The sequence below is a fragment of the Maylandia zebra genome, linkage group LG7, assembly GCF_041146795.1.
Source record: "Maylandia zebra isolate NMK-2024a linkage group LG7, Mzebra_GT3a, whole genome shotgun sequence".
NCBI lineage: Eukaryota > Metazoa > Chordata > Actinopteri > Cichliformes > Cichlidae > Maylandia > Maylandia zebra.
This window is the reverse complement of record NC_135173.1, coordinates 65,106,143-65,229,522: the sequence shown is the minus strand read 5'-3', so window position 1 is coordinate 65,229,522 and position 123,380 is coordinate 65,106,143. Positions and strand designations below refer to the sequence as shown.

The following is a 123,380-nucleotide window of genomic DNA, read 5'->3' as shown; positions in this document are numbered from 1 at the left end:
GATCTTGTCGCAATTACTTATTGTCAGCAAATTAGCCATACAACCGTCCTGTAAGAAAACAGGATTCCCTTGACTGAAATCTGTAATGCGCTGACATCTAGTGGTGAGATTTTATGCACTGTAACTTTAACAGATTAATCCTAATAAAGTATGAGAAGAGTAACTTACTCTACCTTTAAGTGTAACGATTTAGTGCATATCAAGTTGATATTTGCAGCGTTTCCTTTATCATGTAACCAGCAGCAGGCATGTTAATTCTCCCACAGAGGGACAGCTTCTGCCAAGCTAAAAGTTTAGCCATTGCTGGAACGCTGGCATCATTCTCCTCCTCAGTTTTCTTCAAGTGTTGTGGATCCTCGTGCAGGTGCTTCTTCGTAATCTCATTAGGGCTCTTAATGCACACGACAGACGTACGAGCACTGTGCCTTAAATCTACTTTCTTGCTAATGGCCAACAGATGGTGTTTGGGTGTAAAAGAAAATTACTCGTTGGCTCTAACTTGCTCCGTGACCCGGCGTTTGTCATCTCATTGAATGAAACGTGCTTTTCATTTAGCCTATTACGGTCGAGTACCTCAGGCCACGCTTGGATTCCAAAACACCAAGATGACAATGCCAAAAACATGGAACCAAAAGGAACAGCGAATGGTATCTAAAAGTAAAGAAACAGTAAAAATGAAGGGGGAAACGAATGCTTAATGTCACTAGTTTTAACAAAAAGTAATTGGAGAGCTATGATGAGTTTCTTTTCATTGCCCCATCACTCACACTGGTGCTTGCTTCATCTGTGATTGTCTCTAATGTTTAGGCACATCAATATCTGGTAACATCACAAATGTGAGTCGTGATTCAGATGTCAGGAAACAGGTCGGAGCTACCCAAATCTTTAAATGTTTAAACAATATCAGGCTCTGTTTATTCTCGGGCCGGCAGCGATGTAAGGTGCCCAAAAAAGGGGATTATGTGACCGTCCCATATGCTCTCCAATCCTGTAAACAACACACTCCCATCTCTGGAACACGGGGTTACAGATGGAAGGTGGACAAGTTTAAATTGCAGGCCTAAACTTAATCTTTTCCTATAAACAAGTCTTACTGTATTCAAAGCAGAGCTGAAGTCAGTGCTCTGCCAGAGACACATGGATGATGCCGCTATCAGTGCCCCTATCACTTCATGCCCCAGTTGCCCAAACATGGTAAGCTCCTCTGACGCTTGCTTTACCCAGACAAAATAGCTCTTCTGTTTGCCTGTGGGCTGTTGGGTTGAGTGTGTGTGCGTTTGTGTGTGTCTGTGGGCGTGAAGACGTCTGAGAGCCGTGTCAGAATTGGGCGTTCAGAAAAGGATACGTTCTTCCAGATTTGGATGGATGTATTTTCATTGCTTGGTTTCAAAATCACGAGTAAATTCAAAGCTTGCCAGCTCAGGGCTGCAGAACGGCACCGGTGCAGAGCCTGGCTGGTTCTATAGGTACAACTTACACGTGTGTCACGTGTAGGCAAACAAAAACGAAACAATTACACATTTACAGACTCTTAGTAGTTCTCTCGAGAACCACTAATTGAAACAACATGAGTGAATTAAATCATTAATCACAGAACATTAAAGCCAGGAAACAGATCGTGCTGAGTAAAGACTTTACAGCTTTATCTTCACGAGGCTGAGATTTACAGTTAGAATAATGTTTGGCACTTATTTAAACTTAATGTCAATGAATGTCATTCAAACACGCTTGTGTTTATATATGCCCCTCCCCCTGCACACAGACACAGTAGAGCAGGCACTATAGTCATCCTTATGACCTCCGACTCTGCAGTGCACCTACTCGTGTGTCCTGCACACCTGGTGAGTTTGAAGCAGATCAGATGACTAGTTGTTGAAACTGGCGAGGAAAAAAAAAGACTTCTGGATTTTTGGTATGATGAACAAGATCGTTCCCACGCTTTCCTTCTAAACAGACTCACTTTGTTATACTTTTACCAGCGTCTTTCTCCTTCATCCTTCACTTCTCTCCTCGCTTCTCGGTGCTGTGATTGTCAGCGTGCTGCATCATTGGTGAAGCCACGTGCTCTGTGTTTATCATCAGGAAGGGGAGGGAGATAGAGGGAGGGAGAGAGAGAGAGCTCTTTCTCTCTCATTTCTACTGCGACCACAGGAAGACACACACATTCACGCACAAACACTCTGAGACGTACACTCAGCCAGTCTGTAGCAGCCTGAGGGACGGACACAGAAAACACAGCTACACCAGACTTTGCGGCCACAGAAGCTCTGAACAACACCACAGGTACCGTAAAGCTTTGTCTGCCTGGATTGTGATATTGATTCAACAGTTTCTACCTAAGTGGCAAACAGTCATTTGCAGGTGAACTCTTTGAGAAGCTTCGTGTTTTGACTCTACCCTCAGCTTTGAGCTCGGATGCAGTGAGCCTGCTTTGTGTTTGAGGACTAGAGGAGGAGGATGTTAAAATGAGGACAGGAATTTTGGCACGGTGTATGTGAATGCTGCTGCTGGAGCTTTGTGCTTTTTACTTTTCCTCTCTCTCTCTCTCACAGACACACACACACACACACACACACACACACATATACACACCCCTGTTTCCAGCCTCTGCATTGGTGAGAACAGGATGTCAAGAGGTTGAATTTATTGACCCCACAGGAACAAAAGTGCGACATTTAGAAAACCAGACGGGATTATTATTATGTATTAAACCCAAAGCCTTTGCATTTATATTGTATTTCCCTGGTTTACAGTTGGATTATAAAGTTGTAGTTTAAAAAAGTCTTGATGCTTTTAATAATCGTCTCATTCTGATGTGTCTGACTTTGGCAATGGCAGGGGAGGGAGCGATGCGTGCTAAAGAAAACAATGCTGGATTTGAAGGAGATTGAGTCAGCTGGATGATGAATCGACAGTAGGTGGAAGTCATAAAAGTTGATTGAATCTGGTGCAGGCTTGTGATCGCATTTAAAAACTAAGAACCATATAAGACAACATTAATGTATATGCAGATTTTATCAGAACTCGGTGAGGTTTGCAGCGTCACACCAGCAGCAGAATGAACAGATGAACAGATTAAAGAGCATTTTTCATATCCTTGAAAAAGCAACAGTGTTGATGTCTCATTTTTATTTGCACCTCTTACATAATTTCTCTATCAGATCAGCAAATGCACTTCCCTTATCATTTTCTTGCAGTGCATCTTTTGCTATGTTCAGATTTCAAGCTACTACAAAACTTATTGACTCGTATTCTTCCTGCTGCTTCTTGAGAACATGAAACAGCCGCTGAATCCGAGCTGGCCTCCCCTTCGGGAGCGGGTCTGTTTCTCAGCTCGCAGTTTATAAATAGATTTACAAAGAGCAATACGCTCCTGCTCTTGTTCATCACGAGCCACACAGCAATGCTAGCTCACACCTTATCGCCAATCCAGTTAGTCCATATTTGGCCAGAGGGGATTTTTGGGGATATAGATTTATCACATTATTCCAGAATTTTCTACAAGTATGAACAACATGAGTTAAAATCTTGCTTAATTTCCAGTGGAAGAGATGCAGTTTTGGGTTTTTCTTATAAATCATGTCACCTCCTGCTACTATGCGCCGATTAACAGCTCATAATTATCCGCAATTTTACTGCTCCCTACATCCAACTCACTATGTATTGCACTACAACTCAAAGTAAAAAGGTCACTATCCCCTATAAAAAGCACAATAAGGGTTACTACGTGTCCAAAATGGCAATAAGATACGAGCGATCCTGCTTCCATGTTTCACCTGCTGGTTCTAACCACAAGTTCAAGCTCTGACTTTACATCTTGTGGACTTCATGAAAATCAAAGGTATTGGGAAATTTCACAGCCACGCATCTGTGCAGATGAAAAATTTAAGACAACCTGTCAGATCAACAAAGCATATGAAGTAGTAGGAAAGTCCCAATACCAAGCCCCAAGTCAGAGGAGCTTTAAAAGCTAGCAAGCAGCCACTGCTTAGGAAGCTAAATGTAATTAGCACAGTTCTGACAGTTCACGACATCTGCATAGCAAACATACAATTGCACATGCATAAAGCACAGATATGAATCATTAAGGACTTAACACTGACCAGCCCATCCAGGGTTAGACTTAGTGTTGTTGATGTTATTGTTTAATTACATGCTAAATGGGGAAAATCCTTTATAAACTACAAGATGATAAATAGATAGAAGTCAGATAAAAAATGGACATTGCAGTCACATGACTCTTTTAATCTTTTCAATTTGTTCACCTTGAATTCACGATCAAGGTAGGAGGTGAAGTTTTCTAACAATCTTATGAAAACCCTAAATAGGAAAAGATCTCACGTAGAATTTTCCAATTGATTTGAAACGTGCATCTACTGGGAGGCTGCTGGATAGCACTGGTGATATTTTTGCTATTGTCAGCATAAACTTCAAGAGTTTTCACACCTTAAAAACCTTTTAGCCACAATTTGATCTTCATAAAGCTCTGACTAGTTCAAATCACTTTACTTTGGTCACAAGTAAATTGCTTGAAACAAAGCAAAGAGAAAAGTTTGACTTTTGGATGGGGATTACTTTATTACTTTGAATTAACAGATAAGAAATAAGATAAGATAAGATAAGATAAAACTTTAATAATCCCTCGGGTGGGTTCCTCTGGGAAATTCGGTTTCCAAAAGCACAGCACTGACAGAAGTTACAGTTACAGAATATTATATATATATATATATATATATATATATATATATATATATATATATATATATATATATATACACACACACACACACATATATAAATACAGAGACATATATAAATAAAATATACGAAGGGGATAAATAGAATAAATAGGAATAAAAATAAAAATACAAGTGAATTGCACATTTCAAGTATGGAGTCTATTGCACCGTTGACTATTAACAAAAGTATTGCACAAAAGGTATTGCACAGTGAGGTGAAGAGGCACTACAGCTTAGAAATAGAGTGCTGAAGTCAGAGGCTACATGTTGTGAGATTTGACAGTGTGGTTACGTGGTGATCTCCTCTCTAAAATACAAGACAAACACATGAAATCACATACTGTACTGTTGAAATTATGCTTCTAGAACATTTAACTATTTAGTAAGGAATGCTAAATGGCTAATTCCCCAACTTTAACCTCTGAGCAGAACTTAAGCTGACTGTGAGGTGCTTAGCAGTCACATCAGCTCTCAAGTTGGCTAAACACTTTTATTCTGTTAAGACATTTCCTTGTACAAAACAGCAAGATTAACCTACATTTCAGATGGGGGTAACAAAACTATGCCTTAGAAGAGATGTCGGGTATGTGAAGCTTTCATTGCTCGCTTTCTTGTTCCTTCTGTTTGGAAACAACTCTTCTTGCTCTTTGGGTTCTTTGCACCACTCCATAGCCCCCATCTCCCTCCCCCCAGTGGCATTTTCAATAGCTAGACAATGAGGCTGGCACTGAGAGCGAGCCACTGCAAAAGCAAAACTGTTATTACCGTGTTTTGCATGCTGATACATTTCCCCTTTGCGTCCCCATTTGTGTTGGATATTTGCTCTAACCCAGTAGCATCCTTGTGTCTCCTGGAAACTATATCTATATAAATTATAAAAGGTTGTTGCATGTCTTTCTGGCCACTATTAGAGGCCAGTAAAAGTCAGTTGATGTATTATTAGAAACCCCATGGCTTTTTTATTGATTTGAAAATCTGACTAATTAAATATCACTCACCTAATAACAGAAAAGTCCTTTTCTATCATTTAACCTTTACATTTTTCTCCCTAATTTTTTATGACCATTTTCTTACTGACCTCTGTCGCCTGTTTTATTATTCCTTCTGTCTGTTCTCTGTAGCTTTGCTGCATGACCTTTCCTCTTATAACCTGTGAATTTTATTATTGCCTTTGCACCTGCAATGCACCAACGCTAGTACAGTAGTTCTTGTCTCTTGTATTTTTATACCTGCTGCTAGATGGGGCCTGGATTGTTTTGGAACTTCCCTCCCAAGGCTGGCTGCACGGTTCCACAAAGCCTCCTGCAGACCATGTACGTAGGATCGTAAAGCCACTGTACCTACCTACCTACATAACCTACCATACTGTACCACATAGGTCTCTCCTTTATCCAACCCGAGTGGATATACATCTATGGCATTCTCTGTCCATTCGCCCCATTCTGTCAATCAGTCAGACCAGTGTTTCAAGCATTCATTCTGCAGCAGCCAGCAAATGCCCATAAATCCAATCAAAAATCATAATTCTGTTGTTAAACAAACATGCATTTGACAGGAGCAGTCCATCTGCCATATATATATATATATATATATATATATATATATTTTTTTTTTAAATTTTATTTTATTTTTTTAAACTTTTTTTTTTAAAGAAGAAAAAAAACACACAACAGATACTGGAACAGATACTAGGAATTAGGCCGGGAATAACGCCAGACTCTTGAATTGAAAATTCTCTCTACAACCGTTGGCAAAAACCTCATCCAGGTGACACACCGCGTGGTATGAGCCTCTTCCAGCGTGTGCAGTTTGCTCATCCTTCAGACTCTTCATCGCTTTAATATGCATATTTTTAAATGCATCACTCTATTTAATTCTGACTGTATAGAAAACACCTGAACAGTTTAAATTCAACCTGTAGCTGGGCTTTTGCTAAGCTTGTGCTTACAGGATGCTAATACTACTGTTTTAAATGACAGTGAATGATTTCCTATATACCATTATTTGTTATCTTACCACTGAATTCCCATACTGTTTTACATCCCATATTATTGTATCCTAGTTCTTATATGTAGGCTTGATATTTGGATTATATCATAAATTCTAAATAAAGAATCATAAATCAGTACAGAGATGTACGCAGGAATGCACTAATAGCTATGAACTTCTTCTTAAAGGCTGCTGTTGTTTAAGGATTGTAGTTTAACAGATTAGCAGCTTTTAGAAAACTTGGGTTGTACGTATTAACAGTTATTTATTTTGATGCTTGATAAGGAATCTTGGCTCTAAATAAATACACAATCCCAAAAATGTGGTGAAAAAACAAAAAACAAACACACAAGATGCTGGATTTCACCTTTCATAACATCAGCTGAAATTTGCTTGTAAAGCTGATCCTAGCCTGGTCACTTTTGTCTTGTGTTTGGGCCTAACTGATTCAGTTTAATGTGTTTAAATACTCCCGTCAGTTTTGTTGGTTCACACAACAATCCTTTGCACATTCATATTTCTGTAAAGTTTCAGTTCCATGTTGGAGTCTATGAGGCCTGACTGGAGATGAATCTTTCTCCAAACTGCTAATGTTACTAAAGCATATCAGCATGCCCCGTCATCGCACACATTGTTTTGTTTTTTCCCCTCGGTGTGTGTGTTATGTTTTGCTGTCACCCATTAATTTTGAAATGCCAGCCCTGGTGCTGACTATCCTGTGTGACTGACTCATTGTTGATGGAACTCCATGTTCCACACATCTCTGCATGCATATTAATGCCTCTTTGTTGCAGAGCTTCACCGTGTGCTCAAAATATAGTTTGCAAACAAAACCGAGTATGCTTCTAAGGAATATCCCTTTAATGTCAAATGATTCAAAGCTGTATCACCTCACGGTAACTGCAGGATTAGTTGAGTATTCTGTCTTGTGAACAACTGAAAAACCTTTTATTGTGAATATAGTACAAGGAGAAGCTTCATACAGTGAAAGTAAGTACATCTACATACAGCTAGAAACCTGTGGACTTGAATGAAGTACACTTGTAGGAACAATAATAGCACTTTTTCAACATAACAATCAGAATAAAATGAGTAAATGTTGCGATTTATCTTTTTTTTAATCTATTTTGCTGATATTTTTTATTCAAGAGCTACAATCATTAAATTAGCTAATGTATCTCATCAAACTATACTTCCCATTAATAGATTTTATTAGCTCAAAAATACATACGGATGGACACTGGTGGACTAAAAATGAATGGAAAAACAGCTGATGTATAGAATAAGTTTTCAGCAGCGACCACACCTTTTAAGCCCTGAAAATTTGATGCATGTCCTGTACTTAAGATGTTAAGAGGGCTCAAGCATGTTCGTAAAGTATCTAATTTCCCATGTATTTCTGGAAAATATTGGAAAATATTTATAGAACGGTACAATTTTCAGTTGAATTTATTAAATATACAAGAAGTATTATACAAAAAAAAAATAAAAAATCAGCTGATTCCGAGAAGTGCAGGAGGAGGCACTGACGAGTGCCTTTCATGGAGTGCCTGTGGCTATATTGAAAAACTGGCTGAGAAGATGAATCCCAGTGTCCAGAAGCTTGGCAGCAGAGGAATATTCCAGCATGAGAGCAAACCCAAGAAAAAAGAGTTTTCTAAAGAAGCAAAAGTGACGACTGTGAGCTGGCTGAGCATGTTTTACCGAAGAAAGGAAGAATTCCTACTGTGTGACCTTTAATGTCACACAAGAACAAACACCAGAGACATTAAATTAGACAGACATGCCTCTCAATGCACCATGAATTAAAATCTATGGCAGAACTCTGTAACAGCAAACATGTTGTTCCAAAGGAAAAATGAGCCTTTTTAATGCCATTTTGAGACAAAGTCAGCAAACAGATTTGTCTGGTGATTCTATGCATGTAGTCTTTATGTTCCTTTGAAATGAATTAAAATAATTGTCATTTATTTTATTTGTAATCACTGCCCAAATACTCAAAGAGATCCTTCAAAATAGAGCCTAGGAGCTGAGATTTGCTTCTAGAAGGATTTCTTCTTGGAGGCAAGCAGTTACTGTGACAAGTTTGAAACATTTGATACCAAAGCAACATCACTCTGGGGTTTACTCACTTTTCCTCCTGACTGTAAGTCATCTTTTGTAAAGAGCAAAATTTGTGGGTTTTACGCTGCAGTATAAAACACAGAATGTTCATGGTGTATTAGAGTAAAAATGATCCGATCGATAAGAGAATGCTGCTGCTTACATACTGGCTATTGAATGCCAGCTCTGTGCTACTCTGTGGTCACTAATGGAGGGCATATATTAAAAATGGAGGCTGGCACAGCACAAGCAACAGCTTCATATAATATGCAGAAACATGACTTTGCCCTCAGGTTCAGATGTAAATCAGTAGAAAACTGGACACACCTCTCATCAGAAAAGCAGCAGGAGAAGTACGGAAATAGCGATGTGATCATTTCTTGATTACTGATTAAGCGTTAAGTGTTGGGTTATTTGTCTAGAATGAAAATAGTATCCTGACATATCAGGAAAATAATCCATCAAGCTAAAAATAAAACATGTGGCGTGTTTCTCTTGCACCTCCTCATATTTCCCTCAAATGGCTGTCAAGCAGCAACAAGAGGACAATTCAGTCTTCAGTTATTAACGCTACAATGTTACAGAACGAAAATGTGAATGTAGAAATATATTATTGAATATGCAACCTTTTTGTCATTAAAAATATGAGAAATGCATTGTTTAAATATATTTCTACATTTCTGTGCATTCTTTTTTATTTGGACGGTCTCTATCTCTCTACATATCTCCATGCACACTGCTCAAAAAAGTGAATCTGGACCAGAGCATCACTGAGCTCCTGAACACCTTCAGGTGCAACCTGGAACGATTGGATCAAAAGATGGATTGAACAATAATGTCCCACTGGTGTTCGATTGGCTTTGGGTCAGGCGAGCGTGGGGGGAGGTCAGAGGTATCAATTCCTTCATCCTCCAGGAGCTGCCTCATACTCTGGCAACATGAGGCTGGGATTGTCATGCACCCAGAGTAACTCAGCACCCTCTGTGCCAGCGTAGGGTCTGACACTGGGTCCAGTGATTTCATCTTGATATCTACCTGGCCTCTAGGGGCCTGTGAGTCCCTCTGTGGACTGTCTACAGGAATCTCCTCTGTGCTCTCGAAACTCTGCTGGGTGACAGAGCAAACCTTCTGGCAGTGGAAAGTTTTGATGTGGCATCCTGGAAGAGTGGACTACCTGTTGCACAGGTAGTTTGTATACCCTAACCCAGAGGTGTCCAAGTCCAGGCCTAAAGGGCTGGTATCCTGCAGGTTTTAGATCTCACCCTGGGTCAACAGACCTGAATCAAATGATTAGTTCATTACCAGGCCTCGAGGGCCGGTGTTCTGCAAGTTTTAGATGTGTCCTTGATCCAACACAGCTGATTTAAATGGCTCAACATGTCTTGAAGTTCTCCAGAGGCCTGGTAATGAACTAATTGGACACCCCTGCCCTAACTAAATACAAGACCAGTGAAACAACAGTCAGACAAGATGAGGAGGTAAACATGTTAGTGGCCTCCACCTGTAAATTTCATGTTTTTGCTGGTTGTCTCATTGCTGCCCCTCTAGTTCACCTGTTTTTATTTAATTTAAGATCAAAACAGCTGAACATGATTAACAACCCTCTCCGTTATGTAACTGATAGGATCAATACCTCAGAGGCTTCACTGACTTGATGCTATAGCCTGACTAAAAGATATTCCTTTAATTTTTTTGAGCAGTGTATTTATTCCAGTATCAGTGGGCGTATGGTTCTACACTCAGTCTAAAGCAGGACCGGTCAGCTTAATGAGCAACAAATCGACACAACACAGACAAATGACGACACATCAGAGCACATTAAGTCCACACAACAACACGTGTATTAGGGCGATTGTGGCTTAAAGAGTTGGCAGTTTGTCTTGTAACCGGAAGGTTGTTGGTTCGAGCCCTGGCTCGGACAGTCTCGGTCATTGTGTTCTTGGGCAAGGCACTTCGCCTACTGGTGATGGCCAGAGGGGCTGATGGCGCAATATGGCACCCTGCCATGTCAGTCTGCCCCAGGGCAGCTGTAGCTCACCTCCACCAGTATGCGAGAGTGAATAGTGGAATTGTAAAGCACTTTGAGGGTCTCGAAAAGCGCTATATAAATGCAGCCCATTAAATTGTTAGTGTTACCCAAGTCTTTAAATAATAGGCATGTACAACACTTCTAAGACTTTTATGTTTATGTAACTCTAAAATGATCTAAACATCTGAACATTAAATAGATTTAAATGTGACAAATATTGACAATTTAGCTCAAAATTTCCATCTCAATGCCTGTTTGGTGTAACACCTCCAGTCTCAGTGAGGTATAAAATGCAGGGCCAATCACTGCTGTTGGGGTTGTGGGTTATGGCCTGTCTTGCAGTGGTAGTGGCATTAAACCCATGCGTCTGTGGAGGAAGTGACTGCGGCTTGCTCAGGAAACCATTCATCCCTTCACCGTGGGTCATTGGGCTTCGCTTCTTGACATCGGGTTCTCCGTTCGGTTCAGGAAAGAATCCACCGACCGCTCCCCTCCCCCATCAGTGTACTGCTGGTGACCACACGCTGTCTGCCCGTCTGTCCTGCTGGCGCTCGTCCTACAGCGCCGTGGGCGGACCATAGAAACACAATCACTAGAAGGGACATTTGGTTGCATTTTTCAGCGCCGCTGCCGGACGATCCAACTGTGCCATTCAGCATGAGCCAAATAAATTCAAGTCATGACGTGTGAATGTCGGTGACTAAAATACAGTGGATGATGATAGTGCTGGGCTGTTAGCAGGTTCTAAAAGTTCAGTTCTGCAGCATCATGACATAACTGCGAGGAGGATGAGACGCTTGCAATGTGAAGGAAATATTTTTTAGAAGAAGCCCCAGAAGAGCAAACGATGCAGAGCCACACTCAGTGAAAACCTTGAATCACGTCAGTCTCTTCATATAAGTTACACAAACAACTCTGGCAGTCCTAGAACCTTTCTGTTTGGGGGAATTGTCACGCTGGAAAAGGAGAGGATTTTTTTTATCCAACACCAAAAGAACACAATGAAAAACAGCCCGGGGCCTTTATTCCTCATTCACCGTGAACACCTGCCGCTGTGCATTCACGTAAAACTCCTGAGGCAGTGTCCCATCATCAGTGTCCATCAAAGTTTGCAGGTAAAGAAAGCAACGCATCACTGTCTGGGGAAATGTTTCCATAGCCTGCAGCGGGTCTCGCGCTGCAATGTGGCTCAGCAGTTACACAGAAAACTCTTGTCTCGATGCATGCTGAGTCATCCCGGTATGAAAATCCCAGAAAGCTTCCTTCATCACACTGTAGCATTTTTATTGGGAGAAATACAAAGTGACTTCTTCAGTCTCAGACCAAATGTTCCTCCCACTGAAAATGCCACATCCAGGTGAACAGAGAAGGAAATTATAAACCACAGGACAAATCATTAAAACTAGGAAGTTCACAGATGTTCTACTGATGTTTTATGTTTTTCCTTTTCAATTCACTTCAATTCAATTTTATTTATATAAAAAAAACAGTCCTTCATGCATGTTCTCCTCAGCCTCTGACTTTGCAAAGACATGAAAACAGCAAAATCAGCAAACACTGAGAAGCGAGCTGTAAGACTTTAGTATTCAACACCTACGAGCTTTGGTTCAGTGTGAAGAGCTGCTCGCCCTTGGGCTGTTGTCCCTTTGGGAGTCTTTGTTTAAAACTTGTAGCAGTATAATGTTATTATTTAGGTCATGATTTTACACAGTGGTGGAGAATAACAGCTACAGGCAGCCGTATGTGTTGCCTCAGCTTTTTTTTTTATTGCAGCTGTTCGACATCAGTTCAAGTTATCTTATTCAACTTTCTGCAAACTTGCTGAGTAAAGTTGCAGCTGTGAACACACCCCTGTGTGTGTGAAACAAGGTGATGATCAAAAACAAAATGTTTACTCAGCCAAAACTGCTGGAAGGAAAAGCTAAGGAGGACCCGGTACAGTGCCTCTGAACATGTCGTCGGTTCCATTACGGGGGAATTAATGAGGTGAATAACTGTATGTGCTGTGGGACTCAAGTGGGTTTCACTTTAATCACTGATCACACTTCAGGCAGTGCCAGCTCCTCATCCACCCAAGAAACTCCTTCAAAGCTGGGATCACATATCAGAATGTACATCAGTGTGGCATTTACTTAAGTTATGCGTAAAAATGATGGCATGCAGACAAAGTCAAAGTCTTGCATCCCTCAACTGATGAATAATAATGTCAGCTCTTAGATTGAGATGAATCAGAGATAAAGCTCATTCTCCTTCCCAGGCTGTGAATCTCATCACTTCCTGCAAATAGAAACTGAGAATTAATGGGTAAACATCCTGAATGGTGATTGCTGGAGGAGTTGAAACAGCAGGGCAGCAACAGTGCAGACATGTCACAGGGACGTGGTCACCAAAGTAGGAGGCTGAGTTCAGTGCATGACCTGAAAAGAGTGAAGCATGACACAGTGCAGCTCGAGTTGCCCATGCAAATGTACTGAGACATTCACCAGGGGGAAAAATACAACACAAAGTTAAATTGGTCTCGAACTGAATTCTGGTGCGAGCTGAAGATACTTTAGAGACGCTTAAATTTGTCTTCTGAAAGCTGCCAATAACCGGAGTGTTTCGTCCTCTTTGCAAATCTAAACTAATGTAAGCGTTATCATTTCACTGCTGCGGTAAGTCCAGCTCTCGGGAGCATGACCCTGTCACACCCTGACTCTGACGTTCCCGCTGAGAGATGAGGTGAAAATAGAGCTCTGAGCGAATGTGCTGTCAAACGTGTGAGCTCACCACTGTGCGGCCGGACCCTCCTTACATCCTCTATGCTGGTTTTCCATTTTAAACTCACCCTGTCTGATTCAGGTCACATTACGTTCTGAATATCCTGAGTATGAATGCACTTTACTTATTGTCTCTAAGCTGCTTTTCTGACTCCAGAGTGAAGCATTTTTTGCAGACGCAAAGCTTTCATCTGATTTCTCTGACGAGGAAACTTTTTCTGCCAGAACAGAAAGTGCCGCTGTGTGTTTGTCTGGAGCCGATAGCTGATATTTAATATTTAATCTTCCACTCCTACATTGATAGCTTGGCTCTGAGGTAGCTTCTCAGCCATCTCCAGACATTCAGCAGCTATAAATATTTAAAAGTCTCATTTCAAATAGTGGAAATAGCTCTGTTACTAATTGTGAGTTAAAAACAGTTTTAAGAAATGTTGAGATTTTTTTTCTTTGCATTAAAAAGGAAGAAGATGCATGTGAAGGTGTGTTTCTCCACCCACAAGCCAACAGCATAGGTAATGGAGATGAAAGAGATGTTGTGAGTTGTAGGAGTGAATGCTGGGTTGTGTCAGCAAGGATTAACATCTGCTGGAAGCTCCTTTAGGAATTGCATCTACTTAGCTCAATATCATAAAAAAGACAAGATCAAGTGAACAAGGGATGAAACAAGGCAGCAGATACAGGACGAGATAGATGGCTGTTCGGGGACAGGGCTGTGCTGCTGTTTAACATTTTAAGTGGCTTCATTTCAAAATCTGAGACATGTTTAAGCATTTTGATAAATGACATACCAGTTAATCTGCCCCAGAGAGGTTTTTGGAATCAGGTAGTGAAGCAGTCGACAGTGTACTAATGCTCACATTCACTGAAGAACAAGGGATGCAAGATCCGGTGGAGCAAAGCTCAGTGAAGGTGACTTAAAGCAGAACACCAGGAACGAGACTTTTATTGATTCTAAGCTTAAAACAACTTGTTTTGTATCAGGACTGAAACACAGCTATACCATCTTTTTCTTCTTAAGCAGGCTACCATTAGCAATGCTCCCACAGGCTCCTGATAGCTAGTTCTGGTACAGTGCCATGCAAAAGTGTACACAAGCCTGTTTTATATCAGGCTTTAAAAATGCTTTTTAATGTTTTAATTTTAACATTTTAACAAACTGAACTGCAAATTAATCTACTGACATATAAAAAATTATTTTCTCCTAACTTTTTTCTGCAAAAATCGACCACAAAGCCTCGTTTTTAGCACTGCTAGCAAAATCTCCTGTGCTTTTCAGTCCTCATTGCTTTTAAAATGTTCAGTATAGAATATAAAACAGATGAAAATCCAGAGAATTTCATTAAATTCAAGCATAAATGGCTAACCAGCAATGTTCAGTAACACCCTGTGACTTATATCCTCAAAAAGTCTAAATATGCCACAAAACCCTAATTTAAACCTTGGCTGACATGGTTTAAATTTAAGGCAGTCAAAGTTAAACTGAAGCTTAGTGTTTGAGAGCAAGGAAGCTTAAGTCTATTCAGTTCATCATTAATTCCAGAGATACTTGTCAAATGTAAATAAATTCATAAATATTGGACAGATTTGAAGTTTTACAGATCTAAAAGTGAATAAATTCATCCTTGAGTCTAAGTGAAACTTTGTGCCAATCGAAGTCCTTCGGAAGTCCTAGAGATATTTCTTTCGCAAGAATGGGATATTTGGCAGAGTCAAAATGCAGCAGCTAGTTATGTGAAGCTCAGTGTGCTCATATTGAGGCTAGACAGGAAGCGGAACATCAGTTCTGTGAGGATTCTTGTTGGCAGTTACAGAATCACAGCAGAGCTCCTTTTGGACATATTTCATCCCTGACTTCCACCTTTGTGACTGAGCGTCCTCATTTATTAGCAAACATTTTTTCTTCAAACTATTTACATTTTTTCCTCCTATATCTATCTGTCTATCTATAGATAGATGTGTGTGATCACAGTGAAAAAGGAGAAGAGTTAGAGACCCACATCCATATCCTTTGGTGGGCAGTGTGGCAGCCATATGTCTAATTAATACACTCGAGCAGAGTCGGTAACCTTGTATCCTCCGTGCAGGAGAGGAAGCTGAGCCTCAGCACTTTTGCTCAAAGTGTTGGAATCAGTGACCGAAAAGCCTTTAGGGCACGTTGAGCAAACTATAGCACTACAAGGCGGGGAGTACATATAATGTGACACTTGCACATCACACCAGTGTTTCTGCCTCACTGCTTTTTATTAAAGGGGCTTCTGCTGGTTTATGTTGGCCTTGTAAACATTTAAACATGGTTTTTGTGACACTATGTCGTCATATTTGTCCCTCTGCTGTCCTGTGCTGTCCCACTTTCCAAGCATCGATTGAGCGAGTGTCCGTCAGATCAGATGGTTCCCCTCCACATGGCAGTGCAATTGATTTCCTGACAGGAAGCGTCACTCTTAGCCTCTATACTGTAACTGCATCCACTTAAAGTGCTTCACTGTCACTGAATGACTAGACCTGCGACACAGTTTCCAACCTTCCCCTCAGAGTTGCATAACTAACACAGATACAGGAAATCCGTGTGTAGCTTTACTCTCATGACGGTTTGTTCCAACTGTAGCAGCAAAATGTCCAGTACCTGACAAACTTGAACTAACTGAGTTTTTAGCTGCCTCAGGCCTCATTCAGATGAGATTCACAAGGGTTTTATTGTTATGTTCTCTGATCACTTTCTATAAATATCAACAGCCAAGATTGACTCTGACTTCTGTTCATGTAGTTTTTATCGCACCTATTTTCTGTCTTTTACCTACATTATATTAGTGTATCAATGCAGACAGTTTTCTCCAAGTTGAAAAACCACTATTACCACTGACGTCTAACCCAGACTTAGGAAATGATATGACAGGCAAAAGAAATAAAAGTTATCAAGAGAGCAAAAATAATTCAGAATCTTTGAAAATTAACAAAGTTAATTCATATACAATATATCAGGGAAATGCTGTACTTTGTGTAATACAAATTTGTACCAAAAGGTGTTGCAATAAATCATTGTAGCCTGTATTTGGATTATGGATTAACAACACATTTTAATTACAACGGAGGCCTTCGCCTCGAGGAAATGGGGTAGAGGTAAAAAGAAGCAAAAAACCCCCATCAGAGCATAAAGGTTCAGCAGCACACAGCATTGCATGTGTACTGTGTGCTTACTTCTGATGTGCACCAATATTTCCTATAATTCATAGAACATCTTTTTTTTATAAAGACTTATTAAAATCCCTCCACTAGTTCTCTAACCTGCCCTGAGTTCACCTGAACAGATACACAGTAACAATCCAAAGTGATACAAATGGTTTCATAACCCTACACAAATGAGCAGGGACAAGGAAGCAGTGTGAGAAAGGGTTACCATGGTGCGACACTGAGATGTGTAATTTGGCAAGAGGTCCTCGTGAATGAAGAACAAAAGAGGGCATTATGTGTAATTTTAAAGCAGGGCTAGGAGTGAGAGTGATAATAGAGTTAATACAATAATGGAATTCGTGCCACTATGTGCCTTCCTGGGAATCGTTCTGTCAGTAATGTTTAATTCAAGTCAGTTTTATTTATATCATACCAAATCACAACAACAGTGCTTTTGATTATAAGGTGAAACCCTGAAATAATAGAGACAAATATGTGTAACTTTACTCGTGAAGTCATGTGCAGATTGCAAGGAAAGTGACAGTTTCCTGTCACACCTGTATAATGTAAAATGATACCAGTTTTTAACTGAAGTCTTCCAGCTTTTCACTCACTGTTTCGTGTTGTTTTGTGGGTCACATGTATTATCATCATGTAAAGCAGGTTTTCCCTTCCAGCACATATTTTCTATAGAAAACACCCGACCATAATCCCACCGAATATTTTTGCACAGACCAGATTTTGTACAAAAAAAGTTTCACTTTCACCTTTGAACTTTAGTATATTTTGTTCCTGTTTCCTCTTTCTAGATTGATGACTACACTACTTCAAATTCGAGTTCTAATTCAGCTCTGCGATTGATTAATAAAGCAGTGAGGTGAAGTAAACAAACAAATATAAAGAAAAAAAAAAGAGAAGTCAAAAGAACAAAGACGAAGCTTTCATCAAAGCAGTAAACATTTAAAACGTAGAAAATGTGCAAATTTGCTAGTTTAGATTCATTAAAATAAGAAAATAAATGTTTAAAAGCGAAAAAGGTGAGCCATGCCTGGTGGGACTGAGCTTGGTTGTCATGGCAACCATTCCTAGGCAGAGCTAAAGAGAGAAACAGAAGCATCAGAGGCAGAGAAAAGAAAAGAGGACAGGTCCATTTTGTTCTCAAGAAACTGCTGTAGAGACTGACTATTTCTCCCCAAACTCGAAAAGCTCACTGAAGGAAAAAAAGCTCTTTTTTTGTTGCTGTTTTCTGGGCAGCATTCCTCAGTGAAAGGGACACTGAAAACAGGTCTGTAAATAACTTCTCACCCACTGACACTTTGGCTGCCTGACCACAGTTAGTTAAGAGGATGAAGAGAGGCTTTGAAGTTAGGCCCTCCTCTGTGGCAAGTTGACTGTGATATCCACATGCCTCACTGGTCATCTCAGTAGCTTTGCCGACAGTGCTGTTTACCAGATCCTTCACACTGCTGAAGGAGAACTCAGCAGATACACGAGGGGTGGGGAAACAGGAATTTATTGCGTAGTAGAAAACCTGTACCAACTACAGTGATAATTATTAATCGGGTAGAGGTTCTCTGTGAAGACACAAAACAGCAGCAATAAGAAATAATACAAAAGACAAAAGAGGCGCAACTACAACACCAAGACACAAAAACACAAAGAGACTCGAACTTACAAGAACAGAGATTAAAACAAGAACAGACTCTGATCAACGCCAAAACAACCGCAAAGAGATGCACGACATTCACAAAGAGGGCCAAAGCAACGACACATACACAAAATATCTACGGAGACGCAAAGCAAGCAAAAAAAAAAAAGAAGAAAGATATACTAAAGTAGCACAAAGACATTCAACCACAAAATGAGCTCAAAGAATATATGATGAGAAAGATTAATAACCCTGGCTCTTTCGCATGACATTTGAGAAATTGTTGTTAATATAAGGACCTAACAGTGTTTTACAAAAGCTCAGGTACATTTTTAATAACCTAATAATTCATTCTAGAAGATCCTAAAGCTTCCACGTTGCAGAGGAAATATGCTGACCTAATAACTTGCTTATGGGTTACGTCCAACTGTGTCCTAAACTATCTTAGAAAACATTTCTTGGGGCAATGTCGACACCAAATCCTACACACATCTAATGGAAAACACCTTCTCAATAGAAATTTAAAAGTCATCTACAGATGATCCACAGTTACACACCACACAGACTTCATAGGAGACGATAATGGTATCTTTCCACTAGTAGCAATGGCGTCACAAGGACAAATATAGCCGATGTAATGCAACGGTAATTGATTTCACAACCAGCTGTCTTACATAAGCACGACAAAGTGAATAATAGAGCTGGTGAGAAAGAGCCTGGAAAAAGGCAGAGACGAGGGGATGAGACAACGGCGTGAAAGAAAGAAAAAAGGTTAAAGAGATGGGGTAGGTGTTCAACCACAGACATATGCAAGAGGGGCAAGAAGAGAACTAATGTGTCAAGTCTGTTTAGAAGAATGGACGAAAAACTAAGAGACAGAAAACTGTCAAACAGCTGTGACAAATCCTAAATTCAGAGAAACAAAAATATGCAGAGACAAAGTAAGTACCAGTAAAGAACACCACACAGACAGCTGCAGCCAGTGCTGGGAACATCACATTTATACTCAGACCCACAACAAACTGTTAACTAAAACTAAATATTCAAAGTTTAAAAGTCCACAATGTTTAACTCTTTTTAAGTTGAGCTAATACGTCTGAAAAAGGGATTCCTCTTTATGTTTTTAGTCTACTTGAATGAAAGAGATTGTTTAACAAGTTATTTCAAATACATACGTTACATTAATTTAAATGCAACTAAAATCAACAAACTCTACATTTCTGGAAACGTCTGAAAGAGCAGACGATACTCTGCTAAGAAGCTACACTATTTGTTGCAGTTATTTTCCCCCTGTAAGATTTTATTTTTCAATTATCAGTGGGCCAAAAATATAAAATTAGCTTTAACCAAAGCTAAGAACTAACCTTAATGAGCCTTATATGACTGGCTTTAGGTTTTTCTTCTTCTCTGTATTCTGGGTCCAGTCAAACTTGAATTTGAATCTCCATAATGATACATTTTTAAGCTAAGTTTTTACCATCTTGACATTTTCAAATCAATAGTAACCATATTTAGATGAAAGAGTGAAGATGGTGAGTGACACTTGCTCACACCTACTTTGAATGCCTAATATCAACTTAATGATGATATTATTTTAAAAAGGGGGCACCAGTAATCTCAAAATAAAGAGTGACTTTAGCTACTTGAGAAAATAATATAGATTTTTCAATCAGAGCCCAGCAAACAGAAATATTTTGGATAATGAACTATAAGCTATCCTTATATCTCTGATATATTATGATGACCCTGGAGGCAGGACTGCAACACCTTCTATGCAGACAAATGAGAAATTCATTCCAAGGATTTATTGAGGTGAAATCAGGATAAAGTGCTAATCCTTGAAGATTTATTTTTATCCGTTACATCTTTAAGGTTCAGAGCTCACAGATACTCTAAACATGTGCATAGTGTGGGTAAAGTTGTCATTTTCACTGGATTATTGGTCAGTGACGTTCGTGTCTCTGTACTAGGGTTTGTCTGTTCAGACATTAGACAGCTCACACATTCTGTGCGATACGAGTTGATCTCCACCAGACTGTGTTGGAGTCTGAAGACCCACAAAAGTGCATTCCCAGTTGACATAAGAATTTATAGTTTTATTCTTAGATTACGTTGAGCTGCAGTATCTGTGTCACATCCAAGCAGCTCTGCTATCTTCTGTGACTAAGTGCAATCTCTCAGCTTAACCAGTCACTTCCTTTGTTACTTTAATATGAAGGTAACATAAAGTAATCTATTACATATTACTGGTTATTTACTTAATGATACATTATTTCCATGTTACTCCATAACATGGCTAAACTGTTGCATAATTACCAATTAAAAATATAAACAAACTACAGCAGTGTTTCTCAATTATTTTCTCTTACGTCCCCATTAGGAAGAAGAAAACATTTTGAAAACACACATCCTGCTGTGTGCTGTGTGTGTGCACATGCTCGGTGCAAAAAACCCTGCCACCTACTGTAGTGGATGTGCAATTGCACTTTATTCTAGTATTTATTCTAGCACGGCGAAAAAAGCATGTTCCCTGGGGTCACATTGTTACATTAGTCCAAGACTACAGTCCATGGTGGCACAAATCCCGGTCCTATGAGGACAAACATGTGATCTTTATGTTAGTGTTTATGTTCAAATGCAAAGCCCACTACACGACAATTAATTGGGTATCATATAACTACTGAGATTACGCTTTTCAACAGGCAAACAAAAGCCTTCATATGAAACGGACAAAAAAGGCGTAAAAAATACTGGATTCCTTTGAAAAAAGAGACCCTGAAATGTAGAAACAGATGAATAGTTTTAACAGCTTTCAAAACATCCAGAATAGTTTGATGTTATTGAGTGGTCATACAGGGGTTTCCAGTGAGCAATCTAAAAAGAAAGCGTTAAAGGGGGGATTAGCTAAATTTAAACAGTTTCTGTTTCTATGGGCCTCGCTTTAATCACACCCTGTACAGCAAAACAATTTTCATGGTTTTTTAACTTCACTTCACAATTTATATAAACAAAAACACCTCGGTCATGGTCAGTGTTTGTTATACTATGAGCTCTGACATTTTATCAGCAAGACAGCTTAAGTACCTCTGAAGTGCAGCATTGATGAAAAATAACTATCGCTACGATTACAGTTTTTGTCTAATTCTGGTATTCATAGTGACAAATATGCCACCATTATTGTATTAACTGCATATAACTCAAACCCATTTTGACATATTTCTTCTCAGTTTAACAAACTGGAAAACTAAGTGTTGCTTTTCTATAAAGATGAAGGATGATGAAGATGAAATGGTGATAATGAGGCAAAGTGATTACAGAGGAAAAAGGAAGACAGGCAGCTATTCAGTGAGGAAGCAGGACGAAGGGAGGTGTTGTTGTCTGGTCTCTGTTCTCATATTAATGCCCCTCATGGCTCTGTTCCAGTGGCTCCAGAAAGGTCACATTCAGCCATTTAATAAACTAGACAGGAGGGGAAGGAAACAAGGAGGAAAGAGGTAAACAGACATGTGGTCTGGAAGAAGGCTTGACTGACGGTTGTGTGAATGTTGTTTTAAAAGAACTCAGTTTTTAATGTGAAGACAAGTAGTCAGAGATTCTTCTTCTGTTTTCTTTCCTCAGCGCTAATAACACCAAGCAACATGTAACTTTAATGAGCATAAACTCTTTGATATTGCTATTAAAGCCCAAGCTAACGAAACAAAGAAGAGTCTGGGTCTGTGTCCACTAAGGGGCGTTTTATTCTTTTGCCTTGAAGCACTAATGACCTCATTTTCAAAGTGTTCCTCTCAAGCACTTGCTAATGCTAGGTTACAAAAGACTTTCCTCCAGTACGCAACGAGTGTAGCTATGATCCAAAGGTTTAACTTCAACTGAGAGTCCTGTGGCACAGTGGAAAATAACCTCATTCTGATTTGTCCTTGTCTTCCTCTTTAACTCATATTAGTTGGACTGAGGGCAAGTGAAAAACTGTCCTGTGCCCTGACCCTTCTAAAAGCTGAAATTGGATGCCGTGTCCTACAGCCTAAAGAGACACTCTGTCACGTCTAGCTAGCTCAGAATACAGCACCTTAGCATCTTACTGGTTTTAGCAGATACAATCACTGTCTTTGTCACTCATTTCTTGAAAAAAACTATAGGCTATATGTTTTATTCTCAATATCAAACTTTATAATGAAGTGATATTTTTTTACTGCTGGTTTTGTTTTTATTGATCTAAACTAAAGAAAACATTGGGGTGAACTATGCTGCACATTTTGTAGTCTGCCTTAGTGATATTGTAGTTTCAATGCGGGACTATCACATTGTTAAGGTGTCCACTGTTAGTGCAGTCGTGGATCATGAGTTTATTATCTACACCTGCTTTCAGTTTGTTAAATCTTTTTCCATTGTGATTTTTTAAAAATTTCAGCCTTTTACTAATTAACTTATATTTGAGCTTTCTTTTTAAACCCCTTTGAATGCTGGTGGTCTGAGTACACCTACATTAGGAAAAAAGAGTCCAAAACAATAAAACTACATAGTTCAAAATTAATTAAACTATAATAAAATGCACATGGCTCGTCTCTATACAGTGATATTTGTTTCTCTATCAAGTTTTGACCTGATAGCATCTTTGCTATGGTGAGAACAAAGTGACTGAGGTGGCTAGCACATTTTTGTTTTCTAGTAATATTAGTTTTCTAGTAATATTAGATATTAGTAATATTAGATAATAATATTAGATAATAATATTAGTTTTCTAGTAATATTAGATTAGATGTTTTTGCAAAAGAATTCTTACTTTAAAAGGCTGATGTGCAGCAGCGTATTCCTCTCTCTTCAGAGCCATGGCAGGGGGGGGCACGGTATGACAGGTTTTTGATGGGGCTCCCACACAAACGCAAGGCAGGAGATGAAGCATCGCCAAATATGTTTCCAAACCAACTTCCTTCCATGCCAAAGACTAGAAAATATGGTGCAAAACCTTCCAAACATGTCTGTGTCTTGTGGCTGCACGTTACTATGCTATATCATATTTGGTGAAGACAGGACCCCAAAGAAAGACTCTTATTCAGGAAGATATCAAATGAAACAATCATTTATTGAAGGTCAAACCAAGTCCATAGAAATCGCAGTAAAATTAATCTGTAGAATGAAGGTAATTTCATCATGCCACCATATCTCCATCTAAAAATGAAAGGTTTGCTTAACGTATTTTGATTAAGTTTCATGAACAGGTCATAAATTTGTCAGTTAAATTTCATTCACTTGTGTAGTGTCAATTTATTAATAGTTCATTAAGTTCAAATATTTGAATTTGGTAAACCAAACAAAATTCATGTTAATTTTCTCAGAGTTAAAATTAAGTAACGTGAACGTTTCATAGTTTGTGAGCACACAAAAACTAGAAAACGTCACCACATGTTGGATTTCACACACTCTGTTTGGAAAGCTCTTTTGAAACAACCAGTTAAAATTAATATTTGACTCAGTGTCCCATTAAATCTGTTTAACCTGATTTAATTGTAACAGACTCTAACAGTGATGTTAGTACTGAATGTTGTAAAAATCCTAAGTGTAGCAACTTTTATACATAAGAAATTCCATACAGTACTGTAAAATTAAATACATTTGTTTTTTATAGTTAATATAAAAAGCTTACTGTTTAAAATTAACAGATATCTTAAATATATTTAAGATAAATTAAACAGTAAAAGGCAAAAATTGAGTTTAGTATTCATGGGCGTTGCTATTTTGTTGTTCTGGCTGTAAAACTGCACGCTCATTTGGTAACAACTTTAATCATTTAAGTGTTAATCACCAGTCATTAGCCAATGATCACATCACACACTCACACATATGACCAAGAGTTGTTAAATTGACTTAAACTTTTTATTCAATATGACCTGAAATGACTGAATGACACCATAAACTCGATAGCAAAGTGTTTACAGAGGTCCAGTAGACTTGTGGTGTAATCTATATTGGTGAATATCATGCGCCACTAGGGGGCAGTACTTACCCTTCTAGACAGGAAGTGATGCTATGTCATGAACATAGAGTGAGCTGGAATAAAGATGGTGGGATTCCACGTTATCGCCTAAATGAGGAGTTTTATTAAAAGAGCCCAACGCAACATGGTGTCAGAAGTGCACTCGCTCTAGGCGGCGAAGAGAGACAGTGAAAAAAAAATAACCGTCAGCTTGGCGAACGGCTAGTGACGAAAATGACGGAGCAAGCAGCAGCATTACCGGCGACTCCTGGCCCGGTTACGGCAGCTCCACCAGCGGCTACTTTCACCATCAAGCCACCGGAACCGTTCGACTTCACAAAGCCCCAAGAATGGGAGAAGTGGATCAGACGTTTCGAGCGTTTCAGAATGGCAAGTAATCTGAATGGTTCAACTGATGCTAACCAAGTGAACACATTAGTATACTGCATGGGAGACGAGGCTGACGACGTGCTAAGGGGACTAGACCTAACAGACGGGCAGCGCCAGCAGTACGATGCGGTCAGAAACGCATTTGACAGACATTTTGTCCCCAGAAAGAATGTGATTTATGAAAGAGCAAAGTTTAATAAGCGAGTACAACAGCCAGCGGAAACAGTTGACTCCTTCATAACAGCTCTATATGCTCTCGCTGAAAACTGTGAATATGGTGAACTCCACGATGAACTTTTGAGGGATAGGCTCGTTGTGGGTCTTAAAGATTCATCACTGTCGGAGAGAATGCAGCTCAACAAAGATTTGACGCTAACCAAAGCTATCACAATGGCGAGACAATCTGAGGAAATAAAAAGACAGCAAACTGACCTCAGAGGCGAAAGCAGCACAGGCAAAACAGCCATGGACGCCGTGCATGTCAGAAAGTCACAGCCCAATAAATTCAGAAGCAGAGAGCAAAAGCAGTTCAAGCCACGAAAACCACAAATAAAAAAACAAGAAAATAAAACGTGTTTTAAATGTGGAAAAACACAGATGCACCCAGCAGCACAGTGCCCAGCTAAAAATGCGGAATGCCACAACTGCGGGAAACGTGGACACTACGGGAGAGTTTGTAGGTCTACAGCTGTGCATGAGGTGGCAGACTGTGCAGATGGACTCTTCCTAGGTGAACTGGATTCAGGAGAAGACCCGTGGCTTGCTAACATCTGCGTGAGAGGCAAAAGCATGACCTTCAAATTAGACTCGGGGGCAGATGTCACAGCTATCTCAGAAGAGACATTCAAAGACATTAAGCACCCAAATGAGCATCTGCAAAAAGCTGAGAAGCCACTGTATGGACCAGGAGGTGCAGCACTGACCGTGCTTGGGTCCACAAAGGAGGACATTTCCTACAGTGACAGGAGCACTGCAGAGACAATCTTTGTAGTCAGAAATCTGCGTGTAGCTCTCTTAAGCAGGACAGCTTCTGTGAGACTGAAACTAATTGCCCGAATGGACAATGTTGACCTTGAGACAGTGAAGAAAGCGTACCCGAAGCTATGGGATGGGCTCGGGCTTGTTCAAAAACCGTACACGATTAAGCTGAAGCCCGACGCTAAACCTTATTCACTGAAAGTGCCCAGGCGTGTTCCGCTCCCACTACTGGGCAAAGTCAAAGCAGAGCTACAGAGGATGGAACAGTTGGGGGTGATCAGTCGTGTGGAGGAGCCCACAGACTGGTGTTGCGGCATGGTCGTAGCCCCTAAAAAGGACAAAGAGACAGTCCGCATCTGCGTGGACATGACACCTTTAAATGGGTCGGTGTGTCGTGAAAGATATATTCTTCCCTCTGTCGACCAAACACTAGGCATGCTCACAGGGGCACAGTATTTCTCCAAGCTTGATGCTAACATGGGCTTTTGGCAAATACCGCTGTCCAAAGAATCTGCTCTCCTCACCACATTTATTACGCCATTTGGGAGGTACCATTTCAACCGTCTGCCATTTGGTATTTCCAGTGCACCAGAGCATTTCCAAAACATGATGGTGACGGAAGTGACAGCCGGCCTCGCGGGAGTCGTATGCCACATGGACGACATCCTGGTCTGGGGATCTACGAGAGAGGAGCACGACATGAGACTCCACGCTGTCCTCAACCGTGCAGAGAAGGCAGGCGTCACCCTGAACATGTCAAAATGTGAGTTTGGCAAAAGAGCAGTGAAATTCTTAGGATTCATTGTGTCATCTGAAGGCATGAGCCCCGACCCTGACAAAACTAGTGCGGTGCAGAAGATGAAAGAACCAAGCACTGTGAGTGAGCTTAGGAGCTTCTTAGGAATGGTGAACCAGCTGGGGAAATTCATCCCAAACCTTTCTGAAAAAGACAAACCACTGAGAGACTTGCTTTCAACTAAAAACATGTGGTACTGGGGGCATGAGCAACAAAACGCCTTTAACAGTTTAAAACAAGAACTGTCATCTGCACCAGTGCTACAGCTCTACAACCCAAACAAACCCCAGAAGATCTCAGCAGATGCTTCTTCATATGGGTTGGGGGCAGTCTTACTACAGAAAGACAATGATTGACATTGACAGCCACAGAGCAGCGCTACGCTCAGCTGGAAAAAGAAGCGCTAGCGCTCACCTGGGCCTGTGAAAGATTCAGTGACTTTATTCTAGGGCTACACTTTGAGCTTGAGACCGACCATAAGCCACTAGTGAGCCTACTCGGAGGACAAGCCCTGGATTTGCTTCCACCGCGGATACAGAGATTCCGCATGCGCCTGATGAGGTATTCTTACACTATAAGGCACATTCCAGGCAAAAGCCTCACCACGGCCGACACGCTGTCACGGTTGCCGTTGGCAGGCAACGTGATTCCCAGAGACAATGACCTTATGGAGGACACTGATATCTACGTTGACACAGTGCTGGAGGGCCTTCCTACTAGCAGCAAATACCTTTCAGATCTCCGTGAGCAGCTGCAGTCTGACAGCGTCTGTTCGCAAGTCATGAAGTACTGTGCAGAGGGCTGGCCGGACAGGAACCAGCTGCAGGGAGTGGTAAAGCACTACTGGTCTGAAAGAGCAGTTTTGAGTGTACACAATGGACTACTACTGAGAGGTACAAGGTTGGTCATACCTGCAAACATGCGAAACGCAGTTCTGGACAAAATACACGAGGGACACCAAGGAGTAGTCAAGTGTAGAGAACGTGCGCGACAAGCAGTGTGGTGGCCAGGCCTGAGTAACCAGATCGGTGAACTTGTCCTTAAGTGCAGGCTGTGCATTCAGGAGAGAGTTAATGTGAGGGAACCTCTTATGCCCACACGTTTACCTGAGAGGCCATGGCAGAACTTAGGAGCTGATCTGTTCACACTAAAAGACAAAAACTATCTGTTAGTAGTGGATTACTTCTCGAGATATGTCGAGATTGCTCAACTCAGTCCAACTCGTTCAGCCAATGTGATTGTGCATTTACAGTCAATATTTGCACGCCATGGAATCCCTGAAGTATTGATCACCGATAATGGGCCACAATTTGCATGTCAAGAAATGAGAGACTTTGCAAAGGACTACTGTTTTGAGCATGTTACCAGTAGTCCCAGGTACCCGCAGAGCAACGGCAAAGCGGAGAGAGGCGTCCAGACCATCAAGAATCTCCTCAAAAAGGTTAGCGATCCATACAAGGCGTTGCTGGCATACAGAACAACAGCACTGGCAAATGGCTACAGCCCGGCTCAACTTCTCATGGGGCGCAGGCTTCGTACTACCTTGCCAATGCTTCCTGAAACCTTACAGCCCCGTCTGCCTGATTTTCAGCAGGTTAGTTGTTCGGAGAGAGAGAAACGGCTGAGACAAACCGAAAGTTTTAACAAGAGACATAGAACAAGAGAACTGGATAAATTGGTGCCAGGACAACCAGTCTGGATCACGGATGCAAGAGCACAGGGCACAGTGACAGCAGTCCACCCGACTCCACGATCGTACGTCATCAGTGGGCCCCAAGGGACAATTAGAAGGAACCGCAGTCATCTTGTGCCGATCCCGCAAACAGAGGCTCAAACCGAAGCCACACAGATCCAAGCTACTCCTACAGAGACAGTTTCTGAGCCAAGCGCACCCCATACACCAGGTGTGGTTAGAACCCGGTCTGGTAGGGAGGTGATTAAACCGAAAAGACTTGATCTGTGAAGCTGATTGTTTGAAAACGGAAAAGTGTGTTTCAAATGCTAAGTTGTGGTTTTAAGAGTAGCATGTTGAAAAGAAAAAAGTGTTTATTCTGTTACAGGTTGAAAAGAAAAGAGAAAGTGTTTATTCTGTTACAGGAGGAAAAGAAAAAGTGTTTATGACAATACTGACTTTATGTTTCCTGAAATGTTGGGGTATGCCTGTATTGAAAAAACTATATGCAGTTATGTTTTGTTTGAAGAACAAAAGAATGTACCAGTCTGACTTCAGTAAAGGGGATGTGGTGTAATCTATATTGGTGAATATCATGCGCCACTAGGGGGCAGTACTTACCCTTCTAGACAGGAAGTGATGCTATGTCATGAACATAGAGTGAGCTGGAATAAAGATGGTGGGATTCCACGTTATCGCCTAAATGAGGAGTTTTATTAAAAGAGCCCAACGCAACAGACTAGGGCTGGGTGTCCTCACTGATTTCTAGAATCAGTTCGATTACAATTCACAAGACCTCGATTCGATCGATTTGATTTGAATCGGGGAAATTTTGCCTCAGACAGTCAGAAATATTATAATTCTCATCATTTATCAGTACATATCCATATTTTTATATCTAGAAAAAGAAAGGTGACAATTGTGAGACTTTATCAAAGGCGTAAGCATCACAGTGTTAAAGTAATGGACCAAAAAACACCGAAAAACATGGAGGAGATTTTCCTGGCCTGTCTTTTTATAGCAGGCGGTACAACAAAAACAGAAGAAAACCATGAATCAACATATTGCGGCGAGCTCAGACAAGGAGGAGACAGAGGTGTCATTTGGTCTTGCTTCCCGCAAGTTAGCCAGGGAGCACAGCCGTTATTTAGCATTCAACAGAAAACACAACAACAACAAAAAGGCGCTCTCTCCACCCAGAAACACACAGTCGCAGAGAGAGAGCGTCACCTGTAATCATAGCAACATAATGCTGCCGCCTGGAACAACAGAACGTAGCTGTCAAACGCCAAACACCCCTGACCCACTACATAGCCCACACCTAAGGGGTCAGTCGTCCCCGACAACCCCATTACCCAACACAAAGGCGATCTCGAATAGCAGGGGACCCCATCAGAACATGGGGTGCCACCAACATCCCCTGCCCCGGCGGCTGCTGGAGCGGGCGGTCGGTACGGTGTCTGTCCTGGTGCAACATTACCATGTGCCCCGGGCCTGGTATGCAGATACGGTAAACCAGTTCTGTTAGCCGCTCCACGACCTCTGCCGGTCCTTGCCAGTGACTGCACAGCCTGGGGGGCACTCCTCTCTTGCGAACCGGGCAGCACACCCAAACCTTGTCGCCAGGCATGAAAGCTCCCCCTTGGCACCTGGTGTCGCAGGCTCTTTTCTAGGAGGCCGTCGTGGGTCTCCACATTGTTGTACTGGCAGTGGTAGACCTTCACTTCGAGCCCCTGTCCCGACACCCCCGTCCAACCTGGGCATTGTGCCGCCTCCAGCCAGGCCCTCACCTGAACCAACGTTGCGTCAGCCTCCTGCTCCCGCTTCAGCTGCTGCGTGGTCAACGGGAGCCATCCCCCTCGGCTGGCTGTGGCCTGAGCAGTAGCCATGCCCAGTGCCTCCTGGGCCCGGTTCTCCTGTCGTTTCGAGAGGGGCAGCTGGTGTGGGCGCAGACGGATGGGTTGAGCAGAGCCGGTGTCGATGGTGTGCTGAACCAGCCGCGTCTGCCTGCAGTCTTTGTCACTAGCGGCGATGATGTCCACATTCTCGTCCAGGAGGCACCTCAACCGCTGGCACTGGTCAACGGTGAGACCTACGCTGCTGCGCTGCCACAGGTCATCAACAGCTTGGGTTGTCTCGGTCGAGGGAGGTTTGTCTGGCCTAGAGGCTGGGGCTGAGGCGAGTAGAGATGGTCCAGAGCCACTGGCATCCGAAGTCTGTTGAGTGGCAGCTGCCTGAAGCCCGGCTTGTCTGTCTGTGGTCCCCTCCGTTCCCTGCTTTTGGCCGCACTGGAGGGCCAGAGTCTCTGTACCAAGAGTGATAGCCAGCTTTACGGTGTCAACACAGGCCCCCCAGCGGGTCAGTAGATCAAGGCTGATGATGCACTGGTCTTGGATGTCAGCAAGCCAGAAGTCATGCACCAGCTCCAGATCCTTCACTCGGATCCGCAATGGTTTCTTCCCCCGCATGTCAGTCCTATCCCCTGTCACCGTCATCAGCTGGGTGTCGGTGGGTGACCAACCCATCACAAGTGGCCCGGACATCCCAGGGAGCACCCCAGGTCGTATTAGGGAAATAGTAGACCCCGTATCCACCGGAGCCCGGCAGGGCTGGTCCTCAAAACAGCAGCTCAGGTAGAGTCCCTTGATATGCCCGACTCGGCCCACCACCGTGCATTGTTCTTGGAGGGGGGCAGGAAGCTGGAGCGGTGGTCCCCTCGCTACACCGCTCCCCCTCTTGTTTCCCTGAGGCCGCATAGTTCTGGTCTTCGGGGCGGGCGCCAGGCAGTCGCGTGCCACATGGCCAGGCTCATCACACCGGTAGCAACGGTCGGTCTGTCGATGGGACGCCCAAGTTCGAGGCATGGCCAGGCGTCCGTGTTGGCGCAGTCACTCTGGAAAGAGTCCTCGCAGAAAAGCATGCAGGCTAAGCTCCTCACGGGCTGCTGCTGGGAAATCCGGGTAGCCACGACAAGCATACAGCAAAACATCCACTGCAAAGGTGCCCAGGCTCTCCCCCGGCCGGATGGTCAGATGCTCCCTGCTCTGATCAGTGGAGTGCCGCTGCCCAAATCGCCTCTTGATGCCATGGTGAGGGCCTGGAGCTCATGCTGCTCTGCCGGGGCTAGGTCAAGGAGTACCTGCAGTGCATCTCCTTCCAATGCTAGCGCTAGGTGCGTAGCAGCGCTCTCTCCACACAGAAACACCAGGGAACACAGCTGTAACTAATCAGGAAAACTAGACAGGGAAGGTAAAACTAAATACCAAACATACAAGAAAGGGCTTACCAAAATAAAACAGGAAATAAGTAAACTGGGGAAATCACTGATTGAGACTTTTACAATGGAAGGGTGACAGAAGGGAGGAAGGGTAAACTGAAAGAAGGAATACCAAAAATATAAACCAGCAATCAGCAGGACTTAGAAGTTCAGCACACAAAATACTGTGTTAGACATCCAAAACCACAACATACATTCTTAATTCTTGTTTTTAAAACATTAAAAATAAATTAACTTGTGATTGTATACATGAAGTTTTTAGGTCCCAGTGACTTTCTATATATTCTGTGCCATGAAACACATGCCCAGCACTAAGTGACAGACTCAGTAAACTGACGTAGGCATTCAGCTCTGGAGAATTTAGTTGAGCACCAGACACAAAGGCTGCAGTCTACTCTGTGCTCAGAAAGTCACCTTCTGTCACTGCCACTAGCACAGACAGAGCAAGTCATATATTTGTTTTGACTGGTGAAGCTTTGCTTAAAAAACGCTGCTGCGATGATGTGTTTTGTTTCCTAGGGTGGAAGATTCTTTCCATGTTAAGTAGTAGTTCTGACATTGTAAGGTCACACACACCCACACAAACACACACTTCATCAGCGTCCAGGAGCAAGTGTAAGTGGCATCTGGGCTTTGTCTCTTTAAGGGTGTTGGATAAAACGCAGAGATTATGCTGCATGACTGCCAGAGAGAGGAGAGAGGCTGCAGTAGAGGACAAAAGAGGCTGGAGAGAACGAAAAATGAGACAGAAGGGATCAGACGCAGAGATGATGATGTCACGGTCAGGGTGGTGCTGAAGGGGATTTATCCAAATCTCATTAAACATTTTGGATATTTCATATAGTTTTGGTTTTATGTTATATTTTCAGTATCTATTGCTTTGATATTTAATCGATTCATGTAACTGAAATTTGAGAAAATTTGAAAAGGAAAATGTCAAATAACACCTGCTGCACATCTATTACTGAAAATATTAGGAGTTGGTTTGACAAGGCAGTTAGCTGGTGACCATACCTGCAGCTTTGTATGGTCACCTACAGAATCCATACATGCTTCACCAAAGCCTGAAAGTGGTTAGCATTTACAGACAGCAACACAGTGGCAATGTAATTACAGTGATCAAATCCTGGCTGGGGCCTTTCCTTTTTTGCTCTTTGCCTGCGTGGGCTTCCTCCGGGTGCTCTGGCTTTCTACTGCAGTCCAAAGATGTGCATGTTAGCCTAATTGGTGATGAAACTGGCCATAAATGTGAGGCAGAGAAAGTCCTTAAAGTGTATAGAGTGAAGTACTTTTTGAAATCAAACTGTAACACAATTCTGTCAGCCGTGCATGCAGCTGATTTGGGCTGATGGTTACCAGTGAAGGGCATTGCATCTCCTCAGTTTGTCTTGATAGTGCTATTTAATGTAAAATAAATGCAACAAAGCCTTCCAGTGCTGAGGCCTGCAGTATCAGCTAAATTAGCCCTGAGCCCTTTGAGCGTGGGCATGCTCCTCTGTGTTTCACTGTTGGTGGACTGATGTCAACATCTAGCACTGTTAATCTTCTGATGCTGGCTGAGCCCACTCGCAGGGTGTGTTCATGTGTCAGTGTCTGTTGGCTTCCTTGTGTGTAACTACGTGCTGTGGCCGTGTTGTAAAGCACAATAAGCCTGCTTGATCAGACCTTCACGTAGCCCTGTTTTTCTTGCAGCGTGTGTACTCCCAAGCTCCACTTTTAAAAGAGGAATCGCGGTCAGTAAGCATCTATGTCCACTCCAATTGTGAATGCGTTTTTGTTACTTTGCAAAGTATGATCATTACAGTGATGATCATACTTTTCCTCTTTATTCCTCTCCACTTTGGTTTACTCCTCGGGGACTGACATACAGAGTCTAGAATTGTGCAGAACCACACACTATGTAAAAGATGGACATAGTGTCTGTGCTTTAGCCCATATTTTATAGTGTGTGCATTTTAAGCCTCAGTGTTAGTATTTTGGCTACAGCCATGTTTTTGGAGCAAGCATTAGCCATATTTGAACAAGAGCATGGAGCGCTATCATACCTGCTAACTAACTTGTTAGAGACCAGTTGGCATGTGTTTGGCTGCTGCAACATTTTCTAGTATTTACATGTTTACAGTAGCGTTTAAATACAGCATGTTTTTTTTTATATAAAAAGTGGGCATAATCATAGCAACATCACTCACGGATTTTGAACAAGAAGCTTTAACATTAGCATTTTGGTTGCTAGTATATTGTGCTTTCGAAGCCAGAAGCTAGTCTATGAAACATGCTTCAAAAGCTACCAACAAGCATTTACAGAAGTGTACATTGATGTTTAAGAAAAAGCATCACTTTAAATTTAGGGCTCAGGTTTAACATGAAATGCATTCTTGGAGTCATTTTTTGTTTAATTGTGCTCTTGAATTATTTTTGGATAAAACTGCCATGTTTTACCCTTTTGTTACAACCAATATCACAAAAAGAGAAGGCAAAAATATGCATCTACAAATGTCATAAATGCCTCCAGTGGATCGACTGACTCACTGTGGGGGATTTGCTCTTAGACATTTCTCCCAGGCTTTTTAAAATTCTGGTCATTACTGTGCTCTAGATTCTCTCCCCCACTGTATATGTAAATTTTGTCTCTATGTTTCCAAAAAGTGATAGAAATACATTTTTCATTGCTGTAAAATTTTTCAAAGGATGGCAGCAGGTTTGTAGCAAAGCTGTTTTGCATCATGATTCCGTCTCTGTTTCCAATCAGCTCCTCATCTGTGAGCAGCTCTGTTTATTCCAGGTCAGCAGAAACATTTAATCAGCGATCCGATTCCTCCCAGATTTCTGAAATCATCCGGTGAAGGACGTCACCGCTGCCGTCTTCTCACAGAGATGCGAATGATTGTTTTATTTTAACTGTTGTTTTAAGGTCAGCTCCACAGCGTGCTCTGTGTGATGAAATGCGAGCGTAACCTTAGATGTGTCTTTTTCTGCGTGTTGCCATGGTGATTGCAGGTTGCTGTCCAGGATGGCGGGGATGAAGGAGCAGCAGTTCACGGAGGAGAAGCCCCTGCTGCCGGAGCAGAGAGGAGTGGACTCAGACATGGTTAGTCGACCTGTTTATTTACCGTGCGTTCTCTTTGTTGCCATTAACCTTCCTGTCTTGTAGCTGATTAGCGTGCGCAGGACGACGTCCTCAGAAACTCTTGGCATATTATAACGGAGATGTTTGTGCTCATTAGCTGTGATGACTTATAATTAGACAATGAGCTTGTTTACCAGTGGAGGAGGAAATTAATGAACTCCATCCAACCATGACTCTTTGATAGCAGCACTGTGAGAAGATGAAAGCTCATTTAAGAGGAGGGTAAGAGAGAGAGAGGGAGCGGTGCAGGACATAGAGTGAAAAACAGCGAATAGGCAGTAGGTGGTTAAATAAGAGCCACTTATTCCAGTCCACTTATCCATTAAATAAGCAACAGGTACAAGTTGTGGCTGAGTCAGGGGCGCTTGAATGCCTCTCATTGCAGTAATGATAAAAATGGTATAGACAATACCAAATGAAAAAGTTACTTGAAGAGGCCAGATATGAGCAATTTCCTGGTGAAGTGACTTTGTGTTAATGGAGAAGAAAGAAAAGAGATGAAGGATGCTTGAGCCAATACAGCAGGGCAAGTTCAGAGAAAGAAAATTGATTGCGCACCCTGATTGGGCAATTGTGACAAAGCTGTTGTGATCATCATAGAAACAAATTGGCAACAACATCAATCAAACCCAGAAGAACACGAAAACAAGCATAAATACATGTGGACAAGTCCTGTGCTTCAGACAGGCCTCTTATTTGTGCTGGAGGAATCAGAGAGGCGGCAAATAAAACCACATTAGGCGTGACTCACTTTACCAGTGCGTCAGAAATAAGACATCTAGTATATAGAGTAGGTCTTTTTTGTCTCAGTAGCTTATTTGAAGGAGCACAACATGCCACGCATCAATATGAACGACTAATTCTGCCATTGATCAGCTAAAGGTTGTTAGCCCTGCTCATTACGACTCTCTGCTTGTAAATAACGGAGCCATCGATCAAGCTACGTGTCTGCACGACTCAAGTTATCGTTCACACTTTTATCCCCCCCAGCTCTTTCAAAGTCTGTTGCTCCGGTGTTTGCAGTAGCATGTTAGTGACCTTTAAGAGCGGTTACTGAGTGATTACCTTCTGGAACCAAACACTGGTAAACTCGTCGTAAGGCATGTCGGACTAATGCTGCATTCAGTTCATATGGGGACAGCGGAGACGTCCTAAAATCCAGCGAAACAGAAACTGTAAGATTTTCATGTGTCTGAGCTTTTAAAACTAGAAATAAACTAACAGTGGTGCATTTAAATGGTAGAAAAAACTTAGAAGGTTCTCTAACTAATACGTCCCTATAGTGAAGCGCGGTGGTGGCAGCATTATGCTTTCTTTTTCTCAGCATAATATAATATTGCTGCGACATGAATAACCACAAGCCAAGGAAAAAACAACAACAGCTGTTGTTTCACACTAAAAGCCTCATAACAAATAAAAGATTTTTGTACACTAACTTACTAGTGCTTGAAATTTGAATTAGTTTAGATTTTAGGGGTACTAAGGCTAAAAGGACATCGCACAAAATGTTACTTATGTCTTATTATATCATATAACCTGTAATAATAATTCATTCTAACATGACATCTAGTATGTCTAAAAGCTGAGACACACTTTTCCGCTCTGAAGCTTCCCTTGTGATATGAATCCAGCATGGTCCTGGTTTTGAGTTGCATGTGGACAGTCTACTCCAGCAGGTCTCTGCCCACAACTTGTTCCTCAATAAAAGGAAGGCCACAGATCTTCAGCCTGACCTTTTGGGATGACACTGGAACAGAAACAAAGCAATTAAGTTACGCAAGAAATCTCCTTCCTTGGACATTTAAAGGCTTCGAGCAGGCGTGTCAAACTCATTATTGGACATTTAAAGGCTTCGAGCAGGCGTGTCAAACTCATTATTTTTCACTGGCCTGATTTACAGCCCAGTGGTGCTTTGTTGGTAAGTCACAATATAAATGCCGGTTCATTCTAATTTGATTTAAAGTAATTAATATTAATAAACTCGGTCTTAGTAGAGAAGTAAAAGATCCTTCTGAAAATGTCCAAAACACATAGATAGTCAGAGTTGTGGGATTTTTCCCGCACATTCACTTTAAGGTTTACAGTTTTTACCCATCGAGGGACAAAAACATGCAGCGTATATGAATTTAGATCAGGCCTGTGAACCTTATGTTTGATGTTTGACACCCCTGGAGCTCATTTCTAAGCGTATTAGAAATAAACCATGAATGATTAGCATGTTTTCATGTTGACTGTATGTTGCTGCTATGTCTTCCCCAGATGTTTCCCAGTAACCACCTTGTTATGCTTGTTTCACAACACAGCAGGATAAAGGAGAGGAGGCATCAGGGGGGCTCCAGGGCCCCACCGCCCCCGCGCCTCTTAACAACCCCCCTCCCCCCAGTCGCTCCACTCACCGCTGGCATGTCTTCGCACGGCACTGGCTCCGCCAGACCCGCCGTCGGACCAGCGGGGTCCTCCCGGTAACTACCATAACAAGTAGAAACATCTGATCACTAGTACACTGATTCAAACACACACTAGACTAGACACTAAAGTAGATGTTTAATATTCTAAGGTGGATGACAAAGTCGGGAGCAATTATGGTAAAAAACAGTTCCTGTGTAGAAAATCTCACTTAAGTAATAAGATCAGTAAATTGTTCACAATATTTAGTTTTAAATTCAAAAATCTCAACACAAGTAAAGGTTTATGTAAAGATATTTGCCATTTTTGGCACCGGTAATTATGGTTATGATATTTTTTTAAACATAAATTGTGTTAAATTATAATAATAATAATAAAAATAATAAATTTTATTTATGAGCGCCTTTCAAGTCACCCAAGGACACTTTACAATAGGATAAAACACTTAGTAAAACAATGGCAGAATAAGAACAATAAAATAAAAGCACAAGATAAAATGAACAAACAGTGGATTCACAGTGAATATGCAGATTTGAACAGATGAGTTTTGAGTTGGGATTTAAACTGGGGGAGAGAACCAATGTTTCTTATTTCTGGGGGCAGAGAGTTCCACAGCCTGGGAGCAGAGCAGCTGAAAGCTCTGCTTCCCATGGTGGTGAGGCGGAAGGAAGGTACAGCAAGCTGGATAGAAGAAGAAGAACAAAGTGAACGGGCAGAACAGGTGGTGGTTAACAGGTCAGAAAGGTAAGGAGGAGCGAGGTTATGAATGGCCTTGAAGGTGAGCAGAAGAAGTTTGAAAATTATCCGGAATTTCACAGGGAGCCAGTGAAGTTCCTGAAGAACAGGTGATGTGCTGGTAGGAGGGGTTCTGGTGATAATGCGAGCAGCAGAGTTCTGAACCAGTTGAAGCTTATGGAGGGATTTTTGGGGGAGACCATGCAAAAGAGAATTGCAGTGGTCAATACGGGAGGTAACAAGACTATGGACAAGAATGGACGTAGACTGGGTGGAAAGAGAAGGAAGCAATCTATTAATGTTACGTAGATGGAAGTAGGCAGAACGGGTGAGATTATTGATGTGAGATTTATAGGAAAGTGAACTGTCTAGGATGACACCAAGGCTCTTAACCTGAGGAGAAGGGAAAACTGTGGAGTTATCGATGGTGAGTGAGAAATGGTTTGCCTTCAAAAGGTTGGATTTGGTGCCAATAAGGAGGATCTCAGTTTTATCCTCATTGAGCTTTAGAAAATTAGAGCTAAACCAGGATTTTAACTCGGATAGACATTCTGTAAGGGAAGAAGGTGGGAGGGAGGAATCAGGTTTGCAAGAGAGATATAACTGGGTGTCATCAGCAAATTGTCATTGTCACTATAGAAGAATGTAGCATTTAGTATCAGTATTAGCATGACAGTAGCTAGCATGACAGTTGTAGTGACGCATTGTAAACTTCTTGTCAGATTCAGAGTCAAACTCTATAAACAAACAAAAACTAGGTCCAATGACCGAGCATCAGTTTTTTCTCTTTCACCAAATGAATAAACAATAAAACTGAAGCGTTGTTACCATACGTAGTTTGTTATATCACATAAAAATATTATATCATATATCAATATAATCATATTACAAGAAAAAAGTAAAAAATGTGTCAAAAAAACAACCGACCTGGAAACTACCACAGCTTTGCAAATTAGCCTTTAACTCTGATCAAATGTAATTTTTTAGACTTCCAATTTTATTTTTCAATGTTTTATTCTTAAATGTTAAATATTTTAAATGTGTTAACAGCTGCAGAAGAAACATGTTTGGTTTGCAGTGCATATTTTCCTTTATACGTCAAATACTTTCACAATAAAATCCCCATATCTTACTCTTATATATAATCTATAAAACCACTTGCAACACACAAACCTGTGACTAGGCCTACTATCTTGTAGAGTATTATTTATGCTGCTTTATACTTGTTGCCTCAATGACAACATTGTTTCCCCTCTCCGTTCTAAGATCAGACTTTATCACATCATTCCTCAGATCTTTCTCTACCTGATTAATTATACGTAGTCCTGCATTTCAACAAAAATATCTGGCGGGGAAGAAAAGAAAACCCCTAAAAATGAAGGCAAACATTCACTAAACCAGCTACTGACAGCGAGTCAGAGATGCCGGCAAAGAACCACAACATCTCCACAACAGCGTCACTATGCAGCCTTACAGAGTACACAGTCTGTGGGGATCACCTGCAGTAAAGGAAGCCTTACACCATCTCTAAGAGTTCATCCCTATTGGTTTCCATGAGCAGTGTGTTTGTGATCTTCCTTTTCCCTGAACTGAAATGCAGCACATCCCCTACTCTGCTGGGGATGGGAGTAATAAGAAAGAGAAGAGTGCCACCTGCTGGTCCGACCACCGTACTATCATCACTAACATTTTCCATCTGAGAACAATGCATGAAATCTGCGGGGACCGAAGTTGCCCTTTACGTTTCTGTGTCACCCTCACACCTTCACCTTCTCTAACAACCACACAGTTAGCTCATTCTGTTCTGCTGGGCAACTTCAGGTCCCGCTGTTTTTAGTGACATCTTTCTTTCTTTTTAGGTGTGTCCCTGATCTGACTCTGAGTGCCACTCCTTTCCTTTTTTTCAGTATTCATTGCTAATTACTTAAACTTCTATCATCCCTTATTCCAGCACTTTTTCTTTTGACTATGCATATGTGCAGATTCCATTTTTAATGTTGTCATATTTTCTTTCAGAAATGTTTCCAGAATCCCTCATATAAACTCACAACCTAAGACTCAAACTGTGCATGTTTAATAACGAAGCAGTGTGAAGACCATCTGTGTGATGTTCTGATTGGTGTCTAACCTCATGTGCATGCACTCACTTTTTTTTTTTTTACCGGATTTCCAGATGTTCCTGCTCTGCTTTAAGCTTTCCAAAAGCAGCAGAGCAAGAATAAGTGATACATTCCAAAATAACACAGGTTAGGATGGGTGAAGTCACCGTTGTCATGACAAATGGCAACAAAATCCTTTTAAATGTTACTCCTAATCATGTGTTATTTTATTACACATTAGGATGCATTTATTTATGACAGAAAAGAAAAAAGCTTTTTATAAATACATCTGCTCTCAAACGATGGGCTCACTGTGTTTATTTGTGTCTTAAAACAAACATCAGTTTAGCTGAGCACTGAAACGTGATGAACTGTGGGATACTGTGGGACATAAATCAAGTGTCTGCCTGTATTTAAAACTGTGCACGTGTGTGATACTAATGACATCATTATGAAATTTAAAAAAGTAAAAATTCCTTAATAAATGGCTAAAAATGTACATTTAAATAGCTATTCCCTTTCTGATATAGCGTGCTTTCCAGTTAATATGTATGTCTCTAGATTGGACGCTGCCAGTGGAGGTAGGTCAGACATGACTAGAACCCCACCTGGATGCTTCCTTGGTGAGGTGTTTAGGGAATGGGAGGAGATCCCGGGGCAGACCTAACACATGCTGAGGGCTGAGGGTGGCACAATCTCTGCCTAGGTCACTGCACTGTAAAAACTGTGATTGGGGTTAATTAGAATCTAATAGGAGAGTAATAGTAATTATTACTCAGTAAAAACGTGTATGAGTAGTTTTAATCAAATCTAAGCAAAATTCAACAATTTTGAGATGTTCAGTTATTTAAATTTACACAGTTTTGTTTGGGGTAAATTCAGCAATGGTTTGTTGAGTAGATTTTAAAAAAATGTTTGAGTACTAAAAAAATTTAAGAAATCTAATAGATTTAACTGATGAAAGCATTTTCATTTTAATCATTGTACACTTCCGCCCATAATCCTTTGTGCCACGTGCAGGACACACGCGCTTCATGAGTGGACGTCTCCATTTTGTCAGAGGTAAGACTTCTTAATTTGTTCAAATATAAGACACGGTTTAAACAATAACGTATATCGGTTTTGAGTAAAGGTTTTAAACAGTATGATACGTCGAAATTTTATTAATAATCATCACTGTAATGATAGTATCGTATTTTTACACAAATGGCAGTTAGTGGACTGCTAGCACAAGGTCACTTTCCAAGCCTTCACGACTGTGTTACTGAACAGCTTTAACTAACCACATGTTTTACCGTATTAAAAAATATCAACGGTATATTCCGATGAGTTTTAACGTCTTTCATCCACGTTTAAAAGTTCATGAAAAGGTTTTGCGGTCAGTCGTGAGTCATTTTGTCAGCCACAGTCAGTTTTTCGAACTCCAGTTTCCAATAATGGCGGCCGCTACTAAGTTTTAAAATTACTCTTAGTAATCTTTCTGGGTCACAAAATAAACTTTTAACATATTTTCAGGCGCGAAAGTAGCTGTGTAAACATCAAATATCTGCTCGGTTTATCAAGATATCGCATGTTTGCAAAAGTGCTTCGACGTTTTCGGAGCATCTGCTACCCACCAGCTCGATAGCAAGCCGGGAGCTCGAGTGTCACTGAAGCCGCTGAGAACGGCGCAACTCCCCGCACATCATTTTCAGATCACCGCGGGGTTTTGCTACTCAGTTTAAACGTAATGTATAAGTCACTTAGACAACCTAAAAATGTTATTGTTGGGTTTTTTTCAGTGTTTTATTTGTTCGTGAGTAAATCGGTTTGGCTGAGATTAATGATAATGTTGCTTTCCTTTCAGGTAATGGAAGATCCCTCAACTTAAATTCACCTGATCAGCATCTAGACTGTGCATTATAAAGTAAGTTGTGATAACATGTTATATTAAATTAAACTAATGGTTTTGAAATTGAAGCGGCATGAAATTACCAAGTTGACCCCACTTAATCTAACTTATTTGTTTTTGTAAAAACAATAAGTAGAAAATAATTGCTTATTATTTGTAGGATTTTTTTCTTCTTCTCTATAATCTCAACATCAAATGTGTATAGATACCCATGCTCTTACATTTGTCATGAAAAACTATTTAGATTCTTAGATATATATTTTTCCATCACTTTAGGACCTGGCAAATGGGATGGCAGTGTAAGATATGCAAATCTTTTTCTACTACAAAGGGGAATCTTCTACGTCATTACAGATTGCAACACGCAACATTTGGTCGTGGACAGCACCAGCCATGTCTGTATGGCAGTTGTCCTTGCACATTTAAAACACAAGGAGCCCTTCGCACACATTTGTCCAGATACCATACCGCTGAAGAGAGTCCAAGGCCTGGAGTGATCACTGCATTTAAGTGTTTGGCTTGCACTGCTTTTTGCTCTACTCAGAAGGACTATTTTCAGCATATAGGAAATCACTTGAAGAGACACGAAACTGTATTTTGCGTTTTTAATGGATGTGACTTTCGCACAAATATATACAATACATTTCTAAAGCACAAAGGCAGGAGACATACATGTTGTTCCTTAACTGATTTTAAGAAAGAAGTCTTGGAAAGTCATCCTAGTCAGAACACTGACCATTCTGATGTCCCTGAACTCAACAGTGATGAATGCTCTAGTGATGTTGATCCAGAAAGTGCATCTTGTACTGTTCTTCAAGGACTTGGCTTACTTCTACTCAAGTTAGAAAGCACTTACAATGTTTCAGTGAGGTGCATTAATGCTTTGGTTGAAGATCTCTTCTATATTTCTTCTTCAGCATCTGTGGAGGCGGTTAAAAATATAATTGATTCAGCACTGAAATCTAACAAATGCACAGTTGACCACACTATCATAAAGGACTTGGCTGAACAGTTGTGCAGCTCTCATCCCATTAGCAGAGCTCTTGGAGCAGGCGGGCCACTTGGTTCAGCTTTTAAGAGAAATAAGTACTTTAAGGAGCATTTCCAGTTTGTGGATCCTATTGAATATATTCTTGATGCTGAACAAAAAAAGAGCTTTCAATATGTACCAGTTCTAAAGACTTTGCAAGAAGTACTGAAGAACAAAGATATTGCAGTGGAAGCCTTTTCGAGGTGCTCAAGTAGCACTGGGCATTTTGAGTCCATTTTTGATGGTACGTGTTTTAAGGACAATGACTTTTATGCTGTAGAAGAAACAAGACTCTCTATAATAATTTATGTTGATGAATTTGAGGTGTGTAACCCATTAGGAACCTCTCGAAAAAAACATAAAATAACTGCAGTTTATTGGGTTTTGGCCAATTTGCCATTGAGATTACAGTCTGCCTTAACATCAATACAACTAGCTTTACTTTGCAAATCTGTTGATGTGAAACAGTTTGAATACAAAGTAGTATTGGATCCACTTTTGAAAGATCTTGTCACTCTTGAACAGGAGGGGGTTTTTATTTCATGTTTAGGGAGAAATATTAAAGGCGCCCTACACTGTGTTGTAGCTGATAACCTTGGTGCTCATGCAATTAGTGGACTTGTTGAAAGTTTTAACGGGCCATATGTTTGTAGATTTTGCCTTGGACATTCTTCAGAGTACCAGACATATGAAGTACGGTCTGGGGTCTTCCCACTTCGAAAAAAGGATGACTATGATTTACACGTACAAGCTGTCAAAGAAAATCCAAATTTAGTGCCTCATTTTGGCTTAAAGCGGTCATGTCCATTAACTGATCAACTTAATAATTTTCACTTTGTGTCTGGATACCCACCAGATGTCCTTCATGACCTTTTTGAGGGAATAGTGCCAAGAGAGTTAGCATTGTGTTTTCAAGTTTTTTTGAAGAAGCACTACTTCAGTTTGACTGAACTGAATAATATAATCACATGTTTTCCATATAAGGGCTCAGACAAATTGAACAGTCCACAAGCAATCCCTTCAAATTTTGCTGGTCGCAAAACTGTGGGAGGAAATGCTCATGAAAACTGGGCCCTAATACGTTTGTTGCCTCTCCTTGTTGGTTTACGTGTACCTGAAGATGATCCTGTTTGGCAACTTCTTCTGACTTTGAAGGACATTGTTGAGTTAGTGGTTGCCCCTGTTCACACAACACAAAGTATTGCCTACCTTGAATTTAAAATATCTGAACATCGTGTCAGATATTTGGAAGTTTTTCCTGATCAAAGGCTCACACCAAAACACCATTTTTTGGAGCACTACCCTGCTGTAATAGAAAAATATGGGCCATTGGTTGGAGTATGGACAATGCGCTTTGAGGCGAAACACAGATTTTTCAAGCAAGTTGTGAGACACACTAACAATTTCAAAAATGTGTTGCTGACCCTTTCTACAAGGCATCAAATGATGATGGCATACCACATGCAATCAAAAGAGGTGAAACCTGCCCTGCTTGTCACAAAAATATCCAGAATGCCTGTAGATGTGCTGCATCCAGACATACAGGCAGATTTAAGAGCAAGATCACCATCTCTGACTTGTGTGCAGCTTGCCACCACTGTCACCTACAGTGGAACAAGATACACTGCTGGGATGATCCTGTCTAATGGTTCAACATGTGGACTACCAGACTTTGCTGAGATAATACAGATAGTCGTTTTGGACAATTGTGTATATTTCATTGTGAAGTTACTTGCTGCATGGTATGTAGAGCATCTGAGATCTTTTCAACTGGAGGACACTGGCAAGATCAGTCTTTTGGAGCAGCAGAAACTTGGTGACATGTGGCCCTTGGCTTCTTACAATGTGGGAAGAAAACGCTTGGTAACCCTGAAACGTTACATCTGCTGTGAATAATAGGTAAAAAAAACAAAACGACAACAACAAAAACTTGATAACATGTACATCTCCCAAGTATTTGTTATTTGCAACATTTGGTGTGTTGAAGTGTGCTTTTTGTTTTATAGTTTTATATCTCAACTATTGTATAAATGAAAAGTAATAACTAATTTTATTTAATTGAAGGGAAATTTAACTCTGCCCATTTACATTTTATTCTAGGTTGAACAAGATGGAGGCAAAGCTTCGTGTAATTATTGATGACCAAATCGAGAAGTTGGTTCTTCCATCAGGGATCCCACCAACATTGGAGGAGCTGCAGAGTGTTGTGAAGGATACTTTTGGGATTTCAAATGACTTCAGTCTTCAGTATTTTGACCCAGAATTCCAGGACTACTTCACTCTTCACAGAGCTGACCAGATAAAAGACAAAGACACTGTGAAGGTTGTTGGCATCACCCCGGTCATGATAAGCTTGACTCCGGTTGATGACAGTTTTGGCAGCCCCTCTGGCCAACTGTCTGACTATGACTCCTCATATGCTGAGTCAGTTGTATCCAATGCAGACTCTGCTGCAACTACTTCTTCTCAGGACACCATTATTCTCAAAAGGCAGAAGACCACAGAACGTTGTGAGCCCTGGCCGAAACAGTTCCCCATTCCACAGTTTGCATATGAAACTGAGATGTACCTGGAAAGAGCCACTGAGGAGTATAAAAAGAATGGAAATCTTCTGCCCACCTCCAAAGTAAAGACTGATATTCTTGAGAAGTTGGCTGAAACTATATTTACATTTACGGCCTATCCTTCAAGTGCACAGGTTAGTTATGTTGCTGAGGCACTTGTGACAAAATACCCTTGTCTCAAGGAACCTGGCTCTTTCTCAGGTTATTATGGTTGGCAACAAAGCATCAAATACAAGATGGCCAATTATCGTACAAAACTTAGAGGGTTTGGTGTTCCTGAGTTGACATGCAATGCCATGAAACACAAGAGTCCAGGTGACCAGAAGTCTGCAAATAAAGTGAAAAAGCCTCGGAAAGCAGAGGTAAATTACCTTCCGCCATATCCAGCAGGTGAAGATGAGGACAGTCAAGAAGAAGAGAGAATTCAGTTGCTTACTGAAGTCAAGAAAAGAGACAACAACAAAGTGATAAAAGAAAAAATGGCTAAAACATTTGCACATAGACGACATGAAATTGTCAACCTGTCCCCCAGCATTGAAGACATCAAAGCCAGATGGCCAGCATTGTTTGAGGCATCTCATGTGAGTTCCAAATTCATTTTGGGTGGGCTTTTGGTTTTTTTTAATGTAATCTTTCAAACTTCAAATAATTTGAGGCTGCATCATGGTTTTTTTTTGTCGTTCAGCTGCAGGATGAGTTCTACAGGATCACCCTGGTACACCTTGAACCCAAATTCATGTCCATGCTGGATGAGTACACTCCCAAACTGTTGGCCCTTTTCCATTCCAAGGGGGGAGCCATGGGATTGAAGTTGCAGGCTATCATAGCCAAGGTATTTTCCACTGATATTTCAGCTTGGAATTTTATTTAAAGAATTTTTTTGTCAAATTTCATTTGCATGGTGCACAGCTCCACTAATTTGTTTGCATGTTTTTGTCAGTGCAAGAGGACGCCAGGACGTCACTGATATAATTAACAACACAATTATGGGTTTCATGTTTTAATTGTATTTTAAATACATGTCTATTCTTAGTAAAAAAACAAACAAAAAACAAACAAAAAAACACAAGTACAGGTATTGCTGGGTTTTTGTTTTGTCCCAAGAAGGAAAAACCCTTTCTGACGAACATAAACTAAATTAGATAAAAAACTAAATGACTAAATTAATGTAATTTACTAAAACGACACATTTAAAGATTGAAGCTTACAAGCATGTTGACAATACCTTTGTGTTGACTGTCAGCACCCAGGCATGTGCATTAACATCAGCTAATTATCGCACATAATGCTCCATGTGATGATAATTTGATATTTAACAGTTTTTTTTTATACTGCCAATTCTCACAGTTTTGTCTTAATAAATGGTCACTTATCTGATGGTAATTTTTGGAATTCTTGCTCATTTTCAGTCACCAAGCAATCCTAGCAATAACATAACCAGAAATCTGGTTATTCAGTGCTTGATGGTGTACCTTGGGGAGTCCATTGATCAACTGATCAAAGAGTACAGTGTAAGTGTTGAAGTAGAAACATTATTCTGTTTTTGTTATTCATATGTGTTTGTCAAGTTTCAAATAATTTGAGGCATTATCATGTTTTATTTGTCATTCAGCTACAGGATGTGTCCAGGAAATATTTCATGTGTGCAACTACAGTCAGAAAACCCATGTGTTTGTTGTTTCAGGATGCTGATGAGGATGGTGGGTCACAAGATCTTTCTGAACAGAGGATGAAAATCTACAAAATCAAGGCTGTTGGATCTGAGGAGGATGACATTGGCATTGTGCTGGAGGGTGTGAGAGTTATGCCTGCTCTGGGCAATTTTCCAAGAGCATGTGCAATGCTGGTTGGATTGACATATGCAGTCGATCTTGCCTATCCCAAAGAGCTAAAATACACCTTGGAAGTATTCCAGAAACTTTTCCTTGAACTGGATTGTGCTAAGCTCTCACCAAAAGTGAACAGCCTCAAGAACAAGTTATTGGCTTAAACAAGGACTCTGAAAGAATGAAAGGGAAGTAAGCTCACTGAAAACCTTTGGTTTGTCTTTTTTAGATGCAGCTATCTTTTCAGTTTTCAAGTTAAGCAGTTACGAGCAGAAAAATGTTATATTATAAATTACTGTGTGTTATTTTCCACAATAAAACAAATTACTGTTTTGATGTTTTCTTTGTGAAATTGATTCATTTTACTCAGAAAATAAGTAAAATTCATTTCATTTTCTCTTATTATTCAGTCATTATTTTTAAGGTTTATTTGGAAAATTATTGAATCCAATTTGAGTTTTACTGAAAAAACAAGATTTCATTTCTTTATAATGGATATTTTAGGAAGTTTTTACTAAACCTTTGCCAGATAGTTAGTAAATTCAAAGTAATTTTTCTCAGAGACTTATTTCATATCAATTATTTTTTTTGGTAAAGTTGGGCAATTTCAACCTTCAGTTTGAGATTTTGACCCTAAATCCAACACATATTTACAGTTTAATTCTATTAATATCTACTTTTGTTTTCTATTTGAAATTAATTAACATTTTCTCTACATTTTACATAAATCTTTTGAAATTAAAATCTACTTAATTATTTCAAGTGTCACTTTGTTGCCATAACTTTTTTAAGTAACCTCTAGTCACAGTTTTTACAGTGTGCCTCTATGGCCCAGACCCCAATAAACACCAAAAAGATTGATTTTCTTATGTTACTTTTATGGAGCCGGATCAGTAGTTGTTGGGTTGTCCATTAAAACAGTGGTTTCACTGTAATATCAAAAAATATTGTCTGTTTGGACATATTTACTTAATTTTATTAGTTCGTATACCATCATAATAGCATTTTAGTTTTCTACCATTAACATAATGTTAATTAACATACCATTAACAGTATGTTTTATGATACTCGCCGTTTTTTGAGCTTGAAATGTCATTTTAACTTGTTACCATCAGGAATATAAAAAATATCACTTTAATATCAAAAGTGTTTTTTTTTTTAAAGTAGCATCATATCCTGGGATGATTTTTTTAATGGATATTAATATTATATTCTGCTTAATATTTTGTATTGTCGACTTAAACCTGTACATGTGTTACCATAACTTCAGCAGCAAGTACTTTTTTAAATTAAATTTTACTCTGGATGAGAGTCACTTGATTGAAATCTCACGTGTGAGCGTTGTTTTAAGACTTTAGAAAAGGTGAGCCCATCCTTTCAACTGTCAGTCGAGACCAGGTTCCCTAAAAAGTGAGCCCCTCGTGCAAGATTAAAAAATATCGACTGTCTGATTAATAATTTGTCTGGCAGAGCTGGAACGCTTTGACTGTCACAGCTGTCACGTTGACTCAAACCAGCTTGTCATCAATCAGTCTCTGAATTTGATTTTTTTTATTTTTGGCAGTGAAGGTGTCAGACTGGCCCAGAGGACGTGACTCATTTCACCGCTGAGGCCAGACGACAAAAGTGTTATTTTTATGCCTCGATCATTTACCTCAGCGTTACAGCTGCACACGCTGCTGAAGTGGCTCCTGTCAAGGGGATCTGGCTGTTTACTTCTTTTTTTTTTAAAAATCACCATTCTCCATCACTTTTTCTTTTCTTACTGCGGATTTGTTCCCAGTTTCCCACATGCGCTTTAATAAATCATCTTTGTTGAATGGGAATGCACATTACAGCACTAACCGCACACGCAGACGTTTGATAGACTGCAAACTATTAACTAGATGTAAAGTAAGAACACTTTTTTATCAGTGTTTATCTAGTATTGCATTGCATCAAGTATACTGTGGCTCAGGAATCAAAATGAAAAATAGTCAGTGCTGGAAAGAAAGCCTGCATTTCAGATTCTGCTGATTTTTACTGCTCTCTGCAGCACTGTCCTGTGTGTGTGGACGCAGGCGTCTTCAGTTTATTGTTTCCCTCTTTCTTTCTCAATAAGCAACATTTACGTTGTATGTAAAATATCAAATTGGGCATCCAAAATGGTACATTCATAAAGAAGAAGCACGATAACCACGAAATCAAAGCTGTGGTTTTATCCGGTTCTGTAATTTTACACAGTTCTTGAAGATTAATTCAGTTATTTCCGCATACAGTTTTAATGATATAATAATTCTATCTATCAAGAAGTTATTAAGCAATAACCAGATGAATGCAGAAACAGGTGACTGCAGAGAGGAGTTAAACACTGTGCTGATTTGCAGCTTCAGGTTGTCTTGCCCTCTGTTGAATCCATTCGGACTGTTGTGTAAAAACACATGTATATTTAGAGTCACAGAAATTACCATAATGACTGTAAAAGTCACAGACAGTACAGTGCATTTTGTGTGCTGTACTGCTGACGCGCCTCTGGGAAACTGTGTTGTTGTGTGTCTGTGGTTTGGACCTACAGTGCACAGTCTGTGCTGCTCTTCAGTTCCAACAGTGCACGTGTGAGGAATATTTCTTTGTGTGACTTCAGACTACTTCTTCTTCCAGTTTTAATTCTTTCTCTCTCTCTCTGTCTGTTATGTCTGCTTGTCTCTCTCTGCAGGATAGCTGTGAACAGCTGATGCCACCAGGTGACTGGAAGGTATGAGTAGATGTGTGAGAGAGGAAGCTCGACTTTCTCTCTCCGTTACCTTTTTTATCATGTGTTTTGTGGCCTTTTCATCTTTCTTTGTTATTACTTTGTGTCAGCTTACTTGGGTAAACAGTGATGTCTTCCTGAATCAAATGATCCCTTCAAGAGGGAGATGACAATGAAGTATGGAAGTGCCTTCTGGACACTGGCACCAATATATTGCTAAATATTGAAAAAAATCAAATGTATATTGAGCAGTATTGGAACTACTTAGAAGCTACATCTGGCGATGTAGTGTGCTTCTTGCTTGGACTGATCTTTTTCTCCTAATCCTGCTAAGTACTGTAAATCCACACTCAAACACACTGCTGCTTGTAAAACTTTTCAAGCTAACCCTTGTTGAAATCTCCCGATTCTTTTAATCTTTGGGCTGAAGGAAGGACAATACTCGGTGTATAAATGCTCAATCAACAATCATTTATTTCCATACAATTCAACAATCAGAGCATTACAGCGTCCGGACGGGAGAGATGCTTGCAGAGGGTCAACAGCATGTCTCAAAATGGTAGCAACTTTCACAGACTTTTATAGCTAGTAACAGCCCCCCTCCTTGTCATAAAAGCTGCATCTTCACATGTTTTCTAATTCCTTGACCTTGCCTCCCTGTCTTTCCGTGTGAAGTAGGAAGGGGGTTAAGGAATGTGGTTTTATCTCTTCTGCCCAGACACCTAGTCTACTTCACATGATTCAGCAATAAAACATTTCAAGAAAACAGTGTAAGACATTCACAGCTGATCAAGGATACAGAGTAATGCACACTTTATCTAATGAACTACAAAATGATTATGTTTCTTTTATTCAAGAGTATAATAGAGACTAAACTACATACATAGCACACCATCAGAACTAAAGGATAATATATGGCCTACATCTGTTAACCTAATTTACTACATTGACTACTGGTCATAAAATGGCATATGTTTAACTACTAGTCTCAACACCCTCTCTGTCCTTATGGCCAGTGCAATAGCTCAGTAGTTAGCACTAGGTTTGAATGCAGGCCAGAGTGGGACCCTTCTGTGTGTGTTCTCTTTATACTGGCACTGATTAATTCTCCCTGGACCAAGGCTTGCAGGTTCGAGTTGGTCCCCTGACACCTTATGATAGCTGCTAATTGCTCCTAATTCAGTAAATGAGTTTCCATATGGGGATCAGCAAAGAATATCTTATCCTCCTTCAACTCAGCCTGCTTCCTTGTGCAACCTTTGCTCTTAAATATTTGTGTCATTGGTGCTGACTTGGTTTAGCTGAGTAGTTTAGCTCTTAAAATGTGGCCTTGAATATATAAGTTACATTTTGGCTACTTGGTACATAGAACACAGAGCTGACCATAAAGAGGCATCACAGTGTCACAAACATCAAGTAAACAAATGTCTTTTATTTGCAACATATAGAATAACTGCTGTTATCTAAATTTGCACATTTTATGACCTGCATCACATTTGAAGTATTATCATTCCCGGAACGTTTAATTAAACTTTTATTTATACATGTAGTCCCATTGAGACTCAGAGAATACACATTAAAACACAGGAGGGAAGCAAAAGCTAGAATTACAACAGAGCCAACAATAAATCAATAAAACAAACTCACAACGAGGGCTTTTCACAGCAAAAACGACTTTGTCATCAACTTGACTATGGGTTGCTGGGCCATGATTTTTAACTGGACCCAGCTAATTAGCTAATAACACCTGAATAAACCTTCATGAACTGTTACATAATCTGGTGAATAAGCCTTGAGTGGAGCTTCACACTTCACCTCTGCTGGTTTATTTTAATCAAACGTGTGCTGAGCGTCAGACGTTTCACAGAACACGTCTGCTTTACACTTCCACCTGATGCTTCAGATGATAACGCTGCATTTTAAAGGTTTCTGCCTCACTTATAAAAGTCATTCTTTTCCACGTGATGTGCGATTTCTGTGAAAGTCTGTGTACGATGGGTAGGGTAGGGAAAGTTTTTACTACTTCCTCCATGATCCATCGTGATTGCTCAACTGATAAAGGAGCTCTCACACAGCTTTCTAGTGGTGACACAAAGTACGTCATTATTTTTAAAACATCAGCATTGATACTGGACTGTATGAACATGTGTGTGATCTAAAGATGAAAATGATTTTTAAAGGACTTTACAGTTTGTTATAAAACAGTTTGACTTCAACAAAAATATGAGTAACAGAATTCAGCATCTAAGATCAAAAGGAAAGCCCCGAAGTAGAGCAAGCCAGGAAAGGCCTCGACCCACTACACGCAGTAGATGTGGGGCAGAAAAACTTGTTGCAGTTCTTTGGCATCTCGTTTTGTGGTTTAGTGTTTTTGTGGTCTGTTTGGATCCTTGTCGGTTCACGTTTTAACTGTTTAAAGTCATTTTATGGCTGCTTTTGTGCTGTTGTTGGGTTTCTTTTGTGTTTTTTTGTAGTAGTTTTGCATCCCTTTGCGATTTGTTTGCATAATGCAAACGATCTGCATTATATTGTTTAATTACAGCGCTCATTAATGTAATGGAGGCACATAGTGGCAGCTGATGGGCTGACTCTAATTACAAAACCCCAAGTCTTTCACATTCACAGCTCTGACTGCAGAAACACTGCTAATACACATGTTGTTTTAAATAAGCTTAGTTAATTATTCCCTGAGTAAAAGGAGCTTAAAAGCTTTATTTAAACAGGCTGTCGCAGTGAGATCTTTTTTTCTCAAGCGATAACTGTGCACGGTTTCACAAAAGACAAAATATACAGATGTTCAGAACTTCTTGCGCCTCTTCTTGTTCTTTGTGCTGCTCCCTTTAGGGGACAGGACTGTCTCACCAACCCTCTGCTTCTCACTACATTTATCAATCTTATCTGTCATCTTCCGCTTTTCCTCCTGCCTGGCAGCTCTGTATTCACTGTCCAATATATCCACTATCCCTCCACTGCAAATGCCCAAAACAGTTTAAAGCATCTAATATCCAAGTGAAATAAAATAATGTTGCTTCATTCTGTTTATACGCAGCAAACATTTGAACTCCTTTTCTCCAGTTTCAGAGTGAACATGTTAAGAGGTACAGCTAGTATTACTGAATCCTTAGAGTTAGCTGTAACTTTTGATAGAAGACTCAGAGACACATATTTGTGGTTTTGCCTTATAGAATTCAGCATCTCCGTGCTGGGGAAATAGGTTTTGCAGCTGTTTGAGCTACTGTATTTTAATATAACCAGTGATCAGCTGTAACCCAGGAATCTACAGCCATAAATAAACACCATCTCTTCATCAACAGTTCTAATTTTACGATCGTAAGGTGTTTGGAGATGGACGATGAGCTAAAAAAATCTCTGCTGAATTTGTGAAAATGTGAAGTTGGTTTGATCAGAGTATCGAACAAAGCTTTGCCGGATGAGAGATTCCTGAAATGTGCCAAAAGCAGACTTTAGAATTGTAGGGAAGAGTCACTGGGATTTAAATTACTGTCATTTATGTACAAATGCAGATTATGGTTTTAATAGTAAACAAAATATCAGCGGGCATCTACTCCTTTTTGTCCAAGAAACAATTACAGTGCGTAGGCTGCTGTGAAATCACAATGTGCCATTTTTATTTTTGCACACAAACTAACAGTGGACACTGCGTCTGTAGTCACACAGTAAAGCTGCTCGTATTAAAGGGACGGAAATTTCAAAACGTTATTTTGGTCTATCGGGCTACGGTGTGAATAAGCTGTTGTTCTCTTTACAAATAAAAGATTGCATCATAAAAATTCTTCTAGCTGTTGGTAAAAGGAACATTTTCTTCCAGAGGACTGAGGTTTAATCCCAGTTGGTAACATTTTCTTTCTGTTCCCTTTGAGGCTTTTTTCATGTTCACTCACTCTTTGGTTAGGTCGAGGTACTAAAAGTAAGTGTACAAAAACATCATGATTTATATGTTTTGTATTAAAAAAAATTTTTTTTCTTTTCCTCTAAAGCTGGCAGACTGATTGACTGTAGACCTAATATAGGCGTATAAGAACTGACTGGGTTAAAATTTACATTCATCACATGATGTGAAAACATCAGTTTATTGTGAAATTTTTGGTAGAAATGCTCATAGACATTCAGATGATTATAGATCAGCACCAAATTTAAATTATGATCTGAAAAAAGACGTGAGGAATCAGAATAGTTGTGCCTGCGTGGGCCTACGAATTGCTGCTGAGATAAAAATGTTTGACATTTAATGAGCAACATATTGTATTTCATTCCTGCGTTTGAATCCGTTTCTGCGTTGATTTTCCCATTGCTGCTCCTCGAAAGCTTGATGGCAGAGACTGTATGTTTAACGCAGACAGCATGATGCAGACTCAGCAGGGAGAGAGTTAATCTCCAGCAGGAAGGGAAAGGGGGGACACAGTAAAAGAGAAAGGATGGGAAAGCAAAGAGTGGTGTTTACAGTTACTAAGTCAGCATGTCGAGCGCTCTCTCTCAACAGGAAAGGGGGATAGAGTGGGAAAGAAAAGAAGGCAGAAAGGGAGAGGAAAGAGGGAGAACTGAGAGACAGGACTAAATGCAGGGCTGCTAAATGAGAGCGCAGAGAGAAGAGGGGGAGGGCCTGCAGCCAGCTCGATAGTCACTCAGACACCATCCCAGCCATGAGAACATGCACGTATCCCTCGCTCTCTCCACCTTAGCATGCTTCCCTCAAAATGGAGAAATACAGCAACTGTACACAGTATTATTCAGTAAAGATAAAGACTGATAACACCAACGATCCTGTTACAGAGCAATACCCTGCAGGGAAACATCAGGTACTAACATTCATGTGGATGTGACTTCGACACGTACCACACGTACTTCAGCAATGTTGCTGAGCATGCACGATTCCATCTATAACAAAAGCTACTCTGAGCTCCGGCAAGCTCTCACAGCAGGACACCACACTTCATCCACAGAGACCTAAAACTGCAGCTCGCAGGATCCAAATATTCTGCTGACAGTGTCCCAGGGCCAGACAGCACAGGACACCCTCAGAGAGTCTTTGTCCATGACCCAAATCTGCCACACCATGCTGGGCAGATGGCTGTATTATTGTAGCTGAGTTTTATGATACACAAGCACACGATTACAGTATCAATACTGTTGTGCATTGAGTTTAAACTCAGTGTACCTTAATTTATTGTGCTTAAAAACAACCCAGGCCTATGTCTCTGCCCTCAGATCATCACCCTGTCCCAGCTGTATGCCCCATCATAAAGTGAGGGAAACAATTATTTTGTTCTCTGCTGAATTTGTAAATTTGCTCACTTACAAATAATTTTTTATTGTAGTTTCAATTTAATTGACAGAGATAGAATATCAACCAAAACTCCAGAAAAGCACATCAAATAAAAGCTATAAACTGATTTGTTTACAATTAAATGAGTATTTGATCCCCAAGGAAAACATGACTTAGTACTTGGTGAAGAAACCCTTGTTGGCGAGCACAGCAGCCACCAGGTCCGCACACGTCTCGTTCCTTGGCTGCCGCTTGCTAACTTGAAGCTTCAGCTGCCTCCACAGATTTTCTATAGCAAAATGCAATGACCATGAAAATCAGAGTCTCTTTATTTCTTAGTGGTGAGCAAGCTTACAAATTCAGCAGGGCATTAAATAAATATTTCTCCTACTGTAGCTGCACGGTGTCTGATAGTGATGGCGAGTCTTGCTTGACCCCCACAGAAAAATGTTGTTGTTGACCAGAGAAATGAAGGTGGAGGGAAAACACAGGTGCTCACCTTACTTTTTGCTGACAGCTTTGAGTGAGGACGTCTTACAGTCTTTTAGATGTTAAGCAAGCTTTGTATGTGGCGCCCTCTCTTGGGATACTTTAATTTTCTTATCTATTCCCATCATGTTGCTTTTTTGTGCTATGCTACTTTATCCTGCTGATGTATATCATCTGCAACACACGCTGAGGTGTTGCCACTGATTGCTCGCTGTACTCTGTGTACATTGTCTTTACCAGTTCAATACCTGTCAGTACCTAAATGTCTGACCTCTTTGGCTTCATGTGGCTCACTCACCACTCATTCTTTGGCCCATGTGACTCCTTTGCTGTAAACCTCTGTCTAGTTAAATGCTCCTCGCTGGTACTTAACTTCCAGGAATGCAAACATACACTGAGTTTTGCTTGTTGCTTGCCCCAAAGGTTGGTGTCTGAAGCTCAGATTAAACATGAACAAAGTCTCACATACTCAGCTATACTCAGCTCAATCAGGTACAAGTAATCTCTGTGAGTCAAAAGCTCAGTTTTCTCCTTTTGGCTTTTTATGATATCCTTTAACTGCATAATAATCAATCTCATCACCACATTAAATGCCATGTCCAGTCTGGCACACAGTAAAGGCTTTTAACAAAACGTTTTCTATAATTCATGAAGAGGAAAAGGCTCAAAGGTAACTGGTTGCTGAGAAAAACAGCAAAGCAAAACAAGATCAAAAGTAGAGCAGTGGTGCTGATGCGAGAGCCACAGAAGACTCACAGGCCAGCGGACCAATCCAGGGGAGGGGAGGCAGCACGGTGAGCCAATTGTCTCCGGCCTGCCTCGGGTGCCTGCAGAATGTCAGAGAGAGAGAGTGGGAGTGGGGAGGGCGGCTCCAGCTCCTTGTTTAAGAGCGTGGCTGGGAGCGCAGCAAAGCAGACAAAGACTCTGCAGCATCCACTAGCCAACCCTTCGTCCTGCAGACCACCCTCACCAGGACCTAGTCCCGTAACACAGGAGAGGTCTGGCTGCTCGCTTGCCTGTCTGCACCCTCCTCTTCTTCTTCATCAGCTGAGCGTAGACTTGAGAGGGAGCCATGCCTGAGTGTTGGGACGGGGTGAGTGACTGATCAGGACCAATCCTGAGTGTCATCAACACCACAAACACTGCTTTTCCTGCTCTTTGCCAGTTCATTTTGTGATGCTTCTGTTTATTCTGAATCATATAGAACGCAGGTGTTGCTGCAGGAGATAAAAGCAGCGTGTTTTCTGTGTACTGCTGTGTGCTGCTGTTTTGTATTCAGCTGAAACTGCAGCGTCAGTGTCAGTTGATGGGCTGCTCTGACTCTGGCCCACTGACACACTTAAGCGCACTAACACAGATTCTGTGCAATGCTCTGATGCGCATACCTCTGCAGACGAGGGCGTGTGGGGCAAGTGTTAATCCTTCTGCAGTGTCATTTATGCAACCTTGAAGCAGACGAGTAAGGTTGGTGCATACTTGGGATGAGATGATGAGATGAGATAGCCTTTATTTGTCAGTTGCAGGTCTTTTGCCCACAACCGAGATGACAGACCTTGCCGACCGTACATACAATACACAAACATCACATTGGGGAGACAGGTCAGGCTAGGCAGCCTTCTCTTTCTGTTCACCTAGTTTTGTAATACAAACGAAATAACATAATTCGCTTTTGTCATGTTGCTGCACAGACGGTTATTGTTGGAAGCTTGGATTCTCTCTTAAAGATATCGCAATTATCTGAGGAGCTCATGTGTCTGTGTAATGTCACTACAACAGACTGCAAACAAAGCCTCTGATGCAGTAACTGCCTCAAATTAGAATGCTGATTGCAGATAACACTGATGTTAACGCTGAAATAATAGAGAGATAATCCGGCCGGATTAACTCCTAGCTGTTGGCTGCATGACTATTTGCTGCTAGAAGAGAGGATTATGTGGAATTTTGTCACTTGGCTGCATCCGTGGCACTGCTGTATTTCTGCACTGTGAGTCATTTGGGAGTTATTTAAATAACTCCACAATGATTGTGTGTTATTTTAGAAGAAGCAGGCAGGCCGTCGGAGATGCTGCAGATTGACAGCAGCAGGCTGACAGAGAATTTAAGGCAGTTGTTTCTCTGCATCTGAACAGTTTAAGGTGTGAACGGATGCTGAGGGGAGGACAGTAATGGCAGCCTGTCAGCGTGTGTTTGCTTCAGAGTGGAAAATATAGACCAGAGTGGGAGCAGCATCAATAAAGGCTTCAGTGCAGTTTACCGCCTGAACCTGGCATAATAATCCCAAAGCATCACTCTGCTGTGTGAAGAGTGTGTGTGTGTGTGTGTATTAGTTGCGCAGTTGATGGTTTCTCATTTTTCCTGCCTCCATTTTGAGTTTGGCTTTTTGTGGTCAGCAGATGCTGACAAAATGTGGGTCATAACTCGACACATTTGCACACATAAGTTATTTGATGATGTCACATCGGTAAAAAACACAGGACTCATATTCTCTGAAATATGATTTTTTTTTCCATATTTGCATATTTGGAGCTTTTAAATTGCCAAGGATTTTATACTAAGCATTCGTGCGAGTCTTTTTGCATACAAATAACGATTATTGTTTATTATTAATAACAACAATAATAAAAGAGCATCTCTAGTAGATTCTGCATTATTTCGATGTAAGTCGGGATGCGCAGATATACATCAGCATCGGCTCAAGGTGTTTATTTATATGACATATTATTTTTCCCTCGAGGTAAACATATCAACATTCCAACAAAAATATAAATGCAAACAATAAAGCTAACATAGATCAGCCCAAATCACAGATATGGATCGCTAATATTCATCTGTCATGTTTCTTATTCTGAATGTGAAACAGAGAGTTTGACAGTTTATTTTTAAACATTGTTTTCTGCCAAAATAAAATAAACATATAGAAAAAAATATCAGCATTTACTCTTTTTAAGCATCAGTTTCTGTTTCTGTAATAGCAGTGGTTTTATTTTAAAGTGTTACCAAAGGTGTACAAAGGTTATGAAGATTAGCTTAACCCTCATCAGAAGTGACAGTTTCCAGTTTAGAGACCGTTGAGCTGTTTTCAGAGTTGGAGCCTCAAACTCACAAGAACCACACATGGTGTCTCCCACTGGTGTAAGACTGGATGACAGTTTGTCAGTCAGTCCAAAGGGTGTCATGACTTTTACTGAAAGTCTCCACACAATTTGCAGCTGAATTATTTTAGTTGTTTTTGCAATTTCTAAACAGTAGTTAGCCACTGATACTGAAATTGTTTTCATATTTCATATTCCTGCTTTTTAAAATAGTCCATCAGAGTCTGGACTCTAGACCTTGAAAGCCACTGACTGTTGAATTATTTAAAACACGACCTTCTAAGTAAATTAACGTCCAATAGATCATCTGTAGGATTATCCACTAATTATCGCTGCACTTGCCTCTGTCATGGAAGATTAATGAGGAGCGTAGTGTGAACTGGCTGTTAATGAGAAAAGAGCAAGTTCAACAAAAAGCAGGTGAAATTATGAGTGTTTAATGTGTGCTGGCGCACAAAGGGAAACTCTTGCGATAACGGATTAATGAGGACATCTGCACCCTCGAAGGAGTTGTTTGGCGACTATGTGCGAACCACCAGGTAAATGTCTGCTTTTGTGTATTTCACAGGAACATGATGTTGAGACCCCTTATGGGATGCTGCATGTGGTGATCCGAGGGGCGCCCAAGGGAAACAAGCCCGCTATCCTCACCTACCACGATGTGGGACTGAACCGTGAGTATTGTGTTGGTGTCTTAACAGATGCTCCTGTTTCTGCACTTATCAAAGGTGATAATTGGCTTTCTACCTTTACTTTGCACGCTCACACACACATACACACACAAACACACACTTTTTCAGCCTGAGTCACATTTAAAAGAAGCACGTGTATTGGATTAGATTTTTATTAATTAATTTCTTTAAAAAAATTATTAAAGAAATCAGCTTGATATAAACTGAATGTGTCCCATTCAAGAAAATGTCTTTTGACCAGATTACATGAAATGAACATTTTACGTTGTAATCAATGACTTAGAGTCAGCAGTTTGGGGCATGTATACTATTTCAGTGGTGGACGGTCATCGTAACCATGGTCAAATATTTGTGAATCATGCTGACAGTTTTTTATAGTCTTGGCTCTCCATGATGTCAGCTCTCGCCATGAACACAGGAGAAGCCCACAACTAATGTTCAAACCTGCTGTTTACAAGAACCAGCCAATCAGAAGAAACTTGGCATGAACATGAAAGTGTCTCTGTGTTTCTGACAGACGATGTACTGAGTCACTGCACCAGAGTCCAGTACAACATAATTAAGGATTCATTTGAAGAGGGACTCATTCAAAGCTCCTTCAGTCATTTCCAATCATCAATATAAAGGTTTCCTCTAAAACTAGCACAGCAAAGACTTCATCATCTCACAGAAACAAATAAAAACCATTAAATTACTTAAAAAGCTGTGTGCATTTGGTGCTTGACAAGATTAATTATCTTTGACAAGAAAATATGTTGTCATCATTAGATAACATATCATCGCGACTTGATTTTCATTCCATGCACCAAGAGCTGGATGCTGTCATGACACTCCCATCATTGAGCAAAGGCACTGCTGCACTTAATTTAATTTAATGAGGCATATACATAGGTGGGGTAAAAATAAAAACAATGAAAAAAACCAAAGCATTTGTCTTAAATTGAGATGCTGAGAGGCATCGATGAAATGTAGGTCAGAAAAACATGGACATCCTGCAGAGGGAGGCGAGGCGGCGCCAGCGGCACTGCGGTGCTGCTTTGATGGGTGGAGGTGGGATAAGGAGGGTGGGGTGAATTAGGATGGTATGAGAGGAAACGGAGGTGATATATGTATGACTGCAAATATCTGACTACATTTTTCTGCATCAGTCTGTCTCAGGTGGTGAAAAAAACCCACGTAAATCCACTCACTCCAGAAAAAAGTACACACAAATATTATGCATATAGAAAATGTTCTGCTGCTGCAGCAGAACCACAGGGCTATTAGTATTCACAGCTAGTCACTAAATCAGTTGACTGCAGCACACAATCACATAGGATGGAGCAAGAGCGAGGGATGAAAGGAGTCACAGTAAAAAATAGAAAGCATAAAGAAAAATTGGTGGGGGGCTTATTGTTCCATTAAAATGACTCCCAATCAGCAGATGGCACAGCAATCTGCCAGTTCCCTCTATTAAAAACACAGATCAAGAGAGAACAAGAGAACAGGAGGGGGCTGGGAAAAAATAGAAAGTGAAATAAAGATAAAGAGATTAGGAGTGCAGCAAAAAGAGAGAGAGGCCGAGGGAGAGAAGGGCTCATTTAAGAAGTAGAAATCAGGTCACGGAGTAGAAATTGTTAGGAAAGAAAACAAAGTGTGCATCTAATTGTACAGGATGCAGGGCATGGGAAATAAAAGGAGAGGAAGAACGAGAGGCAGATAAAGAAAGTACAGAGGGAGAAAGTAGGTCACGGAGTCAGTAGGAGTATAATGTGAAAGAGCTGAGCGGTGATTCAGCGTGTTGGTGATGAGAAACTTCTCACGTCAGTGGTCACGTAGCATTCATATTATTGCCCGCAAGCCGGCACTGCGGCAAAGTCAGAGCGTCCAGCTCCCCTCCCCTGATTTTCATCTCTAGCCTAGTTGTCTTGTTAATTGGTCCGTTTAATTAGCATTGCTCAGGCAGAGCCCAAGGAGGAAACAATGTTGCTGCATGGCTTCACTGAGTCTGACACACATGAGCAGAAAATAGGCCAACTGCAGAGCCGGTGGGAGGAGGGCATAAGAGAACTGACATCTTTTATACATGAAGCTATTTCAGAATTTAATGTTCTCTGTGGTGGTTCAGGAAATAGAGCTCTACAGTGAGGGAAATCCTCCGTGACCCTGGAAATAAATCAGACATTCCGTCCAAGAAAAGAATATGGATCCTCTCTTTTTTGTGCAATGAATGTCCCACTACTGCATATGCAGCATCTCCACGCAGCCCTTGGCTATTCTCACTGTTTTCTCATCACCAAGCATCAGTGACATTTGAAGATCATTTTCAGACCATTTTGTAAAGTGTAAAAACCACATTAAAATAAAGAAATTCATCAGTTCAGTTAGAAACAAAGGTGAATAAAAGCTGTGTGTCAGATTTGCTAGAAGGAGACTTTGCCTTTCCTTGCTGGCAGAGGATGAGCTGCACAGATGGCCACCTTCAAGATCCTCTCAGAGTGTGGTGCACATTCAATGTGATCACGTTCCTCTGCTCCCAGCCCTCCGTCCTCTCACCCCGTGCTACCTCTGCTTATTTCCTCACTCTCCTACAGACAAGCTGTGCTTCAACACTTTCTTCAGTAATGAAGACATGCAGGAGATCACCAAGCATTTTGTGGTGTGCCACGTCGATGCCCCGGGACAGCAGACTGGAGCATCACAGTTCCCACAAGGGTACAAAAAACACATCTAATGAATGGAGAATTATTTATTCTTCCCTGATTAATTATCTCGTGTTTAGTGGAGTCATTTACAAACTGAGAAGTTTTATAGGTTTTTATGCCTTAAATCATTAATTGAATTAATTTCTTAAATTGTGATATTCCCTTTATTGATTATACTATAGAATAATTTTATTATCTAGTTTTATTGTATTTATTTATGGGGGTGTAATGGTTTTACATTTGAAAAGTCTTATTATGAGCTGGTCAGTCCAAAAATTATTATTATTCAAACTTGTGATTCCTATTAAGCAGTTTCCTTAATAGGAATCACAACAAACAGAAAGACAAAAAGGGTAATTTCATTCATCAATGGTCATCGATGATAGTGCATAATCTGTTTAAACATGAGTGCAGATAGTGCCATTATCTAGAACCATTAACTGAGGGGAACAGAGACGTCACTGAACCGTCCAGATCCTGCACATAGAACTCTATATAATTACTTTCACTTTAAACAGCGCCCATTTACACAGCATAACGGGTGGTTGACATTTGAAAGAAAAATGTTGGGAATAACTCATCTGAGTTCTGAATCTGATAGATTTTTAAATTGTTTCGAGTGAAATGAGTCATTACTTTCTCTCCATAGGTACCAGTACCCCACCATGGACCAGCTGGCTGGCATGCTGCCCACTGTTGTGGAGCACTTTGGGTGGGTGCTCTGTGCTTTGAATTTACAAAAATTCTGTATTTTTCTTGTATTTTCATGTTAAATTGTTCAAAATCAGAGAAAAATGTTTCTGCTCCCATTTGTGTTCTACACAAAATCACCTCACATGAAAACGAGTGTCATGCATTTTCAGTTCATTTAATGACAACTGTAGAAAATTAATTTATAGGACTAGAAAATATCAGATGTTGCCAGCTGGATATAATTTTAGTCTGAGCCTACAGTACCTTTCATGTCTGAGATATAGAACACTTGTTCTTTGCACGTATAAATTTCCCATCTGTGTGTCCTACAGTAGTTTTCTGTCATGTAGGCACTGCAGCAATACTTGTGGTATCCACACATATGAATTATTTAAACCATTGCATCCTTATTTGTCTCGTTGATCTTGTTTAGATTCAAGAGCATCGTTGGAATCGGTGTTGGAGCTGGAGCTTATATTCTGGCCAAATTTGCTGTAAGTCAAAAGTTATTCATTGTTATTTATGAAACAACAATAGCATTTCCATTTAGGTGTGCAAAAAGATTCTATTGTCTTTTCCGCTCAGCTGATCTTCCCTGAGCTGGTAGAGGGTTTGGTTCTGCTCAACATCGACCCCAATGGCAAGGGATGGATTGACTGGGCTGCTACCAAGGTACCTCTCCTATACTGTGTCCATCCATTAATCCATCCATTTTCACATTTATCAGCCTACGTATGCCTTTTATATTTCTCATTGCAATAACTCTGTTTCCCTTAGCTGTCAGGTCTGACCAGCGCTCTGCCGGATACGGTGCTGCCACATCTTTTCAGCCAGGTAAACTCACCTTTAAACATAATGTTGTTTAATTTCCAGTGTGCTTAAGTTTCTGAGGTCAAAGTCATTGCAGGTGAAAACCATAGAAACCTAACCCTAATCCAAACCCCATTAGAATATGAGATTTTTGCTCTCTTCAAAAACTGTTTGTGCCAGGGAAAAAACATTGTAATTGTCCAAAAAAATTACAGTTACAGTTATTGTTCAAGCATGACGGGAAAACAGGAAGAAAATATGTTTACTGTAACTCTTTGAAGTTTAATAACAGGTTCCTCATTCTAAGAAGCAATTATGGTTTTCTTTGTTCCTTGATTGACAAAACTTTGGGGAACAATTTCATCATAACACTGAAAACAAACATCAAGTATTCGGATTACCAAAGGTACAGGTACGGTTAGGGTTTGCATTCAGCACCAGTTCAGTGGGGGCTAAACCTCACAGAGCAGCACAAAAATCCTCACAGAGCAGCACAAAAAAACCCCAAAAAAACAATTTTAATAAAGTAATTTTGTCATCATCCAATTCGACTGATTATTTATTCTTGTATAACTGCGAGTACTACTGACCACAGCTGTATTTCTGTGCAGGAGGAGCTGGTGAGCAACACAGAGCTGGTGCAGAGCTACAGGCAGCAGATCAACAACAACATCAACCACTTCAACCTGCAGCTTTTCTGGAACATGTACAACAGGTGGAAGCTCAAACTCAGTGTATTTTTAAGTAATATAAATATATGTAATATGAATAATAAACGTAACAACAAACATAAACACGCAGCGTTTTTTTTTTTAAACTTGTCTATCTTGTCTTGCCCCTTTCAGTCGGAGGGACTTGGAGATGAACCGCAGTGGGACAGTGCTTAACGCCAAGACCCTGAAGTAAGTCTTCAGATGTGCCATCACAGCACAGTGTTATCTAAGGTTTAGTGGAGGTTAAAGCTTTTATTTTTGTTAATTTTGGACAGACTGACACACCACTGGAATCAGCTGACCAGCTGTTAGAATAATGAGTTTCTTGTGTTGAGTAAATACAGTCACATGATATTATAAACAGCTATAAAAGATTAGATAATATAATGTAAAAGATTCTCTTGTAAAAGGCATCTTCAAACATGTAGTCTGGACCCGACAGCAGAACAACAGACATATATTTAATCTGAGAGAGTTACGTGTGCTGTAAGTGATAATTAGCAAAATCATGTCAATGCTTAAAATTTTTAAGATGTTCACAAAGAATACTGATGGCCTCTAGGTGTCCTGTGATGTTGGTTGTTGGAGACAATGCGCCTGCAGAGGAAGGAGTGGTGAGTCATTGTTCTTTTTCTTTCTGTTTGTCTAAAGCCAGTTAAGACAAACAAAAAATCTTTCAGTTGGATTCATATTTTATATTCATTACTTGGATAGCTACACTGATCAAAATCTTCTCTTTCCTACTTGCAAAACATCAAAACTTTACATTTATTCCGACCAATGTTTCTGGCAATGTGACAAACATTAGTCTAGTTTACGCTCTTTTAGCTTCGCTTTTGGTCTCCACCAGCTCCTTAGAGAAAGATCTGGTTCTTTAGTTGCTAAATGCTCACGTGTTAATCACTAACTGTGTCTGTCTGATGCCACCAATAAGGCCACCATGAATGCACTAAAGCTCCATAAAAACAACTGTAATGCTTGACCAATGCATTCATCAGGGTATTTAACAAAATCTCTCTCCCTGTTTAGGTACCAAACATGATCCCGCACAGGTTTTATATTGGTCACACCCCAAATGGCCTTAAACCACTAGTACCAGAACCTCTACTCTGTTACCATTAAAGCACTTTAATAACAGCTGAATAAGTAGCTGAAACCCCTAAATGCTCATTAAAGCTGAAGATTCAGTGGATAAGTCTCTGCAGGTTTTAAACATTTCTCACTTAATGAACTTATCTTTGAGAAAATGTGCAGAGTGGGATCACTTAGGCTTGTATGACTATTTTGAGGGGACTTGGAATTAGTCTGTGACCTTTTTGTCTCATCATGTAGTAGCCGTGCTTCATCAGTTTCTTTTCGTCTTTATGTTGCTTCTATAAATTCCCCACAGAGCTGACTCAGTTTGTCAGAGTAAATAAAAATTAGCTTACCAGCAGACCCTCCCCTCCTTCTTCCTCCACCTGTTCTCACTCTGTTCAGTATTTTGTTCTCACTCTGTGCTCATTCGTGAATAAAGAAACAGGTCAGCCAGCAGAGACATCTCTACAAGCCTCCTTCTCCCCTGCCTGTCTGCATTACTATAGGTGTACTATAGGTGTGTGTGTCTATTTGTGTACGTGTTCTCCAGAGGCCAGATGGCCTCGTTCTCGCTCTGGGGCTGTCTGAAGTGGCCCAGATATGTGTGCTTCTGCACCAGTTAATCTGCCGCCTGTTCAAATTGATATCAAATCACTCCATCCTCTGTGAGATGGAGAACGAGATGCAGGGAGAGTGATGTTGTTGTTATAAAACCTCTTGAAAAGATAGAAGGATGGAGAGATGGAAGCAGGGATGGAGGGAAGGGAAGCGAGGAAGTGAGAGATGTGAACAGAGGTTAATTTATTGGATGTGACAGATGGAGGTCATATTAATATTTCATATCTGCTGATATGACCAGCTGAGGCTGCTGAGTATGCTCCACTTACTTTACGCTTTTCTTTCTTCCTTTTTTTAAGCATAAATATACGGCACATTTTGTACATATTCTTATACATATTTCCCTTTACTTACTAATTTGCATGCTCCATCTGCCTGGCAATTTTGCAATAAAGGCAATAAAGGCTATTTCTATTCCATTCTATTCTGTTAATGCAGAGTGAGTGGAATATGGAGAGATGCATATTTATAAGAGTCACATTTGCATTTCCTGCAACTAATTTGCAACTGTTTTGTTGTAGCTGTGCAAATAATTTGTAATTGATATGCAGTTTTGTATCAGCAGATGAAGCTTGTCTAAAAAAATTAAGAAAAATTCTTATTTTATTCAAAAAAGTGCAGATGTGCATTCATCTCACAGTTATACGTGTTTATTTTGTCAAGATTACCAAAAATGTATTTTTGGAATCTGTGTAAAGGATTAAAGATTAAATGCAGCAGAGAGCAAAAGCATGTTCTCGTTGGTTTCTGTGTGATGCCCTGAATGTGCTTTTGCATGTCCACATGTGAGCAGTTAGGCATCGTTTGTGTTTCTGTGCACATCTGTGTGTGCACACACTGCGGATGAATCTTATCCTGCTGGAGTGAGTCATCTCTGCAGCATACTGCAGTATCTGGGTCGTCTCCATATATGGACTATACATTCACCATCTCTGATAAAGTCCTGACACTGTTTATCTTGGAGTTGAAAGTTTTCCATCTATAGCAAGTGTTTCAGTGTGTGTTGAAAGCACACCAGCACTCTATATGGGTTAGTAGTTTAAGGTGTGTCGTGTCTTTTAATTATAGCAAGCAGTTTCATTTGGCTTTATAGCTGTTGCTTGCTCACTGCAATTTGCATTTTTAGATCTTAGACTTGATTCTTGCACTGAAGTCTAAAATCAATAGAATTAGAATATCTTCATTAAGATAGGCCAACGGTGGATGTTAGTTATGAACTCACTGTCAGCTCACATTTCCCCAATCAACCTTTGAGTGTGTTCATTTGTAAGGTTTGGCATAATATGGCCAATCACATGGACATGAACAACAGCAGAGCCCCAAAAAGAAAACCAAGCAATATAGCCAAACAGATCTGAGGAATTAAAAAATATAATCCAAGCTAAAAGTGACACAGTAAAACCCGTATGGAAGTCTCCGCAGCACATGCAGTATATTAGGCATAACTGGTTAAATGGTACATGACATGTACCCTTGTAAGAGATGAGAAGTTTAACTCTTTTCCCTTTGGATTAGGGGTAAGTTTGGTAATATCTGTGTCACGGTTCACGAGGCGAGCCGTATGGAATTATTAAAGGACCCAAGATGCAGCACAACTGAGGTGAGGAAGCTTTATTAAAGGAGCGTGCTCAAACAAAGGCGAGGGTGGCAAAAACAGAACTGAGTAAAACCTAAACTGGGAAAACTAAGCATAGAAAACAAACCTGAAACCTAGAGACACATGGAGATGCAGGAGACATGGAGAGACAACCAGCGACAACAGAGGAAGACACGCAGACAAACCAGCAACTAACAGAGGCAGACAGGTTTAAATACAGAGAAGGATAACGAGGGAATGAGACACAGAAGGCGGGCACAGCTGGGAGTAATCAGACATGACGGGACAGGGGAAACGTAAACTGAACATACTGAGATCACACACGGACCTTCAAAGTAAAACAGGAAAAATACACACACGCAAAGACACAGACTCAGAGACTTGGGCTAAACACAGAGACCTGACTACACTAGAGGTAATACACAGGCAGGGATGACACCAAACAGAGGGAGCACAAACTAAACCCTGGGAAACTAAAACACAACAGTCATAATACATAAAACTATCAAAAGTAAAAGTACAAAAAGTCACCGACCCAGGACCATGACAATCCGTCACATTTGCTCAGTCAGAAGAGGGTGAGCTCTGCCTATACAGCTTACCTGTACAGGAAAAATCCAGAATCTGTTCTAATGGTCATCAAACCATGTTTTTATTGATTTATACTGAGGTTTCAAAACTCATCATAAAGGTACAGTGGAGGTCATCCAATGTCAACTTTATGGGGGAAAGAGTTAACTCTAAGAAGCCAGTGTTATCTTGTGTTGTCTTGTGTTATCTTGTTAATCTCTTTTAAGTGTTACTGTATTTGGTATGTGTGCAGAAAATTACATAGTTTGGGAAACATACTGATCATGGTGTCACCAATCTTGCTAGTGTGACTTTTGGCCCCCGGCTCTGTATTCTGCAACAATTTTTGACGTAACCAGTGAGGCCATGCAAACCACTACTATAAAAACAGTAGCTCACTTATTTTGCCTGAGAGTAAAGGAACGCCTTTCAACAATATATTTTTGTGTGTTATTACGTTTTTAGTAAAACACTCTGAATTTCCCTGTATCTAAATAAACGTGATTGTACTTGAATGTTATCTGTAAATGTGTGGACATTTATGTTATGTTGCCTGATGAAGTCATCAGAAAGCATGCAAAAAGATGTGATTGTTCTTGTTATCTGGCTTAGTCAGCTCAACCTGCTGTTTTGTCTTTAAGGTCGAGTGTAACTCCAAACTGGACCCGACCAACACCACCTTCCTGAAGGTAAACGTTTGCTCTCGTTTCACCTACTACTGCTGTAGATTCACTGAAGCAACATTTTAAAGTCAGACACACAAAGGAAAAGTAGACGTGTGATCATCAGCAATAAAACAACTTGTTTCAGTTTTCAGTAATTTTCTAAAAAGCTATTTTGACCCTTTTTACTTTAGTGTTGTGTTGTTCAAAGAAATATGTTTAATTTTGGTAAACATCCTAAATAGCTATTTCTTAATTACTCTACATTGGAAGTAATTCAGTGTGTAGAAGTTGAATAATAAATCTGAACACATTTATGAACATATTCACAAACAAGAAATACTGAACCCAAGCTTTAGAAATACTTGGGTCGATATATTCTGACAGAATGTTTCATAAAGAAGAAAATACAAGAAAAATAATAACATAGACATTGTTTACCTTGATGATAGACCACCAAAGACACCAAACAGATAGATAGATAGATAGATAGATAGATAGATAGATAGATAGATAGATAGATAGATAGATAGATAGATAGATAGATAGATAGATAGATAGATAGATAGATAGATAGATAGATCTGTCACACAGACAGAGATGGTTGATTGATCATATGCTAGTTGGCTGATGGCTGCTGTCTCCTCCCGTGGCAGATGGCTGACTCTGGTGGACTGCCCCAGCTCACACAGGTAACACAAACAAACCACTTTGCATCATGAAGATGCTGCTACACAAACAAATAAAAACACCACAGAGCACAAACTCACCATCCACATTTAAGACACTGTTTCCTCAGAATTGAGTGGAATAAAAACTCTGATGTGTTTTTTTTCCAGCCCGGCAAACTGACAGAAGCCTTCAAGTATTTCCTGCAGGGGATGGGCTACAGTAAGTCTCCAAACCGCCATAGTTAGTGAGACAGAGTGGGATTCAGTGTTTTTTGTTTTATTTTTAAAATTTACTTTCAGGTGTATTTTTGTAGTGTCGAGTGAGTGTGCTATGATGTATTTTATGCAGAGGGTTATGACCAATATTAATCTTGCCCTCTGTCTTCCTTGCCCCGTTCTTTCAGTCGCTAATGTGAAGGATCGGAGGTTGAGTGGAGGGCCAGGTACTTCCTCCTCCCCGTTCACCTCTGACCTGTTATTGCCCTATTCAATGACCGTGGTATTTTAGAATTTCTTTTGAATTTCATTTGGTTGTGAATATAATATTTTGGGCTGCAATTATTATTATTATTATTATGGTTATTTTTTTTTTTTACTTTTGCTCTCATTTTTGGAGTTTCTTTTATCCTAAGGACATTAACCCCCCATCTTTGTTTTATCAAATATAATTTTTCCTCCAATGGAAAAATATACTGCCCTTACTTCCACTCCCCCCATTCCTTTACCATTGCATCTCCAGTCCTGCTCTTTGCATGGCGTTCAGCTAGCTTTGAGCAAAGACTTTCAGACCAAGTTAACAATAATACACCATGTCTTTAAAAAACGTAAATAAACTGTTGACAAAACCAAGTTGCTTTTAGTTACACTGGTTAAACATTTATTTTTCCCTTGTATCACAGAAAGATGGAATGAAATGAACTGAACTTTGTTTAGAAGATTTTAAAAAGCATAGCTTACCTGATAGGAGAATTTTAAGTCCAGAGCTTTGAGTGTTTTTCTGCAAATAGCCATGATTTTCTGACCTTATTTAAAACTCAGCTTTGATATTCAAATATCCCAGGGTTACCTTTGCATTCCAATTTATTACAAATTATGGATTTTTGCTCATTTTTCCTATCAGCAAATTTTAGTTTTATTTTCAGTGGGAAGCAAAACAAAATACCCAGGTAATAATGGAGGTCAAAGAAGAAATATTAAACTTTAATGTGCAAATTGGCTGAAAACAGGCTCCTGATGTTGGTCTTTGTCTACTGACTGTGTAAGTGAAAAACTGTAGGCTAACGTGTGTGGTGTTAAAACTGTCAGGGATGCTTTTCTGGGTTGTTTCACCTTCCTGAAGGAGCCATAATAAGTCAGTGAAGTGTGAATACAGGTTAACTTAATCCTGATTACTCTAAGGAAATCCAAAAATGTCTTTGCTCAACTTGTTATCTTTCTTCAGTGCAGTCATTTAATAATGACCAAACAAACCCAGTTCCACACTAATCATAGTCTGTTCCCATGAGAACAACTGAGCTTATTATATCACAGACTGAGTACATGGTGCTGTTAATGTGTCTCCAGGTAGACACATTAACAGCTTTAATTAACAAGCCTAACAATTCATGACTGTTGTATGAGCCAGTCAGCTGCCGTTTCTCACCTGCTATGAAGAAACATATTCTTCAGTTATCCACATTAGCATGTGCTCCCTACATCCCCCCAACATCTACTGATTGCACTTTTTTATTTATTTTTTCAAAAATGTAAGAAATTTGACATGTTGAAATTTCTCCCAGTGCCCTCAGCCAGTATGACCCGCCTAGCTCGCTCCAGGACGGCTTCCCTGACCAGCGGCGGCTCCGTGGAGGGATCCCGCTCACGAGCCTGCACCCACTCGGACAGCACTGAGGGAGTCGGCGCAGTCACCCATACCATGGAGGTGTCCTGCTGAGAAACCACAGGAAGAAAGAGGGAGGGAGGAAGTAGAGGGATGGAGAGAGAAACAGTGAGGCGGGCTGTGCAAACAAGAGGTGGAATTGAAGGTGTGAGAGAGGTAGTCAGGCTTGATGGACAGGGATAGTAATATTTGAAGACAGCTCTCTTTGTCTTCATCTACGTCCTCCTTATCCCTGTGTCTGCCATTTTCTTCCCTCCTCCACTGTAAAATTCCATATGTAACGCTACTTTAACACCCTAAACACATTTAAATATCCACCTCAATTTCCTTTCTCCCACCACTCAATGATTTAGCATTTACTCTTGAAGTGTCATTCTTGTGTTTGCTGAGTGTGGCCTCATTCTTTGCGTGCACCCTTTCTAACCTCCCACCCCCCAAACACACAAAACAGTAATTCTGTCAACAGTCCATACAGAAATATGCTGTAAAGAGCTAGTGATGAAATCTGATACGAGCTGGTAAAAGTGCAGGACATAGCAATGAGAGCCAGACCGTTCTCACTCCCGAGGCGTAACATCCCAACGTTTTGTCACGTCCCGCGGCGTTCCTGAGGAACGCCAAAGGTGACCTTCCGCGTTCTTATGGTACGCGGCGGGTTATGGCAGAAATCCAGTGGAATGACGGTCCCGCGGTAATAGACGTTCCAGCCCTGTATTCCAGCCCTAAACCTAACCTTCTCCCTAACCCTAACCATAACCTTGTTCCTAAGCTTAACCACCACTTTAATGACGTTAAATAGTGTTTTCCCAAGCGATTTGAAGGAGAAGAGTAAACATGTGTAGATTGAGTCCAAACGGTTGTCATAGGTCCTCAGTTTTCCGATGTCGTCATGTAGGAACGTGTTGGGTGCCCGAAAACGTAATATGTTGACGATTTGTCACCTAGCGTAAAATGTTACTGTTTGGGATGAGAACGTGTTGTGAGAGCAGTACTTTTATGGGGTGTTTTCTGTTTTTATGTGACAGATTGTGAGCATCTCTCTCTGTGAAGTTTGAGAATCATGCGGGTGGGGGGGGGGGGGGGTGTCCAGAATTAGGCAGACGGCAGAACACAGCATGTCATAGCTGAGTGCACCTGTAGCGCTAGAGAGGATTTGTAAGCATAGTTAGAGCTCACAACGTTGCTATAAAGCTGCACTTGGTAAGACCTTATTTCAAATGGGTGAACTATAACTAGATTGAAACAGTGTGATATTGTCAGTATATGCTTCAACTTATCTCCATTGATGCATTTACATTAAAATATTAATAGTCCAGGTTTATAACAGCTCAAACTTTGAAATAATAAGCTATTTTTCAGGCTGTCTGTGCTTCTGCATGTGTAGTATCTGAGACATATTCTGAGGCTCATTACCTCAAAACAGGAAATTACACGCGGGCCGCCAGTCACAAGCGCACCAAAACCAAGCCACTACACCACCAGGGAGCTTTATCAGTTTATCTGCTTTACCTTCTTCTTTTTGCCACAATAATATTTACATTAACGTCTTTGAGTCATCTTGATTTTGCGTGAGAAGACAATCTGGAGCTGTTTGGTATCAAATGAGCCAAAAATTATTTAAAAACATCAAATCCAACGTAGCCAATGTAGCAGCAAAGTTGTTATGAAGCACTTGAAAAACACCTTCTGTGAAATCAAGTGAGCCTGAAACTATTAATATCTTACACTGCAAAACATGTAAATGCTTAATAAAGACGGTGGAAAATGCACCCATACGAGCAAAATACTTATATATAGTTTGCAAAGTGAGGAATATTAATGTAGCTATATGAGCTTGAAGTGCAGATTAACCTGTTTGTGTTAACGAGGAACTTGTCAGAAAGCTAGAATTTCAATTTCAATTGCATTTAAAAAATCGTTTATTCACAGAAAGCCCCTTTACATTCCCATCATGAGCAGGGCCGGCACAGGAACATGATGTTACAATGCATCAGCTCCAAAATTTCGCTTGGAGCTAAATTAGCGTAATACACCAGAGTGCAGCTTTAAGCCGCGTGTCATCTCACATTTCTCAGACAATCCACTGCATAATACTAGAATAGAAGAAGTATTTATTAACATGTATATGCATGTCAATGTGAAAGTAATCTTAGGGCATTCTAGTATGTAATTAGTTTCTAGTATTAGGGCATTCTTCATTAGCACCTTACTTGTGGCTAGTTAAATAGAGGATGCAAACACCTTCATTAGCCTGCAGCTGTAGTGCATGGATGTGGTTCTCGCCATAGGCAGCTCTTTGTGGTCTCTTAAGATGACAATCACAGCCTGACTCAAACCAAACTTGACCAGGGAGGGGAGCTGAGGCAGGACCAGGCCAGCCCGACAACCTCTCGCTTCTGGGTCGACGTCACAGAAACTTGCCTTCCGTTACAGCATCCAGCCCCTCTTTGTGGATATACCAAAGCTACCCACCCACACAAACACACACACACACATTTTCGCACATCTACTGAAGTGAAAGCTGCGTGGGCTGGATTTTGTAATGGAAAAAAAGGAATACACAAAATTCACATGCAAGATGGAATCCATTGCTATGTGGTTAGTGGGTGTTTTGATGTGCCGTGAAGCCACGATCTCACTGGTGTAGTGCAACATAGTGAGTATATATGTGTAGTTTTAGACTAGTGCAACTGTGTGCTGCAATCTGCTGTAATCCTGGATCACCTTAATAGTGATCAGGGATGGGCTCCCTTGGATTTTAGCTCATTAATGTACAGTATTCATGTACCATAGTCACCTTCGTCTGCTTTCAGTTTTACAGGAAAACCCTTTGGTCCCCTGTCAGAAGGGGCGTAGCTACCAATTGCTGAGGTGTGCACTTCCCTGAGGCAGCCTGTAAGGGGCGGGGCTTTTTTGGCGCCATTTGGGCTCCAAGCTCGGAATGTAGGGTAACCCCCAGCCACTTAAAAAAACAAAAAACAAAACCCCTCCCTCTAAAAAAATAAAAATAAAATAAAACAAAAAAAAAATCACAAGGTGCCCCGGTTCTCACAGGCAAACCCAGCTGCACCCTAAAGGGCTATCAGCTGAAGTCACTTTTTAAGATGTCGGTAGTGTTTTAGTCATAGTTGTGAGCACCAGGGGGCCCTAAAAAGCAACAGGCTGGGAATGAAAATGAGAAAATGCTATATTTGTGTAAAGAGGAAGGGAAAAGATCATTACCAAAACACAGAGAGAGATTCTGACCTGAAACATGGCTGAATGAATGTTAAAGGAAAAGAATGTGAATTCGTTTAAGCTGGAGAGATTGTTGAATTGCTTGAAATATTCAGTAATGGTCTCAAAACGCAGAAAACAGGGATCAGATCAAAGACGTTCTTATAGAACCTCATCGGCCAACTTCACAAAAACTCAAGGTTGCATGTAGCAGATTTTGTGATCATTTTCACTGTTTCTTCTGTTCACTAAGCTATTTTCTGCCATCCTCCTACATGACTCAAACTGCCTGGGGGGGCTCCTGAATGTATCTTGTCCCTTTTTGAAGTGCTGTACAGTATTGTCAACCCACACCTCATCCTCACTATGTTTTCCATTTCTTTTATCTTTGACATTTAACCATGTACATGAAAACCCATCTCCTATCTGCTCCTTCCTCTTCGAGGTCTTTAAATAGTGAAGTTGAATTGTGAAAGTCCACAGGTCCTGTAAGCTAGCGCTGGATCAGTTTGTATAGACCTTGGTCCTCCTTGCACTTGTAGATACTTCTTATTTATAGAGCGGGTTACCCCAACCGAGCACTCTAACATTACCGTATTGTGAGAAAATGTATTTCTTTTCCTCTTCTCTTGGAGATTTTTTTTAAAGACAATAATAGGGTGTAACCTCTTCATGGTATTTTATTGGTCCATGTGCTAACACTATTTCTCTTCTTACTGCCATTATGACCAATTTGTATTAAGCAATAAGTTCTTTTTTCTCATTTGGATCGTTTCATATTGTGGGAATCTTCCCTCTGAGCTTGTTTCTATTCACAACAGTAGGACTCTTACCGACTTCGTTGTCATCCAGATGTGTACTGTAAAGTTTAAATATATTATATAAATACATATACAAAGTAAACTGTCTCTGTCAATGTACTGATCAAGTAACAAGTGAGAAATAAAGACTTTACGTCAGAATTTGACGACTCAGGTGTTTTCTGTCACGTTTTGGGTGCATGGGAAGCCTAATAGAGAGATGCCCTTAGACACCAAAAATGTGGTTAATATAGAGCAGCTCAAGGTTCAAGGTTCTCTTCATAACCAGTGCGCAATATTGCGTTTATGATGCCAGAGGCCACAGGGTAAAGTGTGGTTTGAGGCCTGTTCTTATACAAGCTTGCTCTCTGTACGCAAGCTAGCTTTGGCTAGCAGTCTATGTACTGTACACCTGAGTAATGGGAACATATACCAGATACATACAATGTAGGCAAGTAATAAAATATTCAAAGTAGATCATCTCATTAAAACGCTTGAAAATAATGTGAACATACATTTGGAAACTGTTGGCTCTGTCTAGCACAGGCCCACCGCTGGAACGAGACAATTTAACTACACAGCAAAGGCATTGAACACCAAGTAGGCAAAGTTCTTTGTGTTACTCATGCATGAGGGAGACCTGCCTGGAGCCAAGTGTCGTTCCACCCACTTGACCTCCGTCAGACTCTCAGCCAGGTTCCCCATAGCACTCCTTTTATTGAGCTCACATGAATATACATAGGTTCATTAACATATGACGTCTACAAACACACAAAGAGTACCTTGCCTGTGCGTTGTGTAAGCATGGAGTCTAGCGGTCCATCTAAACAAAAGGCACTTAGCCTAAAACTGATATAGCTACGTTTATCCTACCATAAAACAATAAGAGAAGGTACGACCTCTCCCATGCTCCCAAGATGTAGGTGTGAATGCCAGAACACTCTGGAATGTACACAAAGCCTTTGCAGACTATTAAGGATCAAACCTCTACCAACATGACATTGATTATAACACTCTAAGCATATATGAGTAGATATTTCTAAGCATAAATGACAATCAACAATACAAATCTAACAGAAACTTGTAGTTTGTAAACTTGTAAATCAAACATTTTGAAGGTGGCGAGAAGAAGGGTCAACATGTTTCAGCCAACTGATGTTGGAGATGAGGGAACTATTAGGCAAAATATCAGAAGTCATTTCTGGTACAGAAGGCAATACCCAGCACTGAGGCCTTGTCTGCTGAAGGATATTGCATCTTTTTATAATATTGTGGAAATACCATACCTTGTGGTCTTTAAATATTTCTAATTTTCAGAAGTGAGATGTGTTTGACAGTTGAACTGACTTCCTGATGGAGTCGTATAATATACCAATGATGTGGATTTGCTCAAGCTTTCCAAAGCTGTCCACATCTCTCTTTACGTCTGAGTTGCTCTTTACCCTTTTTGTAAAGCTGATGTCAGTTAAATTCTACACTTCCTATACAATTACTTGATTACTTGAGCTATCCCTGGGGGCAGGGATAGCTCAGTAGGTAGAGTGGTTGCCCCATGATCGGAAGGTCGGGGGTTCGATTCCCCCTAACAGCTACCCTGAGGTACCCCTGAGCAAGGTACCGTCCCTACACACTGCTCCCCGGGCGCCCAATGGCTGCCCACTGCTTCACTGAGTGAATGGGTTAAATGCAGAGAGCAATTTCCCCACGGGGCACAATAATGTACACACTTTCTTTCTTTCTAAATTTATACCAGTAGCTCCATGTTGACTTTTGAAACATAGCCTGAATATAACACTGAATAAAAGCACACCAGAAGTGTATGATTTTAATTGATTGAAGGAAAACAGTAAAAAGAAAGAGACAACAGTAAATTGGTTTAGTATATAAATTGATAATGCATATTGTGTATAGTATGTGTCATTTTTCAGAAATTCAATGCTTGTTTTTATTCTTTAGTAACTATTACTGGAGTCAGTATTTAGCTTCAGGACTAATTATCCAGTAACTCAAACTGCACCTTGTAAGAGACCATGTAGGATAGACGAGCTGGCCCTGATGAGAAGCATGAACAGAGACTTTGCCTCCTCCTGTGTCTTATGTTTTACGGAGTCGTGGCTCTGTGAGGACATCCCGGACTGCGCACTCAAGCTGGAGGGTTTTCATCTGCTGCGCGCGGACCGGCAGGCCTCTCTCTGTGGTAAGACCAAAGGTGGAGGTGTCTGCAGAAACAAGGCCACAAAAAACAAAGAAGCGAAAACACACAGAGCAAACACAACAAAGACACAAAAAGTCCGAGACCCGTCTTCAGGAGGGCGACCATGAACCCGGCAGAACAGGAGCGAATGGCGAAGCGGTTCAGGTGGCCGCCCCGGAGGTCGACAGCAAAACAAAAGAAAGTTCAAAAGTTCAGGAGGCCGACCAGGAGGCCAACGGTCCAGCAGTCCAAAACCCATGAGCTCAGGGGGCCGACCCGGAGGTCGAGAGCACAGCAGGTCAGAAGACAAAAGTTCAGGAGGTCGACCCGGAGGTCGAGAGCACAGCCGGTCGGAGGTCAAAGGTTCAGGGGGCCGACCCCGACGGCAATGATGTCTAGCCGACGACCCGGAAAGCGGCCGGCGATCCCGAGGGACAAAACGAGGCTTGGGCGACACCAATACAACCGCAGAACCAGGCGAGGCCGACACAGAAACAGAGGCCGAAGCCGGACCAGGCGGAGGCGAAGCAGGAACAAAAGCAGAGGCCAGAACTGACGACAGCGAAACAGGAGTCGAGGCCGAAGCCGGACCAGGCGAAGATGAAGACTCTGACGCAGCCAGACCAGGCGAAGATGAAGACTCTGACGCAGCCGGACCAGGCGAAGATGAAGACTCTGACGAAGCCGGACCAGACGAGGCTGAAGACACGGAGGCTGGACCAGACGAGGCTGAAGACACGGAGGCTGGACCAGGCGAAGATGAAGACACGGAGGCTGGACCAGACGAGGCTGAAGACACGGAGGCTGGACCAGACGAGGCTGAAGACACGGAGGCTGGACCAGACGAGGCTGAAGACACGGAGGCCGGACCAGACGAGGCTGAAGACACGGAGGCCGCAGCAGACGAAGCACAGGCCGGAGCCGCAGCAGACGAAGCACAGGCCGGAGCCGCAGCAGGCGAAGCACAGGCCGGAGCTGGACCAGGCGAAGCACAGGCTGGAGCTGGACCAGGCGAAGCACAGGCTGAAGCTGGACCAGGCGAAGCAGAAGCTGAGGCTGAAGCTGGACCAGGCGAAGCAGAAGCTGGTCCAGGCGAAGCAGAGGCAGAGGCTGGAACAGGCGTAGCAGAAGCAGAAGGTGGCTGGACGAGCTCCTCGGGCCCGCCAGCAGACGTGGCATGAGGCTGGACGGGCGGCTCGGGCCCCCCAGCAGACGTGGCATGAGGCCGGAAGGGCGGCTCGGGCCCCCCAGCAGACGTGGCATGAGGCCGGAAGGGCTCCTCGGGCCCCCCAGCAGACGTGGCATGAGGCCGGAAGGGCTCCTCGGGCCCCCCAGCAGACGTGGCATGAGGCCGGAAAGGCTCCTCGGGCCCCCCAGCAGACGTGGCATGAGGCTGGTGCGGTTCTCCTGAACCCCCAGCTGACGAGGCGTGAGGCTGGACAGGCTCCTCGGGCCCTCCAGCAGACGAAACTTGAAGCCGGCTGGGTTCACCCGAACCTCCAGCAGACGAAACTTGAAGCTGGCTGGGTTCTCCTGAACCTCCAGCAAATGAAGCATGAAGCTGGCTGGGTTCTTCTGAACCTCCAGCAGACGAAGCATGAAGCTGGCTGGATTCTCCTGAACCTCCAGCAGACGAAGCATGAAGCTGGCTGGATTCTCCTGAACCTCCAGCAGACGAAGCATGAAGCTGGCTGGATTCTTCTGAACCTCCAGCAGACGAAGCATGAGGCTGGCTGGGTTCTCCTGAACCTCCAGCAGACGAAACATGAGGCTGGCTGGGTTCTCCTGAACCTCCAGCAGACGAAACATGAGGCTGGCTGGGCTCCCCGGGCCCTCCGACTGACACTGAAATTGGCTGCACCAGCTGTACCTCCGTCCCCGGATCCAAAACGGCCTGGTTTGCAGTCCCACAACAGCTTAGCTGAGCCTGATGGCTAGCATTTCCTGTGCAAACAGTCTCTTTGCAGCCGGGCTCATGAACCGGAGAAGCAGTGTCAGTTTCAAAAACCTCCGGAGAAAAAACATGAGGAGCCAAGATATAGTCACTCACTTGTGTTTGTGATACGGAGCGTCGGTGGCGCGCACGCCGCTTTTTCTTAGGAGTGGAAGATGGCGGAGCAATGGGTGGAAGTCCCTGATAACTCCGAGGTCCCCCGAGAGCCAGTCGAGTTCCCCGGAAAGAGTGCTCGTGCTCCGGAATGAGCCACGGCTTCCACCGGAGCTCCTCCTCCAAGAGAGCGCAGAATATAGACTGGCGCTCGTCGTCGTCCAAGTCTATGGTGTGTGGCGCTTCCTCGTGCTGAACTGTGACAGGAGTATGGCGAGACTGTGATGAGGGCGTGGAAACTGGTGAGCTGAGAGGTGGTGACGCTGCGGCGAATCTCAGCGAACCGACACGAACACACTCAGGTTCCGGAGGCAGCAATGGAGATGACTGATTGTGGGGTTGTTGTGACTGGTGGGTGCTGGAAGCCATTTCCTGACTCGACAGTCCCTGGGCCTGCAGCATCTCCTTTATCCTCGTAAAGGCATCAACTATGGCAGGTGAGTCCGGGAGCTGGAGAAGGCGGGGATCCCTCTCCATAATAGCTTCAGCAACGTTAATCATTACCAGCTTGCTCTTCAAATCGGGCGCTGTAAAGATGCGGTCGAGGATCGCTTGGATCCGAGCAGTCTCCTCCAGACACTCGGTGAGAGCAGAATCCGCTGGGTCCATGACTGGTCGGTTCGTTCTGTCACGGCGGGGTGCGCCGATGTATGTGGAAACAGGACCCAAAAGCAGATGATGACGAGGAATTGTAATGATTAACAGAAAAGTGAACCTTTATTGCGATGACGGCAGGAAATGAACCAAGAGACCAAAGCAAACAGGCAAAACACTAAGAAACAAAACACTAAAGGTACTAAGACCAAAAACTATAACTATAACTGTGGTGGAAAATAACGGGCAAAGACTAAGACTATAACTGTAACTCTGGTGAGATAAACAGACGAAAACTAGAACTATGACTGCGGTGATGTAAACAGACGAACCGACAATGGCATGAAGAAAACAAAAGGCTTAAATACAGACATGAGGTGATCAGGGGAAGTGGCGACACATGGGGAAAACAGCTGACAGACATAAACCTAATGACAGGACCAGGAGAGGAAAGCTAAATATAATGAACAAAGAACACATGACATTGTCAGAATAAAACAGGAAATGACAACACAACTAAACAGACCTAATACGTGATGAAATAAATAGAAAACCCCAAAACATAGAAAACCCAGGAACAATAACTGCCTAAACTAAAGGCAAATAGGAAATAACACAAACTAATAACATATACATATACACAAAGAAAACTCAGAGTGCTGGGTCGGAGACCCAGCCTGTGACAGACTCGGCCTCTGTGTGGAAAGGTTTTAGGACCATCACCAACCATCACCAACACCAACTACAAGCCTAAAACCCCCCACTCCACTGATGACTTGCTCTTGGCCAACACCCTCAACGACTTTTACTGCCGTTTTGACGAGCCATCAAGTAGCCTTCACACCTCCAACGGCCCCAACAATAGAGGCACTTTGGACACTCATTCCCCCACCTCTCCCCCCTCCATAGAGCCATCACCACCTTCAAACACTTCACCTACAACACCCCCCTCCTCACCCCACACAAAAGAGGATTTCACACCACCTCCTCCCACCACAACTCTTCATATTCATGAAGCAGGTGTGAGGAAGCAGTTTAAGAGTCTGAATGCTCAAAAAGCTCCCGGCCCAGACGGTGTGTCTCCTGCCACCCTCAGACACTGTGCAAACGAGCTGGCCCCAGTGTTTTCTGGCATTTTCAACTCCTCACTGCAGGCATGTCATGTGCCTGCCTGCTTCAAGTCCTCTACCATAATCCCTGTCCCCAAGAAACCTAGGATCACTGGACTAAATGACTACAGACCCGTGGCTCTGACATCTGTGGTCATGAAGTCATTTGAGCGCCTGGTTCTCTCCTATCTCAAGACCCTCACGGCCCCCCTCCTGGACCCCCTGCAGTTTGCATACAGAGCCAACAGGTCTGTAGATGTCGCCATCAACATGGCCCTACACTTCATCCTGCAGCATCTGGACTCCCCAGGAACCTACGCCAGGATCCTGTTTGTGGACTTCAGCTCTGCCTTCAACACCATCCTTCCAGACCATCTCTGAGACAAGCTTTCCCAGATGAATGTGCCTGATCCCATCTGCCGGTGGATCACTGACTTCCTGACGGACAGGAAGCAGCATGTGAGGCTGGGAAAGAATGTCTCGGACTCCCGGACCATCAGCACCGGCTCCCCTCAGGGCTGTGTTCTTTCTCCCCTGCTCTTCTCCCTGTACACCAACTGCCTCACCTCCACCCACCAGTCTGTCAAGCTAATCAAGTTTGCAGATGACACCACCGTTATTGGACTCATCTCGGACGGGGATGAGTCTGCCTACAGGAGGGAGGTTGAACGTCTGGTGTCCTGGTGCAGCCACAACAACCTGGTGCTGAATGCCCAGAAGACAGTGGAGATTATTGTGGACTTCAGGAAGCACACAGCTCCACTCCCCCCCATCATCCTGTCTGACACCCCCATCACCTCTGTGGACTCATTCCGCTTCCTGGGTACCACCATCACCCAGGACCTGAAGTGGGAGCCCACCATCACCTCCGTCATTAAGAAAGCCCAGCAGAGGATGTACTTCCTGAGGCAGCTGAAGAAATTCAACCTGCCAACACGGACGATGATGCAATTCTACACTGCAATCATCGAGTCCATCCTCACCTCCTCCATCACCGTGTGGTACGCTGGAGCCACTATCAGGGACAAACAGAGACTGCAGCGTGTTGTGCGCTCTGCTGAGAAGGTGATTGGCTGCAGACTCCCATCTTTGCAGGACCTGTACACCTCCAGGACATTGCGGCGTGCAGCTCGGATCTCAGCTGACCCTTCTCACCCTGGACACAGTCTGTTTGACCTGCTCCCCTCAGGCAGGAGGCTCCGGTCCATTCGCACCAGAACCTCTCGCCATAAGAACAGTTTCTTCCCCTCTGCTGTTGAACACATGAACAATAACCGCATGACTGTTCCCACCACTAACACATGACCCTACGTTGTGTTCACTGCATCATTCCATGTTTGGCACTGATCACCACCTGCACTCATGTATATATCATGTATATATCTATCTACTTAGCACTTTTAATTCTTATTCTTATTTTTATTTATTTATTTATTTATTTATTTTTTCATGTCTATTTAAGCGTAATTTATGACAGTATGTTTGCACTGAAGCACCGCAACAATTTCCTAATGTTGTAAACCTGCTCAACATTTGGCAATAAAAACCCTGTCTGATTCTGATTCTGATTCTGTTGGAGGTGTGTGATTTGCTTTGTCTTTGTGGCGTTAACATTGAAGTCTCTGTTAAGTCACATTAATACTGCACGCAGTCGCAGTCCAGATTTCCGTGTCATTTGTGGAGTCGATGGATGCTCCGAGGATTACCGTGTTTTCAACTCTTTTTACCACCATCTCAGACGCACACATCCACAATGCTTCGCCACTGGGAACCCGCCTACAGGATGGCTGACAGCTTCATCCGATGCAAATGTATTAGGAGGCGAAGATTTTGGTACAGCCATTTTTGCCAACTATACTGTGGAACCCAGACAAACTGTTAGCAAAGGCAATGGCACTGAAGTAGAGCCACCACCACTAGACCCCCCAGTCACATCGGAGGTGTTGGAGGAGGAGCGACAGGAAAGTCAGAACGTGATGGAGCAAGACACAGCTGAGCTTCAAACACCTCGCCAGAATCATCATACCTGTTATTAACCTCTGTCTCTCTTCCACAGCATGTCTTTTATCCTGTCTTCCTTCTCTCACCCCAACCGGTCGCAGCAGATGGCCCCGCCCCTCCCTGAGCCTGGTTCTGCCGGAGGTTTCTTCCTGTTAAAAGGGAGTTTTTCCTTCCCACTGTTGCCAAAGTGCTTGCTCATAGGGGGTCATATGATTGTTGGGTTTTTTCTCTGTATGAAGCGCCTTGAGGCGACTTATGTTGTGATTTGGCGCTATATAAATAAAATTGAATTGAATTAATAGGTATGAAGGCCAGTGCTGAATTTCAAATGCATGAATCCGCTGAAATTCAGGCTTGCACAACAATGTAGGCTTAGTTACCATACTTAAACATAATAAATAAACTCATTATTTACCAGTGTTGTGTACCTGCCTTGGTTGTTGTTAGATGCTCCATGAACCAAGCAGCTTTCAAATTTTTCTTTCAGCCAACTTCAGAGTAGATTCCATAAAGATTGGTTAAGTTTCATTAAATAACTCTTAAATTGTTCATAACATTTGCAGCTTCATTAGCTATCCATTGTAGTAGGAATCTTTTAATAGCAAAATGTACAACTGAAGGAAAAAATGTCCATCCCGGTTTTCCCTCCAAGGCACGAGCACCGATAAGCAGAGTTCTGTCCTTTCCTTCTAAGATTCCTAATTATTTAAAGTAACACTCAGGTATGCCATTCAGCGTGTTAGTACGAGCTCGGGAGCAGCTTGGGAGAACAAGAAAACAGAGACTGCTTTAGGTTGCCTTCCCAATCGACTCAAAGGTTTATTTGATACACAACAGTTTATATAGAGAGAAAAAGGTTCGTGTGTCAGCAGATTCTCAGTTCAGACCGGTACAGACCAAATAAGGGAACGTCTTCCTGCCTTGTGAGCAGAGAAGTATCCTTTGTGTAGTTTATCAGTTCAGCTACAAATTATGATCATCCCAGCAAAATACACTCCTAGACATAGAATACAGAGTTCTTTCATTAGTGAATTCTGAAACAAACCACCTGGCCTTTAAGGAGCCTTTTCTAAGAGATAAAGAAAAAGGGAGGATGGGAGTAAGGAAGTGATCTCGTCTCTGTGGTGTTTTCGACCTTGGGGTACCAGCCTGTGAGTCTTACACATTAATTCTTGGGTCACAGAGAAAGAGAAAAACAACTAGTAAATGGGCCTTATTGAGTAACAGTTTCATGTATGATATCACTATAAAACAATATCCTGTAAATGCTATCATGGTATCAAAATATCACAACAGTTCCCCCCTTTTATCATGAAATGATAACATAGTATAAAGACAGAATGTAGTAACATAATATAAAGACAAATCATAAACTTAAAACAAATCATAAATGTAACTAGTCCTTCGAGTAAGCTTAATATCAAAAATTCTGAGAGCGTATACATGGTATCACACAACAGACAATAATTATCAAAAACAAATAATACATGCTACAATGGTGACAAAGGCTACGATTAGTTCCTTCCATTTTCCAAACGTGTCCTGTAGCCACTTATCTAGCCACTGACCGTGGCCTGTATTGGCAATTAGTTCTATCTTCAATGCTTCAAGTCTATTCATAGCTTGTGTGAATGAACCGTTAGGGGCGGTATTATTGGGAATGAAAGTACAGCATACATCTCTGTAAACGTTATGTGAGTAAGCGGAGCGTTTTGTACGTCTGCTGGATACAGGCAGATCAGAGGTTTGTTGTATTAGTAGTTCTTGGGCTAAAGTTACTAGACCACAGGTACCGGTCCAATTAACAGGTAGAGCTAATCTAAGAGTATTGTTGCACAAGCAATAACCGTTAGGGATTGCTCTAGTTAGGCGCGTGACCATGTGTGATTTAACTAACTCCCCCCAGTCAGTATCATTTAAGACACCCTCTGGGGGAACAATGATCGATTCTCCGCTCGAACTTGAACTGTGTGTGTGTTCCTCCAGATATGATAAAACTTCAGCCACAGAGACAGCTAGCCATGTCTCATTACAGCGTGCACCTGGGGAGTCAGAGAAGAATGTATAGTTATCCTTTCTATAATCTATGTGTGTGTCTGGGCCAGTTAACTTTAGTCTGCGCAGACATATCATACTAGTATTAAAATGGAAAGGGATCTGTCCTAAGGGCAGTGAGGGTTTTAACCTATTCTTAGGGCGTTTCATTGGGGCGCAGATCCCTGCGGTGTCATTAGATAACTTCAACAATTCGCCTAATGGAGTCTCAGGGTTAGTTGGTGTGTGTGTGTGTCTAAGTAGGCAGTCGAGAGGGCTCAGAGTCAACTGTAAAGTGTCTTTAAGGAGAGCATTATCTCCGCCGATTTTCTGGCATTTTCATACCAGGAGTTGACTCCTGCTCTAGAGGGCGCATAAGATGGTTTATTAGTTGCGTCTATGTTGCTATTTACTGATTTTAGGGAACGTAAGGAGTGCATTAAGTATGTGTCTTGCAAAATCGAGCATGAGGTATAGTCAGCAAAATATGACCTGCAGAAATGTGAACATGGTTGCAGTTTACAATACAAAATAGCAAAGAAAAATCCTAAGGTTAATGCGATAGATATGATAAATAACCTAAATATATAAGAAAAACAGTTCTTCAGTCGTCTTCTGGCCTGGTCCCAGGTTCGAGAGACACAGAATAAGCGTCGTATGATGACAATGGGCATTTCATTTTCTCCATTATCAGGATGGAATGAGTCTAGCTTTATCAGGTTAGACATCATGTGGTACTTTTGGCTTTCTGTTCCTGCTGGATGTTTGAGTACCTTGTTGTTGTTCAGGTGAAGCATCAAAGAGCTCTCTGAGTCTTGGCTCTTTCAGGCGTTGTGTGTTAATCAGTGATTGTGTGTGTATGTGGATTGAATTGGATCCTGGCGCTGGCTCGCCGGAGATGTCATCTACCCGTGTGTTTATTTGCTCTGGTTCCGGGCGTTGGCCCGCCGGAGATGTCATCTGCTTGATCGACGCCTGAGATGGTCCGATTGGGCTGGTCTTAACCCTGCTGGCATGAATCCACTGAGGTTGTCCGTCTGTGAGGATGCTGGTTCTTCGTCACTGCCAGTACAGTCTGGGGCTGGAACACGCGCGGCCTCCCAGAGTGTCCTTGGTTTTAGCGGCTTCACCAACACGCATCTCCTTGTCTCCACTGGTGGAACTGTGGAGGGGAAAGGCTGAGAGAGACAAACTTTCTGATAGTTATTATTCAGTTTTTCTACCAGATTGTGAACATCAGTGGTCAATGCAATATACATCACCTTCTACTAGCGGTGCCCCTCTGGAAGCTGACCATGGTGTTGGAAATAGTCTTATTTCAAATGGAGATAATTTGGTTACTGCAGATGGAGTCATAATGTATGAAATGGAAAATCTGGTTGTGGTAAATGCTGATGTTTCGCTTTTGGTCTCCCTACATTAGTTCGTGCACATGTTAGACAGGTTGCTAATATGCTTTTTACTGCATGTGATGTTTTCTCAATAACAAATCTTGATTTTATTGTCCCTATTACCCCTCTTTGTCCGACATGACTCACACAGTGAAAATGTCGGGCAAGGACTGGCATCAGGGAATATGGGAGGGCAATCAAACCCTTAAGATTTTTGTATAAGCCATCTCTGTCATCTAAGGTACAGTCATTATTCTCCCAATAGGTGTAATCACATGCAGAGGCCTGCTCTTGTATGAATTTTAAATCAACATTTGTTTCTAAATAGTCTGGGAGTGTAACAAGTGGCAGCTGTAGGGGCACAGATAATACTTCCTGCGGAGGTGGGAGCTGTGATGCAGCTGCAGCCTTGGCTGTCATGTCTGCTAAGGCATTACCTGTTGCTTCGTCTGTGTCAGCTGTACTGTGTCCTTTCGTTTTTTTTTTACAACTGCAACGGCCGATGGTAGCTGTATAGCCTGCAAAAGTCTTTGAACAAAATCAGAATTTAGCAATTGATTTTCCATCAGCAGATCTAAATCCTCTCTGTCTCCACAATGTGCCAAAGTCATGCACAACGCCAAATGCATAGCGGCTGTCTGTGTAAATTGTCACACGCCTATCCAAATGGAGCTCACAGGCGCGTATTAAAGCCATGAGCTCTGCTTTTTGTGCTGAGTGAAATGGTAATGAGTGAGCCTCTAGTATGATGTCAGGCACTGTTACCACTGAATAGCCACAAAGAAATGAGTTGTCATTCGGCCTTGAACAGGACCCGTCCGCATAAACCGTGGCTGAGTCTGGGATAGGTGTTTGCTCTAAATCTGGACGTGATTCCTTTGGATTCCTGTATACGTGTCATGCAGTCATGAACATCAAGCCTGTCTGAGCCATCCTGTCGGTCAGAAGAACACAGCATAGGATCAATAAATGTGCTGGCGAATTGGGTGTGCTGCTCGCTTTTATAGTGAGATTTGCATATGTTGTGTAGTTATGTTTGCTACAATGGTCGTGACCTGGTGATTGGTGTGTAGAATAGTGTCATGTGAGAGTGTAAGCTTCTCGCAGTCCCTTATCATGATAGAGCAAGCTGCTACTGCTCTCAGGCAGGCCGGCATTCCCTGAACAATCACAGGCATTGAAAGAGGCAGTCATTTCTGTGGACCACAGTATTCGAGGAGGCTTGTCTTTTTTACAACAGTCACGCAGAATGTGGTCATGAAAAGAACAGTCTGGTATCCACTGTCTGCAATAGTTCACCATGCCTAGGAAGGACAACATTTCCTTCTGTGTAGTGGGCCGAGGGACGGAGGTCACAGCTTTGACCCTGTCTGCAGTCATGGAACGTTTTCCGTGAGACAGTGTGAGTCCCAAATATTGAACAGAAGTCTGACAGTACTGCATTTTCTTTGCTGATGCTTTGTGGCCAGTCTGTTGGAGGTGCTGGAGAAGCATGTGTGTAGCAGTTTGACATAGTTTTTCACTTTCAGCACAGAGGAGGAGGTCATCCAGTACAGCCCTGGAGGAGTGAAGCTGTCCAGGGTAGCACGGACCACCATTGAGAAAGCAGCAGGGCTGTCTATCATGCCTTGGGGCAAACGAGTCCAAGTGTACTGCTTATTTCTATGTGTGAATGCAAATAACGGCTGTGTGTCTTCATGCACAGGTACTGAGAAAAAGACGGAGCATAAATCCACCACGGTAAAATGTGTAGCTGTGGATGGAATAGATGTCAATATGCTGGGAACATCAGAGGAGGCAGAGGCCTAATGACTGCATTAATTTGCCTTAAGTCTTGTATGAAACGCCATACGCCAGGTTTGTTAGGCTTTGGCACAGGATTGACAGGAGTGTGGGCTTTATTACTCCTATAGTCAATAAATCTCCTATGATGACATCTAGGGCTGAGGCTTTTTCAGCAGAAATGGGACATTGCTTGACATATACTGGCTTGTTGTGTTTTAATAGGTGTGCGTGATAAAGTGTACAGTCAATAAATCCTATATCATTCTCACTTTTTGACCATAATGTCATATTCTGGTATTCAGCTGGCAATGTAACTGCAGAAATAGTACAGTGGATAGGGTAGGTTAGATCTATGTGTCGACATGGTATAGTTATGTCATAACCTATGTCTGAGTTATGTGACAAAATCACTGTTTGACCTTCACTTGTGTGAGCACTTATCATGTTGTTGAACAGTGTGAGAGAAACAAAAGTGTGGCTCCCAGTCATGGGATTACCTGGTAGTGGTGTCTGTACACGTTTTTTGGCACAGTGTGTGACATAGAGTACCGGACAAAAAGGATGTTGAGTTCATTCTCTGCTGAGGGTCCAGCTGACACAGAGGATGTTCCTTCTCCATCATGTCGGTACATAGGGCAGAGAAAACATAAGCTGTTATCAGTGTCAGCAAACATTTCACCCTTTATGTTAAATGAAATACACAAATTCATTTTTGCTCTGGGTGTCTGCGGTTACTGGAAAACTGAGCTAAATTTGCACCTCTAGCTTGTCCACCTTGTGGATTATAAGACTGTAGCCTAGATGTGGGGCCAGTATTGCATATTTCTTGTGGTTGCCAGTTACCTTGACTGGAAGAGCTCCGCTGACGCCTAGTGGCAGGAACTTGTACTGCGTTCTGTGGTCGAGGCGCGTGTGCCCTGTTGGTGGCTGCAAAGCGACATTCTCTGGACCAGTGTCCTACCTTTCCACAGCAAAAACAAACATCTCTACTCTTATCCTTCCGTCCTCTGAAACTTCCTTGCTGTGCTGGAGCGGATGATCCTGCATACATTAGTTTCTCACTTTCCTCTGAGCCTTCAACATCAAAATTCAACATTATCTTAACACTTTTAGCTTTCGTGGTAGTATCTGCACTGGCCTTCAGTTTTACTGACCTGTTTTCTGGCGATAATCGTTCGGGATAAGGCTCCAGAAATAAATTAGAATGCATTGAACTTACAGTTCTTAAGTTGTAAACAACGTCAGTCACGTAAGTACTTCCGCATGTTTTGGTTACGTAATCATGGACGTCTTCACCGATTCGCGGACGTGGGTTACACATAACCGGAAGTGGGAGTTGTACTGAGCCGTTATTTGAGACTTTATTTTGTATTCTATTAATTTTTGGTTTTACAGGTACTTTAGATTTTTTATCGGACCTGTCTGTGGTCTTTGAATAATTCTGACCCATGTTCAGTGATTTCCAGAGGGGTTTACACGCTAGGAGGATTTAGGTTAGTATTTTCGCTGCGGCACAGCTGAGGTCACTTTAAATTTATTGCTAGCAATTTTTGTTTGGGTGAGCAACTCTCACTTAACGAGCAACTTCTCGCTTAACGAGCAACTTCTCGCAAAACAACAGGGAGCTTCCTGTGTCTTTCTGCTTTTAACCTTTACTGCTTTTAACCCTTGTATGGTAATCGGGTCTGTGAGACCCGTGTTCAGTTTTCTTTTCTTTCATTTTTTTCTTTTATTTTCTTTTATTTTATTTTTTTAAAGAAAAATTAAACAATTAATTATTCTTTCACGTGTAAATGTGTTGTGTCTTTCCACTTGATTATAACTGATTTATTTATAACATTTTATATAAAAGAAAAACGAGAAGCACATTAATTCATAGTAATTTAACATAAAATTGTTTGATAGTGTTAATTTGGAAAGCCACAACTCTAGCGGGTCCACCAACACCACACAAGGGTTAATTTACTTTATTCGGGGACTGAGGAAGTCATCAGTGTATCTCTCTGGATCACTAAGTGAAACTTCGTCAGCATATCCCGTTTTTTTATGGATCGATCACTGAGAGAGGTATAATACGGTCTTTATATAAATATGAAAGACGCATATTTACCTTCATCAGCGGATCCCACTTCTGACGCCAAATTGAAGGAAAAAATGTCCATCCCGGTTTTCCCTCCAAGGCACGAGCACCGATAAGCAGAGTTCTGTCCTTTCCTTCTAAGATTCCTAATTATTTAAAGTAACACTCAGGTATGCCATTCAACGTGTTAGTACGAGCTCGGGAGCAGCTTGGGAGAACAAGAAAACAGAGACTGCTTTAGGTTGCCTTCCCAATCGACTCAAAGGTTTATTTGATACACAACAGTTTATATAGAGAGAAAAAGGTTCGTGTGTCAGCAGATTCTCAGTTCAGACCGGTACAGACCAAATAAGGGAACGTCTTCCTGCCTTGTGAGCAGAGAAGTATCCTTTGTGTAGTTTATCAGTTCAGCTACAAATTATGATCATCCCAGCAAAATACACTCCTAGACATAGAATACAGAGTTCTTTCATTAGTGAATTCTGAAACAAACCACCTGGCCTTTAACGAGCCTTTTCTAAGAGATAAAGAAAAAGGGAGGATGGGAGTAAGGAAGTGGTCTCGTCTCTGTGGTGTTTTCGACCTTGGGATACCAGCCTGTGATTCTTACACATTAATTCTTGGGTCACAGAGAAAGAGAAAAACAACTAGTAAATGGGCCTTATTGAGTAACAGTTTCATGTATGATATCACTATAAAACAATATCCTGTAAATGCTATCATGGTATCAAAATATCACAACAACAACAGTTTGGAATATTTCTTTGTTTTGTTTTGCATCTGGTGGAATTTGAAACACATCCTGAGTGAGTCATTTTTCTTACACAATTGTTTTTCTTTTTGTCCTGTAGGGTAAAAGAGAAACTGTTGATCTTGCCAGATGTGCAGCTGCATTTGCTATTGGTGTGTGGGAGCAAAGCCACCTATCACAGGTAGTGCTTCATCTGATATTATGGGGGCGTCATTGTTAACTTGTTAATAAGTCTGGTTCAATGTAAGGCTGCAACTAATGATTTTTTTTCATAATCTGTCCACTATCTTTGCAATTAATGGATTGTTTTTTTATCACTGGTTTTATTCAGCTATTACTTTCACCTATATAAGTTATTAAGAACAAATGTACATTACGAAGACATTAAGCACAAGAGTTGTGCAGTTCACTGCAATGTATGGAACTCTGGGCACACTCAACAGTTTAAAATAGGCTTAACAGTGTAAAATATCAGAATCAGAATCAGAATCAGAAAGGGGTTTATTGCCAAATGTTGAGCAGGTTTACAACATTAGGAAATTGCTGCGGTGCTTCAGTGCAAACATAGTGTCATAAATAGCACTTAAACAGACATGAAAAAATAAAAGTAGGGATAAGAATTAAAAGTGCTACGTAGAAAGATATGTGCATGAGCTATACATGAGATATGTACATGAGAATAAGAATTAAGAGTGCTACGTTGAAAGATATATACATGAGTGCAGGTGGTGATCAGTGCCAATCATGGAATGATGCAGTGAACACAGCGTAGGGTCATGTGTTAGTAGCGGGAACAGTCATATGGTTATTGTTCATGTGTCCAACAGCAGAGGGGAAGAAACTGTTCTTATGGCGAGAGGTTCTGGTGCGAATGGACCGGAGCCTCCTGCCTGAGGGGAGCAGGTCAAACAGACTGTGTCCAGGGTGAGAAGGGTCAGCTGAGATCCGAGCTGCACGCCGCAATGTCCTGGAGGTGTACAGGTCCTGCAAAGATGGGAGTCTGCAGCCAATCACCTTCTCAGCAGAGCGCACAACACGCTGCAGTCTCTGTTTGTCCCTGATAGTGGCTCCAGCGTACCACACGGTGATGGAGGAGGTGAGGGTGGACTCGATGATTGCAGTGTAGAACTGCATCATCGTCCGTGTTGGCAGGTTGAATTTCTTCAGCTGCCTCAGGAAGTACATCCTCTGCTGGGCTTTCTTAATGACGGAGGTGATGGTGGGCTCCCACTTCAGGTCCTGGGTGATGGTGGTACCCAGGAAGCGCAATGAGTCCACAGAGGTGATGGGGGTGTCAGTCAGGATGATGGGGGGGAGTGGGGCTGTGTGCTTCCTGAAGTCCACAATAATCTCCACTGTCTTCTGGGCATTCAGCACCAGGTTGTTGTGGCTGCACCAGGACACCAGACGTTCAACCTCCCTCCTGTAGGCAGACTCATCCCCGTCCGAGATGAGTCCATATGTTCACTTTTAGGCATAAAAGACAGTAGAATTACATAAAAAAAATGAGGTAATCATTTGTTCCCTTTTTCTGTTGTAACCTTTCATGCTCCTCCATCTTGCTCGGTGCAATGTGTTTGTGCCACGTGAGTCATGCATGTGGTATGTCATGCAAAACAATGCCAATTATTGACTGATTTCTTCTTCTACTGCTCCACTGGTAAATTACAACATTCAGTGGCTTATTAATTTGAGCTAAAGAAATAGAGTTGCATTTTGCTTCTGTTATATTTTCTGTTTACGTTTTCATGTCTCTGATGTGTCGTTGTCCCCCGCCCCATCAGAGGAGTGTCAACAACATTGTCCTTGGTGTCCAACAGTATCAAACAGCTCTTCTGACGTCCTTGAGGGGGAAAATAAAGACCATCCTTAAAAGGCAACCTGACAGCAATGGACCTTTACAACAAGAAGTTCTTTCAACACTGGACAACTTTCAGGATCCCTTTCCCATATGTGCAGCTTCAAACCTACAGGACTGTGTAACACAGATGCATTTCAACCCTGTCAAACCTGAGGAGATCATCATTTCCAAGTATGCCTGTAGAGTTAAAAAGGGAGAATCGAGAGTTCTTGCAATCAAGAGTTGCCTCAACGCCAGTTTTTTGTATGACATTAATGATGGAATTATTTTCAAAACCCACCCACTGTTTTCAAAGAAGAACTCTGCTTTACAACTGATACTCTATTCTGATGAGATAGAAATGTGTAACCCCCTAGGGTCACGTGCGAGTGTAAATAAACTACTAATGTTTTATTACACCTTAGGCAACATAGACCCTAAGTTTAGATCAAAGTTGGCTTCCATCAGACTTCTCGCAATCACAAAGTCTAGGGACATAGATGAGTGTGGGGTAGATATAATACTACGGAGAATCAATGAGGACTTGAAGTTACTGTACGATGGTGTTATGATTAACACTGTCAATGGGGAATTTTATTTAAATGGAGCAGTTGTTGCTGTGTGTGGAGACACTCTTGCCCAGCATGAGCTTGCAGGATTTAAGGAAGGAGTTGGTTTTGTGTATAGCAAATGTCGTCATTGTGAGTGTACTTTTGATGAAATGCAAGAAAATTTCAATGAACATAGTTTCACCAGACGGACATTGGACGGACACATTAGGCAGTGCATTGAAATAGAAAGGGCAACTACTGAATTTTTGAAATCCTCGCTCAAAACGACTTTTGGCATAAATAGACAAAGCAAATTAGTTGATTTCCCAGGTTTTAATCTCATAGAGCAGATGCCACAGGATATTATGCATGTAATTCTTGAAGGAGTGGCACCAATGGAGATTAAGTGTGTGTTGAAATACCTTGTTTTATCTGGAAATTTGGAATTGGACTTGTTTAATTCTGCCATGCAGAATTTTCCTTTTTCATCAGTGGACATATGTGACAAGCCTTCACCAATTAGTATTGCTACTTTAGCTTCAAGTGACAACAGACTCAAACAATCCTCTGGACAAATGCTTATATTGATCAAGATTTTGCCATTCTTATTGTACAGTGTTGTAGAGAAAAATCCCTTTATCCAGTTTGTTTTGGATTTAATTGAAATTGTTAAAATACTTTTTGCCCCAGTTGTGTCTTTACAAACTGTGTCCAAAATAAAAAAAAATGATTGAAGATCATCTTAAACAATTCAGGCAACTATTCCCAGAAAAAAATGTAATCCCAAAGCAACATTACATGCTGCATCTTCCCTCTCAAATTATTGCCCTGGGACCTGTAATACGTCATATGTGCATGCGATTCGAGTCTAAACACAGTGTTTTTAAACAGTGGTCAGCCAAATTAAACTTTAAGAATGTGTGCAAGTCTCTTGTAAACCACAATCAGCTGCTGGAGTGTTGTCAAAGTGAAGCAGGAACTGAGCATCCGATATTTGTAAATGAGAAAGAACTAGGTCCTGTATCAGAGGTTGCTAATATGGAGCATTGGCAATCAAAGGTTGTAGATTTTTGGGGATTGAAGATGCTATACATCATGCCGTTAGAGTAAAGTGGCTTATTTTACATGGAAACAAATACATCTGTGACAGGTCTCTTATACTCATTTCAGCAAATGGTTTAAACCCTATCTTTGGACTTGTAAAAAACATTTTTATTGTTAATATTTATTATATTTTATAATTGTATAAATATTATATTTATTTATATTTATATTTATATTTATTGTTTTGAATACCAGGTGTATGAAACCTTGGGTTTCAACAAAGACTTTCTTGCCTATGAAATTGCAATTCCCAACCTTGCCCAAGCAACTGAACTGACTGATGTTGAAAACATATTACGTCATATTACCCAGTCAATTTCAGAAACAGTGTCTATGTTATGACAAAATATAACCTTGAAGATGTCCTTGTTTTAAAAACCTGAAATAAATACCTTCCAATGAGTGACTTTCTTATTTCAAGGGAAAAGGTGAATGTTTCTTATTTTGAGATAATTTTTTGTTTTACACTCTATCTAAAAGCTATTTTTGCTTGAAATAAATGTAAAATGGTTCATTTTTAGATATACAGACTAAATAAGAAAAACAAGTAATATATACTTGAAACAAGTCTAATCATCTAACACATGAGACTGTAAACTAGCTTGTAATGTTCAAAACAAGATGGACAAGATAATCTGGCTAAATTTAAGACAATAAATCTTGTCAAGCTACAAGAAATTTGCAGTGTTATTCTTTTGTTACCTTTGTATCGATGTTGACAGCGAGCAGTTTGTCCACATAACGCGAGTACCACAAGCAGCACACATCCCTGGATCTGGCCTTTGGTTGCCAACACTTTTAGTAAGCTAAGAAAAGAAGAAAGAAAAAAGAAGTGAAATTAAAGGACATTCAAGGAAAGTTTTTCAGATCAGATTAGCAAGTTAAACCACACTGAAAGTACACGTTGAATAAACCATGGCCCCAAACTGGTTGGTTGTCCCATGTGTTTCCCCCGTAGCTACTCCGGGCGCACACACAATCAATCAATCAATCAATCTTTATTTATAAAGCACTTTTCATACAGAAAAAATGTAGCACAAAGTGCTTTACATAGTTAAAAGCAGCCCACCCCACCCTCCAACTCACTCCCCACACTCTCAATACACATATATCCCCCCACCCCCACCCACATACACATACACACACGCGCACACTTAAAGACTAAAAATTGGGCTGGGCTCGCATGAGCCAAGTGAGGAAACATTATAACAGAGAGCCGTCTGCACCGGGAGCCGGTCACAGACCGCAGCCTCCGGGCTGGGCACACAGCCGGAGGGAAGCAAAGGAGACCCCCAACCAGGCTGAGAGGACCCCAGAGACCCAGCAGTCACGGTCAATAACAGCCCCGGTGCAGAGAGCCCCCTCCGAGGAAACACTGGAGATATGCCACAATAGGCTATATACAGGGTAAAATGATAAAATAAATAAGAACGGGTTACAATATAAATATAAATAGAGTAAGAAGATTAAAAAATGGATAAGAATAAAATCAATAAATATTAGGTAAAACCTGAATTAATAATAAAATAACAGGATAGAATAAATAAGCATAAAATAAATAAACGTTAGGTGAAAGCTAAATTAAAAAGGTGGGTCTTGAGCCTGTTCTTAAAAACATGTACGTTCTCTGCGACCCTGAGCTCCTCCGGCAGGCTGTTCCACAGACGAGGACCATACCACTGAAACGCTGCCTCTCCGTGAGTATGTGTCCTGACTTTAGGGACAATCAAAAGGCCAGTGCCAGAGGACCTCAGGGTCCGCGAGGGTTCGTATGGTAAAAGCAGATCTGAGAGATAAGAAGGCCCAAGACCATTAAGACATTTAAAAACCAATAAAAGAACTTTAAAATCGATCCTGAAACACACAGGGAGCCAATGCAGCGATTCTAAAACCGGTGTAATATGGGCCCGCCCTCTGGTCTTCGTCAGCACACGAGCTGCCGAGTTTTGCAAGAGTTGTAAAGTTGAAATATTCTTCTTAGGAAGACCAGAGAGCAGGGCATTACAGTAATCAATGCGACTGGTAATAAAAGCATGCATCAGCATCTCCGTGTTGGCCCGAGAGAGAATAGGGCGGACTCTGGCTATATTTTTTAGATGATAAAATGAGCCCTGGTTTCACGATGCAGGCGTAGCAACAACATCCTTCTCCTCCTCATTGCCTCCTGTGTGTGTGTGTGTGTGTGTAGGAGGTACTGGGGTCCTCACAGACAGTGGTGTTTGCGAAACCCGCCCTCCGCAAAGCTAAGGGCTTGCCAGCGAGGTGTGTAAGAGCAAGGAAAATGTTTTAAAAAAGAGAAAGGAGGATGAAGAGGCACGGAGAGTCCGAGGTCCAAATGGAGGGCTGTGTTCGCGTAACCCACCCTCCGCAGAGCTAAGTGTACGCTAGCGAGGCACTTGAGAATGATGTAGAGGGAGCAAGGAGTAGAGGAGCAACAGGGAGCCCGAGGTCCAACTGGGGGGCGGTGTTCGCGTAATAGGCAGGCCAAACAGCTGCTCTTTCACTAGCGAGGCGCATGAGAACGGTGGAGAAGGAGCAAGGAGGACGAGGAGCAAAGGAGAGCCCGAGGTCCAACTGGAAGGGGGTGTTTGCGAAACCCGCCCTCCGCAGACCTAAGCGCCTGCCAGCGAGGCGCTTGAGAACGAAGGAGAAGGAGCAAGGAAGACAAGGGCTCGCCGGAGAGCCCGAAGTCCAACTGGAGGGCGGTGTTCGCGTAATAGGCAGGCCAAACAGCTTCTCTTTCACTAGCGAGGCACTTGAGAATGGTGGAGAAGGAGCAAGGAGGACGAGGAGCAACGGAGAGCCCGAGGTCCTCACCGAAGGGGGTGTTCGCGAAACCCGCCCTCTGTGGACCTAAGCGTACGCTAGCGAGCAGCTTGAGAACGATGTAGAGGGAGCCACCCTCCACCCCCCTCACCGAGCCTCCGCACAAGGTCCAGCTGCGCCGCGGCCCACGAGGGCGGGGTGCAGGTCCACGTGACCCCAGTCCCTGAGCTTTTTCTTTCTTTTTTTTCGTCCAGGCCTGGGGCAGCACAAGGGTTAAATATGTCTTGTTCTATTCCAGAATAAATACAAACCCGTGATTACACAGCAGTTTCAGTGTTATTCTGATATTGTTTGAGAGCCCTGAGACCTCAGGTTATAAACCTAGACCTTGAGACGCCGCTGGTCCGTACCTTGATTCCAAAGTACGGTGGGGGAGCCAACCCCAGGACAAAGCTTTTTACGTGTCCTCACCTCCAAGTTTCCAATCCTAGTTACATCCAGGCCGCGTCCGAACTACCGGTTGGGGAACCACTCCCAGTACAAAGTCCACAAGGCCCACCAGACGTCAACCTGAGTATCTTGAAATGTGCCTTCGCTCTAGTGCCCTCTAAGTCACACATTAACCGTCACTGTCACCATATTCATATTTCACACACTGAAACACACAGAGAGCATGTCTCACATGCAGAAACACACACAGAAACCTCTGAGCTTAACTTGGAAATAATTTAAAGTGTTTCTGCACCAACAGCAGTCTCTATTTCACCTATTTCATATACTGAACTTTGGCCGTAACTTAGAAATTTTTCACAGTTTCCTGCCACAAAAGCCAGTCCTAGACAAAGTTAAATATGGAATTTAATGTGGGCTGCAACTCTAGTCTCAACGTAGAACGTTTTTAATTTAGAGAGAGAGCCAGTTCCTATGTCACACTGGAATTCAGCCTCAAATTATGATGTTAGTGTCTCGCGCCGAAAACCAGAAACCAACAAAATTAAATGTGAAAATACGTGTAACTTAGCGAACAGATTAATTTAGCATGTCCAATATACACACTTCGGTATTTATTGTCATGATCCTGGGTCCTTTTGACCCAGCGTTTTGTGTTTTCTCTTCGCGATTTTGGTTCTGTTCTCTAATTGGTGTTTACCTTGTTCCCCCCCGTGTGTTCCTGTTTTATTGTGAAGGTCTGCGTCTTATGTGAGCGTTTTCAGTTTGCCTCCCTGGTCTCGTCATGTTAATCACTCCCAGCTGTGTGTAATCTCCCTGTGTTCTGAGTGTATTTAAGTTGTATTTTCTGTCTTCGTGATCGCTGGTTCGTCTGTGTTGTTTCCCCTCGGTCTCCCTGCGTTTCTTCATGTGTATTTCCCCGGATCTCCCTGCACCATCATTCCTGGTTTGTGTTGTTAGTTTACCCAGTTTAGGTTTTCGGTTTCATGTTCACACCCCGTTGCTGTTTGTACCCACTGCTGTAAATAAACACTGACCTGCACCAGAGCTGCCGCCTTTTGGGTCCTTTCTCCACCTCCACACGGCTTGCCCCGGCAAACCGTGACATTTATACAACAGGTGGTGACGTTTTTATTATGTTTGACCGGTCCTCTGTTGGTCTTTAGGCTGAAGGAAGAACAACATTCGGTGTATAAATAAACAATCACTTTAATTCCATACAATTCTCATTATTCCATACAAACACTCTTGCGCAATACATCCAGATGGGAGATGTGCCGAAGAGGGTAACAGCAGATCTCGACGTGTCTGACCATTTCTCACATTCTTATAGCTTCAGGAGGCCCCCACCTAGTCATAAAACCTAAACATCCACATTCTTTCTCTCTCTCAGTGAGCCTAAGTTATGACCTTGGCTTTCTGTGCAGTATGTTCTGTTCTTTTCTAATCAGACAAACAAGGCCATGATTCTCTGAAAACAGTATTTCTTATAACACAGCACTATCATGCATCATAAACAATGTAAGTCATTCACAATAAATCAGCAGTCTAATGTAATACAAATCAGTCTAATAAATCTAATAGTTCAGCATCCTGTCTCAGCTGGAGGGTCTGAGGGGCCATCCAGCCAACGCCAGCAGCGTCAGCATCAGCCTCATCCACGCCTGCAGCGTCAGCATCAGCCTCATCCACGCCTGCAGCATCAGCCTCATCCACGCCTGCAGCGTCAGCATCAGCTTTATCCAAGCCTGGGCTAGCTTCGGCTTCATTGGATTCCACAGCTGCCACGCTGCCATCTGGTCCAGCCTCTGCCTCGTCTGGTCCAGCCTCTGTGTCGTCATCCTCACCTGGCCCAGCCTCCGTGTCTTCGCCCTCGCCTGCTCCAGCCTCCGTGTCTTCATTCTCGCCTGGTCCAGCCTTCGTGTCTTCACCCTCGTCTGGTCCAGCCTCCGTGTCTTCACCCTTGCCTGCAGCAGCCTCATCGCCCTCGTCATTGACTTCAGCTTCGTCTGGAGCAGCCTCGTCATCGGCTTCAGCTTCGCCTGCAGCGTCAGCATCAGCTTCGTCTGGTCCTGCTTCAGCTTCGCCTGGTCCTGCCTCACCTGGTCCTGCCTCACCTGGTCCCGCCTTGCCTGGTCCTGCGGGTGCTACACCGTCTTCAGGTCCATATCCACCACCTCAACGTCACTGGACGCTTTCCAGGCCACTGGTTGGGCGTCATTACCATCGTGGCCAGCCTCCGGATCTTCTTCGCCTGCGTCGCCACCGCTGCCTTCCGCGCGGCCGGCCTCCGGACCAGTGCTGTCGTGTCCTTCGCCTGCGTCACTACCGCCGCCTCCCACGCAGCCGGCTTCCTGAACTGACCTGTTACGAACTTTTGGGCCGGAGACCTCCGGGTCGGCCCCCTGAAATGGACTGTTTTGGACCCCTGTGTTGCTGGCCTCCCACTCGGCCACCTGAACTGAGTTGTGTTGAACTGTTGTGCTGCGGGCTCTGTGCCAGCCCCCTGAACTGTGTTTGGACTGTTTTCTTGGGCTCCAGTGTTTCCTGTGGAGCGCTTTTGTTTTCCGTTTTGAGCCCTCCGTCTTGGACCCCCACTGCCCGCCCTGGTCGGGTTGTTTTCTGTTTTAGGACGTTTTTTGGTTTTCTTGTGTTTGGCTGTCTGGGGCCAGCCTTGAGGGGTGGGTACTGTCATGATCCTGGGTCATTTTGACCCAGCGTTTTGTGTTTCCCTTGGATTTCATCTTGTGTTTTGTGTTAATTCTGATTTTGTATTAGTTTAGGGTTGAACCTGGAGTTTAGTGTTTTATCAGCCCTACCTGTTTCTGTCCTCTGTGCTCTGTTCGTGTCCCCGTGTTTGTGTTTTAAAACAGTCTGTGTGTTTCCTGTTTTACTTTGAAGGTTTGTGTCTCATCTGGTGAATTAGGTTCAGCTGTGTTCCCCTCCTGTGTGCCATTCCCTCATTACCTTCTGTGTATTTATAGTGTGTGTCTGCCTGTGTCCCTGTCCTCTGTGTTTCTCTGTGAATCCTCGGTGTTACTCCGTGTCTCTCTGCTCCTCGCCCCGTGTCCTCCTTTTGTGTTAGTTTTCCCAGTTTAGGTTTATGTTCAGTTCTGCCTTCACCTTGGTTTGTCCTGTGTAAATAAAACTCACTCGCATCTCCACCTCCGTCTGCAACTTGGATCCTCATTCCCTCCACCACACGACTGCTGCCCCAGTCGTGACAGTGTGCGTTGTGTGACCTCCTGCCCTGTGTGACCTCCTGCCCACAAAAAGGTCATAAAAGTTTACTAAACAAGAAAACAGAACCTTCACATAGGATGTGCCTAACAGGCTGGGGAGGGGGTCAGAAACAAAGGAATGTCTTTGATCATACAGTTTGAACTAAGACTTACAAATTTAAGTACAATAATGGCAACATTTAACAATTTGACTCCAACACGAGGCTTTGTCCAAAGTTATGGGCAGGCTCGGATTTGAGTGATGGTGTTCACGCTGGGAGAAGAAGCTCAGAAGTAGCTCTAGTTTATCATCAGGGGGAAATTTAATATCAGCTCACCTCCATTTAGTGGAAACTCTCACTGAGCTGTGACTGAAGGAGAAAATTTGATGAGATGTTTACAGAGGAGACGTGGCTGGAGAACACAGACAAAGCTGAGAGGGAGAAGGAGGAGTAGGAGGAGGAGACACTCAATGAAACAAAGATGACAGAAATTTGGTTTTCGGGGCAGATGGGTAGTTTCCCTCCTTTTGGTTGTGTAGCTTCAGTAACACGTGGTCATCTCAGTGGTGTCTCTAACCTGTCTCCTTCACACATCTCCAGCTTCATTTTCATTCTGTCCAAAAACACTTAACAGTAGATTTGCACGGTAGAGGAGGACATTGGAATGCGCAGTGCAGTAGCTTCACTGCGCAAGCTGGACCCATAGAGGCTGCTAAGGTTTGTAATTGCCATAGTACATATGGTATTTATATAAACCCATTTAGAGTGAGGTTCATGTAAATTTACCATTCTCTATTTATTTATTTATTTACTCCCTATCAGGGAGTGTACGGTCAATCAACCCCACAGAACAGAGCAGGAATGGAATTTGTCAATTAGTGAACTGATGGCATTCATTTAAATTCTGTTTGTAAAAGCAATCATCATGTCCCGTTGGTGCCATTGTGGATTGCTGGTCAGAAAGATTTTGGTAGCAGTATTCAAAGGGACAATGCCCCAAGATAGATACAATTCAATTATGTGATTTGATGACAAGGACACACGGGCAGAACGGGTGAAAACAGTGGCAATCTCCGACATCTGGACACGCTTCGACGAAAAATTTGCTAAGAGTTTTACTCCAGGAGAACACATGACCATAGATGAACAGCTGTTCCCTACCAAGGTTCGTTGTCCATTCACACAGTATATTGCTACCAAGCCAGACAAATTTAGGATCAAGTTCTGGATGGCCACAGATTTGGAGACTAAAATATGTCTGCAGTGCATCTCCTTACTTGGGAAAGGACCCCAGGCATCAGAAGGGGGAGAGGCTGGCAGAGAACGTGGTCTGTTTTTGGATGATGGGAGAAATGTCACAGAGGCAGGCTGCTGAAGCTGCTGTGCCTGGGACTGGAAAGACAACGCAGTGCCAGGTGCAAGAGAGCTGCAACAGAAATTGCAGCAGGTTTACCTGTGCAACATGTCATAAATTCACCTGTACCAAATGCAGGGATGATGGACACTGGGTCTGCAAACGCTGTAAGCTTTGAAACACTTTGAAATAAAACAGACGTGTGTACCAATATATATTTTGAATGTGTGTCTTTTGTATCGATACGGCAGGAATTTCTGAAGGTTGTAAGACAGAGGTTTGGCGTCTTGATGCATTCTCAATCATCCAGGAAAGTAAGGAAAGAGGTTTGGCCTTCCTTGGATCTGAGTGCAAATGTTGCACGCGCACACACACACACAAACGCAGCAAATCTGCATTTGTTAGTCCCACAACTGGAAAATCTGCATTGTCATTGCAGAAAAGTGGACAGTGCAAGACAAAAGCAGCAAAAATTAAAACTGTACCAAGAGTACAGTATAAAAAGTGGACTATACAAACAATCTGGAGACATATGGACACGTGCATATTATGTATATGTACAACACTGTGTATATATCTTTATGGACAGGCATACAATGTAGTGACAAGGATTGACAAGAACTAATATTGCATATGAGAAATATTGCACATAGAATCTACCAAGGTGTATTGTAGGCTCCAGGTACTTTGTTGTTGAGTCTGACAACGATTGAAAGGAAAGACCTTCTGGATCTCTTGCACAACAAAAGCAGGAGAACAATGGAGCTGAAGACCTGTGAAAATCTCAGCGAGGTGCTAGGAGGTGTTAGGTTCAGAGAATTTACACAAATTTGCGCAGGGTTAGTAAATCTAGTAGTAGGGACTTGCATCAGAAAAAAAGGGTCAGTAATTCTAGTGTTTAAACCTTCAGCCCCGCTGGCTCCTCATCCTTCTCCTCCTCTGCAGAAATCTAAAACTGTGCAACCTCTTTTAGGAAACTGAATAAGGCTGATGTAGAATTCCCAGACACCAGCACCTAAATTTTACATTTGATCTAAAGATACAAAAATATTTTGTCTGTGTAGGAAACTTTATCAGACAAAGCTTATCAGTCAAAATCTGATGGGTTCTTCCTCTCTACCCAGAATGCATCTCTCTGTGCATCAGCAGCCTAAACACGGGAAAAACCTTAGAAATCTGAGGCAACTGTCAATGAATACACAGAGGCCTCCACCTATCACTGCTTCACATTCCTCACAGTCCCAGCTTTCTGTGGCAGTCTAACCACCAGACAGCAGCAGAGCTCAGACAACATGACCTCCTCCTTCTTCATTATCATATACTTACTTAGAGGTGCATCAGGAGTATTTCTCCATTTTTAGTATGTTAGTAAAAATCAGGTATCATTTGATCAGCTTCAGTTTTGTTCATCTGAATATAAATCTTGTTAGGTAGACCTGTTCAGCTGCTCATTAATGCAAATATCAGCCAGATGTGGTCAACATGACCTGTTGACACAGGTAAATATGGAGCTCACTGCACACCTGTATCTAATTCCCAAAGCTGAAATCATATAAACAAGAAGAGACTGAATTATTGCTCACCTGTTTAAATTATATTAAGGGTTAAAGTTTGCATCATTAGGGACATCTCTCTGACCGACAGGTGGATAGCTGTCTGACAGGTATCAATATACCCCACACCCATACAGGGAGTGCAGAATTATTAGGCAAGTTGTATTTTTGAGGAATAATTTTATTATTGAACAACAACCATGTTCTCAATGAACCCAAAACACTCATTAATATCAAAGCTGAATGTTTTTGGAAGTAGTTTTTAGTTTTTAGTTTGAGCTATTTTAGGGGGATATCTGTGTGTGCAGGTGACTATTACTGTGCATAATTATTAGGCAACTTAACAAAAAACAAATATATACCCATTTCAATTATTTCTTTTTACCAGTGAAACCAATATAACATCTCCACATTCACAAATATACATTTCTGACATTCAAAAACAAAACAAAAACAAATCAGCGACCAATATAGCCACCTTTCTTTGCAAGGACACTCAAAAGCCTGCCATCCATGGATTCTGTCAGTGTTTTGATCTGTTCACCATCAACATTGCGTGCAGCAGCAACCACAGCCTCCCAGACACTGTTCAGAGAGGTGTACTGTTTTCCCTCCTTGTAAATCTCACATTTGATGATGGACCACAGGTTCTCAATGGGGTTCAGATCAGGTGAACAAGGAGGCCATGTCATTAGTTTGTCTTTTTTTTATACCCTTTCTTGCAGCCACGCTGTGGAGTACTTGGATGCGTGTGATGGAGCATTGTCCTGCATGAAAATCATGTTTTTCTTGAAGGATGCAGACTTCTTCCTGTACCACTGCTTGAAGAAGGTGTCTTCCAGAAACTGGCAGTAGGACTGGGAGTTGAGCTTGACTCCATCCTCAACCCGAAAAGGCCCCACAAGCTCATCTTTGATGATACCAGCCCAAACCAGTACTCCACCTCCACCTTGCTGGCGTCTGAGTGGGACTGGAGCTCTCTGCCCTTTACCAATCCAGCCACGGGCCCATCCATCTGGCCCATCAAGACTCACTCTCATTTCATCAGTCCATAAAACCTTAGAAAAACCAGTCTTGAGATATTTCTTGGCCCAGTCTTGACGTTTCAGCTTGTGTGTCTTGTTCAGTGGTGGTCGTCTTTCAGCCTTTCTTACCTTGGCCATGTCTCTGAGTATTGCACACCTTGTGCTTTTGGGCACTCCAGTGATGTTGCAGCTCTGAAATATGGCCAAACTGGTGGCAAGTGGCATCTTGGCAGCTTCACGCTTGACTTTTCTCAGTTCATGGGCAGTTATTTTGCACCTTGGTTTTTCCACACGCTTCTTGCGACCCTGTTGACTATTTTGAATGAAACGCTTGATTGTTCGATGATCACGCTTCAGAAGCTTTGCAATTTTGAGACTGCTGCATCCCTCTGCAAGATATCTCACTATTTTTGACTTTTCTGAGCCCGTCAAGTCCTTCTTTTGACCCATTTTGCCAAAGGAAAGGACGTTGCCTAATAATTATGCACACCTGATATAGGGTGTTGATGTCATTAGACCACACCCCTTCTCATTACAGAGATGCACATCACCTAATATGCTTAATTGGTAGTAGGCTTTCGAGCCTATACAGCTTGGAGTAAGACAACATGCATGAAGAGGACGATGTGGACAAAATACTCATTTGCCTAATAATTCTGCACTCCCTGTAGTGTACCCTGCAGATTATTTCTAGAGTGAGTTTTCCAGATCAGAGTTTCAGTCTGAGCAAAAATATGACCTGCATCATCAAACAGTCTGCATCATCAAACAGTGACATCCAGACAGCGGAGTCTGGATGTCACTGGCTGAGGCTCAACAAGCTTCTCTTGAAGAAAATAAACCCAGGCCCACATCTAGGTTTAAAGTGCAATAGTTTTAATTTCATGAAGCAACCTGACTAAAGTTTAAGAATGTGTCAGCATATTTTTATTAAACTTATTAGACTAGCTTCTGAAACAACCCTCTAGGATTTACAATTAATTCGACCATCACCAAAGTTTGCAGAGTGGATCCTTCATCCAAATGTTTGAATGCATCTACCAGGAATAAATCAGCTGCTGAGGTGTGAGCCCAGTGTTAGAGCACATCTGCTGGTTTAACTTCACTGTCATCATCATCATGATCATGAAACTGAAACAAAGCTGTTTAAGGGGTGTCCGAGGAGCAGTGTCAGATTTAACACTTAAATATGAGGTTACAAACTTCCATGCAGGAAGTAAACTCAGATTTATCAGAAGAAAACATGAAGAATCTGTAGAATCTGTTTGCATGCTGTGGCCTGACAGGTTTTTTTGTGTGTTCTTTTTAAGCTTGAATGCACTAATCTATACAGGAAACCTATGTTCTTACTGAACTTATATGAAATCTGAATGGTTTATATTTCTGCTTTTCAGTTTAATCCTCCAGCACTCTCACACACCACATGAACACATCCAAACAGCAAATGAGTCTAACAGAACACTTAGCAGTGATTACAGTCACACCTTCCTGCGTCTCATCGATCAGCAGAGATACTGATCGGTTTCATTTTCATTTGAAGAGCTGAGAATATGCAGCATCTGTTCAGGAGGTCAAAAGGAAGTTTTATTTCTCTCAATAAAGGTTACACAAAAAATAATGGATCTTAAATAGAATCAAACAATAACATTAGAACATACAGACAGAGGCTGTTTGCTGCACACAGTAAACACAGCAACAGTTCAGCAAGTGCATTTTTTGTTTCCTCTGCAGACTAACAGAGCCATGTCTGTGTTCAACAGACACTTTATATTAAAACATATTTTTGATCATCCAAAAAACAAACAAACCAAGACTTAAAAGAAAAAGGAGATCCTACAAAATAAGTACATCTGTAGTCATGGTATTATAGTTAGCATAGGAAAAACTTATATGAAGTTTATTATTGATTATGTAAATAAGTGGATAATTTTAAACATGTATATGTAAATCATAAAGATTTAAAACTAATTTGGTAAAGATAACTAACACAAAGATCCATCCCTTTTCTTCTGCTTATCCATCTAAGGATTGTGGCTGAGCCAATCCAGCTGTCACAGAGTACGAGCCCTTCACAGGGCTAAAACAAAGACAGACATTCACTCCAAATCCTGCCACTCCACAGGAGGAAGCCGGAGAAGTAGGAGTGATAACAGAGAATGGAAATTCGTTCCAGGGTAAATTCAGGAAGTCTAATCAAATACAGCTTTGAAAGAGCTGAGCAGTTTGCTGGGTGACATGCTGCTTGAACAAGTCATTGCTGTGCAGTCGATGGTGCAGGCATACTGCTCCTCCAGGGCGTCCTCCTCAAGGTTCATTTTCTCATTTTTAGGTTTGCTCAAACAGGCAACGAGATGGAGCGTGGCTTGAAACCTGGAAAAAGAGAGCACAACAGACAGAGCCAAGGAGACAACGAAGAATGGGATAGCTCCTTTACTCTTTCCTGTGTACGGGATGACGATGCGGTTTCTCCCAGGTTTGCCATGCGTATTCTCGAGAAACTCAAATCTATTCCACGCATCATCTTTGGGTTGTTTTAGAGGTCCCAGCATGATGTTGGGAATCTTTCGATCTCCAGCTTTCTTCATTGAGTTCCACTCATTTGGAAGTTTGGTGGGTCGATGTTTCTGTTTAGGAATTTTGCAGTCATCTTTTTTTATACAGCAAAAACCTCTGTGCTTAGGCTCCATGAGTCCTGTAGCAACACCATACGCTGCATCAGCAGTGATGGCGCAGTTCCAGGGAGAGTACAAGATGATGTCAGTGATGGCGGGCAGAGTCAGCAGACAGCTTGCTGGGATCACGGAGCCTGTGATTGATCCATGTGCCACAAAGGTGATGTCAACGGTGTTGGAGTGGTTCTTCTTTTCTTCCTTATCAAGCTTTTTTCTCAATAAGTGAAACAAGTCCAACAGTTTGAAGAAGGCCTCAAAGTCTGAGTTTTCTTTCAGCCACCGCTTGATGACTTTATGTTCAATAAATGTATCTATCAATGTTTTCTTTTCCTTATGGTTCCTGTGTTTGTTTTCTATGCAGCGTTGAACCACGACTAACCTCTGAATCATTTTTCTGAAAGAGAAATTATGGAAATTTTACAGATAAATAATAAAGCCATATAATCAGTTTTAGTGATGTATCTTTAAAAGCATCAGTACAGTTTGAATACAGTTTTAACACTTTTTTTTTAAAAACTACAAATTTTTAACACTCACTTCATTTCCTGAAGTTCTCTTTCCATCTTTTCATAAGCAGTCTGTATGCCTTGTGCAGTCTCTCTCAGGTGCTTATAGTTTTCTGTCTCACAGTCATCCAGGTTTAAACAATCAAAAATTAGCTCTGGAATTGAGACTACAAGTCCAACTGCTCCTCCTGCAATCTGCCCATAAAGACATAAACATGACCTAAAACTGTTCAAAAATCACATGAATTATGATGAAAATCCCGAGGATAGAAACCTTACGGAAAATTGTCATTTGCATACAAACTTGGTTGTTATATACTAGATAAATACTAGAAAAGGTTGTCAAGCTTGACTGCTGTTTGTTGAAACTTCTTTTGATTTTAACAAAATTTAACCTCATATTCAAACCAAAAAGTTTTTAAAATAATTTCATCTTAACAACAATCTGGGGGACTTGAGTCTTCCCTTTTTAATTAGTCTGACTTTAAAGTTCAAGTCAACTTCATATAACACATTTAAACGGAAAGACCACTGATAAAAGTGCTGCGCAAGAATCCATAAAACAATTGGGAAACTTTATTTTTTGCAAAAATTAGTGTCTGAGCAACTATGGAAACATCTCACACCTTCACACCGTTTTAAAAAATGTACAGCTGAGAGAGGATGACTTACCTGTAAAAAGCCTACCGGTTAGATATATCAATCTGAATTTGAAACAAGGGTTCACTATGATCAGTACAGATATATCCGTCTAGCAAACTTATTACAAATAAAACACAAGTTTTTCTGAGCATGATGCTACACGCTTGGCCCATGTATTTTTGGGCAGTTCCTCACATTCTTTTTAGCAGAGCCTCTCAAGCTCCATAAGGTTGGATGGAGAGCATCGGTACAAAGCTATTTTCAGATCACCCTAGAGATGTTCAGTGGATTCAAGTCTGGGTCTTTCTGGGCCACTTGAGGTCATTCACTGAGTTGTCCCAAACCCACTCCTTTCTTATCTTGGCTGTGTGCTGAGGGTCATTGTCCTGTTTGAAGATAAACCTTCACTTCATTCCAGAGCACTTTGAAGCAGGTTATGATTAAGGATGTCTCTGAACATTACTGCATTTATTTTTCCCTTGACATTGACTAGTCTCTCAGTTCCTGCTTCCAAAAAACATCCCCACAGCACCACCGCCCCCATGCTATACTGTAGAGATGGTGTTGGCCAGGTGACGAGTGCTGCCTCTTTTCTTACAGACATGAAACTTGGCATACAGGCAAAAGAGTTCAATCTTTGTTTCATCAGACCAGAGAATTTTGTTTCTCTTGTCTGAAAGTCCTTCAGGTGCCTTTTGGCAAACTCCAGGTGGGCTGTCATTAGGTTCCTGTAAAGAAGTGGTTCCCAGTATATTGGCAGACTAACAGACTATCCTGCATATCGGTTCTTGTGCTCTCACTACGATCAGCTGATTTCAATTTGTGTTTCAGAGGAACACAAAAGAACGAGAGCCCGATGGTAAAGCAAGGACTGCTCCAGGACAGAAACAACTGCGTTATATTGTGAACACAACTTCAGCTCTTCACAAACACCTGCACAGACAGCATGCTATCACAGCAAAGACGGAAAATACCTTCAACATTTGACAAAGCAGCATGTAATTTTTTGCATGAATGTAATGCCTCTGATATACTGCTTAGTGATGGTAGTGACTCTCAAAGTGAAGCCAATGTGAATCGATAATTAATATCCATAATGGAATTGGAATTGCTTAATTCTTATCAATTCCCATCCCTAGCTGTCATGTACTTTTTACTGAGGAGAGCCTTTCATCTGGCCACTTTATAATACAGACTTGATAGGTCAAGTGCTGCAGAAAAGGTTGCACTTCTCAAATGTTCTTTTCTCTCCACAGAGCCACACTGGAGCTGACATTGTGTTCTTGGTCACATCCTTGATTAAGGTCCTTCTACCCGGATCACTCAGATGTAGTGGGCAAAAGCCCAACTTCATAGATTTTGGAGTACATTTTATCATTTTCTTTGATACTTACACGTCCAGCTGCTTTTGCAGCTACTTTTGCTCCCACAGAAGTGACCAACTCCGTCACAAGTTTTGAAAGTAGTGGCAGTCCCAGAGCTGAACTCTGCAGAAGAGATCGTTTCTCTTGGTGCATAGTCATATTCAGCAAACTGATGCTTTCATGTAATATCAGTCCCTCTTCCACTGCCATCACTCTCAGGATTTGTTCCATAACATATTGCCTTCCAGATTCAGCTGCATGGGAATGAGCCTGTGTTGTTTTCTGTCTTTCTTTTGCTAAACTTATAATGTGCTTTTGAAAGGTATTTTCAACTTTCTCAATCTCCTCTGCAATCACGCGTGCCTCATTCATGATGCGACTTGATATGACAGCATTGGCAACCTCTGAACCTGCATTGTTAGCCAGAGCTAACCCAGATGCCACTGCTCCTCCTATAGCTAGTACGGGTATTGCCAGGCCACCTGTAAAGATTGATAGGACGCCTGCTGCTGTCATGGCAACTGCACCACCTACAGATACAGAGCTTCCAACAACCTTACTGATATTCACATTCTTCTTATGTTTCCTCAGCTCAGCGGCCAGCGAGTTCAGCTTTTCTACAGATTTTTTCTGTAGATCCACCCACTTGTTGATTGCATTGAGGAAATTATTAGCACTCATGATGGGATCACAGTGAGGTCAGCAGCTCTAAAACAGGGACAGAACAATATGGGAGAAAGACAAATCCACAGCAATAAAAATTTCACAAATATAGTCTTTATTTGGTAACACTTAATAAGAACTCTACACTATTAATCATTAGTAAGGTATTAGTAAATATTTAATTAATAATTTATAAAGCATTACTCCAACTTAGTATGTTTTTAAAAAAAAAAGCATGGCTATAAATGTTGAGTCTTGCGACAGACTAGTGATTTTTCCAGGATGCAGCCCACCTATCACCCTGTGGCAGCCCAGATAAGTTCAAGACCCTGATGGGGACCTTACATTGGATAAAGAAAACATGGTGAAATTGATGCAGCAGATTTCCATGGAATCTCAAAACCCCAGTCTGTATAAAACTGAAATTTGAAGACTTTCAGTTAGGTTTCAAAAACCGTTACTTAAAAAGCATCTCTAGACCCAGCGGTCTTAGCTTATTATAGGCCAATCTCCAACCTTCCTTTCATATCAGAAATTCTTGAAAGAGTAGTTGTCAAACAGCTAACAGATCATCTGCAGAGGAATGGCTTATTTGAAGAGTTTCAGTCAGGTTTCAGAGCACAGCACAGAAACAGCTTTAGTGAAGGTTACAAATGATCTTCTTATGGCCTCTGACAGTGGACTCATCTCTGTGCTTGTCTTGCTAGACCTCAGTGCAGCGTTCGATACTGTTGACCATAATATCCTATCCTACCTGCAGGTATTACAGGTACTGCGCTGCAGTTGTTGTTGTTTTAATTCTTTATCATATCTATCTAATAAACTCCAATTTGTTAATGTAAATGTAGAGTCCTCTTCACACACTAAGGTCAGTTAGTTGTTAGCATATTTCCTGCAGCTTTTGGATGTGAGAGAGATCAAGATGGCGCCTGTGTCATGCTCGTCTGTCACTGTCAGCTTTGTTTGTTTTTATATTACTCCTGTCATGTGCCCCTCAGGAAATTGGGTATTTACTGGTGTACGATCGGCAATCGCTTCTGAATCTCCGAAGTTCTGGACAAAATACTGTTAGATTTTCTAATGGAGGACAGAAGTCCTGGTTCCCGCTGCTGTCACAAATCCCAACTTGCCTATGCCCTGCTGTCATGCTACCTCCCCGGCGACGGCGTAGGGGCAGGCACAGTGGTTGGCTGGTTAAACTCAAGCCCTCCTTGGTGCATCATCCCACAACCATCAAAGGAATACATAGATTATTTCCTGGAGTTTTTGTGCATCAACGTTTCCTGGACCCTGTGGATTCCTTGTTACCCCTGTCCTCCTTGGCTCAATGTACGCCAGGCGAACCTCTGCAATCTGAGGCTGCTGTGTTGGGCATCTTATTCTGCTGATGCTCATACGTCTGCACCAGCTCCTGTCAGGATTGACCTGATAATTGCTAGATCGCTGATGAATAAATATTTTATTCTGAAGGAGTTATTTACCTCCTGAAACCTGGACTTCATGTGTGTTACTGAGACTTGGCTTAACACTGGTGAGTCCAGTAGTTTATTGGAACTTTTACTAGCGGGTTGTTCCTATTTTAACACACCAAGGACATCAGGGAGAGGAGGAGGTACGGCGGTTGTTTTTAAAAAGGATTTTAAATGTAAACAGTGTTTTTTACAGCCCTCGTCTTCCAACTTGGAGCTCACGTGTTTTGAAGTCAATTGCTCTAACTCTGTGCTCTTTGCTGTTATTTATCATTCCCCTAAATACAATAAAAAATTCATAAATGACTTCTGGCAGAATTCTGACTGGGACTATGCCCAACTACGATCATGTTCTTATTGTGGGAGATTTTAATATCCATGTCTGCTGTCCTGACAAATCTCTGGTGAAGGAGTTTTTAAGCTTTACTGACTCTTTTAATCTGGTCCAGTCTATACCTGGTCCCACACACAAACACGGACAAACACTAAACCTGGTCTTGTCACACAGTCTATCTGTGTCTGACGTGAGTGTCTGACACTGCCTTTTCTGACCATATGTATTATTTGATGCTGTGTTTTCATGCACTACAGTTCAAACCAGCACTCCTGTTCGCTGCTGACGGATTATTAATCCTTCCACTGCTGCCCAATTTCCCTCTGCTTTTAGCCAGCGGTTTGTCCCCATTGATCTCACTCCCTTGGACACAGAGAAACTCAGCTCCTGATTTCAATCTTCTAGCCTAACTATCATGGACTCTGTGGCATCATTAAAAACCCAAGGCCCAAGGCTAAAACTTCTGTGCAAACCACAGTTTGGCCATAACGAACACCATGTTCAAACAATAGAGTGTCCATAAGCGCACGTGGCAACAGGACGCTCTAGGCTGCAGGTCAATGATCGATTTTGTAATCGTGTCACCAGAGCTAAGGCCAGTGTTGGGGAGTAACAGAATACATGTACCGCCTTTACTTATTTAAAATGCAAAATATGAGTAACTGTGTTCCGTTACAGTTACCGTTTAAAAAGATGGTATTCAGAATACAGTTACTTTGTTGAAACAAATGGATTGCACGGCGGTCTTTTCCTGTTTTATATGTTAGGCTATGCTCTCTCTAGTTTTGGTAATTCCACACTGGTGAAAACCCCAAACAAAACACGCATTAAGAGGCCCAAATACCTTTGTCTCAACCTCGCGTCTCATAATGAAGAAATATTTCAAAAATGTGAAGGCATTAATATTAATATGAAGGCAATTTAATATGAAGGCAATAGGCAGAGTGTTACAGGCATCGCCCTTAAGAATGTAGCCTCATGGGCAGTGTAGTCCGTGCTGGAGGGAGAATGGACTGCCATACCCGTTATGCATCTGTGAGCGTGAGGGAGGGAGAAAAAAGAGTGGAAAAGTACGAGTTGTCACCGACCAGAAACAGGAGATGGAAGCATGTAAACATAATAATAACCACTGCAGTCAAAAAGAGTGCCTGACGAGCCCAGTTGTAAGTAAGATATTAAGACTCGACTGTACACTGTGTTCGTGTTTTTCTCTGTTAGGTTTATATTATTGGATTGTCATTTATGCTTAGAAATATTTACTCACATATGGTTAGTTTTATAATCGATTGCATATTGAAAGAATGTCTCATCCTAGGAGGTCTGTAGCAACTCTGTGTAGCGTGAAGAGGGGAGTGCGTTCACTCCTCTTCAGAGTGGTCTGGCATAGATCGCACACTTCCTAGGGTCATGGGAGAGGTCGTATCTTCTTTTGCTGATATATGGTATAGCAAACACACGTATATCTGTTTAAGTGTAAGAGCCCCGTGTTTAGGTGGACCGCTGCGCTCCTAGCACCAGCTTTGGGGAGTCCTCACAGGGCTACATCATGACACACACACACACATACCTACACTACGCGCAGACTGGTACCCTTTGTTCTAGTGATGGAATTTCTGGCTCTTTTTAGAGAGCCGGCTCTTTTGGCTCCCAACCGGCTCTTCAGGTTGTTTTGTTGCTTTTAGTTAATTTATTATTAACAACAATATAAAATTATGCACAAAAGGAATTACTAATGTAAAAAAATAAAAATAAAACGTGGTTTCATTTATATATGTTTATATATATATATACGGAGGCCCCTAGAGACAAAGCACGTACAGATTCCAGAGAATGTACAAACTCCAAAACACATTTCTAGCGTTAACTGAACTTCCAAAACAGAGCTACCTAGATCATTTTAATTACACAATTGAAAGCATATGTGTATTATTTGTGTATTTATACACAAGCACTCATATATATTCAAATAATTAAAAGGAAATGTTCATTTAGCTGTTACTACCACACACCAAATCCAGTCGTTGGTACTTCCTGGCTTGTGTAGCCACTAGGTAACAAAAGCTCAACACTGCCAAAAGCATCCTGGAGCACTTCCGTTGTGATTTGGAGTTTGTACGCGTTTTGGAGTTTGCACGTGTTTTGGAGTTTGTACGTGCTTCAGATTTTGTACGTGTTTGGGAGTTTGTACGTGTTTTGGAGTTTGTATGTGCTTTTGTCTCTAGGGGCCACTGTAAATATACTTTTATTTATTCACTCCACATCAGGCACGTGCAGAGGGGGGACTAGAGGGGCTTGAGCCTTTCCTGATGAGTGCCCAAAGTGCCCTTTTGTTGAGGCAACTTTTAATAAATAAAAGGATCTGGCTTGCATCAGTCACATGATCACATTTAACCAATGATCGCCCTTGACGGCAGAACGCGCTGGTTACGAGCCGGGAACGAGCTCACAAAGAGCACACGCATTTTTTGGGGTCCGGAACTGTAGGAGAAACACAAATTAACTCAGAGACAAAGACTGATGCAACAAAACCAGTAAGTAGGTGTACAGCGTACACTGTAGTGCAGGGGTGCCCAATCCCGGTCCTCGAGAGCTACCGTCCTGCAGCTTTTAGATGCATCCTTGTTCCCACACACCTGAATCAAATGAATGGCTTGTTATCAGGCCTTTGCCAAACATGATGGCATGCTGAAGAGGTAATCAAACCATTTGATTCAGCTGTGTTGGAGTAGGGATGCATCTAAAAGCTGCAGGATAGTAGCTCTCGAGGACCGGGATTGGGCAGCCCTGCTGTAGTGTATAGCACACAGGAGTATTAGCTTATTACGTACACGTTGGTAAGTTGTCTTCTTGCAACTGACGAACTGAAACAAATGAGCATGCTGTGTGTGCAACAGCGCGACAAACATTACCTGTCCTTTTATTAACTGCACAAGTAGTGCTGGTCATAGCTGCTGGCTACCTGTGTAAGGCTGTCATGGGTCTGTAGCTCTGTCACCGTTTTAGGGAACATATTTAGTTTTAAAGTATTTAGAACATATTTAGTTTTAAAGTAAGTTACAGGGCTTTTCCTGCCTTTCTGGAGGGATTATATTTCACTAAAAAACTATCTAATATGCATGTCCACATAATTATGCATTATTGTAATTATAATATATTAAAAAACACAAGCTGTATTTTAAAAAACATACATTAAGAAGCAGATTATATTAGATTTATATTTTAAATAAGACAAAATTTGGATTTTACAGCAGTAAAATTATTGTATCTCTACAGTTTAAAAATGTAATAAGCTTTGCCCCTGCACAGAGTGGATAGTGAAACAAATGGAATCATCATAATGACATTATTTCATATTTATTACTTCCCCCTCCTCATTGCTTTATTATTGTAGCTCTAGTAATAAATAATAATGTAAGGATTCTGGATCAGCACCATGTTGCCCATAGTATATACAGTATTCTGAAGAAGGTCTAAAATGTCACTGTTTGTGCGTCCATGTGTTTGTTTTATGTATACGGATTTTTGTAAATTATTACTCATGATATAACATTGTCCAGACATGGCTGGTAAGGACATGAGGAGGAAACAGTAGGAGCTGTGTGAGGCTACTAAAGGCAGTGCTATAACATTTTTCTGTCATCATTTTATTATAGATTAAGTGCAAGAGTTGTTAGGTGTGGATAATTAGATTATAGTTTATTGCAATAGCAAGTTGTGCCTTGTTCTCAGATAGACAGCAAGTGGAGAGTGATATATGAAATGATGGGATGAAAGGAAGAAGAGAAGCAAAGAGTGATTCACAGGCAGAGCCTAAATTATTTCTCACAGTTTTTTGTTGCCTTATGGTTCCAAGCGCTGTCACCAATCTTTGCATTTTGTTATTATCTCATGATACTTGTTTAATCAGCTAAGATCTCTCCTATGGACTTTTTAATGTCTACAGTCTCAGATCAACACAGAGCTGCCCTCCAGCACTATCAGCAGCAGGAGCAGCAGAAAGCCCTAAACAGCAACATTGTACCCATCAGGTAAAACATTGGCTACGTTTGCTTTGCCTTGTTGCCCATATTAGATTCTTGATGAATGTGTGTTGTTGTTATTCAGCCTGGTTCAATGTGCCCCTTTTTAACTTTGAGCACCCGCCCCTTTAAACCTCTCTGCACGGCCCTGCTCTACATGAAATGTAATGTTATATAGGCCTTGGATGATTTTTTGGGAGTGTTTTCCTGCTTGGAATTGCATACATAGGATTCTCTGCAGGAATAAACTTTCTGAATACTTTATCCTCCACAATTGAAAATAATTGTGTTGTCCCTGGCTGTCTTTCTCTCTCTTTCCCTCCTCTGCTACTGCGAGTGTAACTACCCCCCACCCCCGCTCTCTGTTCAGCGCAAGCACAGGGCTCACGTGCGGAGTGAAGCGGGGAAAAAAAAAGAGAGGGGGTGGGCGAAAACAAAACAAAACACGGCCCCTGTTACGCCCCACTTAAAAACGAAGTGTTGACTGGGGTGGGGGGTAACACAAAGTTTCGACCGACACATCACTTAAATATAGTTATGTGAGTTCTTGTGCCTTGTCTCCACTTCTTATGTTCCATGTTTCCCTCATCCCGTCATGTCTCTCTCGCATGTTCCTCCATTTTCTCTCTCTCCCCTCACTCCAGTATGTCTCGGTGTCCTCCCCGTTTTGTCACATGTAATTTCCCTCAGCCGCCCCCCCAGCTGTTCCGTTTGCCCTGTTCACTTTGTGCATTTATTGTCGGCGCTCACCTCCGTTTGTTGTCGCGTCGTACCCTCATCTCCTCACGCTGTGTTCTCCTCCGTGCTCCTAGTTCCCTTTGTTCCCAGTGTAGCTCCCCCGTGTCTTTGGTTTTTGACTTGAGTCCCTTGTTTATAGCTCGTGTTAGTATGTTTTTCCAGCAATAAAGCTGCCGTTTTGAGTTCATCCCTCCCCACGTATGAGTCCTGCATTTGGGTTCTATTTCCTGCCTGCCACACAGCGAATCATGACAGAACCACGGGACCACGACATGGACCCAGTGGACTTTCCCGGGGAGAGCGATCTCGCCCATATCCTTGGCCTGGTGAGAAGGATAACCCACACATCGGCTCTAAGGGTGATGGCTGTGGGAAGCGACCCTTGAGCGGAATCCTAATTTCCACCAGGTCAAAGGCTTCATGGACCTGATTGAGGATCTCCAAATACCTCAGGAGTTAATTCAAGCTCAAGAGCCAGCTGCCTGCTTCCACTCTCGGGAATCTCCACTGAAGCCGTGACAGCAGTGGACTGCTCTCCGCAATGCAGCAGCGGCAAAGCAAGAAGCTCTCCGCAACACAGCAGCGAGCATGGCAGCGAGCACGGCAATGAGCATGGCAATGAGCACGGCAACAAGCACGGCGAACTGGGCCGGTTTTTGACAGACTAATATGAGGGGGCAGACAGAAATGTAAATGAGGCACAAGGTGGCACTGGAGGCAAGAAAGGTGTGGGGGTTGGGTGGGGTGTTCTGTATTAGGGCTGCCACAAACAATTATCTTGATAGTCGACTAGTCACAGATTATTTTGCGATTAGTCGACTAATCAGACCAAGCATCCATTGGACTTAAAACGTACAGCTTATTGCACCAGCATGCATCTGCTCTTATATAACTATCATTAGCTTAAAGCTTGAAGTGTTTGAGGTATGTGCTAACTAAAAATAAAGACAAGATGATAGTTTATTAAACTTTTAATTCAATTTTCAGATTGTCTCAGTGGAGCTTAATAAACTCAGCCGTCTGCTCCTTGCTGTCTAAAATATAAAAGGACACTGGAGTAAATTCTCGACCATCTCAAATTTCTATTTAATCAGTTTTCTGTTTGAAGTTTATTCAGCTGTGTGAAAACTATAACTTTAATCTCAGCCAAAACAATTTACCCACAAACAAATAAAACACTGAAAAAAGCCAAACAATAACATTTTTAGGTTATCTAAGTGATTTAACCTGAGTAGCGAAAGACCGAAGGGGATTTGTCGAAAATGATGTTAAAAGTTTATTTTGTGACCCAGAAAGAGTAATAAGAATGATATTAAAACTAAGTAGCTGGTGCCATTGCTGGAAACTGGAATTGGCTGGGTCACGCTATGAATTCTGGGACAGGTTGGGCCACGAAGGATACACCCGACCCGTCCTTCAAATCTGGGGAAAAGGAGGATGGATTTGCCGGCAGCATTTGGAGGAGTCTCCTAATTTGGACAGCCTTCGTCGCGTTGTTGTACGTAATCGGCTGACAAATGCAGCCCCCGAAGGATGTGGCCCCTAAGTTTGGACACAGCTATGATACCGGAGACTGCTTCTTCTTCTTCTTTGGAGTTTAGCTGGGCTCCTTGTACATGCATTGTTGCCATCTTCTGTTTCAGTCCATTATTACACTCTTAAATCCTACTACTTATTCCTGTGTCTTTCAGGATATTTCAAAGCTTCAAATGACGCGCCAACTATTAAATTAGTTGTTGACGATTTTGATAGTCGACATAATCGTGACTGGTCCACTAATCATGGCAGCCCTACTCTGGATAACTGTTTTTGTCATGTAATTGGATTGCACTGTGTCAGGCCTCAACCCTAACACCTGACCAACGTGGGTGTCCCACATGAAATGGTAAAATGGTAAATGGCCTGTATTTATATAGCGCTTTACTAGTCCCTAAGGACACCAAAGCGCTTTACATATCCAGTCATCCACCCATTCACACACACATTCACACACTGGTGATGGCAAGCTACATTGTAGCCACAGCCACCCTGGGGCGCACTGACAGAGGCGAGGCTGCCGGACACTGGCACCACCGGGCCCTCTGACCACCACCAGTAGGCAACGGGTGAAATGTCCTGCCCGACCGAGACTGTCCAAGCCGGGGCTCGAACCGGCAACCTTCCGATTACAAGGCGAACTCCCAACTCTTGAGCCATGATCGCTAGACCAGCAGAAGGCTTAAGCTTCTGCTGGTCTAGCTTTTATGGTCACTAAGGCACGCAAAACCCCTTTCTCGTGTCTGCTGGGGATTCTTGAGAGCCCAGCCAGCACTTCCTAGTCTCTGCTGGAGGGTCCGAGGGGCCCATTCAGCCGTCTGCCACCACTGGAGGGTTGCTTATCCTTTACTTGTATCTTTGATTTTATTCTCAATTATGATCATAAATCGTTAACAACAAATAATTCATCATGGCTCTTATATGTGTGTTTAGTATCAAGTGACTAGCAGCACATTCCTATACATCAGTTTACTGAGTACATTACACATGCCTCTGCATGGGCAGTTAGAAGGCTTATTATACATCCTTGATTTGCAGATGACACCCAACTTGAAGCCAGATAAACAACTGGGAACGAGTCTCACTTATTGTCGGCTATGCGGACCAAGCTCTTGCAACTGTTGTATAAGAACACCAAGTCTACAAAACATATGTAGAATTATTGGGCAAACCAACATGCACCCTTAAGTATCCTCGAGAGGGTAAAGAGTTGATCTACTCTTCTATGACCTGCCATAAACTTTCCCAAAACTGAGTTTTTCCTCAGCCAGTAGAGGAGACCATGCACTTTTCTTTCAGAACACCACTGAAAGACTTAATTTATTTCTGGAGCACTTTATTATTGAACCAGGCTATATACTGGCTTTTCTGACTAAAGCTAATTGATTACAAATGAGAGGAATGTTAACCATGTACAATGGCAATAAAAGGCTACCCTAGTCTAACTTGAGCAACAAATTAAAGCAATTACTTACTCTTAGACATCCGAAGATATCATCCATGCAAAGCAGGATGCTAGGAACCCAACCCAAGATTAATTCAAGTATTTTAATATAGCGATAATATCAAAATGTGCTAAAACATCACTCAACATTACCTTATTGTTATGAGGTTATTAAAATTTTAACTGTGTATAAAAATGTAAAAAATCAAACTCACAGACATTACCTTTTTATTGCTAGCAGATTATCATATTGTCACTAAGGTATTACAGTACTATTACTAATTGGTTTGCCTCATAGGCATGTCTTTATGTCTACCTTATTACCCACAGTTTTTTGGCCATTGTTATCCATTGCATAAACTTCTGTGCAATATTACTCAGCTGTAACCACTGTCCCTACCATATTGGTATCTCTCTCTCTCTCTCTCGCTCTCTCTCTCTCTCTCTCTCTCTAATATATATATGTATGTGTAAAAAAAAAAAAAAAAGAAGAAGGAAAAAAAAGCCCTCTCACCCATGCGATGTGGGACGTCGAAATGGAGACGCCTCCCACGGTGGTGGAGAATGACCGAGCTAAGATCCTTTGGACTTCCAGATACAGAGGGACAACATGGTGGTGCATCCTCTTTTTGTTTTGCATATTTTAATTTCTTTTATTGTGTTGTGGTTTGCAGTGTTTAGTGTTGTTTCACTTAAATTTTTTTTTTTAAAGGAAAAAGCTGAAAATTTAAATAGTTAAAAGTTGAAAGGTAAATAGTGTTTTTTTGTATTTTATAATTTATTTATTACATTTTATGTGGCGTGAATAAATAAAAGTATTTTTACGGTGGACCCTAGAGATAAAGCACGTACAAAGTCCAAAATGTACAAACGCCGGGTGAAGCTTTAGCCAAGTCCTATCAGCATCCCCGACTAATATATGTTAATATTTTAAGCTGGAAGTGCTTCGGAGGAAAGAAAATTCATTCTTGCACAATGTGCATAATACTTTATATCGGTGGACTGATCTGTCTCAGTTTTCAAATATCCAAATTTCCCATCGAGGGGGCCAATGTGCATTTATCATTTTTCACATTGATTGGTTCAGTCACTACCAGATCAACTGCCCATTTGCGCATGTGCGAAGGTAACTCTACTCGGACAAACTGCCCGAAATGCGGTGACAGAAACATTTTAGGGATTTTGTCATTCTGCTCTCCGGACACGTTAACTGCGTTAAAAATTTTAATCGCGTTGACCGTGCATTAATGCGTTGGTTTTGACAGCACCAATCAGTGGCGTGTCTAGAAAATTTTTGTTGGGGGGGCCAGGTAGGGGCACAGATTTGGAGAAGGGTGGCAGATGTAATTGGCAGATAATGTTAAAAACAATTCTACCAACCGTTAACCATAATTCAATAACCCTATAAACCTAATAACCAACTGTGCTTTTAACTCTTATTAGAATGAGATTTTAACCACTACGGTGCAAAGTTTTTAGATACTGCGTTGATAAAGTACAAGAGATATAATCAGTCAGTGTTTATTCAGCAGTCAAGGACAGCAATATCTGCATAGGATTTTTACTGACATGTAGTGCACATATGTTTTGGGCAAAAACATTTTTGAATATTAAAATATGAACATTTTTAACATACAATTGGCAAATTAGCCAATGCCAATGCAAAACCAATGCCTATTAAAAAAAGAAGATAATCTTCTCACAAACTGGTGTTTGATTTTGAAAGAGGAAAAAAGTGGGGAATCAAATGAAAAGACTAACATTTGAATAAAACCTGAAAGCAAGTAAATACTTTCTATGCTGCCTTATGGTAAACTTTGGTAATATTGATGTATAAAGAACAACACTGGCTGATGATGAAATACAGTCAGCTGGCATGGTGACACTGCCAGTATTAACCTGCAGGGCTGGACTGGGACAGAAAATCGAGCATTTTGACTAGAGACCGGCCCACCAGGTATTAAAGCCATAAAGCCTTTGAATGAAAACAAATGCTGTTGTGACAGTGATGTACACTGTCTTGTTGGTATATGTATGATTTCTATACATTTTACGTCAGATAAAAACTTTGTTTGCAAGATTCAGATAATTATTTAATAAAAGCTAGATATTTTAAATGAGAATAAGAAAGAAAAGTATTTCTTTGTGCCCCCTCTCCCTGTTGATGCCCTACCTGGCCCCCTGGCAACATTTTGCTAGATCCACCCCTACACAGCTATCAGCTGTCAGCTACTTAGAAAAGGATCCTGGTGTTATTTGTCTCTCAGAAACAGTTCATAACTTCCCTTCAACTCATTCATGTCACCTAAAAGGTAAACCTGTTTCTCCATCACCTGATCAGCTCTGATGATTCAGTAAGGACATCTCCTGGTTTCATCCTCATTGCTGATCTGATTCATACACATACCTCCACTCGTAACCTGAGATAAGCAAACCAAAACCTTTTAGTGGTTCCCCACACTCGTTTTAAAACCCGAGGGGACCGATCTTTCCAAGCTGTTGCACCCAGATTGTGGAATACACTTCCCCTATTTCTACGGGGTTTGGACTCAGTGGAGACCTTCAAAAAGCAGCTAAAGTGGGCGATAAATAAACAAGAGAAAAGC

General features: G+C 41.8%; 2 protein-coding genes across 10 annotated transcripts; both read left to right on the top strand.

The window, feature by feature from the left end:
• The first annotated feature begins 2,128 nt into the window (after positions 1-2,128).
• ndrg4 (NDRG family member 4) lies at positions 2,129-75,637 on the top strand. Of its 7 annotated transcripts, XM_004566141.5 has the most exons (19): positions 2,134-2,283; positions 5,979-6,052; positions 34,517-34,607; positions 36,950-37,108; positions 49,893-49,931; positions 59,362-59,467; positions 62,059-62,179; positions 62,819-62,881; positions 63,296-63,356; positions 63,448-63,534; positions 63,640-63,696; positions 64,284-64,387; positions 64,518-64,574; positions 64,948-64,999; positions 68,889-68,936; positions 69,566-69,601; positions 69,749-69,800; positions 69,985-70,023; positions 71,359-75,637. In XM_004566141.5, exons 2-19 carry the CDS (start codon positions 5,979-5,981, stop codon positions 71,511-71,513), a joined length of 1,401 nt encoding a protein of 466 aa, XP_004566198.1. In that variant the 5' UTR covers positions 2,134-2,283; the 3' UTR covers positions 71,514-75,637. The 7 variants fall into 7 exon arrangements, with proteins under 7 accessions (XP_004566200.1, XP_076743023.1, XP_004566198.1 ...); XM_004566143.5 differs by lacking the exon at positions 5,979-6,052 and having other exon boundaries at positions 2,129-2,283; XM_004566144.5 differs by lacking the exon at positions 36,950-37,108.
• Positions 37,115-47,638, top strand: LOC112429727 (uncharacterized). 3 transcript variants are annotated; one of them, XM_076886907.1, is made up of 6 exons: positions 37,115-40,948; positions 41,733-41,792; positions 44,908-45,952; positions 46,057-46,203; positions 46,781-46,882; positions 47,056-47,638. In XM_076886907.1, the coding sequence occupies exons 3-6, from the start codon at positions 44,918-44,920 to the stop codon at positions 47,359-47,361; spliced, it is 1,590 nt and encodes a 529-aa protein (XP_076743022.1). In that variant the 5' UTR covers positions 37,115-40,948; positions 41,733-41,792; positions 44,908-44,917; the 3' UTR covers positions 47,362-47,638. The 3 variants fall into 3 exon arrangements, with proteins under 3 accessions (XP_076743022.1, XP_076743020.1, XP_076743021.1); XM_076886905.1 differs by having other exon boundaries at positions 37,115-41,792; XM_076886906.1 differs by lacking the exons at positions 37,115-40,948; positions 41,733-41,792 and adding an exon at positions 41,817-44,706.
• Positions 75,638-123,380: the final 47,743 nt, after the last annotated feature.

Bases quoted from the DNA above. Each gene is read 5' to 3' on its own strand.
- ndrg4 (XM_004566141.5), top strand. From the start codon at position 5,979: ATGGGGCCTGGATTGTTTTGGAACTTCCCTCCCAAGGCTGGCTGCACG. The intron at 63,697-64,283 runs GTAAACTCACCT...ATTTCTGTGCAG, and splicing joins TGCCACATCTTTTCAGCCAG to GAGGAGCTGGTGAGCAACAC. The intron at 70,024-71,358 runs GTACTTCCTCCT...AATTTCTCCCAG, and splicing joins GAGGTTGAGTGGAGGGCCAG to TGCCCTCAGCCAGTATGACC.
- LOC112429727 (XM_076886907.1), top strand. From the start codon at position 44,918: ATGGAGGCAAAGCTTCGTGTAATTATTGATGACCAAATCGAGAAGTTG. The intron at 45,953-46,056 runs GTGAGTTCCAAA...TTTGTCGTTCAG, and splicing joins CATTGTTTGAGGCATCTCAT to CTGCAGGATGAGTTCTACAG. The intron at 46,204-46,780 runs GTATTTTCCACT...GCTCATTTTCAG, and splicing joins TGCAGGCTATCATAGCCAAG to TCACCAAGCAATCCTAGCAA.